General features: G+C 40.5%; 3 protein-coding genes across 20 annotated transcripts; 2 read left to right on the forward strand and 1 right to left on the reverse strand.

Annotated features, from left to right (window-relative positions):
- Nucleotides 1-16,874: 16,874 nt before the first annotated feature.
- Nucleotides 16,875-56,907, forward strand: LOC126087228 (zinc finger protein 789-like). 4 transcript variants are annotated; one of them, XM_049904488.1, is made up of 5 exons: nt 16,875-17,052; nt 29,548-29,625; nt 43,555-43,701; nt 45,938-46,133; nt 47,340-56,907. In XM_049904488.1, exons 2-5 carry the CDS (start codon nt 29,593-29,595, stop codon nt 48,341-48,343), a joined length of 1,380 nt encoding a protein of 459 aa, XP_049760445.1. In that variant the 5' UTR covers nt 16,875-17,052; nt 29,548-29,592; the 3' UTR covers nt 48,344-56,907. The 4 variants fall into 4 exon arrangements, with proteins under 4 accessions (XP_049760445.1, XP_049760447.1, XP_049760444.1 ...); XM_049904490.1 differs by having other exon boundaries at nt 16,875-17,000; nt 43,555-44,716; nt 46,020-46,133; XM_049904487.1 differs by having other exon boundaries at nt 16,875-17,000.
- A 4,324-nt stretch (nt 56,908-61,231) lies between these two features.
- Nucleotides 61,232-83,463, reverse strand: ZNF394 (zinc finger protein 394). Of its 3 annotated transcripts, XM_049904460.1 has the most exons (6): nt 83,262-83,463; nt 75,332-75,566; nt 73,678-73,782; nt 72,371-72,878; nt 68,769-68,895; nt 61,232-63,913 (listed from the first exon to the last, which is right to left on the reverse strand). In XM_049904460.1, the coding sequence occupies exons 2-6, from the start codon at nt 75,340-75,342 to the stop codon at nt 62,829-62,831; spliced, it is 1,836 nt and encodes a 611-aa protein (XP_049760417.1). In that variant the 5' UTR covers nt 75,343-75,566; nt 83,262-83,463; the 3' UTR covers nt 61,232-62,828. The 3 variants fall into 3 exon arrangements, with proteins under 3 accessions (XP_049760417.1, XP_049760418.1, XP_049760419.1); XM_049904461.1 differs by lacking the exons at nt 75,332-75,566; nt 83,262-83,463 and adding an exon at nt 73,076-73,221 and having other exon boundaries at nt 73,678-73,864; XM_049904462.1 differs by lacking the exons at nt 75,332-75,566; nt 83,262-83,463 and adding an exon at nt 73,076-73,244 and having other exon boundaries at nt 73,678-73,730.
- A 12,495-nt stretch (nt 83,464-95,958) lies between these two features.
- Nucleotides 95,959-119,737, forward strand: LOC126087214 (zinc finger protein with KRAB and SCAN domains 5). Of its 13 annotated transcripts, none has more exons than XM_049904439.1 (6): nt 95,959-96,063; nt 96,411-96,461; nt 97,258-97,747; nt 101,507-101,645; nt 111,955-112,563; nt 115,022-119,686. In XM_049904439.1, the coding sequence occupies exons 3-6, from the start codon at nt 97,334-97,336 to the stop codon at nt 116,137-116,139; spliced, it is 2,280 nt and encodes a 759-aa protein (XP_049760396.1). In that variant the 5' UTR covers nt 95,959-96,063; nt 96,411-96,461; nt 97,258-97,333; the 3' UTR covers nt 116,140-119,686. The 13 variants fall into 13 exon arrangements, with proteins under 13 accessions (XP_049760396.1, XP_049760399.1, XP_049760394.1 ...); XM_049904442.1 differs by having other exon boundaries at nt 97,261-97,747; XM_049904450.1 differs by lacking the exons at nt 95,959-96,063; nt 96,411-96,461 and adding exons at nt 105,961-106,052; nt 106,343-106,478 and having other exon boundaries at nt 97,009-97,747; nt 115,022-119,736.
- Nucleotides 119,738-144,179: the final 24,442 nt, after the last annotated feature.

Consider the following 144,179-nt stretch of genomic DNA (forward strand, 5'->3'; position numbering starts at 1 on the left):
TTGTTTTTAAGCCATTTAGTTGAGAGACAGACTCTCTACTGTGTTTGTTTAAATAGTGTGTTTAGAAGTCTTTCATAATTTTAACATACTGTTTAACTTTTTTTTAATGCTTCTCACACATTATTTACAGGCCAGTGTTGCAAATTTTGGTTTAAGTTACTCTATTTCCTAAGAAGAATCCCTGTAGTGTCTTTTCAGTCAAATCATAAGTTTAGCATTTTTTTCTTTCAAAACACTACCTACTTTAAAGCATTGAAAAAATGTGTTTCATTCATCTAGTTGCAAGAAATATATTTTCTATAATATTTATTTGGTGAAATAATGTCTTTAGAACTTTTTTGTGCTTTCAAAACACTACCTACTTGAAAATTTTTGAAAAACTGTGTTCCACTTACCTACATGTGAGGCCGATTTCTTATACTGATTTCTGGGTGAAATAAAATGTTTAGCACACTTTCATTCTTGTTGTACCATATGGAAAAAGTTACAATATTGTGTTTAAGTTAGCTAGTTACTAGAGGGACTGGTTTTTTACTTAGATAATGTATATAGCACTTTTACATTCTTTTAGCATAATACCTACTGGAAAAATTGGAAAACTGTGCTTAACTAACCTAGTTGTGAGGCAGACTTCCTATTGCAGTGTGATGGATCACTTTTATATGGCTTTTCTAGCCATGAGATTTTAACTCCCACTAAAAGATAGGGTGGAACTATGCAAATAGGGTGCTGTGAGATTGGAAAGCTTCCTAAATAAGGGGCATGGCACCGTTGTGGGGGTGAGACCATGGAAATAAGGTGTGTAGAACCCTAATGAGGGGATTGGTCAGTTTTGCCATTCTGCTAAGCTTAAAATAAACCATCCCAGAGACAGAAAGGGAGCAAAAAGACAGCAAAAAGAAGAGCCAAAGTGGATCTCATCCTTTGGAGCCGAGGTCCCTGGGCTGAGAACTTCCTAGACCCAGGAGACAGAAAGCATAACACTGGAGACAGCAAGAGGCAGTGAGAAGCAGCGGCAGAGAAATAGCAGCACCAGAGGCTGTGGAACAAGGCAACAGGCAGGAGAAGGTGTGGTGGGCCTCCCAGCCCACAGAGCAAGACAGCTGAGTGCCTTCAAGCAGGAGGCTTGCTGGCAGAGTGGGGTGCCTCCAGAACTAGGCTTGCCAACCCACAGAGAGAGCTGAATGCCTTCATTCCAAGAATTACTGGTACTGCGGGGTGCTTCTGGGCACTTATCGGTACAGCTAAAGAGGTTTGTAAGACTTGCAGAACAAGGTGAGGCCAGGCCAGCACAAGAGCCCTGAGGGGCCCGAGGCACTGTGGCCAAGAGGCTGAAGGACAGAGAAAGGTCTGTGTGTGGGCATGGCTGAGATGTCCTGACCAAAGGACTATATCCTGAGTTGGGTCTTATCCTGAACTGTAACCTGCTATTTCCCTAATGAACCCCATAATCCTGAGTATTGTCTGTGAGTTCTGTATGGCCATTGCAGTGAATTATTGAACCCAGCAGAGAGGTAGAGAGTGCCATGGGAGGGATGGCTGTGTCAGAATTGGTAAAAAGGTGGGAGAGAGGAGGCATGTCTGACCTCCATTTCATAGAAATCGGCCTTGGGCTGATGCTGATGGTGATTCTCTCTTCCTCTTGTGAAGATAAAAGAGATCAGATGCCTCTACACCTCCATTTTACGGTTGGCATCAGAAGTGGGATTCATGCAATGGCTCCAGACTCATGGAAGCATGGACTCTGTAAGAGAAAGAACGAAGGGGTGTGGGAAGCAAAACTTATGATTCTTGGGTGTTACTTTGTTGTTATCTCTAATGGTTGAAGGAAAAGCAAGAAATGTTATGCTGCAGCTGAGGGGAGAAAAGCCACATCTGGAATGGTTTGGGGCAAAAGCCAGGCCAGTTAAACATGATGATTGATAGGGGAGCATGGTCTTCTGGGTCTACCCAGCCAGAGGCCCGAGGCCATATGCATATGAATGGGAAGATTGTCAAGGTATGGAGAGGATGAAACTGGAATGTTAATGTAAGGTTTATGTGTTTATTTGAATGTACTGTGAAGAATGTTTCTCCTACCTAGAGTTGTCAAACAGACCTAAATACATGGCAGAAATTAACATTGGGTGTTATAGATAACAGAGAGCGTGTAACTCCACCGTCAGCCAATATTTGATTGTTTATGCTAAAAGGGGAGCTAGGATTTTCCTGAAAGAAATACAGGCTGTTGGTTTGAATGCAGTAGCCCTGTGTATAGAGCATTGGGGGCTTAGGTAGAAAACCTGAGCTTCATTCAAATTTGCATTTGAAAAGACCTACTCAGAACTGCTGTGAGAGCAGAAAATTTGCATTTAACTGTTTTACTTCTGAATTTTGAGCAAGCAGTTTACTGTTGGGTGCACCCAGACAAGAAAAGTCAGTGCCCATCAGAAGAACCCCCTTCCAGGACTGGAAGTTCAAGGAAGCCTGTGAGTAGACAGCCTGGTATTTTTGCCAGTAGTGACAACTTGGGTTCACTTGATAAATGGAAGTGGGAATGAAGCAATGAAGAGACAGGCTGAGTTTGGATATGTTCCATTGGTGCTCATTGACCAAGCCCACAGAGGCTAGGGATGAGAGAGAGAGAGAGAATAAGGGCTGCCTTCTCTGAAGTGCAGGAAGGTATGTAGACTCCTATCCTTCAGCATGAGCTGACCAGAACCTGACCAAATGAAGAGAAAGATGTTTGACACTGTGATCTGGCATAGGGTGTTACAATTTGATGTCTTACTCTGGTCTAGACTTTACTTATGGATGCAGATGCTCAAAGTCCCAACCAGAAAAGAACATTCTTCAGGTTGTGTATGCAAACCTTAACACTGAGGTGTTGGCATAACTGAAATGGGTAACTTCTGGCCTAAATTAAAACTCCATTTTGAATCAAACTGCATTTTTGCCTAGAGTGTCTGTTCCTGCTCCTCTGACAAGACAATTTCGCTTCCTGTAAAAGTTTAGCCACTTGTAACACAAAGAGAGTGAGGATCAGGGCTTTAGTTTATGTGAAGGGTAGTTTGTTAAAACAATGTTTGTTAAGAATGTTTACACAGCTTACCTCAGAGAAGATACTTTGGTCAACAGGGGCTTAGAAAACAGGGTTGATAATTTTAAATGAAGATGGAGATAGGGCCTACAACTGTCTCTTAAGTATATAATGAAGATGAGGTAAACATCAATTAACCAAGTTGTAATCAGATTTCGTTTTCTCTCACTGAGATCTTCTGTTCCATTTCCACTGAGGATTTGTAGATTTATAACTAAGGGGGAGACATAAGACTTCTACCTTAAGATAGGAGAGGCAGACTACAGCTGTTGACAGAGAATTGACTCAATTTATTCTTTCTAGAATGCTTTGTCAAACAAATTTCAGAATGTAGCAAATAGACTTAATGAGGTTAAGAAGAATGCTTTGGTCAAACATCTTCCAGGAGATGAGAGATTAATGCTAGGTTAGAGATTAATGTTAAGTAAGTTTGTAGCTTGACAACCCCTTGTAATTTTTTTTACTTTTCCTTCCCTTAAACTCCCCTTGGTGCCTGTGAACCCATGTCTTTTGTTTGTTCCACTTGATAAAAACATCACTGCTACCCCTGCAACTTGGAACAGACTGCAGCATTCCTGCCTGGCTGCTTACTTGAGTGTATCCCATTTCTCAAAACGATTTTATCCTTCAATAAAACTCTGTTTTTATTTCTAGCAAAGTGTAAGTCTGGCGCTTCACTGTGACAAGGCTAAGGAACACGCTTGTTTCATCAGAATACTGGTTTGATAGGGATGTGCAATTTAAACATTAGTTACCTAAAATGGGGGAGATAAAGGCATGAAGTAGACGACTTACATACTTTCATGTGTATGCTTACTCTCAAAATAAGAGGGACAAGGGAGGATCCCGCTGAATAGATTACTCTTTTCCTAATGGGTCTGGGAAAGAAAGGGATGGGGAAGATGCTGATAGGATTATATGATTCTTTTGTGAGTGTTGGTTGTTAACAAGGTAACTGTGATTGTCAAACCTGTAATTGTAGAAGCAGTAACTGTAAAAGAGTGGACTAAGGGGGAGGCACTGAGGGATAGAGTACAGTAGCTGAACCTAAAGTCCCTTAAAGGTATTGCCATGCTGAAAGCTCATGAGGCTCAGAGCAAGGGAATAATCTTCTTTCAGCTGAATTTTATCAGAGGCCAGACAGGGTGAAGCCAAGATGACTTTTGGAGAATCTGACCAGATCAGAAGGACACCTGAAGCAGACCTGAATGGTTGGTACCTGAGTAACCTCACCCTGAGGGTTCTTTGCCAACTGAAGGACTAATTGTTAATGACTACTTTGGACTGGTAGTATGATTGGGATGGGGAAGTTATCCTCCAAGCATGAAAGACCATGGCTAGAAAAACCAGGGGGTGAGCAGCAGTGCGATGGATCACTTTTATAAGGCCTTTCTAGCCATGGTCCTGTAACTCCCACTAAAAGATTGGTTGGGACTGGGCAAATGAGGTGCTTGTGGCCCACCAAGGGGATTGGACAGCTTGCTAATAATACAAATAAGGTGCATGGCACTCTTGTGGTGGTGGAACCATGCAAATAAGGTGTACAGAACCGTAATGAGTGGATTGGTCAGTTTTGCCATCCTGCTAGTCTTAAAATGAGCCATACCAGAGGAGGAAAGGGGGAACCTCACTACCAGCAAAAAGAAGAGCCAGGAGTAGAGTGCATCCTTTGAACCCAGGGTCCCTGCACCGAGAACATCCTCCATCCAGAAGACAGAGAGCTGTAACACCAGAGATGGCAAGAGAGGATGAGAAGCAGCAGCAGAGCAGCAGCAGCAGAGGCAGCAGAACCAGGAGATTGGCAGGAGATGGTGTGGTGGACTGTGGAGCAAGAAAGCTGAGTGCCTTCAGGCAGAAGGCTTGCTGGCAGGGTGAAGTGTCTCTGGGCACTTGTGAGAGCTAGGCTTGCTGACTCATGCAGCAAGAGAGGTGAGGAGAATGAGGTGCCTCTGGGCCTTTATTGGTGGAGCTAAAGAGCTTTGTATGCTCCTTAGAAGCAAGGATGGCGACACTGCGTGTTACATACTTTGGACATGTTTTCAGGAGGGATCAGTCCTTGGAGAAGGACAGCATGCTTGGTAAAGTATAGGGTCAGTGGAAAAGAGGACCCTCAACGAGATGGATTGACACAGTGGCTGCAACAGTGGGGTCAAGCATAACAACTATTGTAAGAATGGTGCAGGACCAGGCAATGTTTTGTTCTGTGGTACATATGGTCACTATGAGTCGGAACTCACTCAACACCATCTAACAATGACAAAGAGCCTTGTAACATTTGCCCAAACAAGGCAGAGGCCAGGCAGCTCAAGAAGTCTGAGGGATCTGAAGGACTGTGGGCTGAGAGGCTGAGCACTAGGGAGAGGTCTGACTGTGGTCACAGCCAAGAAGCTGTCCTGATTGAAGAACTGTATCCTGGGTAAGTCCTGATCCTGAGTTGTAACCTGTGACTTCCCTAGTAAGCTATATAATTGTCACTATTGTCTATGAATTTCTGTGTGGCCATTGCAACAAATTATCGAACCCAGCAGAGAAGTAGAGAGTGCCATGGGAGTGATGACTGGTGTCAGAAATGGTTAAAAAAGGTTTGAGGGCTGGAGATATGTTTGAACTCCACCTCATAGGAATCAACCTTGGGCTGTCGATCTTGGGTTCTCTTTCTTCCTCTTGAAGTTACAGGAGGTCAGATGCTCCTGCCATGCCATTTTTACATTGATATACTGTTTTGTTTGTTTGTTACGTCAAATAATATGTTCATCTCACATTATTTAATGACAAAATCTAAAAATTATGTTTAAGTCACCAAGCTGTGAGGGACTATAGTGTCCCTTTGGTAAATAATGTGTTTAGCACTTTTTGTGCTTTTAAATCGCTATCTCCTGGAAAAATTGAAAAATTGTGTTTATCTCACCTACTTTCAAAGGAGGCACTTTATAGAGTTTTTTTTTTCCTATCAAATGTGTTCAGCATTTTTTAATACATTTAACAAGCAATCTACTACTAGCAAAAGTTGAAAAACTCTATTTAAGACACTTAGTTACTTCGGAGACTCCCTATAGTATTTTTTTCCCCCTTCAACTAATATGTTTAGCATCCTTCAATGCCTGTCACACACTAGTTACTGGCAAAACTTGGTAAATTGTTTTTAAATCACCTAGTTGCAAAAGAGATTCCCTATAGTGTTTTTTTTTTTTTTTTTAAATCAGGTCAAATAATTTGTTTAGCAATTTCCGTGCTTGACACTGGCAAAATTTGAAAGAGTTTATTGCTCACTTAATTAAAAGGTAGACTCACTATAGTGTTTTTTCAGAGAAATAATATTTTTAACTTTTTTTGTGCATTTCTCACACAATCTATTGAAAAGTGACGACCAAGTTTCCATTAAAGAATTATCACAGACAGATAATCTTCCTGGTTATAATTCTATATAGGTAAAATTTTTTCCAACATTCATTATTATAATCATGAGGACAAGTTAACTAATTATGGGTTGCAATTTCAGCTAGCTTGTTATTGCAATCTTCATACCAACCACCTAAATCTCTAGGAAGGTGTTGCTATAATTCTGTAAAACATATCATTATTATAAGGAAAATGAGGATATCTTTGAGATATCTGGGTGTCACAGAAGTAATCGTGTAACCTGATCTGAGTGATGGTAGAGCACGGTATTGAAGGTGTCTGGGTTACAGACAGAGGGGTCCATAACTTATTTCTAATTGCACAGGGCAAAACCTTGCTGGAGTTTGGAGTGGGAGGTGGAAATCAGTGATAATTGAACACAGGGGTTGCCAAAGAGTCAGAGTTGCTTTAACAGAACAAGGTTTTGATGCCAAATCCAACACTGTGTCAAATAACCAGCACTCGCTACAGATTCTGATAATCGGACAAAGGCAGTTTCATTCCAAGTATCTATTCCTCTAACAAATAAAAGAGCAACTAAATAAATGATCAACATCATTTTAATTCAAAGTTAGTTAATACAGATTAGCAAAGTAATAAAGAATATAACAAATAAAAGTATTTAAATTGTGCTTTTGAGTCACTCATCCAAGGGAGGAGGTAGTTAGTGGTTGTTTTGGGAAAGCATCTGAATTTCAACTTCAGTCCTCCTGCCAGTTCGATTGCCCAATCAGGAACCTTGGTCTTCTTTAATTGGGAAAGATATACCCAGGATTTTACAACCTGTAATTTTGCAGCAAATTCATTTGTTAGTAAAACAATGGGGACCTTTCCATTTTGTTTCTAAAGTGTCCTTTATCTGGTGCTGCTTCCAATATACACAGTCACCAGGTTCTGGGGCACAAAAACCTACATAATTAGGAGAAGTTTGAACATAAGCATGTTTAATCACTTCATCTTTGGCTTAACATCCTGTGTTAAGCTTTGACAATACTTTAACAAACTATTAAAGACCAAATTTTAATCAGGAATTATAGCATTATATAAGGAAGAGGCATGATACGTCCAGTGACTATTTCAAATGGGGTTAACTTGTAAGATCAAAAGGAGTAGATTGCAGATTTATCAAAACAATTAGAAGCACTTGAGGCTGTGTTAGTTTTAAAGAAGCAGCAAAGTTAGCTAACTGAACTTCTATTATTCTGTGTTCTTTCAACTAATCCCAAAGCTTGCAGATGATATAGACAATGTAATTGATGCAAGACAGGAAAAATGTTACAAACTGCAGCTAAAATTTTACTGGTAAAGTGAAAACCTCTACCACTACACAGGTATGAGGAGTACCCCACATAGGAAGAATATTTTCTAACAACTTTTTAGCAACAAAGTTGCAGTAGCATTCCAACAGGGAAATATTTCTACCCAATGAGAATATCTGCTGTCTCGGTTATCTAGTGCTGCTCTAACAGAAATAACACAAGTGGGTAACTTTAACAAAGAGAAATGTATTCTCTCACAGTCTAGTAGGCTAGAGGTCCAAATTCAGGGTGTCAGCTCCAGGGGAAGGCTTTCTCTCTCTATTGGCTCTGGAGGAAGTTGCTTGTCATCAATCTTCCCCTAGACTAGGAGCTTCTCTGCACAGGAACTCCAGGTCCAAAGGACATGCTCTACTCCTGGCGCTGTTTTCTTGGTGGTTGAGGTCCCCCACTCCCTCCTCTTTTTCCTTTCATCTCTTGTAAGGTAAAAGGTAATGCAGGCCACACCCTAGGGAAACTCCTTTTACATTGAATCAGGGATGTGACCTGAGTAAGGATGTGATAGCCCACCCTAATCCCCTTTAACATAATCTAATCTTGCTTCATTAACCACAGGCAGAGATTAGGATTTACAACACATAGAAAAATTATATCAGTCACAAAATGGAAGACAACCACACAACACTGGGAATCGTGGCCTAACCAAGTTGACACATATTTTAGGGGGATATAATTCAATCCACAACACCTACATATCATGACTAAAACATACTTATAATTTTGAACTGGGGCAAGTTGTATAAAATCCATTTGCCATTCAGTCATGGGGCCTGTAGAGAGGGGATATCGACCCTGAGGAGTCAAATAAGTTTCACCTGGGTTAAATTTTTGGCAAATACTGCCGTTTTTCACTACTTCATTCACAGATTTCCAGGAATGACCCCAATAATATTTTTTAATTCTTTTTAGGGTCTTATCTCTTCCTAAATGATCTTTTTGGTAGAAACCATAAACTACAGGAAGATGTAAGTCTTTTGGCAGGACCAGAGTTTTATCAGGTTCAATCCAAAGATCTGTGTCAGAATTTACAGTACATCCCTACAATGTTATGGATTGAATTGTGACCCTAAAAAAGGTGGGTGTGTCAATTTGGCTATGCCATGATTCCCAGTATTGTGTGGTTGTCCTCCATTTCATAATCTGATATAATTTTTGGAAACCCTGGTGGTGTAGTGGTTAAGTGCTATGGCTGCTAACCAAAGGGTCAGCCGTTCAAATCCACCAGGCACTCCTTGGAAACTCTACGGGGCAGTTCTACTCTGTCCTATAGGGTCACTATGAGTTGGAATCGACTCAATGGCACTGGGCTTGGTTTTGGTTTTATGTGTTGTAAATCCTAACCTCTGTGATGTTAATGAGGCAGGATTAGAGGCACTTATTTTTTATGTTAATGAGGCAGCACACAATCTACAGGATTAGGTTGTATCGTGAGTCAATCTCTTTTGAGATATAAGAGAGAAGCGAGCAGAGAGGAAAGGGACATCCACCCACCAAGAAAGAAGAGCCAGGAGTGGATCACATACTTTGGACCCAAGGTCCTGGTCTGAGAAACTCCTAGACCCAGGGAAAGATTGCTGACATGGACCTTCCCCCAAGAGCTGATAGAGAGAGGAGGCCTTCCCCTGAATCTGGCACCCTGAATTCAGACTTCTAGCCTCCAAAACCATGAGAGAATAATTTTCTGTTTGTTAAACCCATTCACTTGTGATTTTTTTTTTTTTTTATAGCAGCCCTAGATAACTAAGACACTTCCTTTTCCCGTATTTGTTGTTCTGAAGGAGGTGTAGCTTTTTTGGTGTAATGGTAAATTGTGTTGCATACTGTCTGTTATTTCCTCTGGACCCTCTATTAATGGTGGAGATAAACCTGATTTCCATCCCCAACATATTTTATGTTTTTCTCTATTTCCAAAATGGGTGTATCCAGGATAGTAATTGTCTAATCCTGCTCTTTCATAGGAAAACCTGGTGGAGTAGTGGTTAAGAGCTATGGCTGCTATCTAAAAGGTCGGCAGTTCAAATCCACCAGGTGGTCCTTGGAAGCCTATGGGGCAGTTCTACTCTGTCCTTTAGTGTCACTGGGAGTTACTTCATACATTAGTAGAAGTCTGTTGTACCATGTCTGTCATACAAATAATAAGCTGCATCTACAAAGTTTCCTCAAAAATGTTTATCTAAGAATGCAATGAAATGTTCATTCCATTGTTCTTTAAATTCTAATAAGCAGGCTGATAACAAAGGTGTCTATATTCTCTTAGGAATAACAATCTCGTTTCCAGGAGCTAGCCACATTCAGTTTCTTTATTAAGATGTGTTTACCTGCTCTTCATTCTGTTATGTCAGCCTCAGGGACTAATTTTTGGTACCTTTTTAATATCTCTAAATCTGGATTCTGAATTGAAAACAGGGATTTTTTAGGATTTTGTACATCTAGTTTTTGACTTTGTAGGAGCTTAGGAAGGGTCGTAGTCTCGACGGATTATATTTTAACTACCGTTAAAGGATTTTCAGATAAAGTTGCGCTAGGCTTTTGGGTCTCTCTACCAACTGCTCTGTTAGCTGCATCAACAGCTAACTCATTCCCAATTACCTCCTCTGACTGGCGCACTTGTATCTTAACCACAGCTCTTTCTTAGGGTAACAAAAAAGCATCTAAAAGTTCGGCTACATGTTTTCTGTTCTTAAAGGGAGATCCTCCTGATGTCAAAAACACCTACTGTTTCCACAATATCCCCAAATCATGAACTCACCTACAGTAATACCTCGAATGCATGAATATGGTCACAGATTGATTTTTTGCCAATCTACAAGCTTGAGTAAGGGCCACTAACTCAGCTTGTTGCGCCGATTACGTGACGCAAAGGTCCACTCTCCAGCACCTCTGAGCTTCCTGATATTTCCTTGAAGTCATATTTGGTTTAAAATAAGAACCATCTACAAATAACACTAAAGAAGGGTTAGCCAAAGGAGTTTCCTGGAGATCTCCTCTTGGGGTCAGAAGCTGATCTGTCAAATCAAAGCAGTCATGCGGTACTCCTTCCTCAGGGGAAAGAGTAGCAGGATTTAAAGCTTTAACAACATGTATTTGAATGTTTTGGCTGTCAATAATAAGGCTTCATGAGAGGTTAACCTGTTGGCAGATAGATGTTGTGTTAAAGTAGATCTGAGAATAGCTGCTACTGCATGTGAAACAAATAAATCTAAGTCATTACCCAAAACTATATTGTTACTTTTCTGCTAATTGAGCTGTTGCTGCTACTGCCCTTACGCATGGAGGACAAGCACAAGCAACTGCACCTAACTGAAGACTATAGTATCCTATAGGCCTCTGATGATCTCCGTGTTCCTGAGTTAAAACACCACAAGCATTCCCATTTTGTTTATTTACATACATACACAGAAAATTTCAAAGCATAATTTGGAAAACCCAAAGCAGGAGTGGTTAAAACAGCTCGTTGAACTTCATTTACCACTTTTGCACCTTGTTCAGAAAGGGAAAAAGGATAAATCACTTCTTTTTTCAGGTAGTGATATAGGGCTGAGCTAACAATGAGAAATTTGGAATCCAATTACGTCAAAGGCCTAAAAACTCTTTAACTGTTGCTTCGTAGTAGGCAAAGGAAAAAATATAGTTTCCTTTCTCTTCAAAGTCTATAGATATACCTTCAACTGAAATAAGATGTCCTAAGTATTTAACAGTGGGTTGGGCAAACTGTAGTTTTTTTTGGGATGCCTTATGCTTTCTGTTGTTGTTAGGTGCCATTGAGCCAGTTTGGACTCCTAGCAACCCTATTTACTACAGAACGAAACACTGCCCAGTCCTGCACCATCCTCACAATCGTTGTTATGCTTAAGCCCATGGTTGCAGCCACTATGTCAATCCATCTCATTGAGGGTCTTCCTGTTTTTGCTGACCCTCTACTTTACTAAGCATCATATCCTTCTCCAAGGACCGATCCCTCCTGACAACATGCCCAAAGTATGTGAGACACAGTCTCACCATTCTTCCTTCTAAGGAGAATTCTGGTTGTACTTCTTCCAAGATAGATTTGTTTGTTTTTTTGGCAGTCCATGGTATGTTCAATATTCTTCTCCAACACCACAATTGAAAGGCGTCAGTTCTTCGGTTTTCTGTATTTGTTGTCCAGCTTTCACATACATATGATGCGACTGAAAATACCATGGCTTCGGTCAGGTGCATCTCAGTCTTCAAGATGACATCTTTGCTTTTCAACACTTTAAAGAGGTCTTTTGCAGCAGATTTGCCCAATTCAATGCATCTTTTTGATTTCTTGACTGCTGCTTCCATGAGCGTTCATTGTGGGTCCAAGTAAAATGAAATCCTTGACAACTTCAATCTTTTCTCCATTTATCATGATGTTGCTTATTGGTCCAGTTGTGAAGATCTTTGTTGTCTTTATGCTGAAGTGTAATCCCTACTGAAGGCTATGGTCTTTGATCTTCATTACTGCTTCAAGTCCTCTTCACTTTCAGCAAGCAAGGTTGTATCATCTGTATAATCCAGGTTGCTAATGAGTCTTCCTCCAATCCTGATGCCCTGTTCTTCTTCGTATAGTCCAGCTTCTCAGATTATTTGCTCAGCATACAGATTGAATGGGTATGGTGAAAGGATACAAGCCTGATGCACGCCTTTCCTGACTTTAAACCACACAGTATCCCCTTGTTCTGTTCAAATGACTGCCTCTTCATCTATATACAGGTTCCTCATGAGCACAATTAAGTGTTCTGGAATTCCCATCCTCCCCAATGTTATCCATCATTTGTTACGATCCACCACAGTCAAATGTCTTTGCATAGCCAATAAAACATGGGTAAACATGTTTTTGGTACTCTCTGCTTTCAGCCAGGATCCATCTGACATCAGCAATGATATTTCTGGTTCCACATTCTCTTCTGAATCCAGCTTGAATTTCTGGCAGTTCCCTGTCTATATACTGCTGCAGCCACTTTTGAATGATCCTCAGCAAAATTTTACTTGTGTTTGATATTAATGGTATTATTCGATAATTTCCCCATTCCACGGGATCACCTTTCTTGGAAATAGGCATAAATATAGATCTCTTCCAGTCCATTGGCCAGGTAGCTGTCTTCCAAATTTCTTGACATAGAAGAGTGAGCACATCCAGCACTGCATCCATTTGTTGAAACATCTCAATTGCTGTCGCGTCAATTCCTGGAGCCTTGTTTTTCGCCAATGCCTTCAGTGCAGGTTGGACTTCTTCCTTCAGTACCATTGGTTCCTGGTAATATGCTACCTCCTGAAATGGTTGAACATCAACCAATTCTTTTTGGTATAGTGACTCTGTGTATTCCTTCCATCTTCTTTTGATGCTTCCTGAGTTTTTTTATATTTTTCCCCATAGAATCCTTCAGTATTGCAACTCAAGGCTTGAATTTTTTCTTCAGTTCTTTCAGCTTGAGAAATGCAGCATGTGTTCCTCACCTTGGTTTTCCATCTCTGGGTCTTTCCATATGTTGTCATAATACTTTACTCTTTCTTCTTGAGATATGTTACCTCTAAGAATGAGATTGTAAATGGTGGAGAACAATGTTATTACTCTTTGTATTCTCCCATAGCACCCACCACAGTGCCCTGCTTGTTATTTGGGTGATGGAACCCAGAGAGAGTTGTAGAGTCATTTAAATCTGTTTTGTCTTAGTATATCTTTGTTTAGAAAAATAATCCCATTCTATACTTCTGGAGGCTGCACGTGCTTTTGGGATCCACGAGATAGATATGGGAAGGGCATAAATGCCCTTTATAATGGTTCTGAACCTGGCCATCAGGGTGACTAACCAACAAGTTTTGCCTGGGAGTCCCTGGGTTAAGCACTCAGCTGCTAGCCAAAAGTTGATGGTTCTAGTACACACATAGGTGCCTGCGGTGTAATGGGTTTCCCTTATATGACCATTCCATCCTAGGGTTTATGATTCTGCCAAAAGTTATTGGCTGGGCCACAATCTTGCAAGGGATTGGTCAGTATACTACGCAAATGTTGTTACTGTTGGGTGTCTCGAAATTGATAATGAGTAGGCTTACATAAGGGTCAATGCTGCAGAGGTGGGGAAACTCACTGCCATCAAGAAGAGCCTGGAGTGTACCTTGTCATTTGGACCTGCGGTCCCTCGGCTGAGAACTTACTAGACCCAGGAGGAGAGAGATGTAACACTGAAGATGGCACAGGATAGTGAGAAACGGTTGCAACCACAGCAGAGCTCAGCAGAAGAGAAATGACAGCAGCAGTACTAGCAGTGGAAACAGAAGACTGGGGAGAGGAAACTGCAGTGGGCTTGCCAGCCTACTGCACAAGAGAGAGCTGAGACCCTTTGGGCAGTAGGCTTGCTGGTGGAGTAGGGTGCCTCCAGGCACTTGTCAGCAGAGCTGAAGTGCTGTAACCCTTGCCCAAATAGCAGAGGCCCAGGGATGGTCCTGTCACCTGGCCACGGCAGAGGTAAGGGCTGTCTGCCTGCGAATATGGCTGAGAGAATGGCCCGCCTGCAGGCACAGCTAAAGAGGTGAGAGATGTCTTGGTTGGAAACTGTCCTGATTGAAGAACCGTATTCTGTCTCCTGCGTTGTATCCTGTTACTTCAGTGTTGATCCTGATCCCAAGTTGTAGCCTGCTACTTCCCTAATAAACCATATAATCATTGAGTATGGTCTGTGAGTTCGGTGTGGACATTGCAATGAATTATTGAGCCCAGCAGAGAAGTAAAGAGTGCCGTGGTGGTGGGGGGAGGCTGGATGGCTGATGTCAGAAAAGGTGAAAAAGTTGGGGAGTGGAGGTGTGTCTGAGCTCCACCTCATAGAAATCAGCTTTGTGCTGATCTTGATTTTCATCCCCCTTTCTAAAGTAAACAGGCTCAGATGCTAAATTACAGTGCCTCAGAAGAAAGGCCTGGGGATTTACTTCCAAAAAAACAGTCATTGAAAACCCTACGGAGCGCAGTTCTACTCTGACACACATGCGGTCACCATGAGTCAGAAAAGACTCAACAGCAATTCTTGGGTCCAGGACTGAAAATCCCTATCCCTAGAAGCCTCTCCCTGGATTGAGAGCAGTCCCAATAATCAGCAAAGAAATGGAAGGCTGGGAGGGTGGGGGAAGGGAGTACAAAACCCACAGGACAGCCCAACAAATAAAGAAAAAAAAAAACAAAAAAACAAATAGGGGCTGAAAACAACACAGTTTTTTCTGTCAAGTGGATTCGGCAGAGGTTATCCACCTTCTGCAGTCACTATTGCCTTGACCGCTGATGTTGACAGCCATGATCTGTGGTTCAAAATATTGGATCATTCATTGTCGTGTCAACCCATGTGATGTGACTCAAGTATGCAACTTAAGTGCATTGTAATCATGAGTTTGAACCGGTGACCTACACAATAAATTTTATAGACCTTAAGGATCCGATTGACAGCTGGTCTACTAAAACAACCCTGAAAATACAAAGTGGATGGAAAATTTGGGAGAACTTGAAATTAATTCCTAAAAATCTAAAAACCTGCTGTTGCTAGTAAGCAAAGTCCTAAACTGTCTCCTATCCAAACATTTTTGTTGAGAGGATATTTAGCTTGGTACTATCACATTGAACAGACTCAGCAAATCAGTGTAACGAGGGCTTGATAAGGGCAGAGATGCAAGTCAATGTGGATGTTACTCTTGCCTGTATTCAGTTTTACGAAAAAAAAAAAAAAAAAATCAGTGGCTGTCGAGTCCCACCCATGGCGATTCCATGTGTGTCGGAATAGAGCTCCTCTCCATAGGGTTCTCAATAGCTGATTTTTCAGAAGTAGTTCGGCAGGCCTTTCTTCCTAGGGGCCTTTACATGGACTTGAACCTCCAACCTTTCTTGGTTAAAATCCAAGCTGGTTAAACATTTGAAGTACCCAGGACTCCTCTGTTCCATTAGTCCTATTGTGTTTATGTTCTTAAAAAAAAGTTTTACATTTATGTACCTTCAAAACACAGAATAACACAGCCAACAAAATTTGGATATCCAATAAAGAGATTAAAAGAGTTAAAATCAGTTGCTGCATGAGTGGAACAAAATATTATAAAACTATTATATCTTCTCACACATATTAGTTGTTTATTAGTCCTACTCTTAATTACAAGTAGTTGCCACCGTTAACAAATCCTATTGTTTTGTTTAAATAATAGCATTTTATGTAACAGAAAAATAATACAGTATAATATATAATTTCAAATAAACCCATACTTTTTGTATTTTTGTTAAATACCCTGTATATACTAATTCACTATATATAATATATAATAGGTTGCTATGAGTTGGAATCGACTGGCCTACAACGACTTCGGGTTTTTTTTTTTAATGTTGTTAGGTGACATCAAGTTGATTTTCTGATTTCACAGCGACCCCCATGTGACAGAGTAGACTGCCATATAAGGTTTTCTAGGCTGTAATCTTTGTGAATGGATTGCCAAGTCTTTCTCTCACAGAGTTGCTGGGTAGGTTAGAACCCATCTTTTCAGCTAGCAGTCAAACCTTAATTGTTGGGCCATCACATGTATAACGATATATAAAAGATGGTATATACTCCATGATTTATAACGGCATATTATATACTGATTATATGTTATATATAATGTGAGGGCACTGGGTATTTTTGGGGGTATATATAAGTATACATACACACACGCATTTTTTTTTCCTTTTTTTTTTTTTTATGGCCCTGTCCAGGTTTGGTTTTCTAATAGGTTGGTTAACCTACATTAGAATCACAAGAGGAGCTTTTGAAAATACCCAGTGCACATTTTAATACGTTGGGTCCGGAAGGGAGCGGTGGATGTCCATCAGCACTTTTAAGAATTTTGAATGTGATTCTCCTGGGTTTATAAACCACACGTTACCAAGACTTCCCAAGGGCCAGAATAGGCTGGAATGGCAGAGGCGGGGCCTGGAGGTCAAGCGGCTTCAAGCCCACGGCCAAGGCTCTCAACTCACCAACGCGCCCAAGTGGCCGACCAGAGAGTTGTGAAGCCTCCGCGAATCCTAGAGGGGACCGGAGGTGGGGTCGCTCGGCTGGGTGTACGGAAGTAGGGCGAGCGAGAGGCGCTGTAGGCCAATCGACGTTGGCCACTGGGTGAGAAGAGGTCGGTCGACCTGACCTCCAGTCCGGCCCGGGCGCCCGGAGAAGGGCGTCCGGTACTGGTGGCCACCGCAGGTACACACAAAAGACCACTCAGGACTTTCCGGAGGTGGCAGTGCAGCAGAAGGTGGGAAGTGCAGAGCAGGTTTGGGGAGAAAGGAACTAGTTGGATGGGAGGGGTCTGTGCCGTGGGGAAGCCACGGTGGTTTCCGCAACGCGAGGTGCTCGAGAGACCACCGGGTTTAGGGAAACATTACGGGGCATTCACGGAGGGTCTTCGAGACCTGTGGCACTATCTTTTTAATATTTTCGGCAGTGTCAGGTCTTCAGCATGGAAGAGGAACAAAGTCGGTTGAATAAATGACTGGTTAGTGCTGTTATTTGGTTCGGTATTTTTTTTAGGGGGAAAAACAAGACGTGATTATAAATCTGAGATGTTCACAATATTCAGAAGTAGGCTTTTAGATTATGCTATGATGCTGGAAACCCTGATAGCGTAGTGGTTAAGTGCTGCGGCTGCTAACCAAAAGGTCAGCAGTTCAAACCCACTAGGCGCTGCTTGGAAACTCTATGGGGAAGTTCTGCTCTGTTCTATAGGGGCGGTATGAGTCGGAACCGACTCGACGGCAACGGATACGATGCTGATTTGCAAATAAATGCACCGTGTTTGGTTCACAATAAAAACCCGTTGCCGTAGATAGTGCCCCTATAGGACAGAGTAGGACTGCCTCCATAGGGTTTCCAAAGGTGTGAATCTTTATGGAAGTACAGCTGACTGTTACATTTTTTTCCCCACGTGAGTAGCTGGCAGGTGGATTTTAACCGATGACCTTTGGGTTAACAGCCGAGAGCTTAACTACTGCACCACCAGGGCTCCTTGTGGTTCACAGTAGATATTCAATAAATATAGCTTAGGTAATGACAGGGATACAGCCCCTGCTCTAACCTTGTAGTTGTTGATGAAGACATATTTTGTAGTGCCTCCTTGCTTAAGAAGCAGAGTGGCTTCCATACAATATTTTTAGGGAATTTGTGCTGTATGTGAGGGACTTTCTTTAAAATGTATTTACATAAGGAGAGCCCCTTTCTTTAGTCTGCCTACTTCATCATGTAATTTATGATCCAGTGCTGGGTTTAGCCTAAGCAGAGAGAAGACCCCCTGTTCGCAAACAGTTGTTCATCAGTAAACCCTGTCAGCTCAAAATCTAATTTGAGTTAAATTTCTTTTTGATATGTGCAGCCTAGGGTTTTTTTTTTTTTTTTAATTATCCCGCGTGCCTCAGCTAAACCCTGCATGCTTGTGCAACTCGAAGAATGTAATCAATGTCGCTGAAGTGTACATGTAGAAATTGTTGAATTGGTGCGTGTTCTGTGTATATTCTCAATAACAAAAAATAAAAAATAGAAACAAACAAAAAATTGTTTGTAAGACACCCTGCTTCTTCCGGGGTGGTGAAAACAGTTTGCTCTGGGCTACTAACCAAAAGATTGGTGGTTTGAACCTGCCCAGTGGTGCCATGGGAGAAAGGCCTGGCAATCTGCTTCTATAAAGATTGCAGCCAAGAAAATCCTACAGGGTAGCTCTGCTCTGTTACACAGGGGTTGCCAGGAATTGGAATCAGCTCAGTGGCAATGGGTTTGAGTTTTTTTTTTTTTGGATTTATATACACAGTACAAACAGGATTTTTAAAGGAGAGGTTACAGTGACTAGTTGACATTTGCTTAGTTGGCAGAAGATGGGCTATCTAAAAGTGTGGCTTCAGTTCAGATTGGTTCCTTAAGCCTGCCGGTCTGTAATCTATAGGTTAGTTTAGTTAACCATTTGTGGTTGGGTATTTTCTAGCATGGTTATTTTTTAAAAGTTCTTAGTTGATTTCCACATGCAGGAAAATAATACAAGACCCATATCTCACAGCATACATGAAAACTAATTCAAAGTGGATCAAGGACCTAAATGTTAAATCTAAAACCATAAAGTTCTTGGAAGAAAATATAGGATCGAAGCTTTGGGACCTAGTTTTTTTCAGAAATAGACTATCAGATACAACAAAAAATGTACGAGCAACAGAAATCAAAATACATAACTGGGACTTCATAAAAGTAAATACTATGTTCATCAAAAGACTTTATTAAGAGTAAAGAGACAACCTACAGACTGGGAAAAAATCTTTGGGAATGATGTAACTGATAAAGGCCTCGTATCTACAATACATAGCAAACTTCTACAACTTAACAACAAAAAGACAACCCAGTCAAAAACTAGGCAAAGGACGTGACCAGACACTTAACCGAAGAGGATATTAAAATGCGGAGGATATTAAAATGCCAACAGATACATGAGAAGATGCTCAGCATTGGCAGCCATCCGAGAAATGCAAATCAAAACCACAATGAGTTACCATCTCATTCTCACTAGAGGCTAAGATAAAAAAAAAAAGGAAAATAACAAGTGTTTGAGGGGATGTAGAGAAATTGAAGCCCTTATGCACTGCTGGTGGGAATGCAAAATGGTACAGCCATTGTGGAAAACCATTAGACAGTTCCTCAACTAGAGGTAGAGCTAGCATATGATCCGGGAATTCCACTCTTAGATATATACCTTAGGAATCTAGTAGAAGTGACACGAACATACACATGCACACCTGTGTTCATCGCAACACTATTCACAATAGCAAAAAGTTGGAAACAATGTAAGTGCATAGCAACGGATGAATGGATAAGTAAAATGTGCTACCTACATATAAGGAGTACTACTCAGCGATAAAGAAAAATAAGTTCCCAAAACATCTTGGAACATGGATGAACCTGGAGGACATTATGTTGAGCAAAATAAGTCAATTACAAGAAAACACATATTGCATGTTTTTACTTTTATGAAATGACATGAACAGGTAAATATACAGAAACTAATGTTCATTGCTGGTTACCAGGGATGGGGGGGATTTACTCCCTAGATAGTTGTTGTCTGATGCCGTGGAATCAGTTCCGACTTATAATGACCCTGTGTACAACAGAACGAAACACCGCCTAGTCCTGTGCCGTCCTCACAAATCATTGCTGTGTTAGAACACATTGTTGCAGGCACTGTGTCAGTCTATCTCGTTGAGGGTCTTTCTCTTTATTGCTGACCCTCAACTTTACGAAGCATGATGTCCTTCTCCAGGGGCTTGTCCCTCCTGATAACATGTCCAAAATACATGAGACGAAGTCTCATCATCCTGCTTCTGAGGAGCATTCTGGCTGTACTTCTTCGAATACAGACTTGTTCGTTATTTTGGCAGTCCATGGTATATTTGGTATTTTTCACCAACGCTGTAATTCAGAAGCTCTGGCTGTTCTTTGGTCTTATTCATTGTCCAGCTTTCCCATGCATCCTGGGCGATTAGAAGTATCATGGCTTCGGTCAGGCACACCTTAGTCTTCAAAGTGATATCTTTGCTTTTCAACACGTTAAAGAAATATTTGCAGCAGATTTGCCCAATAGAATATGTCCTTTGATTTCTTCACTGCTGCCACCATCGGTGTTGATTATGGATTCAAGTAAAATGAAATCCTTGATGGCTTCAATATTTCTCTGTATATCATGATGTTGCTTATTGGTCCAGTTGTGAGGATTTTTGTTTTCTTTAAAAAAAAAATTTTTTTTTTTTATGTTGAGGCTGTAGTCTGATCTTAGCAGTAAGTGCTTCAGTCCTCTTCACTTTCAGCAAGCAAGGTTGTGTCATCTGCATATTGCCAGTTGTTAATGAGTCTTCCACCAATTCTGTTGCTGCGTTTTTCTTCATAGAGTACAGCTTCTCGGATTATTTGCTCAGCATACAGATTGGATAAGTATAGTGAAAGGATACAACCCTGATGCACACCCGTCCTGATTTTAAACCGTGCAATATCTTCTTTTTTTAATAACCTGTTGTTCTGTTTGAATGACTGCCTCATGGTCTACGTACAGGCTCCTCATGAGCACAATTAAGTGTTCTGGAATTCCCATTCTTTGCAGTGTTATCCATAATTTGTTATGATCCACACAGTCACATGCCTTTGCATAGTCAATAAAACACAGGTGAACATCTTTCTAGTATTTTCTGCCTTCAGCCAAGATCCATATGACATCAGCAGTGGTATCGTTCCACATCCTCTTTTGAATCTGTATTGAATTTCTGGCAGTTCTCTGTCGATGCTCTGCTGCAACCTTTTTTGAATTATCTTCAGCCAAATTTTACTTCTGTGTGATATTAATGATATTGTTAGATAATTTCTGCATTCTGTTGGATCACCTTTCTTTGGAATGGGCACAAACATGGATCTCTTCCAGTCGGATAGCCAGATAGTTATCTTCCATATATTTTTTAAATTTTTATTGTGCTTTAAATGAAAGTTTACAAATCGTCAGTCTCTCATACAAAAATTTATATACACCTTGCTGTATACTCCTAGTTGCTCTCCTCCTAATGAGACAGCACACTCCTCCTTTCCACTCTGTATTTTCATGTCCATTTGTCCAGCTTCTGACCCCCTCTTCCCTCTCATCTCCCATCCAGACAGGAGCTGTCCACATAGTCTCATGTGTCTACTTTACCCAAGAAGCTCACTCCTCACCAGTATCATTTTCTATCCATAGTCCAGTCCAGTCCCTGTCTGAAGAGTTGGCTTTGGGAATGGTTCCTGTTTTGAGCTAACAGAAAGTCTGGGGACCATGACCTCAGGGGTCCTTCTAGCCTCAGACCATTAAGTCTAGTCTTTTGACAGGAATTTGAGGTCTGCATCCCACTGCTCTCCTGCTTCCTCAGGGCTTCTCTGTTGTGTTCCCTGTCAGGGCAGTCATCGGTTGTAGCCAGGCACCATCTAGTTCTTACTGGTCTCAGGCTGATGTAGTCGCTGGTTTATGTGACCCTTTCTGTCTCTTTTCTGTCTCTTGGGCTCATAATTACCTTTGTCTTTGGTGTTCTTCATTCTCCTTTGCTCCAGGTAGGTTGAGACCAATTGATGCATCTTAGATGGCCTCTTGCTAGTGTTTATGACCCCAGAATGCAGAATGTTTTCTTAATAGATTTTATTATGCCAGTTGACCTAGATGTCCCCTGAAACCATGGTCCTCAAACCCCCGCCCCTGCTACGCTGGCCTTCAAAGTGTTAGGAAACTGCTTTGCTTTTGGTTTAGTCCAGTTGTGCTGACCTTGCCTGTATTGTGTGTTGTCTTTCCCTTCATCTAAAATAGTTCTTGTCTACTATCTAGTGAAAACCCCTCTTCCTCCCTCTCTCCGCACTCTCGTAACCATCAGAGAATATTTTCTTCTCCGTTTAAATTATTTTTCAAGCTCTTATAATAGTGGTTTCATACAATATTTGTCCTTTTGCAACTAATTTCACTCAGCATAAAGCCTTCGAGGTTCCTCCATGTTATGAAATGTTTTGTGGATTCATCATTTTTCTTTGTCGATGCACAGTATTCCATCGTGTGAATATACTGTAATTTATTCATCCATTCATCTGTTGTTGGGCACCTTGGTTGGTTCCATCTTTCTGCTATTGTAAACAGTGCTGCAGTGAACGTGGGTGGGCATATATCTGTTTGTGTAAAGGCTCTTATTTCTCTAGGATATATTCCAAGGAGTGGGATTGCTGGATCGTATGGTAGTTCTATTTCTGACTTAAGGAAGCACCAAATCAATTTCTAAAGTAGTTGTACCGTTTTACATTCCCACCAGCAGTGTGTAAGTGTTCCAGTCTCTCCACAACCTCTCCAACATTTATCATTTTGTGTTTTTTGGATTAATGCTAGCCTTGTTGGAGTGAGATGGAATCTCATTGTAGTTTTGATTTGCATTTCTCTAATGGCTAATGATCATGAGCATTTCCTCATGTATATGTTAGCTACCTGAATGTCTTCTTTAGTGAAGTGCCTGTTCATATCCTTGGCCCTTTTTTTTATTGGGTTATTTGTCTTCTTATAGTTTTTGCAGTATCATGTGATTTTAGAGATCAGCTACTGATCGGAAATGTCATAGCTAAAAAGTTTTTGCCAGTCTGTAGGTAATCTTTTTACTCTTTTGGTGAAGTCTTTGGATGAGCGTAGGTGTTTGATTTTTAAGAGCTCCCAGTTACCTAGTTTCTCTTCTGTGTTGTCAGTAATGTTTTGTATACTGTTTATGCCATGTATTAGGGCTCCTAGCATTGTCCCTATCTTTCTTCTATAATCTTTATCATTTTAGATTTTACATTTAGGTCTTTGATCCATTTTGAGTTCGTTTTTGTGCATGGTGTGAGGTATGGGTCTTGTTTCATTTTTTTGCAGATGGATATCCAGTTATGCCAGCACCATGTGTTAAAGAGACTGTCTTTTCCCCATTTAACTGACTTTGGGCCTTTGTCAAATATCAGTTGCTCATATGTGGATGGATTTATGTCTGGGGTTCTCAATTCTGTTCCATTGGTCTATGTATCTGTTGTTGTACCAGTACCAGGCTGTTTTGACTACCATGGCGGTATAATCGGTTCTAAAATCAGGTAGAGCAAGGCTTCCCACTTTGCTTTTCTTTTTCAGTAATGCTTTACTTACCCTGGGCCTCTTTCCCTTCCTTTTGAAGTAGGTGATTTGTTTCTCCATCTCATTAAAAAATACAGCTGGAATTTGGCTTGGAATTGCATTGTATCTAGAGATGGCTTTTGGCAGAATAGACATTTTTACAATGTTACGTTTTCTATCCATGAGTAAGGTATGTTTTTCCACTTATGTAGGTCTTTTTTGGTTTCTTGGAGTAGTGTCTTGTAGTTTTCTTTCTATAGGTCTTTTATGTCTTTGGTAAGATTTATTTGTAAGTATTTTATCTTCTTGGGGGCTACTGTAAATGGTATTGATTTGGTGATTTCCTCTTCGATGTTCTTTTTGTTGGTGTAGAGGCATCCAACTAATTTTTGTGTGTTTATCTTGTACCCTGATATTCTGGTGACCTCTACTATTAGTTTCAGTAGTTTTCTTAAGGATTCTTTAGGGTTTTCTGTATATAAGATCATGTCATCTCCAAATAGAGATACTTTTACTTCTTCCTTACCAACCCGGATGCCCTTTATTTCTTTATCTAGCCTAATTTCCATATTTTTTGAATAAAGGAGTGAGCACCTCCAGCGCTACGTTTGTTGAGACATCTCAGTTGGTTTTCTGTCAAATCCTGGAGCCTTGTTGTTTGCTAGTGCCTTCAGTGCAGCTTGGACTTCTTCCTTCAACAACATTGGTTCTTGATCACATGCTACCTCCTAAATGGTTGCAGATTGGCCAGTTCTTTTTGGTGCAGTGACTCTGTTTTCCATCATCCCCTTTTGATGCTTCCTCAATATTTTGCCAATACTCCTCAATATTTTGCCAATAGAATCCTTCAAAACTACAAGTCTAGGCTTATATGTTTTTTCAGTTCTTTCAGCTTGAGAAATGCTGAGCATGTTCTTCCCTTTTGGTTTTTGTAACTCCAGGTCTTTGCATGTTTCGTTATAATACTTTACTGTCTTCTCGAGTCACCCTTTGAAATCTTCTGTTCACCTCTTTTACTTCCTCATTTCTTCCATGTACTTCAGCTACTCTTGTGTTCAAGAGCAAGTTTCAGAGTCTGTTCTGACATCCATTTTGGTCTTTTCTTTCTTGCCTGTCTTTTTTTTTTTTAATAATTTTTATTGTGGTTTAAGTGAAAGTTTACAAATCAAGTCAGTCTCTCACACAAAAACCCATGTACACCTTGCTACACACTCCCAGTTACTCTCCCCCTAATGAGACAGCCCACTCTCTCCCTCCATTCTCTCCTTTCATGTCTGTTTCGACAGCTTCTAACCCCCTCCACCCACTCATCTCCCCTCCGGGCAGGAGATGCCAGCATAGTCTCAAGTGTCCACCCGATCTAAGAAGCTCACTGCTCACCAGCATCCCTCTCCAACCCACTGTCCAGTCCAATCCATGTCTGAAGAGTTGGCTTCGTGAATGGTTCCTATCCTGGGCCAACAGAAGGTCTGGGGGCCATGACCACCGGGGTCCCTCTAGTCTCAGTCAGACCATTAAGTCTGGTCTTATGAGAATTTGGGGTCTGCATCCCACTGCTCTCCTGTTCCCTCAGAGGTTCTCTGTGGTGTTCCCTGTCAGGGCAGTCATTGGTTGTAGCCAGGTACCGTCTAGTTCTTCTGGTCTCAGGATGATGTAGTCTCTGGTTCATGTGGCCCTTTCTGTCTCTTGGGCTCGTAATCACCTTGTGTCCTTGGTGTTCTTCATTCTCCTTTGATCCAGGTGGGTTGATGGACCAATTGATGCATCGTAGATGGCTGCTTGCTAGCGTTTTAAGACCCCAGATGCCACTCTTCAAAGTGGGATGCAGAATGTTTTCTTAATAGATTTTATTATGCCAGTTGACTTAGATGTCCCCTGAAGTCGTGGTCCCCAGCCCCCCTGCCCCTGCTACGCTGGCCTTCGAAGCATTTAGTTTATTCAGGAAACCTCTTTGCTTTTGTTTTAGTCCAATTGTGCTGACCTCCCCTGTATTGTGTGCTGTCTTCCCTTCACCTAAAGTAGTTCTTATCTACTATCTAATTAGTGAATGCCCCTCTCCCACCCTCCCTTCCTCCCACCTCTCGTGACCACAAAAGAATGTTTTCTTTTCAGTTTAAACTATTTCTCGAGTTCTTATGATAGTGGTCTTATACAATATTTGTCCTTTTGCAACTGACTGATTTCACTCAGCATAATGCCTTCCAGGTTCCTCTACATTATGAAATGTTTCACAGATTCCTCACTGTTCTTTATCGATGCGTAGTATTCCATTGTGTAAATATACCATAATTTATTATCCATTCATCTGTTAATGGGCACCTTGGTTGCTTCCATCTTTTTGCTATTGTAAACAGTTCTTGCTTGTCTTTTTAATGACCTTTTGCTTTCTTCATGGATGATGTCCTTGGTGTCATCCCACAGCTCATCTGTTCTTCGGCCATTAGTGTTCAATGTGTCAAATATTTTCTTGAGATGGTCTCTAAATTCAGGCGGGATATACTCAAGGTCATACTTTGGCTCTGTGGACTTGTTTTAATTTTCTTCAGCTTCAGCTTAAATTCGTATATGAGCACTGATGGTCTGTTCTGTAGTCATCCTCTGGCCTTGTTCTGACTGATGATATCGAGCTTTTCTATTGTCTCTTTCCTCAAATGTAGTCAGTCTGTTTCCTGTATTTTCCATCCGATGAGAGGCACATGTATAGTCGCTCTTTATGTTGTTGGAAAAAGATATTTGCGGTGAATAAGTCATTAGTCTTGCAAAATTCTATCATGCAATCTCCGGTATTGTTTCTGTTGTAGATAGATGTCTCTTGACAGTAGACCCTTGCTATTTTTGGTGATGGGAAAGGTAACACCGAATGAGTGTAAACTGTTAATGGCTTGACGAAGGTAAACAATGTCACTAATGCGTATGCAAGAAAAAAAGACTGTTTGGTAATTGCTGTGATATATATATAATTTTACAGCAACAACAACAGCCAAAAACCATGTGTTCAGGTGTGTCTGTGTGGAGCCCTCCTGGTGCTTTTATTAAGAGCTTTTTGGCTGCTGACCAAAAAAAAAAAAAATGGTTAGCAGTTGGAATCTACCAGCCACTTCTTGGAAACCCTACGAGGCAGTTCTACTCTGACCTGTAGCGTTGTTGTGAGTCAGAATCAACTCCACAGCAATGAGTTTGGTTTTGATTTTGTAGGTATATATGTATATTGGTATAGATGTATGTATATATATGTGGAAACCCTGATGGGGTAGTGGTTAAGAGCTACGGCTGCTAACCAAAAGGTTGGCAGTTCAAATCCACCAGGCGCTCCTTGGAAACTCTATGGGGCAGTTCTACTCTGTCCTATAGGGTCCCTATGAGTCAGAATCGACTCGAAGGCAGTGGCTTTTTTTTATGTTGGTATATATATGTATATACATGTATGGATACGTATATACATATATATGCATGTATGTATGTATTCGTATATATTCATATATGTATAGTAAAGCACATAAGGTGCATAGTTACATATACTTCTTAGACATAACCGAACACTTTTCAGGATTGGTTTTCTGGGTTTGAAGGCTTAGGACCATAGTCTCGTGGGACATCCGGTCAATTGGCATAATATCGTTCGTAAGGTTTATGTTCTACATCCTCCTTCGGTAAGTGTCTGGGCCCTTAAAAGCTTGCAGGTGGCCATCCAAGTTACAGCTGTTGAACTCTACTCATCCAGAGCAAAAGAGAAAGTAGTACATGAAAGACTCAATAAGAAACTAGTCTACAGGACCAATACTCTACAAAAACAATGGGTTTCATCTACGCTGAGACCAGGAAGACTATGTGGTGCTGGGCCACCACTACCGACCATTCTGATCAGGCCACAAGAGAAGGATCATGATAGAATGGGAGGAAAATGTGAAACAGGACCTCAAATCTTTAGAAACAATAAACAAAAACAAAACAGACTTACTAGACCAGTTGAGACTGGAGGATTCCCCAACACTATCACCCTAAGATGCTCTTTAAACCTTCCACCGAAACTATCCCCTGAGGTGACCTTGTAGCCAAATAATAGATTGGCTCACAAAATAATATCAGCTGTGAGTACTGTGCTCCTTTAAAAAATTATCTGTATGAGACCAAATGGTCAACAATTAGTTTAAAACAAAGGTGAGAATGTAAGGGGGCGGGGAAACTAGATTAATGGAAAAATCGTAACAGATACAATGAGAATATTCAAGCATTGTGAAGAATGTAACCAGTGTCGCTGAACAAGTTGTTTAGAAATTGTTGAATGGAAACCTAAACTGCTATGTAAACCTTCACCAAAAACATAATAAAATATTCCTTTTAAAAAAAAAAGCATTTAGCTGATTTTTCTCATAATTGCCCATACTAGAGATGCCCAGTTTCTCAGAAGGGTTCAAGTTAAGTTCAAATAGGGGGACCATTTTTTCTTTAACACATGTCATTTTTACTGGAAAACAAATGACTTTTTAAAATTTTTCTTAAACTAAAGTGCAATAACCCCAGAGATCTGAATACAGTTAAAAATCTCCCAAAAGGAAAGAGTTAATTAAGGCGTCGGACTTAGTTTACTCAAAGTAACTTCTTGTGGAGTCATGGTGCAGACCCTGGGACAAGCCCTGAGAAGTAAACCCTTGGAATGTTCATAAAATTAATGATTAATGGTGCTGTCCTGTACACCCCAGGAGATGACATACCAGTGACAGAGGAAATCAGTGGCCAGCAGGGTTGATGAGTGATGTGAGGCTTACTGAGCAAGAGCTGATTGCAGTTAGGTAGCGTCAGAACCGAAAGTGGAGAGGAGCTCCTTGAGGCTGCCCAAGTATACAGTTTTTAAAGGCAGCTAGAGGATTTCCGTTTGGGATGTTACAATGTCCGAGTCTTAAGTATTTCCTTAATTAAAGGGAGAGTCTTGTAAGGTTGGTTTTATAGGTGTACTCGTTTGTCGGGATTGTTTGTGATCTGTAGGGTAACTCAGAAGCATCCTTCAATGTCAGGTGGTTTTTCTGGAAAAGTCCTTCTGTTTAGAACATTTTTAAAAACTCCCTATTCTTGGGAAGTTTGTACCTGGCATAAATGGCCATTAATTTTAATTCAACACCAGCTTGTCAGAATAGATGAATGTAAATTTCAAGATTTATGATACACACCTGGCATTTATGTTGGCGTTCTAAGTACCAGGATGAGCCTATGGGATCTACTTCTACAATAGCTCCAAACCCCAAGACTGAGAGGGCTTTGCAGAAGTGTGCCTGCAGTACACAGGTGAAAAGGAAGCATAGGAAGCAGGTCTGCTATTGTGAGACCTTCTACAGGGTAGTTGTAGGCCCCCAGAACACCTCCCTAGTCAGCTTGTTAGTGGGTGGGGCTGTTAGTAGGAGAAGGGTTGGGAATAGGTGAGCATTTAAAGTCTTAGAAAAACAAAGATGAAGCTCTGTGATACTACTTGAAATGACCTCACTTTCTGGAGAGCTGTAAGGCTAGATTTAGGGGAAGGGAGCCAAGTTTGGAGATTAATGTCTCCAGGCCAAGCTAAACTGATGGGTAATTTTATTTTCAAATGACAGAAGGAAGAAAGATAAAACCTACTTCCTGTGTATGTGGATTTGTTCAATGAGAGTAAAATAAGTTCATTGTAGAATTTGGAAAATAGAAGCACAGGAAGAAACTGGAAATCACCTGTATCCCATCACTTGCATAGAGGCCCTGAGGGTAACAGTATTGAATTTATTGTAATAATCTCCTGGTATATGATATGCAGCCTAAAACTTCCCATAACTGTCCTAAAATCATTTTGGCACTCTCTCAGCTGAGTCTATAAGAGGTGCTGCAGAACATCTTGGATAAAGCTTTGTAAATTGATCTAACTTCAGAAATACCTGGGTGGACTACTTTAGCAGCTTATTTCATTTCATCACACAGTCCAACATCAAACACAGTGACTTCATTTTAGCTGAGGTATTTGGGAGGGCATCATCCTTGGCCCTATTAGAATTCCTTGTCTCAGTTCTGCCTCGTGAGAAAGATTCAAATTACTGCAGGCCTTACTCACTATCTTTTTTTTACCCTAATCTTACCCTTCAGCTTAGCCTGAACACCGGGATCCTGTCGATTCTGAAAGACCAGGCTATGGAAGCTATGCTCCTGACAGCCAGGTGGAAGGTGAGCTGTGCTTTCTCCTCTGTGTCCTTGGTTATAGTCACTGCTTCCAGGGTATAGCTTTAACTCCTTTGTTGACCTTCTTTACCAGTTTGGGGCTTTTTCCCTCTTGGAAAGTACGATGTAAAGAGATTGAACTCTGTAGTCAGACCGGTTCAGATCTAGGCTCTGGTACTTTTTAGATGTGTTACCTTCTGCCAGTTACATAAGCTCTCTGGGCCACCATTTCCTTATCTATGAAATGAAATGAAAATGATAGTATCTATCACAAGTAGTTGTGGGGATTAGATGAAATAAGTCATGTTAAATACTTTGCATAGTATGTAGTTACATTTTAGATGCTCTGCAAATTTAAGCTAATATTGCCATCCTTGCTCATTGTTTCTCTCGGTGAGCATCGTTGTGTACCTACGGTGCACCTTGCCTGTCCTTTGTGCTGGGAAATAGGTACTGTCCTTTTAGGTGGGAGGTAAACTCTTACCTGAAGGAGTTTATGGAAATGGAAATGAGTTCTGAACTGTTAGTATTAAAGGCTGCAAGGAAAGCTCATTATTGAATTTGTAACATTATGGGAGGTGATTAGAAGACTTTGAGTTCAAACATAAAAAATGTCGTTGAATTATAAACATGGAAGTAAGACAAGTTAGGAAGCCACTGCAAGGATTTTGAAGGAACAGTCTTAGACAGGATAGAGTATGACTTGTAACAATTTGACCATGTTGTTCCAGTCCCTGTTTTCCAAGGCATCATGAAGTTCTGTCTGCCTTTCCTGCTTCATCTCCAGCTTTTCCCTGACAGCCAAAGAATTTGCACACAGGAAAACAAATGTCCTTCTATTTAAGTCTTCTTTCATTTCTTTTAGTAATATTTTATAGTTTTCTGTGTTAAATTTATTACTGGGTACTTTATTCTTTCGGGAGCCATTGTGGCACAGTGGTTAAGAGCTTGGCTGTGAGCCAAGAGACTGACAGTTCAAATCTACCAGCCAGCCTTTGGAAACCCTTTGGCAAAGTTCTACTGTGTCCTTTAGGGCCGCTGTGAGTCAGACTTGACTTGTCAGCAGTGGGTTTGGTTTTTGGTTTATTCTTTTAGATGCTATTGTAAATGGTAATGTTACTTAATTTCCTTTTCCACTTGCTTATTTTTGATACGTAGAAACCTTACTGATTTTTGTGTTACTGATTTTTTCACCTTGCTCAATTCATTTATCCTAATAGCTTTCTTATGAATTCTTTGGGGGGGGGAGGGTTTCTCTATGTAGGATCATGACACCTGGGAAGAGGGATAGTTGTACTTCCTCCTTCCCAATTTGGATACCTTTTTTTTTCCTTTTCCTTTTTTTCCCAGCCTAAGTGCTCTGGCTAGAACTTACAGAAACTTGTTGAATAGCAGTGATGAGAGTGGGCATTCCTGTCTTGCCTGTAACCTTAATGAGAAAGCTCTCAGTCTTTCTCCATTGAGTATGATGTTAGCTGTGGGTCTTTCATGAATGCCCTGTATTATATTGAGCATTTTCCTTCTATTCCTGTCTTTTTGAGTGTTTTAATCACGAAAGGGTGTTGAATTTTGTCACTCACTTTTTCTGCATCTATTGAGATAATCATTTTCTTTTGTTCTGTTAATGTGATGTATAACATTGATTGAATTTCTGATGTTAAACCACGCTTGCATTCCTGGGATTAATCCCACTTGAGAATACATACTCATATTTTAAGAGTCAAAAAACATCTTCTTGGAAATCTTTTCTGACGTCCTCAGGTAGCATTAACTAAATCACTCTTGCCTGTGTTCCCAAGTATGAAGTCACTGTGGTGGCTTAGAAGAACAGTTTCAGAGAAATGATGAAGGTTTAAGCCAGATGATGGGTCATGGAATGATTAGGAGGTGAGCATGTAGAGTGCTTTTTACAGAGGCATGTCCAGTGAGGGAAGGAGAAAGTGGTAACAAGTTGGGATAGAAGGAGCAAGGAACATCTTTTTAAAGATAGAAAAGATTTTAGCATTTTTACAGGCTAAGGGCAAAGAACCAATGAAGGGGGGAAAGAGAATAAAAATATAGAAGAGGAAGAATCGTTTTTCTGGAGGAGACATGAGAGAATGGACTCAAAGTCAGGGGAGGAGGGGTTACTAGGAGTAGCGCAGTATCTTTCTCTGAGACAAAAGGGAGGGATGGATAAAAATTCAGGTGATATCTAGCGGAGTGTGGAGAGGGAAATTAAAGAGCATAGGGCACGTGATGCCCCATGGATTATTTCCTGGGAAGGGATTGGCAGTGCCTTCTGAGAGGAAGGAGGTGGGGTAAACAATTTTTGTACTTCTCCATGTCCTCACAGGCCCCTCTGATTACCTCCTTGTGTAATTGTTCACTGAATTGTTCCCATGTTTAGGTCTCAGTCTTCCCCCTTTGGACAGTTCACTTTCAAAAGCAGGGACTAGGGCCTCTCTAGGATTGTACAGGTTGTGTGCTTAGCAACTCCAGGGGACGCTACTCACACAGCGGTGACGTGAATGGTGTTCTCTAGAGTTGTGGCATAGACAACCTGAGAAGCTATATCCCGTGGCCACAGCAGGAGCTGTAACATTAATTAATTAATTAATTAATTAATTAATTATTCCTGGCATACAACACAACGGCTGACACATATTTGTGTTCAATAGATGCTTGTTGAAGGAACAAGAGTGATAAAGGTATAGCATACCATTTGTGAGGAATACGAGAGCAAGAATTTTTGAGCAACATTTAGGGCCCAAATATAAAACTATAAATTTGTAGAGATACCTAGATGGGTGATTAAGTGATTTTATTCTTCAGCACTTGTGTGGGGTTTACATTAGCTTTACGGAAAGAATTTGGTCTTTGTCCTTGGTTCCTGAGAGAAAACCTCTAAAAAAAAAGCCTTGGGGTTTCCCCAGTAATCATAAATGTCTTTGATGAGGGCTCTAGACCACACCTAACCTAGGAGGTTATGCTAATGAGGTGACTTTTGGGTAGGGGCTGGCCAGAACAGAAACACTTAAGGTGTAATATTAACCTTGTAATCATCTCGTGATCGCCTTGTGATATCAGCTGACCTCAGTGAAAAAGTCTGGAGTTGGCATTATTTAATGAGCCCCCCAATAAAACCTGTGGACACAGATGCCTCCCTAGTTGGTGAAAGACATCACACATGGGAGGGTAGTGCATCTTTTTTTGTGACATGGAAGCTCTGTGCTGGGAACCCTCCTATCTTATTTATCTAGTCCTTTTACTATAACAGAAATACCACAAATGAGTGGCTTTAATGTATTTTCTCACTGTTTAGGCTAGGAGTCTGTGTTCAGAGACCCAGCTCTGTGGGAAGACTTTCTCTGTGGGCTCTGAGGGGAGGTCTCTTTTCAGCTTCTATTTCTTGGCAAACATGGTGATTTTCATGTAACATGACCTCTATCTTCCCCCATCTCTGCTTGCTTGCTGCTTGATTAATTTGCTCTCTTTGAGTCTCATAAGAGATTGACTTAAGGCACACCCTACATTTATACTGCTTCATTAACATAACAGAGAAAACCAATTCTCAAAGGTGATTCTAAGCTTAGGTATAAAACCACAAAACAAACCCCTTGTGTAGATTCTGACTCATAACCACAGGTATAGGGGTTAGGATTTACCACACACATTTTTGGGAGACACAGTTCAGTCCATACCATTCCACCGTTTGGCCCCAAAAATACGTGTCCTTGCCACATGTAAAACACATTCGCCCTATCATATCATAGTGAAAGTCTTAAATCAACTGTCACTACAAAATCCAAAAATTTCTCATCTGTGAAATCTAGAATACAGATTATCTGCTTCCAGCGTACAGTGGTGGAACAGCCACAAGGTAGACATTTCCATTACAAATGGGAGTAATTGGAGGGAAAAAAAGGCATAAAAGGCACCAAGCAAGTCAGCAGGACAAATTACATTAGCTCTCAAGACTTGAAAATAATCCTCTGTTCTATGAGACCATTTAGGCAGTGGCCCTGCCCTCCAGACTATGGGTGTTGGCAACAGTGTCCGGATTCTGGGTGGAGGCCACTCAGCCCTGGGCTTCAGCTCCACCTTCCAGGCCCACTGGAATGGCAACTCTGCTCCGTTGGATTTGGGCAGCCCCGTTCTTCTAGTCCATCTGAGTGGCTACCCTGCTCCCTCGGCCCTAGAAGGCTCCATTTTCTGCCCCTTGGGCGTAGTGGCCCTGCCCCCTCAGATTTGGACAACAGATCTGGCCCCATCCTGCCGGCACTCATGAAAGTCAGCCCTGCACTCCAGAACTGAGTTGATGAAGATATGGCTCTTTGAAACCTAGGAGACCATGGCCCCACCCTTTGAAACCCCAGAGGCCATGGCTCCACCCTTTGAGACCCCAGAGGTCGTGGCCCTGCCCTTTGAGACTGAGGCAGCACTGCTTCCTGTGTTCTTCAGCTTCTGGTTCCTTGGCCTCTTGGCCCCTCAGGCTCTTGGGCCAGCCCAGAGTCTGCCCTGCTTGGGCAAGTGTTTCATAGCTCTTTAGCTCCACTGATAAGTGTCTAGAGGCATCCCACTCCACCAGTAACCTTGGCCAAAAGGCACTCAGCTCTCTTACTCCCTGGGTCAGCAAGTCTAGCTCCACTGATAAATGCCTAGATGCTCACCCCACTCTACCAGGAAGCATCCTGGCTGAAGGCATTCAGCCCTTCTCCATGGTTCGGCTCCAGCGCTGTCCCACACAGGTCTCCTGGTTCTGCTGCTGCCATTTCTCTGCTGCTGCTTCTCACTGTCTGCTCTGTCTCCGATGTTACAGCTCTCCGCACTTCCTCCTGAGTCTTCACTAGAATTGCCTTTGACATCCATAATTCCTCCAATGGTCTCTTCAAGGCAATCTAGGCTTTTACTATTAAACCAAAACCAAACCTGTTGCCTTCGAGTCAATTCTGACTCACAGCAACTCTGTTGGACAGAGTAGAACTGCACATAGTGTTTCCAAGGAGTGGGTCGTGGATTCGAACTGCTGACCTTTTGGTTAGCAGCCATAGCTCTTAACCACTGCGCCACCTGGGCTCCAAGCTTAGGCATCTTAAAACTCTTCCAACTTCTAAGCAATCACATTTTCAAAACCGCTTCCACATTTTAGGCATCTGTTAGAACAGCACCCCACTCTCCCAGTACCAAATTTTATCTTATCCAACAAAAATACCTCAAGTGGATGACTTTAACAAAAAGAAATTTATTCTCTCATAGTTTAAGAGGCTAGAAGTCTGAATTCAGGGTACCAGCTCCAGGGGAAGGCTTTCTCTCTCTGTTGGTTATGAGGGAAGGTCCTTGTCATCAATCATCCCCTGGTCTAGGAGCTTCTCAGTGCAGGGACCATGGGTCCAAAGGACGTGCTCCCCTCCTGGCTCTTCATTCTTGGTGGCACGAGGTCCCCCTGTCTCATTGCTCACTTCTTTTATATCTCAAAAGAGATTGACTCAAGATACAACCTAATCTTGTAGACTGAGTCCTGCCTCAATTAACGTAACTGCCTCTAATTCTGCCTCATTAACATCACACCATAAAAAACCAAACTTGTTGCTGTCGAGTCGATTCCAATTCATAGTGCCCGTATAGAGCAGAGTAGATCTGCCCTGTAGAGTTTCCAAGGAGCAGCTGGTGGATTGAAACTGCCAGCCTTAACCACCATACCACCAAAGCCCCAAAGAGGTAGGATTTACAACACACAGGAAAATCATACCAGATGACAAAATGGTGAACAATCATACAATACTGGGAATCATGGCCTAGCCAAGTTGATACACATTTTGGGGTGACACAATTCAATCTATAACACCAAGTGTGGCCTTTTCCAGTGAGGCTCAAGGGAGTTTTTCAATTGATGTCTTTTCTAATAAACAATCTCCAGGTTTAACAGGAGGCAGATATGGCAAGTCTGGTTTCAGTTATCAAAAGCAGTTTTTACCTGGGCAGAGTACTCCTTGGAGTACTCTATTAAAGGCTGACAGTATTTCATTATACTAGTTTGAATTAAATTGGAGTCAATCCAGGCTGACCAATAAGAGAGGGCCCTAGGCCATCCAGTAATGATTTCATAGGGAGTCAACTTGTGTCATCCAAAGGGAGTAGATCTTAAAGTGAGGAGGACAGAGGGAAGGACTTGGGTCCAGGCCAGGTGTAGAGATGCAGAGAGTTTCGCCAATTGAGTTTTTATGATGCCATTAGTTTTTCCACCACGTCCGATGATTGAGGGTGGTAAGGGCAATGGAGCCTCTGAAGAATTGGGAAAATTTTACATATCTCCTTATAACTAGGCCAGTAAAATGAGTACCCTGATTACTGCAAAGAGTTTTTGGGGCTCCACAGGTAGAGATAATATTTTCAAGGAGTTGCTTAGCTACAAAGTTTGCAGTAGCTCAGTGGCTCAAAAAGCCTTTCATCCAGTGAGAAAATCTGCACATCATTAGCAACATAAATTTGTATCCATTGGCTGGTGAAAGTTGGATAAAATCAATCTGACATTCGAGCATGGGCCTTGAAGGCAAGGGGTATGTCGTAGGCGGGACTTAATATGGTTTGCCTGAATTAAATTGTGAACATATAGAGCAGTGAGAGGTAATATAATCAGTGGCCTCAAGAAAGTGTCCCCACCAATATTTCTTTGACATAACCATCATTTTATTCCTTCCCAAATGGGAGTTCATTTGTAAGCCTTCATTATGGGGATTTGGAGAGATTTAGGAAGAGCAGGCAACTGGTTAGGTCCCATCCATACCCTGGAAGTAGATTCCTTGGAACAGTCATGTTTTTTCCACATCTCAGTTTCGTCCTTTGAAGCTAACCTTTGATTTACAAAAAGGTGTTCAAATGAAATTGTATCAGAAGTACAGTCATCTTCTATAAGTAGCTCAGAAGGATAAGAAGGATCTTTGTTAACACGATCACGGCTAAGGATATCTCTAATTACAGGAGTTAAAATACTATGTTGAGAACAAGTAGGACAATGAGAAACATATTCTGCAGCTCCAGAAAAATCTCGCCCCCAATGTTTTTGTAATATAGCAATCATCTCATCTTGTCTTGAATGTGCTTGTTCACATAAGCTTGGAATCATGGGAACATGCAAAAATTTCAGTGGGACAGTGGTATTAGTAGGGCCTCCTCATAACTTAAAAAACAAAATCCATTGCTGTCGAGTTGATTCTGACTGATAGCAACCCTATTGCATGGAGTAGAACTGCCCCATAAGGTTTCCAGGGAGTGCCTGGTGGCCTCCAACTGCTGACCTTTTGAGTTAGCAGCTGTAGCTTTTAACCTCTGTGCCACTGGGGAGACTCATAACTTAGTGGCTATTAATAGCAATCAGCTTTTTCCCGAGTCTCCATTTCATCCTTTGGGACTTCTTGCTGGTGTCTGAAAACAGCTGTAAAACCACATAAATGTCATGATTATATCCATTCGTTTGTTGTGAATTATATTCCTCCTTTTTACCATGATTGAGATTAGAACTGTCTCAATTATAGATGAAGACATTGTGGGGTACCTTTAAAACAAGATGTTGTGAAGCAGCCTGTTTTTCTGTGCTATCAGCTGTTTCCCTTAATTTCCTGTTGGGGTATTTAGGTTGATGGGCTTGGATATCACAGAAACACAAAAGGCTTCTAAGAGGTCACCCACTAAGGGGCCATTCTTAATTTGGGACCCTGAAGAGGTTAGGAGCCCCCTTTGTTTCTATAACATGGCAAAATCATGGGTAAGCCTAAAACCATACCGTGAGTCTGTGTAAATATATACTGATCATCCAGATGCTGATTTGCAAGCCCTCGTACCTGTTGTCATTGCCGTCGAGTCGATTCCGACTCATAGCGACCCTAAAGAACAGAGTAGAACTGCCTCATAGGGTTTCCGGGGAGTGCCTGGTGGATTCAAACTGCTGACCTTTTGGTTAACAGCTGTAGCTCTTAACCACTATGCCACCAGAGTTTCCATAGAGGAAAGATCATCTAAAGAAATAGAAGAAGTGGAAGGACTGTTCTCTTCTGAAGACATGCTAAGTGCCTGTAAATAGCATAAAGCTTCTGATGAAGTCCCTTCAGCCTTGTGGTGGCCATCAGGTAGCGTCTCTCCTTGTTGATTGAATTGTATATAACAATTCCATTTAGATAACGACTCTTTTCCTGTTAAATTAACTTAAAAAAAAGCCAAACCTGTTCTGTTGAGTCTGCTCCAACTCATAGTGAACCTATAGGACAGAGTAGAGCTGCCCCATAGAGTTTCCGAGGAGTACCTGGTGGATTTGAACTGCCGACCTTTTGGTTAGCAGCCATAGTGCTTAACCACTACACCACCAGGGTTTCCAAACCCTAAATTAACTAGGATATCATTATTGAGTAAAAAGGTATGTAAACACTTTATAGAACCAAGGGATATGGGGACAGGTTTAGAGTGGATTAAACTCTGTTCTTTATTAGTAATCCCCTGTCATGGAGTGAATTGTCTCCCCCCAAAATATGTGTTAACTTGGTTAGGCTATGATTTCGGGTATTGTGTGATTGTCCACCATTTTGTCATTTGATGAGATTTTCGTGTGTTGTAAATCCTATCACTGATGTTGTTAAGATGGATTAGCAGCAGTTACATTGATGAGATCTACAAGATTAGATAGTGTCTTAAACCAGTCTCTTTTGAGATATAAAAGAGAGAAGCAAGCAGAGAGACATGGGGACCTCATACCACCAAGAAAGCAGTGCCGGGAGCAGAGTGCATCCTTTGGACCTGAGGTTCCTGTGCAGAGAAGCTCCTAGACTGCAAGAAGATTGTTGATACAGACCTTCCTCCAGAGCCAACAGAGAAAGCCTTCCCCTGGAGCTGATGCCCTGAATTTGGACTTGTAGCTTACTAGACTGTGAAAGAATAAATTTCTCTTTGTTAGAGCCATCGATTTGTGGTATTTCTGTTATAGCAGCACTAGATGAGTTAAGACAACCCCATAACCTTAGAAGTTTTAGTATTCTGAGGGAGAGGTTTTTGTAAATATGTAGGGTTAATGGCATAGAGGGTGGTACTAGTGTCAATTTAAAATTTACAAGATTCCCCATTAACTTTAATAATTGTTTAAATTGGGAATTTAAAGCCACGTGTTGTATCCCTGGAACCCCTTCATTCTGACTTAGGTTGAGTTCTGTTCACCAGCAAATTGCCAATTTTATTTTTCAATTTAATGCAGTCCTTCTTAAAGTGCCCAGGTTTTTTATAGTAATGGAAAATTCCAGGTTTAGTGCCTCCAAAGGACTTGAATCCCTTTTGATTAGGAGACTGTAATTGTTGTAATTGCAAGGCTGTTAATTTATTTTACTTTACATCTTGCTTAGTTTCTATAGCTTGAGCAAGCTCATTAGCTAAACCACTCAGCTTGGCGATCAGAGCAGCTTTCCAATCCAGCCGATGCCTTTTTGCTAAAGCTGAAAGTTCATGGTGAAGACCAGATACATTAAAAGCTCTGGATACCCAGGGTGAAAGGGTCAAGCCCTGAATGTTCAGCAAATCTCTGAAATGATCAGGCTGGTAATCGTAAACATTTTCATCTTTATTTTGTGTACAAGAGTGGATTTTTGTCCACTCTTTTATAGGAGGAAAGGCTTTGCTCAGGGCATCAAGTAATTCTTCCCCTTCTTCCAGGCTTCATGGAGCAAATCATCAGCTGTTTTGGTAGTATCCAAAGTCAGACTTTCTCAGGGGTATTTCTATTCAGCATACTCTAGCCATAATTGAGCATTCCTGGGGCTTGTTAACATGTGAACTAATTGAAATAAATCAGGCAACCCAGGCTGAGAAGTTTCAATGAGAACTTTGAATTCTTTAGCAAATTTATAAGGGCCCTTTCACACATCTGGAAAATCTTTTAACAATACTGTGTAATTCACCGTGAGTCCAAGGGACAAAGGAGACACTAGGCTCTTTAGGAATTCTCTAATCTTCAACCCAGATCATGGGGATCGGATTTTAAACGGTGTTTCAGGAACAGGTTTTTTGTCTTTGGTATGTATATTCATTAGGAAAGAAAGGGAGTTCTGAAAGGGTGTTAGTAGAGGGGTAAGAAGGCAGGGATGGATACAGAGATGATACAGTCTGCAAAGGAGCAAAGGGAATGGGAGCAGGCACCTGACATTCTAACTTCTTTTGTCTTTTGGTCAATTTAGAAATTGTGTCTTGTGTGGAAGTTAGTCTACTTTCCTAATGACTTTTGAAACTTCCATATACCAGTTAAAATAAGTGTCTCATTTGTAGTTGCCACATCTCATTTACTGTGCAGAAAAACTAGTTTGTCTAGGTCAAAAGAACTCCAAATGGGCAATTGATGTGCTAAACTGTCCTTAGTATAGTCATGCTGTTGTTAGGTGCCACCGAGCTGGTTCCAACTCATAACAACTCTGTGTACAACAGAACCAAACACTGCCCCGTCCTGCACCGTCTTCACAATCATTGTTATGCTTGACCCCATCGTTGCACCCACCGTGTTAATCCATCTTGTTGAGGGTCTTCCTCTCTTTTGCTGACCCTCTACTTTACCAAGCATGATGTCCTCGGGGACTGGTCCCTCCTGATAACATGTCCAAAGTACATGAGACGAAGTCTTACCATCCTTGCTTCTAAGGAGCATTCTGGCTGTACTTCTTTCTAGACAGATTTGTTTGTTCTTCCGGCATTCCATGGTGTATTCAATATTCTTCACCAACACCATAATTCAAGGACATGAATTCTTCTTTAGTTTTCCTTATTGTCCATGCGTATGAGGCAGTTGAAAATACAGTCGCTTGGGTCAGGCACAGCTTAATTCTCAAAGTGACATCTTGCTTTTTAAGACTTTAAAGAGGTCTTTTTCAGGACATTTGCCCAGTGTAATACATCATTTGATTTCTTGACCACTGCTTCCATGGGCATTGATTGAAGATCCAAGTAAAATGAAATCCTTGACAATTTCAGTATTTTCTCCGTTTATCATGATGTTGCTTATTGGTCCAGTTATGAGATTTTTGTCAAGCAAGTGCTCAGAAACTGGCAGGTATGGGGGTCGAAACATTTGTCCACATGAGTAGCCAGAGTGCCTGAAAATGGTCCTGCCAAATCCTTAAAACTAGCATTCTTCCTCTTACCAAAATAGTGAATTGCATGTACTAGAAAACTTGAATGTGCACTAAAGCCTAAATGGGCACCGAGACCTGAATGTGCACTGTACACTGAAGGAAAAATCAGTTCAGATTTAATGGGCTGAAACCTGGTTTTCTCAAGGTCAGACTAGGATCTTATCAGGGATTTGCCACTAGGTGTCAGCCTCACCAAAACTGATTTGACAGCAAACTCATCAGAATGTTCAGCGTGAACTGAAAACGGAAGTACAAAAGAAAAGGGAATCCAACAATAAACTTCCAAGAACTCTATGCAAAGAGGGCAGAGTTCAGTTTGAGAGGGCTTACCTGGGACGACTCCCAGGAATCCGGGGAGACTGAAGGGCTCAAAGGGCCCAAGCCAGTACTGAAAGCTCTCAGTCCTTGTCCTGGGGGCCACAAGAGGTGAGGTGCCTTTGAATCCCACATTAAATTGTCAAAGCATAAAAATGCGTACTCTGTTAAAATAAAAGATTTATTGAAGGTTTAATACAGTTCGAACCAGGGAAAGCATTCAACGCACAAAGCGAAACTAGAATGCTCCAAGCTGGTGAGATTACAAAGCTGTATCTGCATGCTTGAAATTCTGATTGGTGCTCAGTGATGTAAAGAGGCAGAAGGCAGGATAACTCAAAGCGGGGAATTAATAGGGGTTGGTTCAAACTGTACATGTAGGTTTCTTAGATTGGTTATTTCATATAGTTATAGAAGTTCATGACTAAAGTGGGGAGGGATTCCTTTTTGAGAACATTTTGCCAGGAGAGGGTCTTTTAGCAAACAATCCCTAAGAGTTGCTTGTGTAGGAGATTGCTGACAAGGGGTTTGGTCTACACCCTCCTTTTAGGAACATTGTTTCCACGGGGAAAACAGAGAAACACATTTCCTTAGTTGCAGGATTAAGTCTGTAGAAAGGTTAGCAGTTGCTGAGGATAAGGGAGGGCTAAAATGGAGTTGGGCTCAGACACAGGCCATTCACTTTGACAGATAAGTGCCTCCGTTTTGGAGTTCTCACACAGATCTGACCTAGCTTCAGGTTGTTAGGGTCAGAAGCACGCATGTGGCAGACAAGTGAAAAGTAGATTGGATTGTATCCTCTCAATTTGTTAATCTTCGTGTAGGTCAGAGAATGCAGATGGTTGGAGAGGTTAGATTAAGGAGATTGCAGGGAAATTCTGATAAAAAAAAAAAGAGACAGTCAGGATAGTGGGGAGAGAAGGTTTGAAACAGGTTTGATACGAGGGAAAGAAAGGTCGTAAAGTTTGAGAGAGTTTGGTTTCTGTCTCCAGAGGGGAGCTAGTTGAAGCTTCTCAGGATAGGGATGGGTATTTATTACCGATCAGTTAAATGAGAGAATTTTTGGCCTTTCCCATACAAATAACCTTTGAACCCAAATAATGTATTGTAAGAGAGGTGAGTGTGGTAGACAGACACCAGGGCTCTGCTGCAAGGGTTGCAACACAGGAGGGAGGCACCTTCTCTCTCAGCATACATGAAGTGAACACACAATGCAAATGTGAACTTCTGCCTTGCACATTGTAGTGAATTGGCTCTGTTTGTCCCCTCTGGCTTTACCCTCCACTCTTCCCTACTTTGACCCGAACCTCAGGGTGCTGACTTTTTTATTCACCATAATGGGCTCCCTTACCCTCTGGCTTCTGGTTGGCCTCTGGCAACTGGATGGAATGGGGACAGAGAAACAGAGGGCTGGAGGAAACCGAGAGATTGTGTGTTTATTCACATAGCTCCCTCCCTGCTGGGCTTCAGGGTGTGGTGGTTATATTCCTTTAGCTTAGGGCCTTGCTCCAATCTTGCACCCTCACCAATAACTTTCTGGATTCCCATAACCCCTCCTACCTTACCCCATCAGACCTAGTGTGTCAACTTCCCCATGATAGCTAGCTCCTGAATACTTCACCATACCTCGTTGTAAACACCATTAAACCAGTCCAATCTTTTGTAAGTACTCTGCACGTTAACCTATCCTCAGTTACCTCATTTGGAAACACCATCTCTTTCTTAAGGGTAACCGGATTAATACATGCAATATAAGCCCCTCCAATTACAGATTGTATCACTCTCAATCCATTTCCCATCACCCCTGTATCTAATGTAGTTGTCACAATTGACCAGTAGGAATGAACTAGGGGCTGGAGAAGTATGTTGTTCTTGTTAGTTGCCATCGAGGTGATTCCAACTCATGGAGAACCCATGTGTTACAGAATAGATATGTTCCATAGGATTTTTTTGGAAATAATCTTTACAGAAGAAGCTCACCAGGCCTTTTCTTCCATAATACCTACCGCTGGATGGGTTCGAACCACCAGTCTTTAGGTTGGTAGTCGAGTGCAAACTGTTTACGCCACCTAGAGAGCTTATTATTTGTAAAAACTGGCATTGTATAGAGCAGGGATAGGCAAACAGGCCTGGATCTGTTAGTAAAGTTTTATCAGAACACAGCCATGCCCGTTCACTTACCTATTGTCTATGGCTGTTTTTGTGCTATACCAGCAGAGTTGAATAGTTACAGCAGAGATCAAATCTCCTGTAAAGCCTCAAATATTTATCATCTGGCCCCTGTGTTGACCCATGGTATAGAAGAATGAACCTGCCTGGCCTGAGTCTCAGAAGACCTGAGTTGAACCCTAAATCCACTATTTAATGAGGGCCCTTGGCCAAGTAGCTTTACCTCATCAAATCTGTTTCCTCACCTGTAGAATAATAATAACAACCTACACAGTTACTGTAAGAATGAAGTTTTAATTATTAGCTGTTTTTTCAGGAGTTGCTGTCATTTGAGGACGTGGCTATGTCCTTCACCAGAGAGGAATGGGAAAACCTAGACTCAGCCCAGAAGTACCTCTACAGAGACGTTATGCTGGAGAATTACAGAAACCTGATCTTCTTGGGTAATGACTTGGGCTTTAAGGTTTGGCTTTGTTTGTGTATTTTCAGTGTTTGCCCAGGTCTTCAGTCCCTTATCTGAATTCCAGAATCAGAAAAAGCTGAAAGCCAGAAGTTTTCAAGATTTGGCTACAGAAATCTGACCTGAAATGTTCAGGTGGCAAAGCTTGATTTTACTACATGAAGCTATTTATAGTCTCTATTTTTCCCACTTGGTGTGCATATCTGTGTAGTTAGCCTAAGAAATATCAATGTGTTTGATTTGGGATGCAGCACCAAGCCTTTTGGGAGCATTACATAATATAAGTATATATGCCAACTCACCTTTCTTAAATCTGGAAAAATTCTGAAATACATCTGTGGTATCCAATAAGGGATTGCGGACCTGGCTGATGAATAGTTGCTTTTTGTTTAGAGCTCAAGCGCACTTAATCCACTCTGCATCCCCACCCACACCCACTGTTCACATCCACGTGTATTAGACCTCTAGGAGTGGAAAAAAATTACGGCCCATTTGGATTCCAAAGCTCAGCTGTGGAGTTTATCTCTTGAAAAGTTTAGCTTTGGAATTTATCTCTTGCAAAGTTTATTTCTTTCCTCTCTCTGGAATGGGCAACTTCCTTGTTTGCAACACCAGTGGGTGCCCTGGAAATCATTTCTAACTAACTTTGTATCTGAACCCTCACTACTTCCATCTTCCCAAGAGCCTATGCTTGCCTTATTCTCATGTAGTCTCCTATGGTGGAGTTTTCTGTGCCCTCTCTGAGGTGTTGGGGCCGGTAATAGTTTTCTTCCTGGGGCCGCGTATTTGACCCCCCACATTGATACTCTTGGCACAGTTGTGACCACCTCTAGTGGGATTGTCCACCAACCTCTGGTTTTTTGTAATATTTATTTTCATTTTAAAATCATTACAGGGGCATAACTGAATATGTGGAAGGTACAGAAGAGTATCAAGGGAAGGGAAAAATGTTCAGGGGTAGCACTATTAATGTTTTGGAATGTTCCTTTCCAGTCTTTTTTCCTATGCTTTAAAAAAGGTATGTGAGCATATTCTGTATATAATGGCATAATTCTTTTTAAACTTAATATTGTAACATCAGCATTTTCCCTATGTTATTAAAATCCCCCATAAATATAATAAATGACCATAACATAATGCCACTGTATGATACATAATAATAATTAATTATTTTCTCATTTGGGGATGTTCACTTTGACTTTGTTGGTTTGCTTGTGTGTGTCATTTTCTTTGTTACAATGTCCCAGAGGATGCCTCTGACTATAAAACTTCATATGCATTTCTGATGATTCCCCAAGACTTAGAATTTTGGAGTTAAAGGATACGGGCACTTTAAGTTTCTTAAAATACATTGATGAATGAGTTTTCAAGAAAATTTCTACTCTTGTTTGTTCAACAGCAGTATTTTAGAGTGCTTCTTTACTGTATCACAGCACTTCTTTAGAGATTTACTAGTTATAAAAATAATACATGTTCCTAATAGAAATTTTGGAAAGAACATCAACAAATAAAGTAGAAGATAAAAGGCATCTGCAGGCCCATTGCCCACAAATAATCAGTGTATAACATTTTGGTTTACTTTTTATTTTTCCTATATAAAGTTTTTAAAAACGACACAAATGCTATATATGAGTTTCGTATTCTCCCTTAATAAATATAGGGAGCGTTTTTGTATTCTCACGGATACTCTTTGAACACATGGATTTTTAATATCTGCCTATAAACTGTGTCTTCATAGGCTTTGTGTTATCATTCCCCCGTTGACATTCATCCTATTTCCAGTTTTGCACTGTTTTACCAGAACTTCAAACAGACTTGGCCCCTGCTGAGAATTTGCATTTCTAACAAGTTCTCGGGCAGGTTAGGGATCAGTTCTGAGAACCACTAGTAGAGCAGTGGTTCTCAAAATTTATTATACATAAGAATCACCTGAGGATCTTGTTAAAATGTAGATTCGCATTCAGTTTATCGGATGGAAATGCAAATTCTCAGAAGGGGTTTGAACTGGAACAAACTCGTTTGAAGCCCTGGTTATAACACTGTTGAACATCTCTGGTACGTTAATTTTTGTCCTAGTTTTTCCTTAGGCTGGATTTTTAAGGGTTAAATTACCAGGTTGAAGGGTATGAATATTGTTTAGGCCTTCAAAAAAGATTGCCAAATTTTCACAAATATTGTGCCAATTTCGGTTCTCATCAGCCCTTTTAACCATTGTCCTGATCTCTGCTTACCACTGTAGACCAAAGGGATTGAGACTGAGCTCCGGGACATCTCTCTACAGCTCACTAACCACCACATCCCATTTACTTCCCCACGAGTAGGATTTCAGTTCCCCAAACCTGAGGTGATCTCTCAGCTGGAGGACTGGGAAGAGCCATGGACCCTGGATCTACTGAGAGCTGGGAACAGGAAGGTTTCCAGTAGTGCCTGCCCAGGTGGGTGAGGAAGAGACCCAGTCAAATGGAAATGGTGAAGAGGAAGGGAAGTCACATTAGTGAAGCCCCTTCTGTGAACCAGACCCTGAGCCAGGTGCCTGACATGTATCCCACTTACTGGGCCCCACTGCTGCATGAAGGTAGTAGGTATGATTATCATTCCATTTTCTAGATGAAGAAACTGAAAATTAGAATATCTGTCACAGGTTTATAGAATTGGGATTGGTTGGAAGTCTGTGTGAAGCTTATCCTCTTTCCACTGCCGTGTACTGTTTCTTTGAAGTAGCTGGTCTGCTGTTTTCAAAATGACAACCACCCTAGACCCCAGATACTCCTTTATTCTACTCTTATTGCTTATACTTTTGCCATAGTATCTCTTGTTCTCTTACTTTCATTTTCTTTTTCATATTCCCTCAGTATTCTTTGGTATACTTACTTTTTCCTGATTTCCCTTCTAACCTTTTTCACATCCCTCTACTTCAGGTTTCTCAACCTCAGCACTGCTGACATTTTGGGCTGGAAAATGCTTAGTTTGGGGGTAGAGGGATGCCCTAGGCATCATAGGGTGTTTAACAGTATCCTTGCCTTTACCCACTGGGTGCCAGTAGCACTACCCCACTTGTGACAGAAATGTCTCCTGACATTGCTAAATGTCCCCTGTGGAGTAAAATCAACCGTGGTTGGGATCCGCTGCTGTGTTCTATTAGATTTTGTACCTGTTTCCCCCGGTTCCTTTCCTGCTCTCTCCTATGTTTTCTCCATTTTTAATTTTTTTCACCCAGAATTATTACAAACATACATATCTAGAAAGTATAGAACGTTACTTCTTCTGTATTTACGTGACGCTACTGGTTCTTATCAGTGATGGATGACCAGAGGAAGTTGTTTTTCCAATAATGGTGATAGACTTGTTCTGTTCTCACATTCTCTGGCACACACTCTTGTACATTTTTTTTTTTTTTTGGTCAGTTGATATAAAGAGCTCTTTCTGTTACAAAGGCTAAGACAATTATTAAATTCATAATATTTATTATGAATATTATGAATTTAATAATTTAATAATAATGAAATAATTAACTGATGTAGCCAAGTAAGCACTTGATAATTTCATTTGATTGTCTTATATCCCAAACAATCAGCTGCTTTTCCTTTTTTTTCCTTCTGCAGTGCAAACATCATTTATGTATTTTCTTTTTGTTTGGCTAGGTTCTGAAGCCAGATACAAGACGAAAAAGCTAACTTCAATGCAGACAGTTTCTGAAGAATTAGTATCAGATAAGGTATCAGTAGTACAGCAAGAGAAGGCCAAGAAAACCTCTGAAAGATTACATAAATGTGATGAATTTGTGGACAATTTCAGACTTGCACTCCCTACTTGTGGTGACGAATGTGAGGAGGGCTTCCTTGAAAACCTTAGTTTTATTGAAGATCAGAATGCTCGAACAAAGGAGCAGGGCAGATACGAATATGGGAAACCCTTCAATCAGAGGCCATTGCTTTTTAGGCATAAGCAAATTCTTACAAGACCAAAACATTACGAATGCAGTGAATGTGGAGTGGTCATCAGGCATGAGACAGATTTTGTTCGACATCAAAGAATTCACACTTCAGAGAATCCTTTTGAGTGTAACATTTGTGGACAAGCCTTCAAACAGAAGTCATCTCTTATTGTCCATAAATGTCACCCACCAGATAAACCATACAAATGTCATGACTGTGGAAAGTTTTTCCGTCAGGTCTCATATCTTGTTGAACATAAGAGGATTCATACCAAAGAAAAACCCTATAAATGTAGTGAATGTGAGAGAACATTTAGTCAGAATTCAACACGTATTAGACATCAGTTAACCCATAGTGGAGAAAAACCCCATAAGTGCCTTGAATGTGGAAAAGCCTTCAGTAGGCAGTCAACCCTTATGAGCCATCAACAAATTCATACTAGAGAGAACACGCATAGATGTAGTGAATGTGGGCAGTCCTTTGGTCGGAATGTAGATCTCATTCAGCATCAAAGAACCCACACCAAGGAGGAGTTTTTTCAATGTACAGATTGTGGGAAAACGTTTAGTTTCAAATCAAATCTTCATCGACATAAGGTCATTCATACTGGAGAGAGACCCTATAGGTGTGACAAATGTGGAAAATCTTTCAATCGGCGCGCAAGCCTTATTAAGCATCAGGGTACTCACAGAGGACAGATATCTACATGATGTTAACAGGAAAAGCTACCATTTAGAGATCAGAACTTAATCACTACTGCAAGCATATATAATTTGATTATTTCCTGAAATGTAATAAAAAGGAACTGAAATGGTATTCTGTGGGGACCCTCTTTTTGTGGTTTACCTCCTGATGTAGTCAAGAATTAACTTTATAGAAAATATAATAAGCTCTTGTTTCCAGTCTCTCTTGAATTCACCATACCTTCATTCCCTCCGGTCTAGTTAAGGAAGAAGGGAGGCATGGTAGCTTGGTTCTGTGGTTCCGCTTAAAAAAAGGGGACTATTTGATGGAGTATGAACAATTTAAGAGCGTCTTTCTGTGGTTTATATAGAAAAATATCGCATAAACTTTTGAAACAAACTAAGGGCTACTCATTAGTAATTAATGAGATATTAAGAAATACTAAAATTTTTTCGTAAACTAAAATTAGTATGCCACTAGACTAGACCCTAGTGTTAGGTTGAAGTCAATACTTGTAGCAGATGCTATTGGTGCCCTGCCTTACCCCTTCGTTTTCTCATCTGACTTGCAGTGTCTGTATCTTTACCTGCAGGCTTTTTCTAAAATCATGAATGGCCACTGCTCCTGCTGGGTAATCACACATCCTGGGAGCAGCCCTCAACACAATGATAGATGGGAATTTGAGTTTAAATACTGGATCTCCCTCTCCCCTTGGGTTGAAGATCTCTGAAGTGTATGTTTTACACTGTTTACCCGTTTTCCTCATGGGTTTACTCACATTCACCCACAATGGAAGCTGCTTTATTAGCTGTCTTCCCTTCTCTATGTCTCTTCTCCACTTCCCTGTCAGTGTTTCCTCAACACACCCACCCCCAAATAAACTACTTGTATTCAAGAGATATCAATTACAGTCCTTGAGGAACCATATCCCTTTTGTATGCGGAGCACATTATATTCAGGTTAAATAAATTAAGCTGATTGCAGTACTCTCCCTACAGCTTACCAAAACAAGAAATCTGTTTGAAATTATTTGCATGTCCTTAACCTCATCCTAGGTCTGCATTTATGAATTGCTGCTATTTGTTGTTGTTGTTCTTATTAGTTGCCATCGAGTCGGTTCCAGCTTGTGGCAACCTTGTGTATAACAGATTGAAACAGTGCCTGGTCCTGCACTGTTTTCAGGATCGAAGGTGTGTTGAGTTCCATGCTGCAGCCATTGTGTCAATCCATCTCATGAAGGAGTTCCCTTGTTTTGATTGACCTTCCGCCAAACATGATGTTTTTTTTCTAGCAGTTGGGCTTTCCTGATGATGTGTCCAAAGTGAGCAAGTTAAAGTCTCACGATCTTTGTCTAAGGAACACCCTGGTTGTGTTTCTTTTAAGACTGGCTTATTCATTCTCTTGGCAGTCCACAGAATAATCAGTATTCTTCATCAGCACCACATTTTGAGCACATCAATTCTTCTTTCCTCCTTTTTCTTTATCCAGCTTTCACATGCATATGAGGTGATCAAAAAGACTATGGCTGGGGTTAGACACACCTTCGTCATCGAAATGTCATCTTTGCTTCTGAAAACTTGAAGTGGTTTTTTGTAGCAGATTTGCCCAATTCAATACATCGTTTGATTTCTTGACTCCTGCTTCCACGGACATTGATTGTTGATCCAAGTAGAAGAAATTGTTGACAATGTCAAATTCTCTTTTTATCATGATGTAGTTTATCAGTCCAGTTGTGAGGTTTTTTGTTTTTTTCATGTTCAGATGTAATCCATACTGAAGGCTGTAGTCTTAGACTTCACCAGTAAGCGCTTCAGGTCATCTCCATTTTCAGCGAGCAAGGTTGTGTCTTCTTAATATTGCACATTGTTAATGTGTCTTCCTTAAATCCTGATGCCGTGTTCGTCTTCATGTATTTAGCTTCTTGGGTTGTTTGTTCAGCATACAGATTGAATAAGGTGAAAGGACACAACCCTGCTGCACGCCTTTTCTAATTTTGAACTATACGGAATCCCCTTGTTCTGTTCAAACTACTGCTTCTTGATTTATGTACAAGTTCCACATGAGCACAATTAAGTGTTCTAAAATTCCCATTCTTCACAATATTACCCATAATTTGTTATGATTGACTTACTCTGTTGCTGCTGTTTAGATCCTCTCAAATCCCGCTAGTTTCCTCTTGATTTCATTATTTTCTTGCCCTTACCAATTTCGTACGTTCTTAATCAGCATGTATATTTTTAATTAAAAAACGTATTTTTTAATTTAATTCAAAAATATATGACATTTTTTTTTTAATTAAAGTCCTATTGAAAAGAAAGCAAGTGGCAGTATATGTACTTGAGGGGTCTTAACCCTGGCAGGAAAATAAGGGTTTGACTATAAATTGGGTTCAAAATACATAATCAGTATTTTTGTAGTGGTTAGCATGAACTGGCTAGAAAAAAAAGACCGTCAAATTCTTTTTCCCTAAGCAAAACTAAGAAGTTGATACTTTTGGCTTAGGAGGATATAAGCCAGTGAGGGAGTGTGAGTATGAGAAATAAGCCCACTTAAGCCTTGGGACATGGGAACCTGTGAAAAACAGGTCCAGGCCTGAGTGCACAGAAGTCAGTCTGAAGCCATTAAATCTATTTAGATAATTCCCAACCACCAGCTCTCTAGAAAGACAGAGGGGCATAACTAAGTTAAAAATCCAAACTATTGCTGTCACGTCAATTCTGACTCATAGCGACCCTATAGGACAGAGTAGAACTGCCCCATAGGGTTTCCCAGGCTGTAACTCTTTACCAAAACAAACTGCCATATCTTTCTCCCACGGAGTGGCTGGCAGGTTCAAACTGCTGACCTTTTGGTCCACGGCTGAGTGCATAACTACTGCAACACTACTACGTTAGGAACCAGAAGTAACATGATACCAACCATCAGTCACAGCTGCCATGAGAATACATAGAGTTCAGTTGTTCAATATGGTTATCTCTAGCCACAAGAGGCTATTTAAATTAATTAAAATTTAAAATTAATTTCCTCAGTCAAAAGCCACATTCAAAATCAGCACAGATAGAGTTTCCCATCATCACAGAAAGGTCCTTTGGACAGCACTGGTAGATAGACCCTAAGAACTTTCTATTGAGAAATGGGTAGAAAAATTTATTTGGTGCCACGTGTTCCTCTGTTTACAACTAAATTAAGTAGACCTCTTTTCATTTTATAAAAGATCCCCTAGAAAATGTCTGACTCATCGAAAATATTTCAGTAGCATTCCTAGGACCCAAAAGGAAGAGGAATGGGGGATGCTGGCATGCAAGGAAACAAGTTGATTTGGAAGCTTTGCTGAAATGATTTGAGAGAAAGGGTGTCAACAGCACCAATGCTAGTAAGGAGCCCCCACCTCAAAAGAGTACCCGAAGAGTGCCAGGTTAGTCTTACTGCCTTCCCCAAGAGGTTAGACAGATGCCAGGTCAAGAGCTCAAATTAGCAATGCCAGCTTCAATATCAAAAATATGTTCATGTTTATTAACATTTAGAATGGCAAGAGTTCCAAACACCTTCAAAAGAAGGCAGTGAGGAAGAGATGCTCACGTTTTGGCTTTCCTGAAGGGGTATAATGGCAGGTGATGATCGGTCTCCAGTAGTTCTCACTTGGCTAACGGACTAGATCTATTGTCCTTCATGCCTGGAGAGAGAGTAGTCATCAGCTCACCCAGCGAAGGTGTCTATCCCTCTTTGGAGGAGACTGGCATCTGCAGTGTAGAATTCCACTGACCCCAAAAGGTTGCCTTGACAAGACTAGCAATTTTTTTTTTCACCATATTTAAATCAGAGTGAAAAATTAATAAAATGTTATTTCCCTACTTTAGCTGATAATGTTAAAACTATAAAAGCTGGCTCGGTTAAAAATTAAAATGACATAAAATAAGATACAAAAATTGATCGATGCTTTCATTTTCACATTTTTATACACTTGGTTTATATTAGACTGACTGTAAAATAAAATGCCACCTTCCACCATATTCTACCCACCGTGGGAGCTTTGACAACACCTAAACACCTTGTACCTTCTTCAAGTTCATTCTCAACTGTACCTTTCATCTCAAACACAAATACAGCCACTCCATTTGTCACCATTTCCCAGCTAGTAGAAATGAAGAAGAGGAAATAGGATGCAAGAGATTATAAAGCAAAAATATTACATGAAACTGCAAATTAAGTTTTAAACAGAGTAGAAATAGCTGATTTGTTGGCAAAAATATATTTTTCAAGTCAAGTCCTTTGATATTTTTGTTTATTGCTAATTATTTGTGCCACAATTATGAATGGGTATTTTCCGCGTGTTGAAGAGCAAAGATGTCATCTTGAAGACTAAGGTGCGCCTGACCCAAGCCGTGGTATTTTCAGTCGCATCATATGCATGTGAAAGCTGGACAATGAATGAATAAGGAAGACCGAAGAATTGACACCTTTGAATTGTGGCGTTGGCAAAGAATATTGAATATACCATGAACTGCCAAAAGAACAAACAAATCTGTCTTGGAAGAAGTACAACCAGAATGCTCCTTAGCAGTAAAGATGGCGAGACTGTGTCTTACGTACTTTGGACATGTTGTCAGGAGGAATCAGTCCCTGGAGAAGGATATCATGCTTGGCAGAGTACAGGGTCAGCAGAAAAGAGGAAGACCCTCAATGAGGTGGATTGACACAGTGGCTGTAGCAGTGAGCTCAAGCATAACAATGATTGTAAGGATGGCTCAGGACTGGGCAGTGTTTCGTTCTGTTGTGCATAGGGTCGCTATGACTCGATGGCACCTAACAACAACAACAACAAGGCTAATATCCCAAGTCCCTGGGAGGCGCAAATGCTTTGCACTCATCTACTAACCTAAAAGCAGTTTGAGCTCACCCTGCAGTGCCATGGAAGAAAGGCCTGTCAATCTTCTATAAAGAATACAGCCAAGAAAACCATATGAAGCAGTTCTGATCTAATATATGTGGTCGCCATGAGTAGGAATCAACAGCAATGGCTTTTATTGCTTTTTCCTTCAGAGCCTGCCTTCCCTTGTGGAGCGGGCAAAGCCCTGGCCAAAGACCTCTTGAATTTGGGAGACATTCCAATCCCAACAGCTCCAGAGGCTCTGTCATGCAGAGGTACAATTTTCAGATTTTTGCTGAGTTTTGTTTTCCTACAGGACATCATCATCATGAGCCATGACTAATACTTTTATGAATATGCACATAGGTGAAAGTAGTTGCTAAGGTACTCACTCAAATTTCTAAAAAATGCTTTGGCTAAAAGAATACTGAATGACCAAAATGAGTAGTGAACATTCAGCTAAACTTATTTACCAAGAAAGCCTGAGAAGATCTCGACTCCAGGAATATCTCTTTGTGTGTGTCAGAAAAACATGGTCAGCATAAAGCACAGCCTAAAACATTTAAAAAATATCAATTAAAAAAAACAACCAACTCCTTGACCATTAGAAGTAGCCTAGCTGTTAAAGAGTTTGTATTTATGATTCTCCACAGTGATCAGTTAAAGCATCCAGGCATTAATCAGTCAGATTAATCCTGTTGTTCAGAGAAGATACAAACACAGGAGAACTGTTCCTAATCCTTTGAGCCACAGGGACATACCACGTCCAATGAGGCTTTTCCACAAAAATTGAGCAGCCATGTCCATGTCCCAACCATGGGATTTCAAACCTTTAGAGGAAGCTATGGGACTTTTCCAGGCCAGGCACCCTTCAGTTTCTGGAGCACAGGGGCAAACATCACCTCCACCCCAGTTTAGCCACAGAGTATTTCTCAGGTGTGACACCGCATTATCACACCTTCTTGATATGTCTTCCAGGCAGAGGCTTCCTCTGCCTACCTGTAATTTCTGCCCCAGCTCACCTGCAACCAAGAGGAAAGTAGACTATTGACCAAGATGGAGGGTGCTCCTATAGAAGTTGAGCACAGATGCCCAGCTTCCCTTCATTTCCTGTGGAACCAAGAGAGAAGAATCCTACTTTCTCTGTTAACCTAACTGGCTGTTTCTAAACTTAATGAAGTTTGGTTAACTCTGCCATTCTCTCACTTTGGGTAGGATGGTGGGGAGAAGTTCACCAGCCTCAATATAAGATTTTGCTTTAACAAGAAGTTTCTTTATGCCTAGAAAACAATGTGCTGTAATTGAAGTTTCCCATACTCATCAAATTTATCCTATTTCTTCACTATACAAGCATGCTGATCTTGAATAAGTTTAAAATTTTGAAGGAACTTGCTACTTTTATGACCATTACAGAGCATCACTGTTGTTGAATGAAGTCTAGTGAGAGGAGCAAGTCTGAAGTCCAAGAATTCAATACCATTATGATGATCATGTGTACTAATTTCGCAGGGCAGTAGGGATGAATAAGTGAAATACATGCCAACCTGCCTCTGTGTCTGGCACACAGAAGGGGCATCATTAAAGTGACTTCCCTTCCTCTTCACTATTTGCACTTGACTAGGTCTCTTCCTCACCCTCCTGGGCAAGCACTACTGGAAGCCTTCCTATTCCCAGCACTCGGTAGATCCAGGATCCATGGCTCTTCCCAGTCCTCCAGCTGAGATATCACCTCAGGTTTGGGGAACTGAAATCCTACTCATGGGGAAGTGAATGGATGTGGCAGTTAGTTACAGAGAGATTGCTGATCAGCCACCCTTGAGATTGGGAGATCGTTTTGGATTATCTGAGTGGGCCTGAAGTAATCACCCAAAATCCACTGCTGTCGGTTCCAACTCGTAGCGACCCCATAAGGTTTTCAAGGCTCAAAATCTCTACTGAAGGAGATAGCCACATCTTTCTCCCACAGAGCCACCGATGGTCTCCAACTTCTAACCTTTCAGTTAGCAGTCAATTGCTGTAGCCACTTTGCCACCAGGTCTCCTTAGTAATCACAGGGGTCCTTAAATGTGAAAAAGGGAGGCAGAAGAGTCAGTGTTAGTTAAAATGGTACAATGAGAGAAAGCCATTGCTGTCTTTGCAGGTGGTAGGGGGCCACGAGCCCAGGAATGCAGGCAGCCTCTAGAAACTTGTAAAGGCCAAGAAATGGATTCTCCCCTAGAGTCTCCAGAAGGAACATAAGACCTGCATTTTCCCTTGATTTTCACCCAGTGAGGCCCATTTCAGATTTCTGACCTCCAGAACAGTAATATAAATTTGTGTAGTTATAAGCCACAAAGTATGTGGTAATTTGCTACAACAGCAATAGACACTGATACAGTGACAAATTGGAAATAAACTAATTGCCAAGAGAGGGATGAGTAAATAAAATTGTAGTATATCCAAATAATGAAGACATAAGAGATCACACACACTAAGTTTTCAAATATAAAACTTATTCCTATATGAATTATATAAGTAGATCCAAATTTTATTTTTGAAAAACATACCAAATATATGAATTTTATTTTCTGTTTTATTTCTGCATTTTAAAGTTTTCTACAATAAACATTTATTTTATAATAAAAGTAAAATAAACTTAAAATCTACCATCTAAATGGTACTCAATTTCATTAGCCTTGTGGAGAGGCAAAACAATGAGATACCACTACACACCTACCAATAGGGGTGAAATTAAAAAGACTGATAAAACCAAGTTTTGGCAAGGATGTGGAACAACTAGAAGTCTCTTTCGTTGCTGGTGGAAATACAAATTGTTAAAAGTACTTTGGGAAGCTATTTGGATGTATCTACTAGAGGTGAAGGTACGTGGGTGATGCAAACAGGTTGCACTAGACCATTAACCTACATACAGGTTGGTGGTTCAGTCCCACTCAGCAGTACCACAGGGAAAAGACCTGGTGATCTGAGTCTCTAAATATTACAGCCAAAATAGTCCCATGGAGCAGATCTGACTTGAGGGCAATGGGTTTGATTTTTTGTTTTGTTTTTAACTAGAGGTGAACATATGCATACCTTATGATCTAGCAACCCACTTCTGGGTATATACCCAACAGAATGCACGTACATGTTCAGCACAATATATGGATTAGAATGATCACAGCAATGCTGTTCATAATATCCCCGAAGTAGAGCCTACCCAATGCTTATCAACAGAAGAATGTTATGTGCCAGTCAGTTGTGACTCACAGTGACCCTATGTGCAACAAAATGAAACTCTGTCTTGTCCTTTGCCATCCTCACAGTTGTTGGTATGCTTGAGCCCGTTGTTGCAGCCACTGTGTCAGTCCATCTCATTAAGGGTCTTCCTCTTTCTTGCCGACCCCTCTATTCTACCAAACATGATGTCCTTCTCCAGGAACTGGTTCCGCCTCATAACATGTCCAAAGTATATGAGATGATGTCTCCCCACTCTCACTTCTAAGGAGCATTCTGGCTGTACTTTTTTCCAAGACAGATGTCATGGATCAAGTTGTGTTCCCCCAAAATATCTGTCAACTTGGGTAGGTCATGAATCCCAGTATTGTCTGATCGTCCACCATGTTGTCATCTGATGTGATTTCCCTATGTGTTTTAATCCTATCTCTATGATGTTGATGAGATGGGATTAGTGGCAGCTAGGTTGATAAAATCTGCAAGATTAGATAGTCTTAAACCAATCTCTTTTGAGGTATAGAAGAGAGAAGCAAGCAGAGAGACAAGGAGACCTCATACCACCAAGAAAGTAGCACCAGGAGCAGAGTGCGTCCTTTGGACCTGAGGTTCCTGTGCTGAGAAGCTTCTAGACCAGAGGAAGATGGATGACCAGGACCTTCTCCAAAGCTGGCAGAGAGAGAAAGCCTTCCCCTGGAGCTGAAGCCCTAAATTCAGACTTCTACTAGACTGTAAGGGAATAGATTTCTCTTTGTTAAAGCGATCCACTTTTGGTATTTCTGTTACAGCAGCACTAGATAGCCAAGACAACAGATTTTGTTCATTCTTTTGGCAGTCCATAGTGTATTCAGTATTCTTCGCCAACACCATAATTAAAGGCTTCAATTCTTTGGTCTTTCTTATTCATTGTCCAGCTTTCACATGCATATAAGGTGACTGAAAACACATGGCTTGGGTCAGGCGAACCTTAGTCCTTAAAGTAACATCTTTACTTTTTAACACTTTAAATAAGTCTTTTGCAGCAGATTTACCCAATACAATATGTCATTTGATTTGTTGGCTACTGCTTCCATGTGCATTGATTGTGGATCCAAGTAAAATGAAATCCTTGACAACTTCAGTCTTTTCTCCATTTATCATGGTATTGCTTATTGGTCCAGTTGTGAGGATTTTTGTTTTCTTTATGTTGAGGTGTAATCCATACTGAAGGCTGTGGTCTTTGATCTTCATCAGTAAGTGCTTCAAATCCTCTTCACTTTCAGCAAGCAAGGCTGTGTCATCTGCACATTACAGATATTTAATGAGTTTTCCTCCAACCTGATGCCACGTTTTTCTTTGTATAGTCCAGCTTCTCGGATTATTTGCTCAGCATACAGGTTGAGTAAGTGTAGTGAAAGAATACAGCCCTGATGCACACCATTTCTGACTTTAAACCATGCAGCCCCTTGTTCTTTTCTAATGACTGCCTCTTGATCTATGTACAGGTTCCTCATGTGCACAGTTATGTGTTCTGGAATTCCCATTCTTTGTAATGTTATCCATAATTTGTTACGATCTACACAATCGAATGCCTTTGCATAGTCAATAAAACACAGGTAAACACCTTTCTGATATTCTCTGCTTTCAGCCAGGATCCATCTGACATCACCAATGCTATCCCTTGTTCTACGTTGTCTCAGTTATCTAGTGCTGCTGTAACAGAAATACCGCAAGTGGATGGCTTTAACAAAGAGAAGTTTATTCTCTCGCGGTCTAGTAGGTTACGAGTCCAAATTTAGAGTGTCAGCTCCAGGGGATGGCTTTCTGTCATCTGTCTTCCCTGGTCGAGGAGCTTCTCAGGCGCAGGGACCCCACGTCCAAAGGACACACTCAGCTCCTGGTGCTGCTTTGTTGGTGGTATGAGATCCCCCTATCTCTCTGCTTGCTTCTCTCTTTTGTATCTCAAGAGATTGTCTCAAGACACAATCCATTCCTGTAGGTTGAGTCCTGCCTCACTAACACAACTGCTGCCCATCCTCCCTCATTAACATCATAGAGGCAGGACTAACAACATGTAAGAAAATCACACAATACTGGGAATCATGGCCCAGCCCAATTGATACACACATTTTTAGGGGGACATAATTCAATCCATGACACACATCCTCTTCTGAATCTGGCTTGAATTTCTGGCAGTTCCCTGTCAATGTACTGCTGCAACAGTTTTTTAATTCTTTCAGCAAAACTTTACTGAAATGTGTGTGATACTAATGATATTGTTTGATAATTTCTGCATTCTGTTGAATCACCTTTCTTTGGAATGGGCACAAATATGACAGTTACTGTATATAGCAGTTTATGGTAAGGGCCAAACAAAACCTACAGATAGTGTTATAGTTCAGTAAATATTTTGGATTAGGATAATTGAGAAATGACTCTTTTAAATTGTTTCACAGAATTGGGGCTTTTGTTAATTTGATGGCTTAGGGGTGAGGGAACGAGAGCTGGGATTCCAAATAGAGAAAGCATCACAACCAAAGAAAGGCATGTATGTGGAAATAGGTCAGAGATTCAAGTAGCATTTAGACAGCAGTAAATGCCTATAAAAGAAAGTAGAAGAGGAAGAGTGGAGGAAAAACTGAAAATGCAGAGAAGACTGCAGAGTTTGTGTACTACAATGAATTATTACACTAGTATCAGAATCCTGTAACTGGTCTCTTATCACTTATCTGTATGACCTTGGGCAAGTAACCTTGATGAGCCTTAGGAAAACATTAATATACTTTACATTGTTACCTCCTTTGATTTTTACACGGAAATGCTATAAGATAGAAGTAGAGCAAAGAAATTGATACACAGAAGCAAAATCTTATAACTGTATCTTGGGTCCCTATATGCAATAGAAGGAGCCCTGGTGGTGCACTGGTGAAGCACTCAGCCTCTAAACAAAAGGTTAGGGGCTCAAACCCACCAGCCGCTCAGTGGGAGAAAGATGTGGCAGTCTGCTTCCATTAAAAATTTCCAGCCTTGGAAACCCTATGGAACAGTTCTACTCTGTCCTAATAGGATTGCTATGAGTTGGAATCTACTTGAGAACAGTGGGTTTGATTTGGTTATAAACAATAGGCAAAAGGTTAAGCACTCAGCTACTAACCAAAAGGTTGGCCGTTCGAATCCACCCAGAGGCTCCTTGGAAGAATTACCTGGCAATCTTACTTCCAGAAGATCCCAGCCATTGAAAATCCTGTGAGCACAGGGAATGTACCCCACAGCAACTGGTCAGTTACACTCTTTCCCAAAGTAATACAGATCACGGCCGTGTTTAAACTGATACTTTATTCACAGTTCCTCACTCTAGCCAAATGCTCTCGATACAAAATCGCCTAAAAAGTTAAATTTTCAGAATGACACCCTAAAGCCTTAATGTACCCAAGCCAGCCTTCTCACAATTCTCTCCTGTTGGTTATAAGGAGGGTCAAAAGATGGAACGTGTACTTTACTACTGTGTCCAAGGCTGAGGTGAGTTCTGAAAGGTAATGTTTGTTTTTTTTATCCATTTAGGAAAACAATAATAGGTCCTAGGATATAATGAAATTCTAATATTGTGTAATTTGGCTTTCACATTGGGGGAGAGCAACTGGAAAAGTGTATTAAGAGCCATGAAATAGTTCACATACTTTAAGAATGGCATACCAGAGGTATCTGACCTACTCTAACTTCACATAGGGGAAGGAGAATCAAGATCAACAGACAAGACTGATTCTCCCTGCCATCTTTACTAATTCTGCCACCAGTTATCCCTCCCACTGCAGTAGTTCTCTGCTGGGTTCTATAATTCATTGCAATGGCCATGGAGAACTCGCAGATAGTACTAACAATTATGGGGTAATTAGGGAAGTAACAGGTTACAATTCAGGTTGAGGAACGTTCAGGATACAGTTCTTCCGTGAGGACAGCCTCTTCTCAGCCACGCCCACAGGCACACCTCTCTCTGGCCCCTCAACCTCTGCCTTCCTTGCTCAGGCAAGTGTCACAAAGCTGCTTTAGCTCTGTCTATACCTCAGCCTGAAGATGCTCAGCTCTAGTTCCGTGAATTGACAAACCTAGCTCCACCAAGGGCCCGGAGGCCCTACTCCTCCAGGAAACCTCCTGCCCAAAGGCACTCATCTTGCTCCGTGGGCCGGGAAGCCCACTGTGCCATCTCCTGCCACCATTTCTTTGCCACTGCTTCTTGCCATCTTCAGTGTTACAGTTCTCTCTCGGTCTCCTGGTTCCAGGAGCTCAGCACAGGGGATCCAGGTCCAAAGGACACACTCCACTCTTGACTCTTTCTTGGTGGTGGTGAGATGTTCTCCCTACTCTGAAATTGGCTCTTTTAAGCCTAGTGGGATGGCAAAAGTGACCAGTCTCCTTACCCTGTATACCCGTTGCTGTTGATTTCGACTCATAGCAACGATTACCCTATCTGCAGGGTCCCACACAGTCACTTGGAAGTTACAAGACCCTGGTGAGAAAGGTCACACAAAAGTGATCCATTGCACCACACACACTAATCCAGAACTTTTTTTCTGGGAATCTAGCCTTAGATTCTATGGAACAATCCAAATTATATTAAAATCACACTCACAATTATATTCGTTACAGCACTGTAACCGTGAAAAATTAGAAATGCTTGAAATGTCCATTTAAAGGAAAATGATTCAATTGTTATATCCAGTTGCTGGAAAATGATGAAGTCATTATGCATAATGGTTATGAAGATCGCATAAAACCCTTAAGACGCAATGATAAAAGTACAATATATGCATTATTATCTTTATTATGTAAAAAAATACACACAGAAAAAAAATAAGAAAATACACCAAAAGACCAGTAACAGTTGAGTCAGGGTAGTAGGATTATGGATAATTTTTCCTTTTAATGGGTTTTTAAAAAATTATTTTCCCAAATTTCCAATAAGCTTATATCCCCATAAAAAAGTCCTAAAAGAATCTGGATTTGAGCCATGCTATTATCATGTAGAACTGGAAAGGTAATAGGATATTTAGGTTCTAATTTGAGTAAACTTCACTCAGTAGTCATTAGCATACAGTTTAACCCAACAGTGACAATAAAGCCAATCCCGTATCTTCCCTTCATCTGGCTACAGGGATGGAAAAAGACAGCTCTGGAAAGTTAACGAACCATCAAGATTTAAATCCCATTCAGAGCTTGTATTTCTTGTCATGATGTGTGTGGATGCACCAACTACTCTGCCATCACTGCTACTGGGTCCATAATTCACCGTTGCAAAGATGCTCCAGATGAAGCAGGAGGAGAGAGATAAGGGGCAAAAGGCAGTAAGTGAATCACGTGGTGGGCGCTGTTCACTAATACAAAGGGGAAAAATAGTGTGCTTGTCTTCACTCACTAAGCAATCAGATCACCTGAGAAATGAAGTGTCAAATGTGAGCCTCAGTTTCTTCCTTTGTAAACTGAGATGACATAGTTTCCTACTTACCTCATAGGGTTGCTTGGAAATCAAAAGGAAAAATGTATATGAATGCATCTTATGAAGGGAATATCGTATAACGTCAGTCATGGCTGCTGTTAACAGAAAAAGCAAGAACAGAAATTCTGTCCTCAGTGTCCTCCTCTTTTGAAATACCCCAAAGGAAATACTGCTGGAGCACTTTCTCATGTCCAAAATATTAAGAAGCCTCAACACAAAAATAAAAAACATGTTTTAGGCTATTTGATATAAGGACCCACACACACAAAGGTTTTGGTGGAAAATTTAGTGATGACTTTTTTCAGAAACCAAAAGTTATCGAATAAAGTACCATAAATTGATAAGCTGTGAAAAAAATACAATAATAGGAATTGTGTGTTTAGATGAGATTTTCTTTTGCCTTTCTTGTTTTAAAAGAACTTTTTGTTTTAATGTTACAAAACCAACTCCTAGACTGCTAGGATGGGAAAGGACTCTACAAAATTAAGTAAAAAAAAAAATAGAGTGCTTCTTGTATACACTGAACTTACAAGGTGCTGTAAGGATTATGAAGTAGTTGAAATCTACTCTACCACCTAGGTAGAAAGATACTTCTAAAAAAAATACTTCTAAGTGACTAAAAAAAATTCTTAGGAAAGTAATTGGAGTGGGCAAGACTTGGTCCAAAAGCAAAGGTAAGAAGAATGAAGGGATGACAAGGACAGAATTCTGTCTCATGTCACCCCTTCCTCTTATAATCAGAAGTCTCTTACACAAAACCACCTCAACTTACGGAGAAGCCCCTTGCTTGTTTCTCCTTCACTGGCAATAGTTTATTAAAGTATGTGTCAAGAGACTTAGGTCAGACTGAATCTATCTTCTGTGAAATACCCAAGGAAATATGATCCATGACTGACTGAAATACACTAAATGCTAGAGGATGTAGTTTCTGGACAACAGAAAACAAACATCATGCAAAAACATGTCAGAATGATGGGGCTTTATGTCTATGGATTCTTTGGTGTCGGATAAGGTGTGAACTTTGTCTAAAGTTCTCCCCACATTCAAGACATTTATAAGGTTTCTCCCCAGTGTGAGTTCTCTGGTGTTTAATGAGGGTTGCACTCTGACTGAAGCTTTTCCCACAGACAGTACATCCGTAAGGTTTCTCTCCAGTGTGAATCCTCTTATGTTTAAAAAGGTCAGAGCGCTGTTTGAAGCTCTTCTCACATTCTTCACATTTATAGGGTCTCTCACCTTTATGTATTTTCTGATGTCTAAAAAGGTTGGAAATATTGCAGGTTTTCCCACACTCGTTACATTTATAGCATATATCTCCTGTGTGGATTCTTTGATGCCGATTTAGATGTGAGCTCTGTCTGAAGCTTTCCCCACATTTGGGACATGTGTACGGCTTTTCACCTGTATGAGTCCTCTGGTGTTTAACTAGGGCAGCGCTCTGACTGAAGCTTTTCCCACATTCTTGGCATTCATATGGTTTCTCACCAGTGTGTATTCTCTGGTGTTTAAAGAGGTCAGAACGCTGTTTGAAACTCTTCCCACAGTCATCACATTTATAAGGTTTTTCTTGACGGAACTGCCTCTGGGTTGCCAAAAGGCCAGAGCTATGGAAATTTTTCTCACTGTCAATAGATGTGTGAGGTATCACCACTTGATACTGCACTGTATCTAAACTCTGTTTGCGATTATTCCCATGTTCATCACTGTTAACAGGCCTGTTTGCTGCCTGAATATGCTGAGGAAAAATAAAGTTTGACCTTTTGGTACTATTCTCAAATTCACTATTTTTAGAGTCTTCCTCTTCTGTGGAACAATTCTTGCTGAAAACTGAGAGGCTAGTGAATCCTTGCTCTCCAGGAGAATTTTCAAGTTTCAACACTGAGGGGTATCTTGACGGCTCTTCTACCCTGTCCTTGTGAGTATCACCACACTGGGAAAACAAGGGAGCCTTTCCCTGAGACCCTTCTTCTAACTGCCCCTGTGGCTCTGCTTCTTCTAAAATTTCTTGCTTTGGAATCAACTCTTTGTTCTCAGTTCTGGATTCCAAACCTGAAACAGTAAAATAAAAATTACAGACATTTTATCCTTTTGCAGAAGTGAAATAAGCAATTGATAGCAGAAAAACAACAAAAAAACTTAACATTTTCCATTCAACAACTCCTGAAGTTAAAATATTTTAATTAACTTGCACAGAACAGGAGAGAATATTTGCAAATCCAATACAAGATTTGCAAATATTTTCTCCCATTCTGTGAGTTGGTTGTCTTTTAAATTTCTTTATGGTGTCCTTTGGAGCATAGTGGTTAAGAGCTCAGCTGCTAACCAAAAAGTCAGTCACTATGAGTCAGAATTGACTCAATGGCAATGGGTTTTTTTTTTTCTTGTTTGTATCTAATAAGGGACTTGTGCCCTGAATATATAAAGAACTCCTAAAACTCAATAATAAAATGACAAATAACCCAATTTGGGGAAGTATAAAGGATGTGAATAGACATTTCTCCAAAGAAGACATACAAAAGGCCAGTAAGTGTGGTCCGGAGTAAGATAAGATTATGAGCAGCTCCACAATCTTATCCACCCACAAAAACACTATAAAGCCGGGGCGCAGGGGGTCTAACCTGCCAGAACCAACTTTGTCAGAACTCTGGAAACCAGTCAAAGGGTTTCAGCAACTAAATGACTGCTGAATCAAGAAAAGGGTAATATCTAAATTGTAGAAAAATTTGGTTTCCTACTTGCCTACACCTCAACTCTTCTCTGGCTTAGCATGGTCAGCTTAAAGCTGTGGCAGCCCACATGCTCACAGAGGGAGCCTGGTCTATGGCTCTAGAGGGAGCAAAGCAGATTCTATTTGAAAATTATTGTGTGTGTGTTCTAACATGTCTGAGAACTGTCTGAAGGACTGAAGCAAAGTATTGATCTCATATTAGCCTCTCTCAGAGCTCACACAGGGCTGAGAGGCAGTAGGGAATGCCCAAAGCCTGTAACCGCCTGTAGCTGCCTAGGACTAACAAGTGCAATTTAAGGCATATCTAAAGACTGGAAGGAGAAGCCAGGAAGAGAGTTTCTTTAGGAAATCAAGGCTTTCAAAAACAACATGTATACAGGGAAACTGAAAAAGCCACACACATTTCGGGGGCAAGATGCATGCTCATAAATTACCTGGAAAGATCCTATGCTTTCACCTCAGGCTGATACCTAGGCTCAGTGCAAGCCTCACTAAGTGTTGAAAGATGGGCCCAGAACAGAGTCAATTTGCAAAGACTAGGAGAGGTCTATTTTTTGTTTTGTTCTCCTCTGCATTCAGAGAAATCTCTGTTCAAATACTACATAAACACAAGCTAAGAAACAGTGATTTCAGTGTTCACACACATCCAGGAAAGCAGGCTTTACAGAAATAGTTAGGTGAAGTCATTAAACAAAAGGACTACTACAGCCTTTAACAATTGAAAATAAAAACAAAAAAAGCAAAGCCTAGGGAAGGGGAAGAATCCGGTTTCCAGAGTTACCACATAACAATATTCAAATGTTCCAGTTTCAACAATAACAAAAAAAAATCACAATACACATAAAGAAACCAGAAAGGGAGGCCCACTCAAAGGAACAAAATAACGTGACCGAAACAACTGGACTTAACTAGAAAAAAACTTTAAAACAGTATTAAATTTACACAAGGCACTAAAGAAAACCACAAAGAACAAAATCTAAGAATATTAATACACAGAAATTATAAAAAGGAACCAAACATACAGGAACTGAAAAGTACAATAACTGAAATGAAAAATTCAGAGTTCAACAGCAGATCTGAGTTGGCAGAATGAATCAGTGAAGATAAAGACAGGATGACTAAAATTGTGTCTTAGGAACAAAATCAGGTTTAAAATCAGAAAGGGTGTGTGTAAGGGTCATATCTTTTCACCACACTTAATCTGTATGATGAGCAAATAATTTGAGAAGCTGGAGTATATGAAGAAAAATTCACCATCAGGATTAGAGGAAGACTCATTAACCTACAATACGCAGATGTCACAACCTTGCCTGCTGAAAGTGAAGAAGAGTTGAAGCACTTAGAGATGAAGATCAAAGACTGCAGCCTTGAGTATGGATTACACCTTCACATAAAGAAAACAAAAACCCTTACAGCTAAACTAATAAACAGCATCATGATAAACAGAGAAAATATTGAAGGTTGTCAAGGATTTCATTTTACTTGGATCCTCAATCAACACCCATGGAAGCCGCAGTCAAGAACTCAAATGATGTATTGCATTGGACAAATTTACAAAACACCGCTTTAAAGTGTTGAAATGCAAAGATGTCGTTTTGAGGGCTGAGGTGCACCTGACCCAAGCCATAGTATTTTCAATTACCTCATATGCATGTGAAAGCTGGACAACATATAAAGAAGACCAAAGAAGAACTGATGCTTTAAAATTATGGTATTGGCAAAGAATACTGAATATACCATGGGCTACAAGAAGAATGAATAAATCTGTCTTGGAAGAAGTATAGCCAAAATGCTCCTTAGAAGTGAGGATGACAAGATTTCGTCTCACATACTTTGGACACGTTATCAGGAGGGACCAGTCCCTGGAAAAGGACATCATGCTTGATAAAGTAGAGGGTCGGTGAAAAAGAGGAAGACCCTCAATGAGACAGCAATGCTTGTGTGCACCGTGCAGGACCAAGGCAGTGTTTTCGTTCTGTTGTACAAAGGGTCACTATGAGTCAGAACCATCTCGACAGCACCTCACAACAACATAACAACAACATCAGGAACAAAATGAATGAGGAAAAGTGAACAGAGCCTAAGGAACTCGTGGGACACCATCAAGCCACCAATATATGTGTTACGGGAGTCCCAGATAGAGAGGAGAGAAAGAAAAAGAGACAGGATATATGAAAAAATAATGGGCAAAAACTTCCAAAATTTGACAAAAGACATGAACCTACACATCCTAAAAGGCCAAGAAATTCCTAGCAAGATAAACCTAAAGAGATCAACACTGAGAACATTATAATCAAGCTCTCAAAAACCAAAGATAAAGAATCCTGAAAGCAGCAAGAGAGCAGTGAGTCACCACATACAAGGGATTGTCAATTAGATGAAATGCTCTTTTCTTCTCAGAAACCATGGATGCCAGAAGGCAGTGGGAAGACATATTTAAAGTGTGAAAAGAACTGTCAACCAAGAATTATATAACCAGCAAAACTGTCCTTCAAAACTGACAGTGAAATTAACAGATTGTCACATAAACAAAAGCTGAGGGAGTTCATTACCACAAGATCTGCTGTTATGGATTGAATTGTGTTCCCCAAAAATATGTGTTGGAATCCTGACCCCTATAACTGTGGATGTAATCTTATTTGGAAATAAGGTCTTGTTTGTTACATTCATGAAACCATATCAGTGTACAGTGTGTCCTGAACCTAATTACTTCTGAGTTATAAAAAGAGCAGCATAGACACAGGTGCATGAACACACTGTGCAAGATAGACGCCCATGTGAGGATTGCCAAGGAATCAAGGAACACCTAGAGCTACTAACAAGGAAGGAATTGGCACTGCTCAGACTCTGATTTGGACTTTTAGCCTCCAGAATAATGGAAAAAATAAATTTCTGTTCTTTAAAGCCACCTACTTGTGGTATTTGTAACAACAACTTTAGATGACTGAGACATCTGACCTATAAAAAATGCTAAAGGGAGTCTTTCATATTGAAAGGAAAGGACACTATACAGCTTGAAATTGTATGAAGAAAAAAGATTTCTGGTAAAGGTAATTTTTGGGGCACATACAAAGGCGAGCTTTATAGTATTTTTCATTTGTAACTCTACATGTTATGTCATACATGATTTAAAAGACAAATGTATTAAAGCTATCAATTTATGGTATTAGGCATACAATGTAAAAAGATATAATTTATGATAAAAACAACATAAAGGGGGCAGGAGCGATATAGGAACAGAATTTTTGTATATTACTGAACTTATGTTGGTATCAATTTAAACTAAATTGTTATAAACTTGGGATGTCAAATGTAATCCCCATGAAAACCACAAAGAAAACATCTGAAAAATATACAATAAAGGAAAGCTACTGTAATCAAACAACCTGGTACTGGTATAATGATAGGCATGTAAACAAATAGAATAGAATTGAGAGTCCAGAAATAAACTTGTACATCTCTGGTCAACTGATCTTTGAGAAGGGTGCTAAATCCATCCAATGGGAAAAGAATAGTCTCTTTAATAAATAGGGCTGGGACAACTGGATTTCCACAAACAAAAGAATAACCTTGGACCCATAACTCACACCATGTAGGAAAACTAACTCAAATTGCATCAAAGACCTAAATGTAAGATATAAAACATCTGTGTAGTTTATTAGTGGTTACCAGGTGTAGGAGCAAGGGAGGGGGAATGAGTGACTCATTACTTAGGGGACACTGAGCTTCTACTTAGAGGATGGAAAATTTTGAAAACAGAGAGTGGTATAATCATAGCCATCTTAGTGGACGTGAAGTGATAGCTCGTGGTTTCCATTTGCATTTCCCTAATGACCAACAAGGTTGAGCATCTTTCATGTGCTTGTTGGTCATTTGTATAATGCTGGGAAAAAATCAATATGATTAATGTCACTGAATTATACACGTAAAAAATGTTGATATGAAAAATGTTTTGTTACATATTTACCACACACACACAAAAGAACCAAAATAAAAAATGGAATATATCACCTAGCAATACAGAACAGAAAGTCCTCGTTGACTCACAAGAGACTCTAAAGCTCTCAGCCTTTGTCTGCAAACCTCAGACTGCTTCTAGGATCAAACCCCAAAATACTGAACCAAGCCGTTCGCCAACTAAGCACAGTTATAATCAAGCAAAGTAACAGTACTTACTCAGCAAGACTGTGTTCCCATAATCCTTCTGTGTACTGTCCCTGGAGAAAGTCCTCTGAGCTGGGTCCAGATGCACCCATTCCTCCCAGGTTACAGACATAGCCACATCCTTGAATGTCACCAACCCCTGAAACAACATAAGATCCCCATTCAGTACCTGCAGTCCCAGGATAACACTACTAGTCTTAGGATGAGGCCAGACTCCAGAGGGTAAAAGAGAGAGAGCTGACCATCCAGTAACAATCTTGGCTGTTTAATCTTTACCAGTGAGTCTTGTATTGACCAGGGAGTTTTGAGGTGATCAAAGACAGAGGCTGACATTCCCTTGCAATCCTAAAAAGTCTTTCTGTGGACTATCTACACTAATTTGGGGTAGGAACAAAATATTTTCTGAGTTATATTGCTGTGATTTATCAAAGTGGAAATCTAATATAGATTAAAAATATAACCAGAAAGTCCTGAGTTCTAATCCTGGCTCCTGAGACACTGTTTCCTTATGGTTGAACCAGACACAAATATCTAAAGATGATGAACGTACTCACACAAGCATCTGTTCAGTAATTATTATTTCTTTTCCCTTCCCCTAACCACTTCACAATAATTATCTAACATGATGATCTTCTGAAATGGCTTATTTAAATGTAGGTTGACCTTTCGCTAAAGTTAAAGCCACAGTTATTAGAAAAGGAAGGTTCTAAAACTGGTGAAGCAGACAGCTGTCCAGGCCCAAGCTGACTCTCTCACCCACCAACAGGAAAGGAGTCTGTATTGGTGCCCTAGGGCTGCTGTAACAAAATATCACAAAGTTGGCTTACAAGAACAGAAATTTATTGTCTCATAGTTCTGGAGACTATAATTTATTGTCTAACAGTTCTGGAGGCCAAATTACGGTATTGGCCATCTTGACTCTTTCTGAGAGCTCTACAAGAGAAATTGTTTCATGGTTCTCTCCTAGCTTCTGGTACTTCCGGGCACTCCTTGGCTTGCAGCTGCAGCATCACGTTGCCCTGCCTCTGCCTTCTGCACCTCACTGGAGGGCTGTCCTGTGCATAATAAGATGTTTGGCAGCATCCCTTGCCTCCACCTACTAGATGCCGGGACACACCCCCGAACTGTGATAACCAAAGATGTCTCTAATATTGCCCAGTGTACCCTAGGGGGAAAATCACTCCCGGTTGAGAACCACTGATCTAAGGCATAGAATTTTTGGAGGTTTTGATCCTTCTTTGTACTTGTCTTTGTACTGGAGCAGGCACAGTCTTACCCCTCATTAAAGGCACTGGGTCGGCCACCTTCCTTCCATGTGGAGGTAGCAGGCCTTCTGGTTAAGCTTTTCAAGTAGGATGTCTACACTTACTTTGCAACTGTGTCTCTCCTTTCCAGGGACTTCCTTTATCTATACAAACTAACGCCTGGCCAGTTTATTAAAAGCCCTGTTGGGAGAAACAGAAGTATTTGTAGAGAATCTCCTGAAGGATATACAGTCCATCTATTCCTCTGAAGTCCTGACATTTCTAAAGTAAAAGGAGGTGGGTTTAGGAAGGAAAGGGTAAAGTATCAGAATAAATTAGACTTTTTCAGCTTGTCTAAGGTTCTACGGTTAGTTAGTTAGTAAGTAGAGAATAAGGATTCAAATCCTGGTGACTGGCTTCAGAATTCATGCACTTAATCACTATACCATGCTGTCTAGCTGGGAAAAGTCTAAGAGAAGAAACACTTGAGATTCAGGTATGCTTGACTCTTGGTTTCCAACCTCATTCTTATTGTTATAGTCTAACTTGTAGCATCTAACATTCTGTAACTTAAGCTAGAATTTAGGAAGCAGTGGCATGAAGCCAAATTCTAAGGAAGGGTATACAGAGCTGAAGCCACTAGAAATGCAAGGAGGAGGCTGGCCTTCTCAACTTCTCATTCCTGCTCTTATGTAAGGGGGGATCCAGCGGGGCTTTTTACTCCCGTAAGCACTCTCCACAATTCCTGGTATCATATCTCACAAATTAGAGTGGGTTTTGAGTGTTTTCTGTGCATTTTAATGTGATGTAAGCAAGGGATGGTGGGCGATGGGCCCTGCTGTTTGAGGGCTAGAAGGAATCACTGAAAGACTGAAGTTACCTTAAAGGCCCTATTATGGATTGAATTGTGTTCCCCAAAAAGATAACGTTGAAGTCCTAACACCTGTACCTGTGAACGTGACCCTGTGTGGAAGCAGGATCTTTGAAGATGTTACCAGTTAGGTTAACAGAGTGGGTACTAATGCTATGACTGGCAACTATATAAAAAGGAGAAAAAATACATAGATAACACGGAGACAGAGGAAGGACACCACGTGATGCCACCACTGCAAGCTACGGAATGCCTGGAGGTGCCAGAAGCTAGCAGAGAGACATGGAACAGTTTCTTTTCCAGAGCCCTCTTTAAAATGACAGAGGGTGACATCACTAAGGCATTTTTTAGCTACCAAATTTTATTGGTCTAAAATTGTTGCCACAGATACGGCAAATATTAGCAACCTTTGGAGTATACACACCACTGTTAGCTTCATTCTTGTTGTTACTGCCTTCGAGTCATTTCCGACTCATGGCGACCGCATCTGTGCGGAGTAGAACTGCTCCAGGCCCTTTTCATGGCTATGACCTTTCAGAAGCAGATTGTCAGGCCTGTCTTCCAAGATGACTCTGCATGGGTTTGCGGCACCAACTTTCAGTTTGTAGTACAGCACTTAGCCTTTGCGCTGCCCAGGAACTTGTATAATTAAAAATAAAACCTAACAACATGCTGCAGTGACACAAATGAACACGTATTTTCAACTTGGTCAGTGTTCAAAAATGACATAAGAGAGACAGAGGGAATCTTCAGAGAAATGCTTTTCAAAGTACTGGGAGTCCTCAGGTGTCAGGATGGAAACCCTACAGCTAATAAAGTCGATCCACCACTTCACCCAATTGACAGTCCTCTCCCCACTTTTAAAACCAAAATTGGAGAATTCTGACCAGCTGTTCAGTGGTGTTGATTCCCATACAACAAAATGTCCATTTATTTATTTATTGGTTTTAGCGGAGGAGTGATATGGAGTCAGGTGGAGAAATATGAAATCATCAATGAAAAGTCCAGGAAACTGACATACAGCGAGGAAGGAAGATCATGCATTTCTACTGATGTCTTAATACTACATCAATTAACTCCACGGCAATGGATTTTAAATACAGGGAGGGGGTCGCCAAACTGTTAAAAAGGTAAAAGAGATCCTCATTCAAAGTGGTGAGGAATTGCTGTTTAGCGTAATAAGTAATTCAAGGACATGAGTCCACTTTCCTTAGTACAAATACCCTGACATCCTCCTGTCCCATATACTCTAGTAACTCAATAGGTTGTCTTACAATGAGTAAACAGTAATCCAGAGTTGGTTTTGTCCTGAAAGCTCTATAACTCAAGGCGCATTTCCTGGATGGATTTACTTGTCACTGTTTTCTACGGAAAGGAAATTTCCAAGCACATCCTCATTCAAAAAAAAATGTAATAAGGAAAGAACATCTGAAACTCACGGCATCCCATACACCTCTAGTCTCCACATTCTCACCACCCAGAACATGTCTTCTTCTCACCTGCGGTGAGGTCCCATCAAGCGCTCTCTGAAAAGCCTGCACTGCAGCCGCAGCCTCTTGCCAATTCTCCGGAGAGTGCTCCCGCACCCGGGCCTGGGTCTCCTCGGGCAGGATGTTCAGGAACTGCTCCAGCACCAGCAGCTCCAAGATCTGCTCCTTGGTGCGCATCTCCGGCCTCAGCCACTGACGACAAAGTTCCCTGAGCCGTCTCAGCGCCTCTATGGGTCCAGCCACCTCCTGGTAACGAAACTGTCTAAACTGCTGTCGAAAACTTTCTGAGTCCTGACAGTCCCCGGGCGGGTCGGATTCCTGACCTCCAGGTGGGTCTTCCTCCACTTTCACTATCAAAAGCCCATCACGCAGGGGCGCGGCGGCGAGCTGAGGCGCGGCGACCCTGGACCTCGCAGGCACGCTCCAGTCTCCTGCCCCAGGGTCATTCCCGCGTCTCTGGGCGGTCAAGATCGAACTCATCCTTCTTTGGCATGTGCTGGCTTCCCAAGAGTTCTGCCTTTAAGGGAGAAAACAGCAAATCCTGCAAAAAGCCAAGCAACTCATCGGCCCTCCCCAGTGCACAAAGGCAAGGTTGTCCTGTCCCAAACACAGGATCCCACCCTGCCTAGCTCTTCTCCCGAACTCCTTTCAACCTCTATTCCGCCTAAAAACCGCTTAGTCCCGTGACCAAAAAAAAAAAAAAAAGTAACCCACGCCGGAAGTGCGTCATCAATTCCCTGTGGCGTCCATTCCCCCGGGCAGTTACGGGGCCTCTCTAGGCCTTCGGGAGGTGTGAGATGCATATCTGTGGTTTGCCATACTTGCCGCGCCGGTTGCCGCCTGCCCTGAGGGGCTGGTTCCTACAGCCAAGGAAAGTAACCGGCTTATTTTAGGGTTGGAAGGGGGAAAAAAAAAATGTGTTTAACTAAGCGCTTCCACGTGTGTCAGAGACTATCACTTTTGATCCTAACAAAGGTGATTAAATTGAGGCTCAAAACACTTGTGTCTTCCCCAATGTCAAGTCTCTGGTTAGGTGCTAAATGAGACCAACATGATCATTTTCAAACTCCAACACTCAGGGCTTTCTACTGACTGCTACGATGTTCTTTTATTGTAATATTTTTCAGCTAAAGCTGCCTGGTTCGTTCATTCATTCATTCATTCAGGAAACACATCTGACCACTTCCTGTGCTTCTACTCCCAGAAAAGCCTTAAGTCAAATTTTATGTATTCTTGGTATGTGCCACAGCACCTCCCTAGCACAGTGCAGGGCACACAGTGGGTCTCCAGTCACCAGTTGCCCAATAAGTACTCACTGAGCATCCATCGCTGTTGAGGTTCTAGTAGAGAGATAGGACCGCGTCCCTGCTCTTACGGTACTTGCGTGAACTTGGGGAGTAGGAGGGTGGAGCACTGGTTCTCTGAGAGAGAGAAAATCAGATCAGGAAGGGTTTGAGGGAGAAAGCTCCACGACCTCACCTTTTCCTCTAGACCCTGTTCTGCTGACAGTCCAAATTCTTAGGGACACCTAATCAGTTTGGATATGACACATAAAAATGTGGATCATTCAAGGTACGCTTGTAATTCTGACCTCATGGGATTTATTCTGAAATATGGGAGGTTGGATTTTTATCTTCCAGAAAAATATTACAGCTAAATTAGATAAAGTATATAGAAGAGTTAAGGGTTCTTGGTTTGTACAAATGGTTTGTGCTCCACTGTTAACCAAAAGGTTGGTGGTTCAAACCCCCCACCACCCAGCACCTGTAACACATAGGGTCACCATGAGTCTGAATTGACTTGCCAGCAACAGGTTTGTTTTTGTTTTGTTTTGTTGTTTTTTAACAGAAGAGTTAAAACTCCCAAACATAAGTACACAGTGAAATTCAGTCTCAAAAGGACTAACCAACAATGAGGAACAATTGGAATTCATCAGGTTTACTTAAAGTGTGGTCTGCTGACCTGTACTGTTCCTAGAACCATTTGCTACTAGTAAAGTTAAGTAGTGAAATGGAGTGTAACCTTTTAGAAATGCATATAACAATTTCACAGAGTAATTTATGCTTGTTGAATCTCATAATTGAAAATTAGGGGAACTATCCAATATATCCAATATATGGAAACTCTGGTGGCGTAATGGTTAAGAGCTACAGCTACTAACGAAAAGGTCTGCAGTTCAAACCCACCAGGCACTCCTTGGAAATCCTATGGGGCAGTTCTACTCTGTCCTATAGGGTTGCTATGAGTCAGAATCGACTCAACGGCAGCAGGTTTTTTTTTTTTTTTTTTTTTTTTTTTGGTATCCGATGTATTTTCTAGTTCATTTTTTAAATATATATATATTATACAGTTTAGGAAATGAAAAACTGGTCCTTTACCACAGATAATCTGAGAAGCACTAAAATGTGTAACTGAAAGAGCCTTTGAAATCTTACCTCCATACATATTTCAGAATACCCAGCCCCACCTAGATGACGGAAAACAAATAAGAATTCAAGAAGACATACCTTGATTTATGGAATTTTTCGTCAGAACAATGAGTAGGACTTTTAACTAACAGTTTCCCACGGAGAATAAATAATCAATGGTTGTCTCTTTACGAAAGATATGTGTGAATTTCTTTTTACAAAATTGTGAATAAAATTTGGTCAATTTTGTTTTTAGTTAACTGGGACTAAACCTCATGGGGTTTCTTCTGCAATAAGGGGAGTTAGATTTTCATCTCCCAGGGAAGTATTAGAGCCAAATTAGGTAAAGTATATAGACGAAACGGAGGAAGATTGTTACATGAACATTGAAGCAAAATCTTATTTTAAAGTAAAGATTATTTCATAACAAAAATTAGCCAGTTCCTGCTCTAATAACCTCAAAATCTCAATGGATTACTACAAAGCACTTTTAATTCATGGGTCAGCAGACTGGCTAAGGTGGCTGCACCTCAGCCTGTGGGTCAGATTCAGGGGTACTCACGTGTCTTTCATTCTAGGACCCAGACTGAAGCAGTGGCAGCTGTCTAGGGCATGCCCTTCTCATGGTGTAAGACAGGAGCAGCAAACCAGAGCATGCAAGCACGTGATCGGTCTCTGGTCAGTCATGACATATGTGCATTCACGTTCCATTGGCCAAACCAAATCATAGGGCTGAGCCCGAAGTCAGTGGAACTTTATCACAGTAAACCATGGCAAGGGCCAGAAGGGAAAGAAACCTGAGAAGAAATAATAGAAGTTATCAGAGTAATGTAAGTAACTAATATCTCCCTTGTGAATTCTGTAAGTCTTAGATCTTAATACTGGATTTACTGGCAGTACAGTATACCTGTTGCTTTTCTGAAAGACAGAAGCTTTGCTGTGGACTCTGGATGCACCTTCCAGCCCAAATCTCTTTGAGGTTACATTTTGGAGAAAAAAAAATAGTTTTTTTTTTAATAATTTTTATTGAGCTTTAAGTGAACGTTTACAAATCAAGTCAGTCTGTCACATATAAGCTTATATACACCTTACTCCATACTCCCACTTACTCTCCCCCTAATGAGTCAGCCCTTCCAGTCTATCCTTTCGTGACAATTTTGCCAGTTTCTAACCCTCTCTACCCTCCTATCTCCCCTCCAGACAGGAGATGCCAACACAGTCTCAAGTGTCCACCTGATACAAGTAGCTCACTCTTCATCAGCATCTCTCTCCAACCCATTGTCCAGTCCCTTCCATGTCTGATGAGTTGTCTTCGGGAATGGTTCCTGTCCTGAACCAACAGAAGGTTTGGGGACCGTGACTCCCAGGATTCCTCTAGTCTCAGTCAGACCATTGAGTCTGGTCTTTTTATGAAAATTTGGGGTCTGCATCCCACTGATCTCCTGTTCCCTCAGGGGTTCTCTGTTGTGCTCCCTGTCAGGGCAGTCATCGGTTGTGGCCGGGCACCATCTAGTTCTTCTGGTCTCAGGATGATGTAAGACTCTGGTTCATGTGGCCCTTTCTGTCTCTTGGGCTCATAGTTGTTGTGTGACCTTGGTGTTCTTGTTCTTCATTCTCCTTTGATCCAGGTGGGTTGAGACCCATTGATCCATCTAGATGGCCACTTGTTAGCATTTAAGACCCCAGATGCCACATTTCAAAGTGGGATGCAGAATGTTTTCATAATAGTATTATTTTGCCAATTGACTTAGAAGTACCCTTAAGCCATAGTCCCCAAACCCCCGCTGTTGCTCTGCTGACCTTTGAAGCATGCAGTTTATCCAGGAAACTTCTTTGCTTTTGGTCCAGTCCATTTGAGCTGACCTTCCATGCATTGAGTATTGTCCTTCCCTTCACCTAAAGCAGTTCGTATCTACTAACTAATCAGTAAATAACCCTCTCCCACCCTCCCTCCCTCCCCCCCTCGTAACCACAAAAGTATGTGTTCTTCTCAGTTTATACTGTTTCTCAAGATCTTATAATAGTGGTCTTATACAATATTTGTCCTTTTGCCTCTGCCTAATTTCGCTCAGCATAATGCCTTCCAGGTTCCTCCATGTTATGAAATGTTTCACAGATTCATCACTGTTCTTTATCGATGTGTGGTATTCCATTGTGTGAATATACCACAATTTATTTAACCATTCATCCGTTGATGGACACCTTGGTTGCTTCCAGCTTTTTGCTATTGTAAACAGAGCTGCAATAAACATGGGTGTGCATATACCTGTTTGTGTGAAGGCTCTTATTTCTCTAGGGTATATTCCAAGGAGTGGGATTTCTGGGTTGTATGGTAGTTCTATTTCTAACTTTTTAAGAAAACGCCAGATAGATTTCCAAAGTGGTTGTACCATTTGACATTCCCACCAGCAGTGTATAAGAGTTCCAATCTCTCCACAGCCTCTCCAACATTTATTATTTTGTGTTCTTTGGATTAATGCCAGCCTTGTTGGAGTGAGATGGAATCTCATCGTAGTTTTCATTTGCATTTCTCTAATGGCTAATGATTGAGAGCACTTTCTCATGTATCTGTTAGCTGCCTGAATATCTTCTTTAGTGAAGTGTGTGTTCATATCCTTTGCCCACTTCTTGATTGGGTTGTTTGTCTTTTTGTGGTTGAGTTTTAACAGAATCATATAGATTTTAGAGATCAGGTGCTGGTCGGAGGTGTCATAGCTGAAAATTCTTTCCCAGTCTGTAGGTGGTCTTTTTACTCTTTTGGTGAAGTCTTTAGATGAGCATAGGTGTTTGATTTTTAGGAGCTCCCAGTTATCTGGTTTCTCTTCGTCATTTTTGGTAATATTTTGTATTCTGTTTATGCCTTTTTTAGGGCTCCTAACGTTGTCCCTATTTTTTCTTCCATGATCTTTATCGTTTTAGTCTTTATGTTTAGGTCTTTGATCCACTTGGAGTTAGTTTTTGTGCATGGTGTGAGGTATGGGTCCTGTTTCATTTGTTTGCAAATGGATATCCAGTTATGCCAGCACCATTTGTTAAAAAGACTATCTTTTCCCCAATTAACTGACACTGGGCCTTTGTCAAATATCAGCTGTTCATATGTGGATGGATTTATATCTGGGTTCTCAATTCTGTTCCATTGGTTTATGTGCCTGTTGTTGTACCAGTACCAGGCTGTTTTGACTACTGTGGCTGTGTAATAGGTTCTAAAATCAGGTAGAGTGAGGCCTCCCACTTTCTTCTTCTTTTTCAGTAATGCTTTACTTATCCGAGGCTTCTTTCCCTTCCATATGAAGTTGGTGATTTGTTTCTCCGTCACATTAAAAAATGTCATTGGAATTTGGATCGGAAGTGCATTGTGTGTATAGATGGCTTTTGGCAGAATAGACATTTTTACTATGTTAAGTCTTCCTATCCATGAGCAAGGCATGTTTTTCCACTTAAGTGGGTCCTTTTTAGTTTCTTGCAGTAGTACTTTGTAGTTTTCTTTGTATAGGTCTTTTACATCTTTGGTAAGATTTGTTCCTAAGTATTTTATCTTCTTGGGGGCTACTGTGAATGGTATGGATTTGGTGATTTCCTCTTCGATGTTCTTTTTGTTGATGTAGAGGAATCCAAGTGATTTTTGTATGTTTATCTTATAACCTGAGACTCTGCCAAACTCCTGCATTAGTTTCAGTAGTTTTCTGGAGGATTCCTTAGGGTTTTCTGTGTATAAGATCATGTCATCTGCAAATAGAGATAATTTTACTTCCTCCTTGCCAATCCGGATGCCCTTTATTTCTTTGTCTAGCCTAATTGCTCTGGCTAGGACCTCTAGCACAATGTTGAATAAGAGCGGTGATAAAGGGCATTCTTGTCTGGTTCCTGTTCTCAAGGGAAATGCTTTCAGGCTCTCTCCATTTAGAATGATGTTGGCTGTTGGCTTTGTATAAAAAAAAAAAAATTATGTTGGCTTTGTATAGATGCCCTTTATTATGTTGAGGAATTTTCCTTCAATTCCTATTTTGCTGAGAGTTTTTATCATGAATGGGTGTTGGACTTTGTCAAATGCCTTTTCTGCATCAATTGATAAGATCATGTGGTTTTTGTCTTTTGTTTTATTTATATGGTGGATTACATTAGTGGTCTCTAATATTAAACCAGCCTTGCATACCTGGTATAAATCCCACTTGGTCGTGGTGGATTATTTTTTTTGATATGTTGTTGAATTCTATTGGCTGGAATTTTGCTGAGGATTTTTGCATCTATGTTCATGAGGGATATAGGTCTGTAATTTTCCTTTTTTGTGATGTCTTTTTTTATCTAGTTTTGGTATCAGGGATATGGTGGCTTCATAGAATGAGTTAGGTACTATTCCGTCATTTTCTGTGCTTTGAAATACCTTTAGTAGTAGTGGTGTTAACTTTTCTCCTAAAGTTTGGTAGAACTCTGCAGTAAAGCCGTCTGGGCCAGGGCTTTTTTTTGTTGGGAGTTTTTTGATTACCATTTCAATCTCTTTTTTTGTTATGGGTCTATTTAGTTGTTCTGCTTCTGATTGTGTTAGTTTAGGAATTAATCTAGGAATTAATTTCTAGGAATTCATCCATTTCTTCAAGGTTTGCAAATTTTTTAGAGTACAATTTTTCATAATAATCTGATATGATTCTTTTAATTTCAGTTGGGTCTGTTGTGATGTGGCCCATCTTGTTTCTTATTCGAGTTATTTGTTTCCTTTCCTGTATTTCTTTAGTCAGTCTGGCCAATGGTTTATCAATTTAGTTAATTTTTTCAAAGAACCATCTTTTGGCTTTGTTAATTCTTTCAATCGTTTTCCTGTTCTCTAATTCATTTAGTTCAGCTCTAATTTTTATTATTTGTTTTCTTCTGGTGCCTGATGGATTCTTTTGTTGCTCACTTTCTATCTGTTCAAGTTGTAGGGACAGTTCTCTGATTTTGGCTCTTTCTTCTTTTTGTATATGTGCATTTATCAATATAAATTGACCTCTGAGCACTGCTTTTGCTGTGTCCCAGAGGTTTTGATAGGAGGTGTTTTCATTCTCGTTGCATTCTATGAATTTCTTTATTCCCTCCTTGATGTCTTCTATAACCCAGTCTTTTTTCAGGAGGGTATTGTTCAGTTTCCAAGTATTTGATTTCTTTTCCCTAATTTTTCTGTTATTGATTTCCACTTTTATGGCCTTGTAGTCTGAGAAGATGCTTTGTAATATTTCGATGTTTTGGATTCTGCAAAGGTTTGTTTTATGACCTAATATGTGGTCTATTCTGGAGAATGTTCCATGTGCGCTAGAAAAAAAAGTATACTTTGCAGCAGTTGGGTGGAGTGTGCTGTGTAAGTCAATGAGGTCAAGTTGGTTGATTGTAGCAATTAGGTCTTCCGTGTCTCTATTGAGCTTCTTACTGGATGTCCTGTCCTTCTCCAAAACTGGTGTGTTGAAGTCTCCTACTATAATTGTGGAGGTGTCTATCTCACTTTTCAGTTCTGTTAAAGTTTGTTTTGTGTATCTTACAGCCCTGTCATTGGGTGCATAAATATTTAATATGGTTATATCTTTCTGGTCAATTGTCCCTTTAATCATTATGTAGTGTCCTTCTTTATCCTTTGTGGTGGATTTAACTTTAAAGTCTATTTTATCAGAAATTAATATTGCTACTCCTGCTGTTTTTTGCTTATTGTTTGCTTGAAATATTTTTTTCCATCCTTTGAGTTTTAGTTTGTTTGTGTCTCTAAGTCTAAGGTGTGTCTCTTGTAGGCAGTATATAGACGGATCGTGTTTCTTTATCCAGTCTGAGACTCTCTCTCTCTTTATTGGTGCGTTTAGTCCATTTACATTCAGCGTAATTATAGATAAGTATGTGTTTAGTGCTGTCATTTTGATGCCTTTTTATGTGTGTTGTTGACAATTTCATTTTTCCACTTACTTTTTTGTGCTGAGACGTTTTTCTTTGTAAATTGTGTGTTCCTCTTTTTCATAGTATTTGACTTTATGTTTGCTGAGTCGTTATGTTTTTCTTGGTTTTTAGTTTGAGTTATGTAGTTGTTATACCTCTTTGTGGTTACCTTAATATTTACCCCTGTTTTTCTAAGTAAAAACCTTACTTGTATTGTCCTATATCGCCTTGTATCTCTCCATATGGCAGTTCTATGCCACCTGTATTTAGTCCCTCTTTTTTATTATTGTGATCTTTTACATATTGACTTCAATGATTCCCTGTTTTGAGCATTTTTTTCTTTTTAAAATTAATCTTAATTAGTTTTTGTGATTTCCCTATTTGAGTTGGTATCAGGATGTTCTGTTCTCTGACCTTGTGTTGTGCTGGTATCTGATGTTATTGGTTTTCTGACCAATTTCCTTTAGAATTTCTTGTAGCTTTGGCTTGGTTTTTGCAAATTCTCTAAGCTTGTGTTTATCTGTAAATGTTTTAATTTCACCTTCATATTTTAGAGAGAGTTTTGCTGGATATATGATCCTTCCCTGGCAGTTTTTCTCCCTTAGTGCTCTATATATGTCATCCCATTGCCTTCTTGACTGCATGGTTTCTGCTGAGTAGTCTGAACTTATTCTTATTGATTCTCCTTTGTAGGAGACCTTTCTTTTATCCCTGGCTGCTTTTAAAATTTTCTCTTTATCTTTGGTTTTGGCAAGTTTGATGATAATATGTCTTGGTGATTTTCTTTTTGGATCAATCTTAAATGGGGTTCGATGAGCACCTTGGATAGATATCCTTTCGTCTTTCATGATGTCAGGGAAGTTTTCTGTGAACAGATCTTCAACTCTTCTCTCTGTGTTTTCTGTTATTCCTCCCTGTTCTGGGACTCCAATCACATGCAAGTTTTTTTTCTTGATAGAGTCCCACATGATTCTTAGTGTTTCTTCATTTTTTTTAATTCTTTTATCTGATTTTTTTTCAGCTATTATATTGGTGTTGATTCCCTGGTCCTCCAGATTTCCCACTCTGCATTCCAGTTGCTTGAGTCTGCTCCTCTGACTTCCTATTGCGTTGTCTAATTCTGTAATTTTATTGTTAATCTTTTGGATTTCTGAATGCTGTCTATGGATTCTTGCAACTTATTAATTTTTCCACTATGTTCTTGAATAATCTTTTTGAGTTCTTCAGCTGCTTTATTTTATCAGTGTGTTCCTTGGCTTTTTCTGTAGATTGCCTTATTTCATTTCTGAGGTCATCCCTGATATCTTGAAGCATTCTGTAAATTAGTTTTTTATATTCCGTATCTGGCAATTCCAGGATTGTATCTTCATTTGGGAAAGATTTTGATTCTTTAGTTGGGGAGCTGTAGAAGCAATCATGGTCTGCTTCTTTATGTGGTTTGATATGGACTGCTGTCTCTGAGCCATCACTAAGATATTGTAGTGATTTATTCTATATTTGCTCACTGAGTCTTATCTTGTTTTGTTTTCTTTCAATATACGTAGATCGGCTACTAGATTGCGCTGTCTTGATTGTTGTAGCCCACTTATGTCCTATTACCAGCTGGTTTGGGCTGTTACCAGATATATAAGCCTAAGAGTCCATTCACTATTCTTGAGTAGAATCTGATTTTGGGTCACCAAGTGTGTGGTGCAGACTGTCACCTATCCACCTAGAGAAGCAGTGGTGATAGTTGTGTGCACCAGATTCTAGTAGCAGCAGGGGTTCACACTCTGGGGGGGGGGGCAGGATGCTGACAGGCTTCCCCCAAGTGCCAGTGAGGTAGGTGTGTCTCTATTCCTAAAGCACTTTGGTGGGTGGGCTCTGCAGCTGTACCTTAGGCCCCCAATGCAAGTACCTCTACATATTGGTAGGTGTCACCCTCCTTAGACCCCTAAGGCAGGAGGCTAGGTGTCTGGGGGGAGCTTCAGCCCTCAGTTCCCTGTTGTGGGTCAGTGAGGGCTCTGTTGAATATGCAGAGGTATCAGACGTGGGAAACTTGTCTTTCCAGTAATCAGCTAAAACAATTACAGTCAGATCCCTATCAGAAATGCCTTTTCATTATAATAGCCACCTTGTTCCCTGTAGGGATGCAAGCCCAAGACTGTGGATCGATCACATATGCTTGGCTGGAGCTGGTTCTGTATTTTTAGTCCAATTAGGGAAGGATTTTTGGTCCCTGGGTTTTTTGTAGCTGCTTCTCTCAGGCCAGGAGAATGGGTTAGGAAAAGAAAAAAAAAAAAAAAACGAAAGAAAGAAAAACCGCAGAGCAGTTCACTCTCTGGCTCAGGAAATTCCAATGTTAATGAAGCCACCTGGGAAGGGGAAGGGAGGGTTCCGATAAATAGGAGAGAGTAGCACCCCGGATTATAGACAAAATTACTTATCTTGCTTGGGATGACTGTTTTATCTGAGATTCCCGAGGGGCGCGTCGTCGACTGTGTGCGCTGGCAGGGTAGAGATTGCCCCCGAGGGTCAGGCCCGCGTCCAGTGCTTGCGCTGTCTCAGAAGCCGCGGTTAGTTCCTCCACCCCCAGTCCAAAGCCCAGCGCCAAGGCTCCCCACCTGGGACGCCGCACTCCCGGCTCCAAAACCAGTCGCTGCTTCCTGGTGACTTCTCCTGTCAGCCGCATCGCTGTGTTGCCTGCATGCACTGGCTGGGCTTCCCCCGAGGTCAGTTCAGGGGGCTAGGGCTGCGCCCCATGTTTGCGCCGTCTCAGGATGCCATGCTCAGCTTCCCTGCGCCCAGTCCAAAGCCGGCGCCAAGGTTTCCTGACTGGGACGCTGGCTCCAGGCTCCGAAAACAGTCGCTGCTTCCCCGTGGTTGTTCGTTCTCAGTCTCTGTCACTCAGGTCAACTCTTTAGATCTGTGTTTGATGGTCAGGGTTCGTAGATTGTCATGTATGTGATCGATTCACTTGTTTTTCCGAGTCTTTGTTGCAAGAGGGATCCGAGGTAGCTTCTACCTAGTCAGCCATCTTGGCCCGCAGATATCTTTTGAAATGATAAAATTGTAAGCTTTTAAAAAAGGTACATAAGATTGATCAGAATTATTTTACTAGAAATAAAATCATTTAACAAGTTTTTTTTTTTCCCCCAAAGTACCTGATGTGTGGACAGTTTAGTTGTCCCTGTCACACTAATCAGGTCTTCAGGATAAAAAAAAAAAAAAGTGAAAAGTAAATAATGGACTTAAGTAGGACAAAGATACACTTTTCTCTCAAACTGCCAAGCAAATGGTTAAGTGGGGGCATTAATTATTTCGAATAGGTAAAACTTGCATATCATTCAAATGTTAAAGATCCAAAAGTGAAGAGCATGCAGTAAAGAGTAAATCCTCTCCTGCTTCTGATGCTATTCCCAGACCTGACTGTGACCAGATCTGTGCATTTCCTTCCAGAGGTACCCTATACACGTACCTTGTGGAGCTTATAGCCCTTATGGCTACAGAACTAAAGGATGCCCTTTTTCTAAAGCTTGAATGCTAGTTTTAGGACAAGTTAAAAATCCTGCATTATAATGAATGGGACACAGTTATTCTTTCATGGGTGTACTTTTTTATGCAAGAAATGTTTTTAGAAAATCTTCTGCATGCCAAGGCATCGTGCTCAACACTCTAGATACAAAATTGGGTAAGACGTAGCTTCTGTCCTCAAGGAGCTCCCAGTCTTTCAGCCTCCTAAGAGAGACAAACTGAAAAAGCTGAAGAAAAAATTCAAGCCTCAAGTTGCAGTTTTGAAGGATTCTGTAAACAAAATACTGACTGATGCAGAAAGCATCATAAGATGGAAGGTGTACCAGCAAGTCACTGTACCAAACAGAACTGACTGACGTTCAGCGATTTCAGGAGGTAGCATATGATCAAGAACTGATGGTATTGGAGGAAGTCCAAGCTGCACTGAAGGCATTGGCAAAAAAACAAGGCTCCAGGAATTGAAATATTGTGTACCTCTACAGTAACTGTAGCATATTTTTAATTCCTCTGTTGTTTGTACTGCAGTTCCCTTGTACCATTATATGTTTTGGGAGAGATGAGATGCAAAGGTGCATCCTAAAGGAAGTCCTGGAAGGAATGAGGCACCTCAGGCAGGTGACATGCCTCCAAGCTTTTGAAATAGGCTTAATTCAGTTTGCAACAGAAGTAAGTGATAAATTGTAATTTTGCTTCACATTTTCACCTTATTTTTAAATATTCTATGGTGATTTGATTTTCACCCTATTGTATGTTACTGTAACCCTTAATCACAAGATATTTGAAAATACACAATACCTAAGATGTATTTAAGTAACAGGGAGATAGCCGAACCTTTTGATTCCATGTGTTCAGTGAAGTCAGAAACAGCTGATAATCTAGCTACTTAATGGTGGAAGATATTTTTCTTTGCTTCAAAAAACCTAACAGATCTGTCTTGGAAGAAATACAGCCAGAATGCTCCTTAGAAGTAAGGATGGCAAAGCTTCATCTCATGCACTTTGGACATGTTGTCAGGAGGGACCAGTTCCTGGAGGACATCATCCTCGGTAAAGCAGAGGGTCAGCAAAAAAGAAAAACCCTCAATGAGTCAGACTGACATAGTGGTGGCAGCAGTGGGCTCAAACATAGCAACAATTGTGAGGATGGCACAGGACTGGACAGTGTTTCATTCTGTTGTACACAGGGTCACTATGAGTTGGAACCAACTTGACAGGACCTAACAACAACAACGATATATGTTCTAGATAAAATCACTATCTACTTAAATGAGTACAATTAATGTCCTGATTTATGAATGCAAAGTCCCAGGTAGGTCAGAATTCCATATGACAACTCTGTGAGCTAAAGTTTAAATTATATGCTTACAATTTAACCAAAAGTGCAAAAGCCAAGTTATTCAACCCCTATTTCAAACTTTACTAACTAAGAGGACATAATAGTCTATGACTGTGGTCTGTTTTAATTAAGCACTAACAATGCATGGAAAACCCTGGTGGCGTAGTGATTAAGAGCTATGGCTGCTAACCAAAAGGTCAGCAGTTTGAATCCACCAGGTGCTCCTTGGAAACTCTAGGCTGCAGTTCTACTTTGTCCAATAGGGTCACTATGAGTTGGAATCAACTCAAAGGCAGCAGGTAACAGGGCATGAAATAGGCAAAGACAGATTTTTTTCAGAATTAAATTTTATGAGATATCCACTTCTAGAGAAACAAATTCGATATTCTTTTTGTTTTGTTTTTTAAGTATAATTTCCATTTCATTTTCTTTCAGTTTAGTTTTTCTTCAGCCTTTAAGGACTCAAATCCTTACATGGGCTTTGGTAGAGGTTGTGGGGTAGCACCTATAGGTCTAGCTCGGGATGGTGGTGTTCTGTCCTTCTCGGATTGATGAGAACGGTTCCTGACCACCTTGCTGTGTGGCAAAACTCACACAATAATGTAATTTCACGTACAGCTTGGGAAGTATGTATACAACAAAGACACTTGCTTCAGAAATGTCCCTGATGACTGTGGCCTCTATTATGTTTCGCGTTATCAACTTTTTTTTTATTGTACTTTAGATGAAGGTTTACAGAACAAACTAGTTTCTCATCAAAGAGTTAGTACACACATTGTTCTATGACATTAGTTAACAACCCCACGCATGTCAACACTCTGACTTCTCAACTCTGGGATCCCTATTGCCAGTTTTCCTGTTCCCTCCTGCCTTCCAGTACCTGCCCCAGGGCTGGCGTACCCCTTTAGTCTTGTTTTGTTCCATGGGCCTGTTCAATCTTTGGCTGAAGGGTGAACCTCAGGAGTGACCTCATTACTGAGCTGAAAGGGTGTCTAGGGGCCATACTCTCAGGGTTTCTCCAGTCTCTGTCAGGCCAGCAAGTCTGGTCTTTCTCTTTGAGTTAGAATTTTGTTCTACGTTTTTCTCCAGCTCTGTCCGGGGCCCTCCATTGTGATCCCTGTCAGAGCAGTCAGTGGTGGTAGCCAGGCACCATCTAGTTGTATGGATTCAGTCTGGTGGAGGCTGTGGTAGATGTGGTCCATTAATCCTTTGGTCTAATCTTTCCCGTGTATCTTTAGTTTTCTTCATTATTCCTTGCTCCTGAAGGGGTGAGACCAGTGTAATATCCTAGATGGCTGCTCACAGGCTTTTAAGACCCCAGACGCTACTCACCAACGTAGGAGGTAGAACATATTCTTTATAAACTATGTTATGCCAATTGAGCTAGATATTCCCCAAGATTATGGTCCCCACAGCCCTCAGCCCAGCAAGAATTATCAACTTCTTAACGGCCTTGTCTTTGGGCACACAGCGGGCACAGTTGTACACAGAATAGGCTGCACATGGCTGCAGCCCTTTTTGGCATGACTCGTTGTTCCTATTTTTCTTAGTCATCTTGGAAGCGAGGACCTGAGAGGCAAATTTACTATTCTTAAGGCTTAGGTTTGTCATTCTAGAAATTTGGAGCAATATATAATAATTTAATGCCATAGCTTGTCACATGTTTATGTCTTATCTCCCCAAGTGATCTGAAAAGTAGTCCTTTCAGGGCGGGAACTTTGTAGATGTCTATTTATTACCTGTGTGGGAATGCTGTCATAATCTGGCAGGAAGAGAAAAGTTCCTTTCCCAATATTGCAGAACAAGGCTTCTACTAGGGTCAGGTGGACAAGGATGGGCAAAGGAGTTAGGGGCAGAATGTATATCTGAGTAAGAAAACCCTTTATAGAATAGGCAAAACTAGCTCCACAAAATACTCACCTATATAACTAATTATGGAATCTAGATGAGAATATCAAGTACTATGAGGGCAGTACAAGCATTTTTCATGTCATCCCAGCAAGAGATGCTCAGGTTCTGCCTGCTCACCAGCTGATTACCAGTCTGGCTCCACCACAGGGATGTGATCTTAGTAAGGGTGTTACAATCCCACCCTAATCCTCTTTAACATAAAATTATAATCTCAAAATGGAGGACAACCACACAACGCTGGGAATCATGGCCCAGCCAAATTGATACTTTTTTGGGGGGACATAATTCAATCCATGACAATGGGTAGGAAGAGAACTTAGGGGTACAGGGTAGAAGTGATAAGGACTCAGACATGAGAGTGGCAAAAAGGCCAAGACCCCTAAGATGAAATGTCATCTATTTCATAATTAACATGCATGTGTTGTCTAATGCCAATCCCAAACATGTTTACTTAAATAAATGTTGTTGTTGTTAGGTGTCAACAAGTTAGTTCCAACTCATAGCAACCCTGTAGTTCAGAGTAGAACTGCCCCATAGGGTTTCCAAGGAGCAGCTGGTGGGTTTGAACTGCTTACCCTTTGGTTAGCAGCTGAGCTCTTAACCACTGTGCCACCAGGGCTCCACTTAAATAACTAGACACACAAATATCTCTGTGGGATTCGTTTTCATAAGGCTACTTATCTTAAGCTGGGCTCTCTAGAGAAGCAAAACTAGTGAAGCGTATATGTATGTGTGTGTGTGTGTATTGTGTGTGTGTATGGAGAGAGAAATTTAAGTCAAGGAAATGGCTCACATGGTTGTGGAGGCTGGCAAGTCCCAAAGTCCACGGGACAGGTGTCATCTGGAGGCTTCTCCTGACTCATGTAGTTGCAGGGGCTGATGAACCCAGAATTGGCAGGTCAGACAGCAGATTGCTGGCTCACAGGTTAGTGGAAGATGGCGAATCCCAAAGTCAGCAGGTCAGATGACAGGCTACTGGCTCAAATGGCTGTGGAGCTGGTGAATCCCAAAATCAGGAGGCCAGATAACAAACTGCTGGCTCAAAACCCAAGAACCAGAGGTCAGATGATGATGAGCCAGAAACAGGATCCAGAGTAAGCAAGCAAACTTTGCAAGAACGTCAATGTATATATTGGGTTCAGGCCACACCCCTTAGGAAACTCCCCTTACAACTGATTGGCTGATCACATCAAATCATATCATGGAAGTGATTACCTTATTTTACTTATGGATATCACAAAGTGGAGGATAATTACACAATACTGAGAATCATGACCTGGCCAAGTTGACAAAGAGCATTAACCATCACACTACTCCAGTTATTAATGGCTTATAAATTGTACCATCAGATAGGAGTGTCTGGTAAGATTGTTGTTGGTGGTAGTAGTGGCTGTTGAGTTGATTCTGACTCACGGTGACCTCATGTGTGCAGAGTAAAACTCCTGCATAGCATTTTCAAGGCTGTGACCATTTGGAAGCCAATCACCAGGACTGTCTTCCGAGGTGCCTTTTGGTGGGTTTGAACCCCCAACCTTTCAGCTACTAGTGGAACACTTAACTGTTTGCACCACCCAATGACTCCTCTAGTAAGAACAGTTGTGGAAAAATAAATAAAAAAACAAAAAGAGTTCAGAAAATATGTACAGTAAAGGTCTAACCTTGCCGAAAGAGAGATTTGGCCTTTGCCCTTATGTCCTAGAAGGTGATCTCTAGGTTCTTAGAATATCCTAAACAAAACAAAACAAAAAAACCCAGTGCCGTCAAGTCGATTCCAACTCATAGCGACCCTATAGGACAAAGTAGAACTGCCCCATAGAGTTTCCCAGGAGCGCCTGGCAGATTCGAACTGCTGACCCTTTGGTTAGCAGCCATAGCACTTAACCACTAGGCCACCAGGGTCTTTGTTTACTCCTGTACCTTGGGTCATACCAGATAGTCTTACTAACAGTAATGACTCAGAGCAGGGATTTTGGGCCACTGTAAAAGGGTAGTGTAGTAGTAATAGCATCAGAACATGTTCAAATTCAGAGGGGATAATGAGAATCAAGTTCAGCCCAGAGCTGATTCCCATGAGGTGGATGTCAGACAGACCTCCACTCTCCAACCCTTTACCAATTCTGAAGCCAGCCGTCCCTCCCATGGCACTCTCGACTTCTCTTCTGGGTTCGATAATCCGTTGCAATGGCCGCACAGAACTCACAGACCATTACTTACAGTTAAGTGATTTATTAAGGAAGTAATGGTACAACTCAGGATCAGGATCAACAGGCTACAACTCAGGATCACGATCAAGAAGCATGCAGGCAATCTCCCTCCTTCAAAGCAGGACAGCTGTCAACTTGCCTCGACAATGCAGGCCTCCTCTCAGCCCCCTGAGGACAGGCCTCCTCTCAGCCCCCTGAGGACAGGACTCCTCTTAGCTCCCTCAGGACAGGTTCCCTGTCCTAATTATCTAGTGCTGCTATAACAGAAATATCACAAGTGGATGGCTTTAACAAAGAGAAATTTATTCTCTCACAGTCTAGTAGGCTACAAGTACAAATTCAGGATGTCCGCCACAGGGGAAGTCTTTCTCTTTCTGTTGGCTCTGGGAGGTCTTTGTCATCAATCTTCCGCTTGTCCAGGAGCTTCTCCATGCAGGAACCCCAGGTCCAAAGGATGCACTCTGCTCCCAGTGCTGCTTTCTTGGTGGTATGAGGTCCCCATGTCTCTGCTCGCTTCTCTCTTTCATATCTCGAGAGATTGGCTCAAGACACAACCCAATCTTGTAGATTGAGTCCTGCCTCATTAACATAACTGCCGCTAATCCCATCTCATCAACATCGTAGAGACAGGATTTACGACACATAGGGAAATCACAGCAGATGACAAAATAGTGGGCAATCACACAATACTGGGAATCATGGCCAGCCAAGTTGACAGATATTTTGGGGGGACACACTCCAATCCATGACACTCCCCTCGGTCCTACTGTCTGTCTCCACTGACTCTGCCATAGGCCCCCTTCCAGGCCTGTCACCACCAGCTCTGCCACTGGGCCCCTTCTTGCCGTCTTCGATGTTACAGCACTTGACTTGTGTTACAGGTCTTTTAGGAGGTTCCTTGCCTCTTCTCTCTCTCTGCTTCTTCTCTCTTTTTCCTTCTTTCTGTTTTTCCCTGCAGCTTCTTGATCCTGTCTGTCTGAAAAACCTCTATGGGGTTGGCCGCATATATACACAAACTCTGCATCAATTTCAAGTCATGACCCTCCCACTATGGCCATGAAAGGGCCAAACCCCTACTAGGCCACAGACACTTTATTTGCATAGTCTATTGGCCAGTCTCCACAAGATGCATATGTAGCCCAGGACCAGACAAAAATACCAAAACCAAATTGTTTACCGCTTATGCAGGAAATGTCAATCAACCTGGACAAAAGTAACAAATCCTCTGGGGTAGAAAACTAGGGCAAATGTAACTCCACAGAGTTTAGGGGAGAAATCTCTCAATCTGTTTTTTCTAAAGAACCAAAGCAAAAGGCCACATAAAGGAACTCATTTCACCACAGTCACATAGTATCAGCTCAGCCTCTGGAGGGTCTGGAGACTAAGGCCAGCAATGTGTGCAGTCAATCATGTTTACATGACTGCGACCCACTGAAAACTTTGGACACCAAGGTGTAGGTGACCTGTGGTTGGCAATACTCCATGTATACTGTCACTCATCATTGCTGGGAAAGTAAGTGCTGTCCCCACAGTTCCACTGGGAAAGGACAACTGGAAGCTGTATGCTTGGAACCCTCCTGGATCCTACCCTATATATTGCTTTCTTTGGCTAATTTTAATCTGCATCCATTCATTTTAATAAACTGTAACCATGAGTATAACAGTTTTCAGTGAGTTCTGGGAATCCTTCTAGTGAATTATCAAAAATTAAGGTAGTCTTGGAGACCCATGAACTTGCAATAGGTGTCAGAAGTGAGAATGGTCTTGGGGATCCCTGAACTTGCTTTGGATATCAGAAGTGAGGGTGGTCTTGGGGACTCCCAAACATTTCAACATGTGTCTCCTTCCTTTGAGTCAGGTTGGCAGAGCACTTCCTAACAGGATAGTCTTAATTATTTGAATTCCTAAAAAATGTGAAAGACAGAGGAAACATTGAAGAAGGTCAAGAGGGCTACCTAGTGACATCTTCCAGATATGAACCTCAGAGAATAAAAATAGATTGTTATCCTGGGTGCAAATGTTATCACCTGGGGTGTGAGACATGAAAACCTGCCTCAGCTAGAGTTGTTGGAAAGGAATCTTGCATCACTGGAGAAACACGGGCAGAAATGAGAAAAATAGACTATCAATACATATTTGTGTATAATTACTTAAAATAGCCTCTAGATGTCCTTGTGTATTATGGATTGAACTGTGTCCCCCCAAAGTATGTATCATAAATCCTAACCTCTGCCTGTGGTTATAATCCCATTTGTGAATGGGTTGTGTTTGTTACATTAATGAGGCAGGATTAGGGTGTATCTTGAGTCAGTCTCTTTTGAGATATAAAGAGATTAAGCAAGCAAGAGAGAGACAGCAGAGATGAGAGAAGAGAGATGCCAAGGCATGTGAAGACTGCCCAGTAGCAGAAGATAAGAGACAAGGACCTTCCTCCAGAGCTGACAGAGAAAGAAAGCCTTTCCCTAGAGCCAACACCCTGAATTTGGACTTGTAGCCTCCTAAAGTATGAGAAAATAAATTTCTATTTGTTAAAGCAAACCATTTGTGGTATTTCTGTTATAGCAGCACTAGATAACTAAGACATTATGTTATCTAGGACATTTATCTAGTGAGATCAAAGAATACATATATATACACACACATATACACATATGTAAACGTACATATATAAAAACCAAACCCATTGCCATCAAGTCAATTCTGACTCATAGCAACCCTATAGGACAGTAGAACTGCCTCATAGGGTTTCCAAGGAGCAGCTGGTGGATTCGAACTGCCAATCTTTTGGTTTACAGCCACATGCTTAACTACTGTGCCACCAGGGCCCCATAAGTGTAGGATAAATTCTTAGAAGTTGCTGAGTCAAAGGGTAAGATATATACATATCTACATAAAACACAAATATATAATAAAAAGATATCTTTAGATATTTTTTAAAATATATATCTAATATCTACATATATTTATACCTATAGATATATATCTTAGCCTTTGAATCATGCAACGTATTATCTAAACACGATAAAAATACATATATATGTATATATGCTTGTAGCTTACCCTTTGACTCAGCAACTTCACTTCTAAGAATTTATCCAAACCTCACACTAGCACATGTCTAAAATGACATATACAAGATTATTTACATACTGCAGCATTGCTTGTTATACAGCACTGTAAAAACGGCAAGGAGTTGGTGTCTGACCTCTGACTTCACAAGGGGGAAGGAGAATCAAGAACAGCCAAGGCTGATTCCTATGAGGCAGAGGTCAGACATGCCTTCTCTCTCCACCATCTTTACCAATGCCTCCCACGGCACTCTCTGCTTCTCTGCTGGGTTCTATAACTCACTGAAATGGCCACACATAACTCACAGATAATAATCACGATTATGGGGTTTATTAGGGAAGTAACAGCTTACAACTGAGGTTCAGGAACACTCAGACTACAGTTCATCCATCAGGACAGCCTCTTTTCAGCTGTGCTCACAGGCATACCTCTCTCTGGCCCTAGGCCTCTCCCCTGCCCAGGCAAGTGTTACAAATCTCTTTTAGCCCCTGCCAATAAGTGCCCAGAGGCACCCCACTCCACCAGTAAGCCTTGTCTCAAAAGCACTTAGCTTTCTCGCTCCGTGGGTTAGGAAGCCTGCTGAGCCAGTTCCTGCTGGTCTCTCCTCCCACCATTTGTGTGCCACCGCTCCTCACCATCTTCAGATTTACAGTTCACTCCGTCTCCTGGATCCAGGAGCTTCTCATGACAGGAATCCCGCGTCCAAAAGACGCACTCTGCACTCCTGGCTGTTCTATCTTGGTACTGGTGGGATCCTCTCTCTCTGCTCTGGAATTGGCTCTCTTTTAAGGCAAAACTGACCAATCCACTTGGTGGTCCACAATTATGTAATTTGCACAGTCCCACCCAATCACTTGGGTGGGAGTTACAAGACCATGACGAGAAAGGCCACACAAAAGTGATCCATAGCACCACATGCACACACACACAAAAATAATAACTTCAGTGCTCAACAGAGCAAAACCAAATCCCTTGCCGTCGAGTCTGTTCTGATTCATGATGACTCCCTGTGTGTCACAGGAGAACTGTACTCCATAGTTTTCAATCTCATGGAAGTAGATTGCCAGGACTTTCTTCCATGGCACCAGTGGGTGGATTCAAATAGGTTAGTGAATGATCTTGTACAGTTTGCACCACCCAGGGACCTCAGTGCTCACCAAAAACAAAACCTAACCCATTGCCATGAAGATGATTCCGACTCATAGCAACCCTACAGGACGGAGTAGAACTTCCCCATATGGTTTCCAAGGCTGTAATCTTTACTGAAGCAGACTGCCACATCTTTCCCCCGTGGAGTGGCTGGTGTGTTCAAACCACCAACCTTCCAATTAGCAGCCGAGCACTTAACCACTGCACCACCAGTGCTCTTAGCCAATGCCCACCAGTAAGGATTAAATATAGTATACTCAGATAATGGTATACCATGAGGACAGGAAGAACAAGAAAACTAATGACAGGGAACAATCTCCAAGATACATTAAGTGCAAACAATAAGGTGGAGAAAGGATATAAATTGTGCTACTATTTACACAGAAAATATAACATTTGCTTGAATATCCATGGAATATACCTGGTTAGGTATATAAGAAACTAATCATCTTGGCTATCTCTAGGGAGAAAAATGGGGTGGCTGGAAAACAAGGATGGAAGAGGCTATTCTGTGTACATGTAATGTATTATCTACTTAAGAAATAAACGAAAACTTTTTAATGAAAAGAGCATTAATAAGTCACTTAAATGGAGGTATATTAAAAAAACGGGTACACACTTAGACAAATTTTATGTATATTAAACAACTAGGTTAATGCCATAAGAACATCAAAATTAAGCCCAGTGTCAGAATTCTATCACCAACCCCCCATAGATGATTCTTTTTTTTTAATGCTATAATGCCAACTCATTAACACACAAAATACAAGAATGAACAAACCAGCCTTAGAAGAAGTAAAACCAGAATGCTCCGTATAAGCCAAGATGGCAAGACTTCGGCTTGCTCACTTTGGACACATCGCCAGGGGAAAAACCAGTCGATAGAAAAGGACATCATGGTTGGTAAAGTGGAGGTTCAGCAAAAAAGGAGGAACCTTCAATGAGATGGAACGACGCAACAGAAAAAACAATAGACTCAAACATACCAATGATCATGAAGATGGTGTTGGTCTGGGCAACAGTTTCATTCTGTTATATATGAGGTGGCTACGCATAGGGAGGAAACCCTGGTGGCACAGTGGCTAAGAGTTAGGGCTGCTTACCAAAAGGTCTGCAGTTTGAATGCACCAGGTGCTCCTTGGAAACTCTATGGGGCAGTTTTACTCTGCTCTGTAGCGTCACTGTGAGTCCGAATCGACTCCTGAAGGCAGTGGGTTTGTTTTTTTGGGGGGGAGTGGGTTTGTTTTTTTTTTTGGTTTATGCGTAGGGAGCAGGCTTCCTCCAGGGCAACTAACAGCAAGAAGACATTTACCACGGGTTTGGTTCTAGATAGGCAGGTACCTAAAATGCATGATTTTAGTCACCCAGAAAAGAGACTTGTGTTGGCGAAGAATGCTGAATAATACCATGGACTGCCAGAAAAAACAATCTGTCTTGGAAGAAGTACAGCCAGAATGCTCTTTAGAAAGAAGTAAGGATGGCAAGATTTCATCTCAGATACTTTGAACATGTCATCAGGAGGGACTAGTCCCTGGAGAAGACATCAAGCCTGGTAAAGTGGAGGATTAGCAAAAAAGAGTAAGACTCTCAACTAGGTGGACTGACACAGTGGCTGCAACAATGGGCTCAAACATAACCATTAGGCGCAGGACCCGGCTGGTTTCGTTTCTGTCATACACTGGGTCTCTATGACTCAGAACCGACTCTACGGCATCTAACATCTGTCTGCAGATGCTGAAATTCCATAGCATTCGTTTCTCTCAGCCTCATTTTCCTGATGGGTAATAGTGGCGATAGTAACTTTTGTCCTGCTTGTCGAACAGCTTTGTAAATAGGCAAGGACTTGGAAAAACGTAAAGCACCATATGAAGATGAGAAATTATAAAGGATGGGAAACCTCTTGGCTAAAGGAGCCTGGCAAAAATGATTCCACTGTCTCCGCATGAGTGCGGGGCTTATGCCCGGACTCTCCCCAGCCAGAGGGTAACCTGCTCCACACCACGCCGACCTTTCAGGCCCAAGTGCCGAGGCCACGCCTCCTTGCCTTACCGAATTCTGATAGGCCCGCGGGACCGACGCGGATAAAAAACACGCGGCTGGATTGGCCAGCAGTCTCGGACCGCGGGAGGCTTTCTGGGAGGTGTAGTCCTCGGAGTCTCTGACTCCTGCGACTGGCGGTTCTGATACAGTTTCGGCCTGTGAACAGACTGCGGCAAGTGGTCAGGTAAGTGGTAAAGAGGTGGGAGTTTCTGGAGAGGGAGCACCGTGATTGGCGAGGGATGGGCTGAAAAACCAAAGAGTCCAAAATTAAAGACAGTAAGCATTGCCGGCTCGCAGAAAGGTGTGGCCCCACTTCGAATAGCGTATTACTAAATTTGGGCGCAGAGCCTTGCGTAGCCGGGGGGGTAAAAGACGCAAATTCCGGGGCCAATCAGACACTAGCAACTGTTGCCTCAGCAACCCATTCCATACACTTGAGGCCACGCCCCCGCCTCCACTCCAAGGCAAGGGGAGGAACTCAGGCTGTTTAAATGTCGTTGTTTTCTTTCCCAATTCGACTTTCCGCTTTAGTGACGCAGAACCTGTGGCTTCAGTGGACCGGAGAACGCACCGTTACGGGAGGTAAGCCGGGGATCCTGGCCTCTCGCCACACGGCCCGCCTGATGAGAGCTCACCCCCTCCGGGGCGGAGCCGGGCGGGTGCCTCCCTCCCGCTGCGAGACCGAGACCTCCGGGATTCCTAGAGAGGACTCGGAAGTGTTCTCGGGGGTGGGATTTGTGGCTCAACCAGTTGGCCTGGGAAGGATTGGGCTTGCTTACTTCCGGCGAGGAAGTGTTGGGAAGTGTCAGCTTAGGTTTACTGTTTGTAAAGATCCATCTTCTCAGCCTCGGCTACGTGGAGCTGATCTTCCAGGAGAGTTCCCCAGGACCGGGCTGAGGGGAAGGGGGTTTGTGTCTGGACGCGGGTTCCGAGGAATCCAGGTCCAAATCGGTACCTATATCCCTGCTTCTCTTGGGGACCAATGAAGACTCCCCTTGGTCTGTCAGGCTCTTGTGGCTTGAAGGACAGGGCCAATTTTGAGCTTTGTAATGTTTCTGATCCCTGTTCTGACTTAAGTTTGCCTTACAATAGAGAGAAGGAGCAGCTGCGTCTGGACTAGTTAGTAAACCTTACATTATTTATTTGAAATTTAACCTTTCTTCACCTCTTAAAAATGTGCTTTAGGTTGGCTCCAATGTCAGATTTTTATAGCTCTGCTTCAAAATTTTGTAAATGTTGGAAATAGGCTCTATTAGTAATCATTTTGTGGGTGGATTGATGGCTGCCTTGTAGTCCATATTTTAAAATTACTCCGTTCGGTGCAGATGACCACTTTGTCATCTCGCATTGCTAATAATGATTTTCAATGTGTCATCAGTAGGTTGCACACTACTGAAGGTGCCCTTTAGAAGATCTTAAACAGCTCAAAAAGAATTTGATTGTTCTGAGTGGGAATGATAATGACAGAATCCCGGGAAGTTATAGACTTAGACCCTCCAGCTCAGACTTCACAGGAGCAGGAAGACCTTCTAATAGTGAAGGTGGAAGAAGAAGACTGCACCTGGATGCAGGAGTACAATCCACCAACATTTGAGACTTTTTACCAGCGCTTCAAACACTTCCAATACCATGAGGCATCAGGGCCCCGGGAGGCACTCAGCCAACTCCGGGTGCTCTGCTGTGAGTGGCTGAGACCAGAGCTGCACACCAAAGAGCAGATCCTGGAGCTGCTGGTGCTGGAACAATTCCTGACCATCTTGCCTGAAGAGTTCCAGACCTGGGTGAGAGACCAGCACCCCGAAAGCGGGGAAGAGGCTGTGGCTGTGGTAGAAAATATACAGAGAGAACTTGAGGAACGCAGGCAGCAGGTGAGTGGAAGAGGATGTAAGTGAGCAGTGAGGCAAGAGGACAGAGTTAACAAGCAGATGAGCAGGGATGAGGTCTTTAGCCCTCTGGTGCTTCATTCATATTCCTTTGTTCTCCTGGGATTAGGTACACTGTGGAGAGTTCCTGCCATTCCAGCAAAGAGAAGCGATATCCAGTGTGTTAACCTGGAGAAGACAATCTGCAATTTTATTTATTTGTGTTTAAAATTACTGCATTCAGTTTTGAATGCATGGTACAAAATTCAAAAAGTTCATAAGGGTGTAATGAAAAGTAAGTTTCCCTCCCACCTCCAATGCCCCAGCTGCCTAGTTCACCTCACCAGAGGCAACCACTAGTACACGGATACTTGTATCTTGTATATCCTTACAGAGATATACTATATTCTGTATATGTATGTATGTGACATGCTTTAAAAAAAAAAAAAAACATGTTTTTAAGCTGCTGTACTCTTCTGCCTCTTGCTTTATTCTTATATCTTGGTTTGTTCCATGTCAGTACAAATACAGCTGCCTCACTTTTTGAAAGGGTGTTATATTCCATCGTAGAGGTGTGTCATAATTAAATGCCTGTTGAACACCTACTTAGGTTTTCCTTTAGATTGTTTCTAAATTTTTACTGTAAGAAACTTTGCTATAGTGAATGTTCTTTACATATGTAATTAATTGTAGAATGAATTTTTAGAAGTTCAGTTGTTAGCTCAGAAGCCGTATTTGTAATTTTGATAACCATCAACAGATTGCCCTTCAGAGAGGTTATACCCATTTATATTCCTACCAGCACTGTTGGAGAGGAATTTTTTGACCCAGCCTGATAACATGTTATCAAACTTTTTGATTATTGCAAATGTGAAAGATGAAATATTCCATTTCTGTACAACTTTAATTTGCGTTTCTCTTATGAGTGAGTTTGATCGCAGTATACTTTTTAAGAGCTATTTGTATACCCTCTTTGTAAATTATCTGTTTATGTTTTTTACTTACTAGAAAAGATAAGCCCTATGTCTGTCATATATGTTGCAAATGTTATTTTTCTAGTTTTAGGTATGACCACGTACATATTTTATTTTTCTAGTTGGTTGCTTGTTTTTTCTTATGGAGATTATTATTTTTTGAGTTTTTTTTAAAAAGAAAAAGAGTAGTCAGTTTAAACCATAAACTTATGGCTTCTGGGTTGTGGCATACTTAGAAAGGTGTCTCTATTACAATGTTATGAAAAAACTTTCTAATCATTTCTTTTTTTTTTTACACTTTTAAATGACTGATCCATTTGGAATTTATTTTGGTGTGTGGTGTTTGGGATGATTATAACTTAATTTTTTTTCAGATGTCTATGTAGTTGCCCACAAAGCTTTTATCGTATGTTCTTTTTTTCCTGATTAAGATGTCACCTACCAAATTTCTGCATGTAGTTGGAACTATTTCTGAACTTTCTATTCTATTTTATTTATTTTACTGTCTGTTCATGTATTTATGTTTTAATTATTTGAACTCTGTAAAATGTTTGGGTATCTAGTAGACTAGTCTTCTCCCCTCTGATTTCTTTTTTTCAGTATTTTATCTTTATGAACTTTAGAATTATTTAGTTTCCCCCACCCCAAAAACCCTGTTGGTATTTTTGTTGGGATTGCATTAAATCATATAGTAATTTAGGGAGGACTGGTACTCTGTCCCGTAGGGTCGCTATGAGTCGAAATCGACTCGACAGCACTGGGCTGGGTGGGTATCTGTATGGAAACCCTAGTGGTGTAGTGGTAAAGTGCTACGGCTGCTAACCAAGAGGTTGGCAGTTCAAATCCGCCAGGCGCTCCTTGGAAACTCTATGGAGCAGTTCTACTCTGTCCTATAGGGTCGCTGTGAGTCGGAATCGACTTGACAGCAGTGGGTTTGGTTTTGGTATCTTTATATTGTTGTGTCTTCTTGTCTGTTTTTATTATGGGCTTTCCATTTGTTCAAATCTTTTGTTATGTGTCTCTCTGAAGCATTTTAAAGTTTTATTGATATAGATCTCACTTATTTTCTTACATTTATTTCTGAGCACTTTCAGTTATTGTTGCTGTTATAAATAGGATCTTTCCTTCCATTGTACTGTTTTGTTTTTAATATTTGGGGACTGTTTTCTCTATCTGAATTTTTTACTCAGCCATGCTAGTGAATTATCTGAAGGTTTGAGGTAGTTAGGCCATAGCTGGTGCAGCTCCTCAGAGAGGCCTTGAGGGCACCAGGCACCTCTGGTGCCCTGTTTCACTTTCATTAGCACTCGACTTTGGTCTTCAAGGTGAAAAGATGACTGGTATACTTCGAGGCAGCTAGTTAGTAATAAGTAAATCAGCCCATAGTATTGACCACATACATATACAACACCTGATCTACCAAAACCAGAAGGAAAGAAACCCAGTCCACATTGAGTGTCTGGCCAGTGGAAAGATCTCTGGGTTTTGCTCTTGAGTCCCTTTTTTTTCCTTTTTCATACACTTCCTACAGGTTTATACCAAATCCCATGACAGGACTTTTAGAAACCTTGGGATAGCCTTATCCTGTTTCATCTTTTAAAATTCAAAATGGGTTTGGTTTAATCCAGACGGTTTACCCAGCTGTAATTTAGTCAGTGGCTTGAAGATCCCTGAGTTTTTTTATGCACAAGATCTTTCTTTTCCTTGACTCCATTTCCATTTAGGTACTTCATCAGTTTACTAAGAAAAATTTCTATCATAACCTAAATAAGTAGATTCTAACTGTAAACATAATCAACTTTGTGGTTCTATAGAGACAAGCAAAAGTGGGGTTAATGGAGGGACTAAAACTAGTTGAATTACTCTACAAACGTTTCATGTTTATATGCACCGTTTTAAATTTTTTTTAATAAAATTGATCCTGAAGTTTAAAATCTTAAAAGAAACTTAAAAAGGAGAAAAACTGCTGAAAGTCTTTTTTAAGGTTATCTCTTATGTTCATTATAACCTGACCCCCTACCTTCCTCTTTCTGCGGGGCTCACGCTCTCCTAAACTCTAATTTTTTTTTTTTTTAATACAAAAGGAACAAAAATCATGGGATTGTGGGACTACAAGAGTTCAAAGCTAGCTAGAGAATTTCCCTTATTCTTTGGAACCATTGCATTGCGGTGTAAGGTACTAGTCTCATTATTCTTACCCTCTGGGTAAGGGATACTTTAATATTCTAGAAGAACCGCAGGCTTTTAAGCTGACATAGAGTCACTATGAGTTGGAGTCGACTCAACAGCAGTGGGTTCATTTTTTTTTCAATCATGTAATCTATAATGGAGCCCTGGTGGCCTAGTGGTTAAGAGCTGGGCTGCTAACCAAAAGGTCAGCAGTTCAAATCCACCAGCTGCACCTTGGAAACCCTGTGGGTCAGTTCTGCTCTGTCTTAAAGGGTTGCTATGAATCAGAATCGACACGGCAGCAATGGGTTTGATTTTTTTTTTTTTTAATCTATAGTAGGCTTATTTGCTGTTCAGTCCCATGGCACGATGTTCTTCTTTCTAACACGTAACACAGTTTATAATTATATGTTTACTTACGTGTTGATGTATCAAATGAAAGTCTTCTCCAACTAGACCTAAGCCGTGTTTATAAACCACTGTATAATCAGTGCCAGGCTCAGCATAGACACACATTAAGTATTTGACAAAGGAATGAATGAAAGAATAGCATGAAGTCGGCTAGATTCCTTCATAGCCTTCCCTGTAACCTGTGGTGATTTGTTGTGGTTGTGGTTGTTAGATTGTTGCATGCCCTGAAGTGCTTCCTCAGAAGATGGAGCCACCTGGAGCTGTGCAGGAACCCTCCAGTGAGCAGCTCCTGTCCACGGACGCCCAGCCCAGACAAGAACCACAGCAGCCCCATGTTCTGGAGGAAAATGGTGAGCATCAGTTACGCGGTAGAACAGATACAGGTAGAGAGTAGGAGTCCTGCCCTTGTGGGTAGGAGGTGTCTGTAGAAGAGAGACTGTAGGCTGGGGCAGCCTCTCTGCAACTAGCAGGGTGTGGAGGTTGAGAAGGGCTAGGGATCTGGAGTTGAATTACTGGTTTATACGACAGCTAGGAACTGTACCACAGCTTTGTTAAAAGACCTACAAAAGTCTTTACAAAGTACAACAATTGTTTTGCAACATTCATTAAACTGTACCTTACAAATTTTGTTTTCTTAATATTTATGTAAAAAAAAAAAAAAGCCTTCCAGTTCCTAATTGCTTTCACTTCTGGCTGGCCAGTTGTTCACTGTGAAATCTTATTTGAAATAGTGCTTCACAATGAGATTTACAGCATTTATTTTGTTTCTTCTTCTCTATTTTAAAATGTTACTAACCTGTACTAGATCACATCAACAAAGAAGGGCAAGTATCATATTTATTATGATATATATCCACAGGTCCAAAATCCCTAAGCAGAAACCTTTGGTGTTCAATAGATTTAGAACTCAGAATTTTTTAGATGTAATAAGGTAGTGTGATTAGAGTTACCCCCCCCATAATCAAACATAACATTCCTGTAGTGAAATATATGTACATTTACAGTAAATGGATTAACTGAAGAGTTTAAATAGCTTCACGTCCATTCAGGTCAGGTTTTGCTGTCAAATTAGTTCAGTGCCAAACGTAGTGAAAACAAAAAACAACCAAGAACCACACAGAAACCATTCGGTATTTAAAGCATTTGGGTTTCCCAGTAGAAGATTTTGAACCTGTGTTTCCTCTGTTTGGCCCCAGACTTTCTTCTAGACTCTGGTCAGTGGTCATGTCTTTCTCTTGGCGTGCCCTCTGCCCTAACCTTTGCCAGCTTTGCTTTCACTGTAGTAATAACAGCAACAACAGCCGCAGCAGCAGTGACTGCTACTTATATAGCACTCTCTGTGGGTCAGCAACTGTTCTAGTGCTTTTCCTATATAAACTCATTAAATCCTCAGTGTACTTGGAAAAATAGCCCTCACCATTTACCATCCGGGTCCAGTGGATGCTCTTTATTTTCTTAAATTTTTAATTTTTTTTTTTTATAATTTACAGAAGGATCAAAGGATAGTGAGAAACAACTTTTTAAAATATTTTAAAAGGAATTAAACCTTTTTGTATCAAGTACATTTTGGTGCATAAACATCATGAAACTTGAAAGAATAATGTCACGTACCCTTGTAGCAAAATGGGATGGTCCAGGATCTTGACACAAAATGTCGCATGATGAAGTCTTTCCTGTTGAATAACTCCCTGGATGAGAATGCCATATTGCCTTCTGGAAATTAGAAACATATCAGCCATCACTGATTCTTGAGTTTGAGAACACTCACCTGGGGTATTACCATATGAAGACCCATATTCTAAGACTTATTTATACTTTCAGGTTCGTCATTATCATTAGGGTGCTCTTCTCTGTCTCTCTGCATTCATCATCAGATTCATCTAATAATAGTGAAATGTCTTCTCTGCAAATTTCCTTCTCCTCTCCTTGCCAGTATGGCACTATGGCAGAAAATGAAAACCTCAGAACTGTCAACTGTATTTAATGGAAGCTAAAAGCAGATGTCAGCTGTCTTACACCTTCTTGAAGGATAATGCAATGCTTTGAAAAACACCTGCAGTGCTTTGGGCAAGCAGTAAGAATAGTGAATGATGATGATTTATTTCACTATTACATGATCCCTAATATTTCCATTATTCTTCTGTTGTCTTTTTATTTTGGTTGTTTTGGCATAGTTGGGAGGGATTAATTAATATGAAATAATTCCTAGGATGATAAAATAGAAAAGCATTTTTCAAAATATAGGAAAAATAAGATCACTCAGATTCCAAAATATACCTTAGATTTATAAAAGGGTCCGGTGGACCCCATATAGAAACGAAAAGAATAAGTTTTACTCTATTTTTTAAAAACAATAAAATTAATTTTCTTTTTGTTGTTCAGAAGACCTCTAAAAGAGTAAGTCACATAATATCACTTCTTAAAAGGAGTAAAAACTGCTAAAAAAAAGAAGCTTAAAAACTAAAATTGTATTCATTAGAATTTGTTGATATACCAAGGTAAATTCTTACAATAACCCAATGAAATAGGTATTTTTATTATCTTCATGTTAGAAATGAAGAAGCTTGGCCTGGAGAGGTTAAGTACTTTGTCCATAGTCACTAAGTATTAAGTAGCAGAGCTGGGATTTTAACCCAACGAGTTTAAGCTCATTCTAAGTTACCATGCGTTTGCTTTACCACCAGTCTCTTCAAGCACAGGATCCCATACTCACATCACTTGCATCTTCCCTCTGCTTTTAGAGTCTCATCAGATCAGGCTTTCTTTTCTTCTGTTTGTTAAGTGCTTTGTATCTGCTCTGCTCTGTTAGCTAGACCCTAGCCAGTTTCTTTACCCAACATAACTACTGTTCGCTCAGATATAGACTGTATTCATTTCTTTCTTTAGCTTCTATTTTGAATCTTTAGCCATCCTGGTTTCAGATCCCTTCTCTATTTTTGGCTTTCATTTCTTTAACCAGTATGTCCTTTCTGTGTTGTTGCTCATTATTTCTTTAGTCATCAGAAAGAAGCAAGCTACATACGCACATGTATCTTCAAGACTGAGGAAGTTCTAAAATCATGGGGTTAAAGGTTAAGATCAGGTAGGTCTCTCCAATTCAAGGTACACATTAGGCAATGATATCTGAATGAACCATGAATCTTAAACAAAGGACAAGCAGAGGTGACGTCAGAGGGTCAGGTGGTCATCAGCATCCAGATATCAGAACCTCCAGGGACATGCTGTTCTCTCTGTCTGGATAGCACCCTCATCTTCCTTCCCTCTCATCTCTACTTCCTGGAGCCACTGTCTCTAGAAAGACTTTCCTGAACACCCTCTTCCCCCCCACCCCTCTCTACTTTGTAGGTGTTCCTGTCGAAACTTGAGTGATCTTCAATTATAGTACTCTTTACAATATGTCGTAAGTAAGGTGTACCGTCTTGCCCTCCTCGTTAGACAGAATTGCCTCTTCTTGTAATACACCAAACCAAAAACCTGTTGTCGTCGAGTCAATCCCAACTCATAGCGACCCTGTAGGACAGAGTAGAACTGCCCCATAGAGTTTCCAAGGAGCGCCTGGTGGATTCAAACTGCCGACCTTTTGGTTAACAGCCGTACTACAGGGTTTCCCCTGTAACACAGAGTAGACAAATATTTCTTGATTGACTGTAAACCAACCATCGTAATTCTTGAAGGGAGAGAATGTGGACTAAGGCTTTGCTAATCAAAGTGTAGAGAGCAGTGGTGGTTCACTGGTGGAATTCTCGCCTTCCATGCAGGAGACCTGGGTTTGATTCCCGGTCAGTACACCTCAAGCAAAGCCACTCCTTGTCTGTCCGTGGAAGCTTGTATGTTACTATGAGGCTGAACAGGTTTCAGCGGAGCTTCCAGACTAAGACAAACTAGCAGGAAAGGTCTGGTGATCTGCTTCTGAAAATCAGCCAGTGAAAACCCTATGGATCACAACTGTCTGTTGGGCGTGGCTTCTCCATGAGTCCCGTCCCCGCCCCGTTGCTGTCCAGTCGATTCTGACTCATAGCGACCCTGTAGGACAGAGTAGAACTTAGAACTGCCCCATAGGGTTTCCATAAGTAGGAATCCTAATCAGAGGCAGCCGACAACAGCAACAATCAAAGTATGGCTCAAGGAACAGCAGGGTGGGTATCACCTGGGAGCGTATTAAAAAAAAAAAAAACACTGCCATCTGACTCAGAAATGCAAAATATCAGGCCCCAGCCCGGACCCCCAAATCCAACTTTGTCGTGTAACAAGATCCCTGGTGATTTGCTTGCACATTCAACCTGGAGACGCTGGGCTGTCGGGAATGCTTCGGCTTCGTAGAAAAGGTGACACTCGGTTGTTCTTTGAAAAGAATAGATTTTATCTTGGCAGAACAGAGTGGATCCTGTGTAGGGGAATAGCACAATCTAAGGCTTTTTTTTTTAAGGCTTAGCAGGAGGGTTTAGCCTGACCAAATCAGGGAGTCTTTCTTGCGGGGGAGAGGGGCAGCAATAATAGGCAGATATGGGAGGGCCCAGAATGTAGACAGCATTCAGAGTCAAGCCGAAGAATTTCGCCTTGATCCATTAGCAGACCACTATAGATTCTTAAGCAAATGAGGAGCATGCTGGCAATAAGAATTGGGCTGAGATGTTCTTACTTAAACGTCTTTTTCTCCTCCTTCAGCCCTTCCTATTCTCCAAGTTTCTTCCCTTTCCTTGAAGGACAGCCTTAGAGACCAGGAGCTGACAGCTTCACTTCTCTCAGCTGGGTCCCAGGTGAGCTGGTGTCCCTTTGCCTTCATTGAGGACCCATAACTCTCCTCTAACAATAACCAGCCTTAATCGTGAATCTTTATCAGGAGTTCTCAGTTTCTTTAACTAGAGACCGGACCCATCTTGCATTGGTACTTAATTCCTTTTTTATCTTTTGCCTTTCTACCCAATACTTCCATACCCTCTTCGAGGCATAGTTTCTCCCCGTTTTTTTCCTTAAAGCTCCCAGTTCTTCCTCTCACCGCACATTGGAACATAGGGAATGGGAATTTAGTGGAGATCTCATGTTTCAGAAGTTGGTGAAAATTGAAGATGTGATTGATATGGCTTTTTCCTTCATCCTGGAGGAATGGGGACATTTGGATCAGTCCCAGAAGAACCTTTATAGGGGTGACAGGAAGGAAAACTGTGGGAGTATTACTTCCATTGGTAAGAATTATTTTGTCTGCATGGGGTAGGACATCTTAATTTTGTTATCCTGTAAAGACTGTTTTTAGCACATGATATGAAAGTGTGTATGTATTCATTGCTGTGACATATTTTTTCCTATGGAAGAATAAATCAGACTTTTTTTTTAGTTATTCAGCTTATTCTGATTATTTCCATCTTAATAAAGATGTATATGGTTAAAGACTGATAGTACCTGAGGGGTACTATTTGCAATTCAGCAAATGCTATCTTTTTACTACTTAAGAGAGCTGAAAACTAATAGGTTTCATTTTTTTGGTTTGGTTTTTAACAGAGTTTTAGTGGTTATCGTACTCTTGATAAATTGGGTAATGTTTGCTGAGTAATTCTGATTTATGAAAACAGCCAAGACTTTACAGAATAACTGTTTATTATAATAGTTGTTACAGTGTCACAATGGCATCACGTGGGAGTTTATTAGAAAACATCACTGTCTATCACAGCGCTCAGGTCACCGGTACCTATGTTCTGATGTTCACCTTGGCATCTACATTTCACATGTCACATTGCTTCTTGAATTCTGCCTCCCAGCTGAAGTTTTGAGCCTGTTTCCAACCAAGTTATGATCCCGGAAGCTAACCTTCGATTGTGCTGCCTGCAACAATTATAAAAATCTCGGCACTGTTGCAAACATTTTGGAGCTTATGGCTTTTAGTTTCTGTTGAATTAATTCTTTTAGAAGAATCACTATATATCAAGCACACCAGTAGACAGTAGATGAAATACACACATAATGCCAAATATTCTTTGAAAAGCATTATGGCAGTTTACATCATCTAAGTGTATTAGTTCACTCACAGGCCTTTATTTAAAAGATGTAAAGGTAACTCTTGCTCTTTAAAATTTTTCATTTCATTAATTATTATTAATATTTATTTGTATTTCCTTTTCTTTGATTTATCTGCGCATGCCTTTTGCTCACTTACCCATTGGGATCTTAATGGTGATCTTTTATCTCAAGGAATTATTTATATAGTGTAAATATTGTCATTTAATGCAGATATTTCTTCTTTTTAAATTAATTTCAGATAGCTATCTTGTCTAATTTGAGTCTGTCAGTACAGTTGTCCCTTGGTATCTGCAGAGGATTGATTCCAGAACCCCTGCAGATACCCAAAATCCCCAGATGCTCAAGTCCCCTATATAAAATGGCATAGTATTTGCATATAACCTACGCACATTTTCCAGTGTACTTTATATCATCTCTAGATTACTTACAATACCTAATACTATAAATAGTTGTTATACTGTATTGTTTAGGAAATGATGACAAGAAAAGAAAGTCTGTACATGTTCAGTACAGATGCAACCATCGTAGACGTAACTACATAGTACATGCCAGACGTGAGGCGAACAATGCTCAGTGAGTGCTGGAGAGACACTAAGGATATGTGAAATGGCGGGAGGCTACAGCAGGGTATGCCTACACATCACTTTTTTTTCCCCCAAATATTTTTGATCCACAATTGGTTGAGTCCATGGATGCAGAACCTGTGGATACAGAGGGCCGTTTATATTGCTTTATCATTTTCAATCATGGGTTTCAGAGTTGTAGGCTCTTGGCACAGTTCTTTTCTATACCATTCTTCAAAGAGTTTTAAATTCTTGCTTTCCATGTCATTACAGAATCTTTACCACTTCAGTGTACTCTTCTACATTAAGAACATGGTCAGTGGCTGCTGCCTCCCTAATTTCTCTGGGAAGGCCATATTAGATTATTTTCATGCCCTAGATTCCTAACAGCATCATAGAAGTCAGGATTAAAAAGTAACCATCGGACTTAGAAATGAGATTTGAAAAAGTTGAATGGTTTCTAGCAATAGCAGTTTCCATGGAGTAATTCGGGCATTGGGGAACAGTTTCTTTGAAAACTGCATAGAAGAGGAATTTGAGAAAGCCATTATAAACTTACAAATGCTATGATAAACTGTGAAGAAGACAGGAGGGCTGATCACTAAAAGAGTACATGGGTTAGATGGCTGATTATTTTCATATGTCCTTTTGTTTTAATGGAAAAACCTTAAGTATATTTAAATACTAATGGAAAATAATACAGTGAGTTTGAAATACCAGGTTAGGGAAGAGTGGATAATTGATGTACAGAGGTCCCTGGAAAACAGGTAGGGCATGATGGAATCCAAGGAACATGAGGGAGGATTGACCTTAGATAGAAGGAGAGACATCTCTTCCATTGAGAGACAAGAGAAAGGAATAAGGCTGGTGTTACGTTTATAGGCGGTTATGGGACGTTCTAGGAGTTTTTGACTGGATGGCTTTGACTTTCCCTCAAATAGGAGACAAAATCACCTGCTGAAAGTAAGTTGGTGATGGAGTAGGTGGTGAAGTAGAGGTTTAGTGCATTGGAGAACTTTAGTTTTTTAAAAGTTTATACATGCACATGGTAAAAAAAAAATATTCAAATAGTACAAATATGTATAAAGTGAAAAGTAAAGTCACCTACCCCTGATCTTCAGTCCCCTAGTTTTCCTTCACAAAAGCAATGATTGTTAGCAGTTTCTTGATTGTATTTCTAGGTATATTCTGTGTATATACACATGCTTGCAGACATTATAGCATACCATATATATTATTCTATGCCTTTTTAATGCAGTGATATACCTTGGAGATCATGACGGGGAGATTTTGATATAGTTGCTGAGAAAAATGAATGGGGAAAAGAACCAACATTAGAAACGTTGAATTGCCAGACAGGGCACCAGTGAAGCTGAAGATCACGAATTTGTAAAGCACCAAATCTGCCTGATTGGATGTTTTTGTATCCACCACTGCATTACTCTGCAGCCCAGGCATAGCAGTGGGTAAGGAGGACAGACAGGGAAACGAGCATAAAACTTGTCGCATGCACCGTGAAGAAGCAGGAAAGAAGAAAGAAGCAAATCTGTAAAGGCAGTATAACTGTAATTGCCTTCTCTGGAATGGCAATTATTAACCCCAAAGAAGTGCATTGGATTAATCTAATTTGTTTCAAACTCACACCTAGAAAAAGAGCCATCTGCTTGTCTAATGGGAGAGAATTCCAATAAGAATAATACATGTGAGCATAAGTAGGTGTGAATAAAAGAAAAATATGTGATAAATGTGATTACCTGCCTAGTTAGATAGACGAGAAAAAGCATGTAAAAAGCCTGGTTTTATGATAGAGTTATTTTGTTTATATGTTTGTTTCTGCTAAAAATTATTTTTAGGAAGAGAAGAATTCAGTAAAAATAGTTACAAGGTTAATTAAAATTTAAGTTGTCTTTATGATATAAGAATTATAACTTCTGACTGTGTCAAAAAGGGATAGTATCTAAGGTACAACAATTGTTCTCTATTCGCCTGGAGCAGAAGAGGAAGAAAGAGTCAGTGATAAGGGGAGGAAATGGAATGTGTGGCTAGTTGCCTCCATGAACAACTGCCTTCTTTGCCATGAGACCAGAAGAACTGGATGGTGCCTGGCTACCCTTACTGAACATCTTGATCGAAGATTCTATAGAAGAATCCTGACTGAAAAGGGGAAAGTGAACAGAATTTCAGATTCTGATGGAATCTAGAATTTCTGGAGCCACTGAGGCTAGACGAACCCATGAAACTGCTGCCCTGAGATAATCTTTAAAGCTTAAACCAAATAGATGAAGTCTTCTTTAAATCGAACAATGGTTTAGCTTAATTAGTAAAGAATGTCTGCTTTGAGCATTGTGCTGTTTTAGAGAACTATCTATAGGGGATCAAACTGACAACAGCAACTCAAAAGATTAGATAGGAAGCTTAGGGAGCAGTGAGTTTTTGTTAATGGGGGAGGAATAATTTGGAAAAGGAGGGTGAGAATGATTGCACAACTTGAAGAATGTAATCAATGTCATTGAATTGTTGAATTGGTGTATGTTTTGCTGTGTAGGAAACCCTGGTGGTGTAGCGGTTAAGAGCTACGTCTGCTAACCAAAAGTTCAGCGGTTCAAATTCATAGGTACTCCTTGGAAACCCTATGGGGCAGTTCTTTGTCCTATAGGGTTGCTATGAGTTGGAATCGACTTGATGGCATCGGGCTTGGGGTTTTTTTGTTTGTTTTGCTGTGTGTACTTTCAACAACAATTTTAGAAAAAGGTGGTGATACCATATTTTTGCTCAAGTAACATGCCCCTTCTACGCTTGTTTGCCAACTGGATCCTCCCTGATGAGCCATTTTCGTAATCTCGCTATGTTAATTTTTTTTCCAGCAACATGTTAAAAAAAAAACTGGCATAGCAGCAGTTACGAAAATACTTTTTGGGAGGAGGGCACAGTTGGCAAACAAACATAGAAGCTGCACATGTTATTTGCATAAAAATATGGTAGTACCTACCTCAAAAGGTCATTATAAGGATTAAGTGTCAAAATTGTAAAGCACTTAGCATTGTGCCTGGCCCCATAGTAAGCATGTGTGTGTTGTTGAGTTGATTCTGACTCATAGTATTCCTGCAGGTCAGAGTAGAACTGCTGCATAGGGTTTTCTAGGTTGCAGTCTTTATAGGAGCAGAACGCTAGGTCTTTTTTCCCACAGAGAGGACAGTGGGTTCAAACTGCCGGTGGGTTCAAACAGAGCCCTAACCATTGTATCACCATTGTATCACCAGGGCTCCTTAGGGTAAGAACTTAGCAAGTGTTAACTCTTATTCCTATTATTGTGTAATATTTGAAAATTCTTTCATTATTAGGAAATTTTCAATAGGCTGTGAACTCTATCTAGCATTTTAAAAATAATACTCCCTGTTTTTTGTTAACTACTGAAAATTTGTCTCTGCGAACCATATTAAACTGCAGGGTTATGGGTAAAATGTATATTGCTGATAGAATTGCCCAGGGAACTGATTGCAGTCACTTAACCACCTATATTCATCAATGACTATTAAGTGTTAATCCAGCTCTTGACAGAAATAGGTTCTTCTCTGGGTATAGGAAGAATGTCTTTTTCCCTTTAGACTAATTCATACCACATTGAGATCCTTTGGGGATTGAAAAAGCTGGAAAGATCATCTTTCTTCTCCAGGCTATGAATAAACAGGAAGAGGAAGGTGAAGACTGGGTTAGCTGCATAACCCAATATCACATTTTATTAAGAATATTTAACACTGCACAGGTATTCACAAACAGGTACCGTATGTAAGGACCACACCAAGAGGATATCACCCTCATTAAAGAGAGTGACTGCTCTCCAGCCTTATCCCTTTGAACCATTTTTTGCCAGGTCTTCCTTCCCTAAGCTGTCTCAGTTTCCTGCTTGAACATTCTTTGCCATATCCCTGTGGTGTAAAGTCCTTTCGTAAATGACTTTACAAAGTCATGCGTTCCCAGCACGTGGTCGGTTTCACTTAATTGAATTACCGTGTATCCTTCAATCATTTTCCTTCTTCCAATTCAGGGGCTTGCTAATGTTTCCATTTTCCTTCTCTTATTTCAGATTATGAGTCCCGTAATGACAACATGGAACTCATAGTAGAGCAGATTTCTGATGAAGCCGAATCGCACTGGATGACATCAGGAAGCACTGAAAGGAATGTCCCCCAGAGCCCAGAGTTTGCAGAAGTTAGTGACCTTAAGGGCATGGTAGAAAGGTGGCAGGTGAACCCCACTGTGGGGAAATCAAGGCAGAACCCTTCTCAGAAAAGAGATCTTGGTGATATCCCAGGCATTAACCGTAAGCAAAACACAAATGGTGAGAGAGGTCACAAATGTAATGATTGTGGTAAATTTTTCCTTCAAGCCTCAAACTTTATTCAACATCGGCGAATCCACACGGGAGAAAAACCGTTTAAATGTGGTGAATGTGGGAAGAGCTATAATCAGCGTGTACACCTCACTCAGCACCAGAGAGTCCACACTGGTGAGAAACCCTATAAATGTCAGGTGTGTGGAAAAGCTTTCCGGGTGAGCTCACATCTTGTTCAGCATCATAGCGTGCACAGTGGAGAAAGACCCTATGGATGTCATGAATGTGGAAAAAACTTCGGTCGGCATTCCCACCTGATTGAACATCTGAAACGCCACTTCAGAGAGAAATCCCAAAGATGTATGCGTGAGGCGTTTGTATTTGGGGATAAAGAGAAGCAAAAATTATCTTATTAGTTCAGTACATTAGGACAGATGGGTTGCAATACTGGGAGCAGTAAAAAGGGGCAAAGAAAGCAGTTTATTTTATTCATAATTTAATCGGTTGTCAATTTAATAGGTAAAGTTCCATGTCCCATCTCCCCTCATCCCTACAACTTTCCTTTCCCCAGAGGTACCTGCTTTCAGCTCTTAAACCTGTTTCTTCTCTTTAGTCTGTATTTTTCAGTACTACTGCTGTGTCTTTTACATTGTCAGCTTTAAACATTACCTGTTGACTTTCTATTATAGTAAATGACTTTTTTTTTTAACTCTCTTACATGCTTCTTTCCCTCTTTCGTCTTTTCCTAATTTAGGTATTTTATTTATTTTATTCTAAAATAATAAAATAACAATAGCTTAGGAAATTTGGGGAAAGAAAGAAGGAGAAAATCATAAATCCACCACCCTATCTAATATAGCTATTATTTAGTGTATTTCCTTCTATCTTTTTTTCACATGCCTATTTTTATATAGTTACACTCATTGTTGTGTCCTGTCAAGTTGATTCTGACTCGTAGGGACCCTATAGGACAGTAGAACGGCCCCATAGGGTTTCCTAGGCTGAAATCTTTGTAGGAGCAGATCACCAGGTCTCTTCCCCTGCAGAGCGGCTGGTGGGTTCAGTGGGTTCAGTTAGCAGCCGAGCACTTAAACCATTGCACCATCAGGGTTCCTTTGTTCTGCTGATAGGGTACAATTAAATATTAGACACGCAAATTTTCCAGTGTTATTCAGCCCTCCTCTTTGTTATTTTTGACTGTATAACCTGTCATTGTGTGGATGCATCGTAGTTTACTCACCTGTTCCCCAGTTGTTGAACTTTTCATATTTGCTGTTTTGTTTTGATAACTGTGCTGTGCCTATGGGTTTTTCTATACTTAGTTTCATTTCCTTATAGTAGATTCCTGGAAGTGGGATTAAGGGAGGAAGGGATAAAAATATCTTTATGATTCTGTACATATTACCAAATTGCTTTTTAAAAGAACTGCACCACATAGGAGACTATCATTTTTACCAAATTCTTGCCAGCATTATTAAAATTTTTTTAACAAATGAAGTAAGCAGAAGATTACTCTTTGTTGTATTTATATTCACTAATTTGTTTATGAATAAGGTTGAGTAATTTTCCTGTTTTGTTTGCTTATATATTTTCCTTACCTGTTCCAGTGGCATTAAACATATACGTGTAGGATCACTGTAAACTTTACTGCGAACTTAAAGACTCTTATTAGTATTCTTCAGACAACTGTGATTGGCCAAAGTTTTGTTTTGGGTTTCTTTTTTAATTATGCTTTTGATGTCCCCAAGGTCAGCTACATATCATTTAACTTAACAACCACTACTACCTCTTCGATCATGGAACAGGAATTTATGAAGCTCATAGTGTCTTAAAGTTCTGGGTTGGGCTGAGCTATCTCTTCAGCCACTTCTGTCCCATTCCCCTTGGTGACTGCCTTATTGGGGAAAGCCTTCCAATAACGCTGTAGTCTTGAAAAGCAGTCGCTTTCAAATAGTATCTATTTCATATCCTCTCCCCAGTTGTTCTTATGACTAGTTTCCCAGTTAATACATACCTGCCTCTTCTCCTCATTTTTTTGGATCAAAGGAGGGATACTTTATTTGCTCATCCAGCCATATTTATTGAGAGCCTCTAGTGCTAGATGCTTGGGGTATGGCAGTGAACAAAACAGATAGAGGTCATGCGCTTGTGGAGCTGATGGTCTTGGGGAAAAGGAGGAAAAGCAGATAATAAAGGTGATGAGCGTTCCCAAAGGAGAAGTATATGGTGCTCTGGGAAGGAAACCGAAGCTAGAGAGTTGGCTAAGAGTGAAGAGGACAGGGATTGATATTCACCTACCCTTTGACAGTAATTTTTGCTGGCATATTTCCCTCTTTTCCTTGCTCCTAATCAGGTATTTTTCCCAATTCTTTATGCCCTTCATGATCCTTTGCTTTCCATTCTTCCAGCTTTTTGTCAGTTCTCACTGTCTATGTTTATTCTTGTTTTACCTTATTCTCTCTGCCTAACTTGTTGAGATAATGGCCCTCTCCACATTTCCTGTCCCCTCTCTCATTTTAGAATTTCTTTCCCTCTTTTCTTTGTAATGAAAGTTTTTACTTATCCCTATTGTCATCTGACCCCAATCACTTTCACCACCCTTCTAAGTTAGCCACTTCTTTGTCTTGTTGTTTTTGCTGGGCAAGTCCCAAATATGTTTGTTTTTTTTCCATTCCTGTTGGCATCAAATATATACATAAATCCACTTTTGATGCTCCTATTACATAATAGTCTCATCTGATCATTCTGTTTTCCCTGACAGTTTCCTTTCTTCTGTAAAAAAACAGATAACATTTGTATTTCCTCTTTATTTTTTCAGGCAGTGACAAAAGAAGGAAGAATACAAAATTGAACATTAGGAAGAAAATTTCAGAATTTTCAGAAGCAGACATGGAACAGTCAGGAAAAATCCAAAGAACTGTTTCTCAAGTTCAAGAATTTGGAGAAGACAGTGAACACCAAGGCAAGTTGGACAGAAATCAGGGAATTCCCCTGAAAGTCATACTAGGACAACCAGCTTCAAAGAGGATAAATTTCAATGACGTCACATATGCCCATAAAAAGTCCTCTACAGGAGAGAGACCATATAAATGTAATGAATGTGGAAAAAGCTTTATTCAGAGTGCACATCTTATACAACATCAGCGAATACACACTGGGGAGAAACCATTTAAGTGTGATGAATGTGGGAAAAGCTACAATCAACGTGTGCACCTAACTCAGCATCAGCGAGTACACACTGGTGAAAAACCCTATACCTGTCATTTATGTGGGAAAGCTTTTAGAGTGAGATCCCATCTTGTTCAGCATCAGAGTGTCCACAGTGGGGAGAGACCCTTTAAGTGTAACGAATGTGGGAAAGGCTTTGGCAGGCGGTCACACCTTGCCGGACATCTGAGACTCCATGCTAGAGAGAAATCCCATCAGTGCCATGAATGTGGAGAAATCTTTTTTCAGTATGTTAGCTTAATTGAGCATCAAGTGCTCCACGTGGGTCAGAAAAATGAAAAAAATGGCATTTGTGAAGAAGCGTATAGTTGGAACTTAACAGTGTTTGAAGATAAGAAGATTGAGTTACAAGAGCAACCTTACAAGTGTGATATATGTGGAAAAGCCTTTAGTTATGGTTCAGACCTTATTCAGCATTATAGAACTCATACTGAAGAGAAAACCTATGAATGTGATATATGTAGAGAAAATATTGGCCAGTGTTCCCACCTAAAACAACGTCAAAAAATCTATTCCAGCACAAAATCCTATCAATGTAATGAATGTGGAAGAGACTTCACTCTAAAATCACATCTTAGTCAACACCAGAGAATCCATACTGGAGAAAAACCCTTTCAGTGTAAAGAATGTGGAATGAGTTTCAGTTGGAGTTGTAGCCTCTTTAAACATCTGAGAAGCCATGAGAGAACAGATCCCATAAGTGTATAGGTATTTCTATTACAGAGTAGCTCGTCAATTTAAAAGAAGCCCTCCTGAACAGAAATCTTACTTGTATATTGAATGAAAAAACCAGCTTCAAGCATTTTCTCCAACTTAACCATCAAACCTACAGACATGTTGAAATCCTTCAGCTAGAACTCAGCCTTTTGGAACACTAGAGAATCCACAATAAGTTGATACATGTTTGCTTTCATCATTGAGAAATGTTTTGGTTAGCATTTTCATACTTGAAAATCTACACGAGAGAACCTATGAATATGGCGGATGAAGGAGAGCCTTCAGATGGCACTCATTCTTCATTTGAAACTCAGAAAACTGATACTGGGAAAAGGCTCATGAATGCAATAGAGATAAGCTTCATTTGTAATTTCTGCCTTGCTTGACAGCAGCATATCTATTCAGGAAAGAGCACGGTGAAAGAACGAAAGGACTCTTCAGTGTGATATCTGTTTTGGTACCTCAGCAATGAACCTTTTCTAGAAATGATTATTCCAGCCACTAGAATCCTCCCGTCATTCCCATATTGAGTATTAAACCCTTTTAGAAGAAGAAATTGACCGAAGGTATTTCTATTTTGGCAAAATTTGGGGTTCAGAGGCTTAATTGTTATGCGTTCTTGCTGCTTCATTCAATCTATGACTCCTCTGTGAAACACACTCTACCTTGTTTTTGTTTTGATTCCACTAGCAACATGGTTCGCTAGTAGAGAGATTCAGAAAATGTAAATTCAGGAACTGTGCTGGTCAGTCAAATCTTAAGGAGAAAGGAAAAAGGGTACCTTAGGGAAAAACAGAAGATAGGCAAAACCGTGGGCTGGTTCCTATTCCCCAGAGTGGTATTATCATATTACAAGAGGGAGGGTAGCTAAGTCCATAGAGGAATTGGACTTTGTTAAATTAAGCATCTTAGTCCAATTGGTATGTATACTGATTCCCAACTGCCCTGGTGATAGACCACCACCATAGGATAATGGCATATACAATGCTGTAAGTTTGAGTTGCAGCTAGAATTTAAATAATTAGGAGTAGGCGGATACATCGTCCAGTTATCCCTACCTTGTGGAACAGTCTGGTAAGGAGTTCGATGGGGAAAGAAGATGATATGTATAACGGGGTTATCTTAAGTCTGTTTGCTAGAGAGAAGAGAGTACTTTTGGGCACTGCTGAAGCCATGCTTTTGCTGACTTTGCCTGGCTTACGATAAATGCCCAATAAATATTTGTTGAATGTATGCGTTGTACACTGTGGTGCCCTGTCCAGATCCCCTTTACCAAGCTGGCATACCCAGCTGCTCTGAATTTTGGCTGCTGAGAATTTACAGCTCTCCCCCTTCTCTGGAGATTCTGGAGAATTGCCCTCAAATGATGGGAGCTGCCTCACCCAGGAGTCACCCATCTCCAGTCCACAGCCAATGTCTGATTAATATGGGGCACAAAAGACTGGCTCATTTGCTTCAAGAGGGGGTGGGGCTGTGATGCAGTTTATGCTCTAGAACCATCCCTTTGTGGATCAGGCCATGGCTAGACTTTACCTGAGACTACATCCATGCTCGGCTCTTTCCTTCTGTGTCCTCTGTCTTTCCTTCGAAGGCTTTCCTGAAGAGCACTCCTTTGATAAGTCATGTGGCTCTGAATCCCTGTATCAGGCTCTGCTCCTAGGGAACCTGACCTAAGACATTTGATGCCATGAGCAGTTCTAGGAAGCACACTTTTTAAGAATGGGGTTGTGGAGTTTGTCATTCCTCATGAGGCAATGAGGACAACATCACTGATGGTAGGTAGCATATTGATAGTTCCTGGCCAGTGGTAGCTGTTCAATTGCTAAAACATTTGTGGTAAACTTGTGTGGGATACTGCTAGTAAGGAATGTACCAACTTGTGTAATGTTTAGGTCAAATTGTTGTTGTTAGTGCCACTGAGTTGGTTCCGACTCATACCAACCCTATGTGCAACAGAACAGAACAATGCCCAGTCCTGCACCATTCTCAGAGTCACTGCTATCTTTAAGCCCATCGTTGCAGCCACTGTGTCAATCTATCTTGTTGAGGGTCTTCCCCTTTTTCACTGGCCCTCTACTTTACCAAGCATGACGTCCTTCTCCAGGGACTGATCCCTCCTCAGAACATGTTCAAAGTACATGAGATGAAATCTCACCATCCTCACTCCTAAGAAGCATTCTGGCTGTACTTCCAAGACAGATTTGTTTGTTATTCTGGTGGTCCATGGTATATTCTCTATTCTTCACCAGCACCATAACTCAAATGCATCACTTCTTTGGTCTTCCCTATTCATATCGCCAAGATAGTTTTAAAGCAATTACGCATCCTCTTTGCTAATTATTAGTTGACATTTAAAATCTCTTTGCATGCATATGAGGCTACTGAAAAAACCATGGCTTGGGTCAGGTGTGCTTTAGTCCTCAATGTGACATCTTTGCTTTTTAATACTTTAATAAAGAGGTCTTTTGCAGCAGGTTTGCCCAAGGCAATACATCGTTTGATTTCTTGACTGCCATTTCCATGGGCATTGATTGTGGATCCAAGTAAACTGAAATCCTTGACAGTTTCAATATTTTCTCTGTTTATCGTGATGTTGCTTGTTGGTTCATTTGTGAGGATTTTTGTTTTCTGTAGGTTGAGGTGTAATCCATACTGAAGGCTGTCATATTTGGTCTTCATCAGTAAGTGCTTCAAGTTCTCTTCATTTTCAGCAAGCAAGATTGTGTCATCTACATGTCATGTGTTGTTAATGAGCCTTCTTCCAATCGTGATGCCGAGTTCATCGTCATATAGTCCAGCTTCTTGGATCATTTGCTCAGCATACAGATTGAATAAGTAAGGTGAAAGGATACAACCCTGATGCACACCTTTCCTGATTTTAAACTATGCAGTATTCTCTTGTTCTGTTCAGACGACTACTTCTTGGTCTATGTAGGTTCTGTATAAGCACAATTAGGCGTTCTGGAATCCCCATTCTTCTCAGTGTTACCCATAATTTGTTATGATTCACACAGTGGAATGCCTTTTCATAGTTAGTAAAACACAGGTAAATATCTTTCTGGTATTCTCTACTTTCAGCCAAGATCCATCTGACATCAGCAATGATACCCCTCATTCCACGTTCTCCTTTGAATCTGGCCTGAATCTCTGGCAGTTCCCTTTCGATGTACTGCTGCAACTGCTTCTGAATTACCTTCATCAAAATTTTACTTGCATGTGACGTTAATGATATGGTTAGATAATTTCTGCATTCTGTTGGATCCCCTTTCTTTGGAATGGGCACAAATACAGATCTCTTCCAGTTGATTGGACAGGTAGTTGTCTTCCAAAATTCTTAGCATAGGCAAGTGAGCACTTCCAGCATTGCATCTCAATTGGTATTCTGTGGATTCCCGGAGCCTTGTTTTCACCAGTGCCTTCAGTGCAGCTTGGACTTCTTTCTTCAATACCATTGGTATGCCGCCTCCTGAAATGGTCGAACATTGACCAGTTCTTTTTGGTATAATGACTCTGTGTATTCCTTCCATCTTCTTTTGATGCTTCCTGCATTGTTCAATATTTTGCCCATTGAATCCTTCAGTATTGTAATTCAAGGCTTGAATTTTTTCTTCAGTTCTTTCAGCTTGAAAAATGTCATGTGTGTTCTTCTCCTTTGATTTTCTAATTCCAGGTCTTTGAACATTTCATTACAATACTTTGTCTTCTTGAGCCACCCTTTGAAATCTGTTCAGCTCTTTTACTTCAACACTTCTTCCATTCACTTTAGCTACTCTGCGTTCAAGGGCAACTTTCAGAGTCTCTTCTGACATCCATTTTGGTCCTTCTTTCCTGTCTTTTTAATGACCTTTTGCTTCCTTCATGCATGATGTCCTCCCGCAACTCACCTGGTCTTGAGTCATTATTGTTCAGTACATCAAATCTAGAGATTACCTCTAAATTCAGGTGGGATATACTCAAGATCGTACGTTGGGTCTTGTGGACTTGTTTTCATTTTCTTCAGCTTCAGCTTGCACTTGAGTATGAGCAATTGATGGTCTCTTTTGCAGTCGGCCCCTGGCCCTGTTCTAACTGATGATATTGAGCTTCTCCACTGTCTCTTTCCACAGATATAGTCAATTTTATTTCTGTCTAGTCCATCTGGCAAGGTCCATGTGTATAGTTGCCATTTATGTTATTGAAAAAAGATATTTCTGATGGGTAGGTCGTTGGTCTTGCAAAATTTTATCATTCAATCTCTGACATCATTTCTATCACCAAAGCCATGTTTTCCAGCTACTGATCCTTTGTTTCCAACTTTTGCATTCCAATTGCCAGTAATTATCAATTATCTTGATTGTACATCTGATAAATTTCCGACTGCAGAAGTTGATAAAGAAAAATCTTCAATTTCTTCATCTTTGGCATTAGTGATTGGTGTGTCAATTTGAATAATAGTCGTATTAAGTGGTCTTCCATGTAGGCGTCTGGATATTATCCTATCACTGACAGCATTGTACTTTAGGATAGATCTTGAAATTTTCTTTTTGACAATGAATGTGATGCCCTTCTTCAGTTTGTCATTCCTGGCATAGTAGACCATATGATTGATTCAAAATGGCCAAAACCAGTCCATTTCAGCTTACTCTTACCTAGGATATTGATCCTTATGCATTCCATTTCAGTTTTTATGATTTCCAGTTTTTCTAGATTCATACTTTGTACATTTTGTGTTCCAATAATCAGTGGATGTTTGCAGCTTTTCAGCTTATTTTTGAGTTGTGCCATATCAACAAGTGAAGGTCCCGAAATCTTTACTCCATCCATGCCATTAAGGTTGATTGTACTTTGAGGAGGCAGCTCATCACCAGTTGTATTTTGAATGCCTTCCAACCTGAGGGTCTCATCTTCTGGCACTAATGAGACAGTGTTCCACTGCTATTCATAAGGTTGTCACTGGCTGATTTTTTTAAGAAGCAGATCACTAGGTTCTTCTTCCTAGTCTGTGTTAGTCTAGAAGCTCTGCTGAAACCTATCTACCATGTATGACCTTGCTGGTATTTGAAATTCAGGTGGCATATCTTCCAGCATCACAGCAACACACAAGCCACCACAGTATGACAGACTGACAGATGAGTGGTGGTTGGGACAAATAAAAGAAATAATATAAGGATATGGAATTGGGTGGCTCTTGTTGGATGCCATTGATTTCTCAAAAAGAAAACAGCAGGCTCGGGGCTTAAGGCAAAATGTGGAAGTCATAGGGCCTCCTTGGTAGGATTTAATGGAGAATGAGAAACGTTGGGAAAGCCTGACTTTTCAAGAAAGGCAAATCTAGCCAAGGTCAGGATCTTGATAGGAAAAAAGTGGAAGAGGATGAGACTGCATGGGTAGATGTACTTGACCACTTTAAATCCATAGATTCCCCTGAACTCTGGCACTGCAGAAGTAACCCACCTTATTGGAAAACGAGACCTTTCTCCTTGCTTGAAAATAATGCAGAATCCTCAAATAAGCAGGCAACGTACAAGTCAATGCTGGCACCCCTCAGATTCTGCTCCCAGCTCCTACCTGTCCAGAGATCAGTCAGGAGGATCCATTCTCACCATGACCTGACTGCAAGTGCTGGGTCTGTTAAGGGAGGAGAAGGATGATCGAAAAAAGGAGCTGAAGGGTCTGGTTAATGTACTGGCAGGAACTGGGAGACTAGTCTGAGAGTGGATCCTGTGGGTGCTGATCAAGTAGCATGGAATATAAATTTGGAGAGTTTGAAAACACGAGGGCACTCTCATGTGACAGAATTTAATGCTGGCAAGGCAGAGTCTAATACACTGCCGAGATGATCCTTGAAAGCTTAGAGAAGGCAATGGCCCACATTAAATGAAGTAGAGGTACCAGGAGTGCTGTCACAGGCTGTGAAAGAAGAGATCAAAAGACTCAGAAATAGGTCTGAGTGGAATTATTATGTAAGCTATGTTCCTTAAGGTGGTCTGGAGAGCATTCTGTTTACCAAGGTTATAAGAAATACACTGGTTGGGGGCCATCAGCATCACTGAGGAGCCTAGTAGTGGCTATCTTCATTGGCTGAGGCTGGTGGCAGAGATGCTGTTACATAATTGGGCTTCCTAGTAGCAAAAGGGATGATAAAATTCATTGTCATCAGGTCAATTCCAACTCAGCGACCCTACAGGACAGAGTAGAACTGACCCATAGGATTTTCAAGGCTGTAATCTTTATGGAAGCAGATTGCCACATCTCCCACGGAGTGGCTGGTGGGTTTGAACTGCTGACCTTTCAGTTAGTAGCCAAGAGCTTAACCACTGCACCACCTGGGCTCTTGGAATAGCAGAGGTCAAGTGTCAACACAACTCACAGAAGCACTCACAGAAGCAAGGTAGGTATAATTACCAAAATGGGTAGCAAGGTTTGAAAGGGGAGAGGGGATTGGAAGGCTGACTTGCAGGGATATATGGTGATAGCTAATAGAACAAGGGTATTACTTAATATATTTAATCAGAAAAGATAAGGGTGAATGAGCATGGTTGAATTGATGTATGTTTTCCTGTGTATATTCTCAACAACAGAAACAAGAAAAACTAAAAAACAGGAATGGGCATGTGACAAGGAAATTAAGGAGAAACAGTATAAATGGAATAGTAAATCTCTAGAACTCAAAAAAAAAAAAAAAGTCTGGGGACAGCAGCCCCAAAGAAAAGTCACAATGCCTTTCCCAGTTCCATATATAAGCTAATTTTCATACCTAAAACCCATTGACTGAAGGTGAGTCCAGTTTCCTCAAGGAAGGATCCTACAACATCATGGCAAATATGAAATCATTCCTCCCCAAAGGGGACTGTGGTCCTTTCCTGAGGTAACCATACAGTGGAAGAAGTGGAATACCCAAAGCTACATCATTCTCCCCTCTCTCCTTTAGAGTAAGGCATATGGGAATCATAATAAATGGTGTCCTAAGCCAGGTCTGCATTACACTGGGTCCATGGATCCACTTCATGGTCGTTTCCTTGATCCTTAAGTGTGTAATTAGAATGGATGGACATACCCAGCAATTGGTAGAACCCTCCCTCACCTTGGTTCCTTGGCCTGTAGATTAAAAGCTATTGTAGTAGGAGAGAAATGATTTTGTTAGCATCTTCATGCTTGAAAATGACATGAGAGAATCTATAAATATAGCGGAAGCCCTGGAGACTACTCATCTTCAGTCAAGACAGTTAAGCAAAAAATATATTTCATCTTGAGGAGGAATGGCAGAAATTAGTACCACCATTATAAAATGGATGTAGGGGTGGTAGCCCTTTTCATATCCCCATCCAATTCACCAGCCTTGCCCCTATAAAAACTAGATGAATCACAGAAAATGACAATGAACTACAGTAAACTTAGCCAAGTATTAACCCCAATTACAGCTGCTGTGCCACATATAATAACCTCACTAGGATGAATTAACAGCTTCAGATATGTATCAAGTGGCTACTGTTGTGAATACATTCTTTTAAATACTTTTATCAGGGAAAAGATAGGAAATAGTTGTCATTATCATGAGATAATAGTTTACATTCACCTCCTTGCCCCAAGGCTATGTTAATTCTCTCTGTCATAGTCCAAAGAAACTTGAACTGCCTGAACATCCTGCAGAACATAACATTGGCCATTATAATGATGCCATTCTGTTAGTGGAACATAATAAACAAGAAGTGGCAAGATCTCTGCTTTGGTAAAGTACATACACTCCAGGAGGCAGGCGATAAATCCTTCAAAAATTCAGGAACTTGCCACATTTGTGAAGTTTTTAGGGGTCTAGTGATCTGGAGCATCCCTTCCATAGTACAATCATTGCACCTCCCACATTTTACCACTAAGAAGAAGCACAACAACATGCAACAATTGCGTGTATTTGTGTGTAGCAGTGAAGGAAGGAAAGTCATAAATAGGAGAAGGAAATGGACATGAATAATGACCTCATTTGCCATGAGACCAGAATAACTGGATGGTGCCTAACTACTATTACTGACTGTTTAAAGATTCTATAGAAGAATTTTGATCAAAAGGGAGGCAATGCAGAATAGAATTTCAAATTCTCATGAAATCCAGGCTTTCTAGAGCCATTAAGCCTGGATGAACCCCTGAAACTATTGCCCTGAGATAATCTTTAAACCTTAAGCCAAAAATATTCCCTGAAGTCTTTAAACAATAATTTAGTAAAGAATGTCTGCCTTGAGCATTGTGCTTTGAGAACTATCTATATAGAATCGACAACAGCAATTTGAAAGATCAGATAGGAAACTTAGTGGGCAGTGAGTTTATGTTAATAGGGGAGAAACAATTCTGAAAAGGAGAATGAGGATGATTATACAACTTGAAGAATGTAATCGATGTCACTGAATTGTACATGGGTTTTGAAGACAGTATACTCCATACTTAGTAATATTGTTCTACCCTTTTTATTTGGTGATGCAGAAGGCTATCAGTTTTGAGTGGAACCCAAAGTAAGAAAGGCCTCTGCAGCAGGCCCTGTGTGTAGTACAGGCAGTCCTGCTACCTGGGCCATATGATCCAGTGTACCCCAAGCTTCTAGAGGTATCTGTGGTAAGAAAAACTGTTGTATGGAGTCTCTGGCAAGCCCTAATAAAAGACTTCAGTGCAGACCCTTAGGATTCTGAGGCAAGGCCATGCCATCTGCACTATACATAGTTCAAAACAAGTTCTGGCATGTTATTGGGCCCTACTTGAAATGGAATACCGTACCTGACTTTGCCACAGAAAGTGGCCACGTGGCCAGAATTGCCCATCAGGAGTTGTTTACTGTCAAATTCATCAAGTCATAAGGTCAGATGGGCCCAGCAGCCGTCCATCATAAGTACAATAATTGGTGCATCCAGGATTGGGCTGAAGTAGGCCTAAAAAAAAAAAAAAAAGCCTAGTGGGTAATAAAAAGCTGAATGAACAGGTATCCCAGACCCCTAAGTCACCTACCACTGTTGAACTCGTGCTTCTCCCTCAGCTCAAATCTTGAGAGGGATTCCTTATGACCAGCTGACAGAGAACAAAAGTCCTGGCTTAGTTTAATATGTTGACTGAAGCCAAAAATGTCCTACTGCTGCACTACGTCTTCCTCACAGTGATGGCCTTAAAAGACAGTGGTGAGGGAAAATCTTCCCAGAGATCAGATTTTTGAGTGGTGCACCTGTCATCCCTTTTTTGGAGAGGGAAGTGGTCCAAGGAAAAGTTGTACAAGTAGTTCCCGACTTACGATGGGGGTTCCATTCTGAATTCTGTCGTTAAGTCGGTTCTGACATAAGTTGAATACCTCCTTTTTCTTTCATTATTATTGCCTTTTATTTTCAGTATAAACCAATCTTTATTTGTCTCTGGGGTTTGGAAACATTACATATAAACTTACAAATATATTTTAATACATGCATACATTAAAGAATACACAAATCATAAAAATTTACTCTGACAAGAATTGAAAAGTTGGACGATGTTGGCATTTTGTCAGTTGTGGTAATAACTGCACTTGTGGAAGGTTCTGAATCATCTGAATTATCCCTGAGAATGGGGATGGTGTTTCTAGTCAGAAAATTAGTGAGAGTTATCTGTATGGTCCTTTCATTTCTTCAAATATTTCACAGTAACATCTCACTGCTTCCCAAACCTGCCTATCGACTTTAGCAAAGCGATCAGCATTTGGGTCCATGTTTTCAAGCAACTGAAGCCCCTAGTTTAGTTTAGAAAACAATCTATACAGCAGTGTTTTGAACATCAAATCATAAAACAACATTGGCAAGTGAACATCTGCAAACATCAGTAAACTACACTCTGAACATTGTATAGAGTAAATATTTACTAATGTTAAGATGTACAAAACAAAAAAAGGATGGTTGTAAGTGCAGTTTGTTGTAACTCGAATATGTCTTAAGTCTGGGACTGCCTGTACATGAACTCATGGGCAAATGGCTTATCTGGTTAGATGGAACAGGAAGGAGCAAAACTGGATAATCAGGCACAAGGAAACCTGGGGAAGAGACATACGGTTGGACTTACGGGTATAGGCATAAAGGGTGAAAATATTTACAATGCATGTTTTATATACACCAGAGAGGATCCATTGTGGAAAGGACATTAGGCAGCTAAATGGTCAGGACAACTCAGTGAGATGATGTCAGTTAGCCTCTGTCCTTGTCCACCTCAGTGTTTGCACAATGGACTTTGGAATAGAGTAGTCATGGTGGCAGTGATGGAAGTATGCTTTGGCACAATAACATGGACTTCTCTCATCAAGGCAATTTATCCAATATCACTGCTGAGTGTCTCATCTGTCAAGACAGAGGCCAACATAGAGCCCCTAAAATAGTACCATTCATTCCTTGAAGAAACTAACCTGCCAGTTGGTGGCAAGTTGATTACATCAGGTACCCCTTCCATCCTCAAAGAGGAAATAACTCATCCTGATTGGGACTGACATATTTTGTAGGGGTTTTCTTTTTCTGTCCATAAGGTTTTGGTCAACATCTCTGAGATGTCTGCGGGCTCACAGACTGTCTGATTCACTGGCATGGGATATAACATCAACTCAGACCATCCACATTACAGCAAGAGGTGCAACAGTGGGTACATGAACATACGGTCCACTGGCCCTATGATATTCCACATATTCAGCAGCTTCTAGCCTGATAAAGTGGTGAAATGACCTCTAAAGATACAGCTGAGGCACTGACTTGAAGATGACATGTGGTGGTGGGGTACCATCCTTCAGTATGCAGTATATGTTTTAAACCAACAGCTCTTATATGGTGCTGTGTCTTGAACTTGGATCTTGGTGCTACAGTCTTGGAACCAAGGGATGAAAGTAACAGTGACCTTCTCACTACCACTCCCAGTGACCCAACTGGGAAATTTGTACTTTTCATCCCCACAACTTTAGGATCCATGAGTCTAGAGCGCTTGGTACACAGAGGAACTCAGTAAGAGTGCCACTGAACTTAAAGGTAATACTGCTATGTTATCACTTTTTACTATGTTGTCACTAGAACACAAAACACACAAAAAAAGATACCATACTGCTACTGCTGCTACATAATGGAGACAGAGAGGAACATGCTGGCCTTCAGCTTGATCTACTGGGGTGCCTTTTGTATTCCCATGCCCAGTTTTAACTCTAAATGAGCAAGTACAGTGACGATAAGCCTAATATGAGAATGGTAATAGGGGCTGAAACTTTCATAGATGAGTGTCTAGGTTGCCCCCATCAAACAAGCCACCAAGACCAGCAAAGTGCTAGCTGAGAGTGAGGAGAATGGGTGGTAGAGGAGGGAATGAGTATCAATTACAGCCATGGGACCAAGGGCAAGAGTGAGGGCTATAAACACCCCTCCCCAACCCTACTCTTGTAAGTTTACCTGGGATTGTGACACAGATTCTTGTAGAAGTGTTGCCTAGTTGGAGTGAACTTAAAATGTGAGAAGTGGATCTGATCAGTTCAAGAAATGGATTATAACAAATGCTGTGGTCCCCTCAATCCTCTCTACCTGGTTGCACCTATCTCTCAGCTGCTCAGAGTGCTGGCTACTAATGACTTATTGTTCTCCTTCCCTCAGCTGACAGGAGCTACTTCACCCAGGAGTTATAACCCTTTCTCCTCAGGATGGCCCACAGCCAATGAGTAACTGTATCTGAGATATCAAAGACTGTCCCCTTGGCCTTAATGGGGTAATGATCTGTGTTCCTATTAGGTGCCGTCAAGTCTGTTCAAACCATAGTGACCGCATGTGCAGCAGAACGAAACACTGCCCAGTCCTGCACCATTCTCATATTGTTATGCTTGAGCCCATTGTTGCAGCCATTGTGTTAATCAATCTTATTGAGGGTCTTCCTCTTTTTTGCTGACCCTCTACATTACCAAGCAAGATGTCCTTCTGTCATCTGTGGTGCCCCCAAATCCCTGCCTGGGATTGTTTCTAAGGAAGTTGAAAGGACCTGACCTAAGAGCACAAAAAGCTGCTTGGAAGGAAACACCAGAAATCAAGGGCTTTTTCCATGTTCAGAAATATGGCAGGCTTGGTTGTTTGGATCAGTCTTCATACTGAAAACCACTAAAAATGCTGCACAAAATTAAAAAATAATAATTTTAAACACATTAAAAAAGCTGACCAAATGGTAAATAGCAACCAGGGCAAAATCTAAAGGAAAGCAAAACCGAAGAGGTGAGTAGGCCCCTGAACTTGCTTTACCTTGAGGACATTTGCACACAAGGCAAACCTGAACATTAGATTTGACCAAACGAAACCAAACCCTTTGCCATCAAGTCCATTTCAACTCATAGTAACCCTATAGGACAGAGCGGACTGTCCCACAGGGTTTCCAAGGAGCAGCTGGCGGATTTGAACTGCTGACCTTTTGGTTAGCAGCCATAGTTCTTAACCACTGCACCACCATGGCCCCTTAGATATGACAGCATTGTAGAAGAAGGGAAAAAGACATCAAAGTCCAGGGCTTGTCCAAAGTGGGAAATTAATAGAAAAGTCTTCATTAAGCTGGGCCCCCACGGGTGACCTAAGAGTAAGCTAGACGTAAACGCCACACCCACACTCCCAGGGAACTCCCTTGAGGGTAGGAAGAATTGTCTCAGTAAAGTAGAAGGGGGGGAAGAAAGTAAGAGTCTTCAACTACTTGTTTCAGGAGAATTAACATAGATATATTACTTATGGAGCAAGATTTGAATTTACCTTTACTTCAACCCTAAAGTGTTGACTACTTGCTGAAAGTGAAGAGAACTTGAGACACCTACTGATGAAAATCGAAGACTACAGCCTTCAGTATGGATTACAACTTAACATAAGGAAAACAAAAATCCTCACACTGGACCAATAAACATCATGATAAATGGAGAAAAGATTGAAGTTGTCAAGGATTTCATTTTACTTGGATCCACAATCAATACCCATAAAACCAACAGTCAAGAAATCAAATGACGTACTGCATTAGTTAAATCTGCTGCAGAAGACCTCTTTGAAGTGTTGAAAAGCAAAGATGTTACTGAAGACTAAGGTGTGCCCAGCTTAAGTCATGGTATTTCCAGTCACTTCATATGCATCCAAAAGCTTGATGATGAATAAGGAAGAGTGAAGAAGAATTGATGCATTTGAGTTATGGTGTTTGGAAAGAATATTGAGAATACCGTGAACTGCCAGAAAAATGAACATATCTGTCCTGGAAGAAGTACAGCCAGAACGCTCCTTAGAAGCAAGCGTGGTGAAACTTTATCTCACATACTTTGGAGATGTTATCAGGAGGGACCAATCCCTGGAGGACATCATGCTTGGTAAGGCAGAGGGTCAGAGAAAAAGAGGAAGACTCTCCAACAAGATAAACTGACACAGTGGCTGCAAGGATGGGCTCAAACAGCAATGATTTTGAGAATGGCACAGGACTGGACAGCGTTTCGTCCTCCAAGGCACCTAACAACGAGTGTTGACTTATAAGGAAAATGAAAGTAGGAAAAAACAATTAAACCAAATATATTTTCTACCAACCCAGGTATTCAGTCTTGTAATTTGAATATTCAGCAGTGGAAACTCTTGAAAATTATCCACCTCAAATAAGAAATTTTAGCTTCCAAAAGATAGAAAGGAAACTTGTTATACACAAATTCTTCCAACTGGAGAGCAACAAACAAACAAAACAGATCCTGATTAATTTATTCTACCTCAAAGATCTGGGATTCTCTATGTTTTAAACTTTTTGAGGCTAGAAAAATCCCCCAAAATGAGCTCAGGTTGGCAGCATTTATCATATAATGCTAGTAATTGTGGAGAAAGAAAAATACATGTGCACAACAATATAAAATCCTCAAAATTCAAATCCAATTCAGAAAAATGTATTAATGTTACAGAATGAACTATGAAATGAGAAAAAAAAATCAGCATGCTGTCGTGGAATTCACAATACACATGATTTAATTTTTGGCAAGGCAATGTCTGTCATAGTTCAGGAGATCAACCAGGAAACTTCACAGGTTTGATGATTATGGCAGAACATTTATGTTAACATAAATGTTGACATCAAATAATGCTACACATTACTTAGAGATGAAATGTAAAATCCCACTATTACACTTACAATAGTTATAATAAATGAAATAATTTTGAGTGAGGTAAGAAATTCTAAATAATCCTTAATCACTTTGGCTGCAGAGCCTAAGGTGAGTTATATAAAACAAATAACAATTATTTTCAGATGTGTGAATTTCTATAATGTAACTATTTCTATATGTGTATGTTACTTGTCCAGTAGATGACACACTTGGAGAAGGACCATAGACATATTTAGCAGACTACTCAAAAGAAGAGCCTAGGTTATGACAATGCCACAAATGTACATGGAAATGGAAAATATAATGGATTACAACGGAAGATCTTTGAAAAATATTCTAGAACATTTAATGTAATGTATTCTGTGCATTCTTTAAACTGAATAATGAATGGTGGAGCAAAAACTTTCTTTGGAAATCCTTGTTTTTTTTTTCTTTTTTATATATAAGTCCCTGGGTGCTGTAAATGGTTAATGCACTCTGCTGCTAACCCAAAGGTTGGACGATTTGAGTTCACCCAGAGGCACCTTGGAAGATATGGAGCTCTACTTCTGAAAACTCAGCGATGGAAAACCCAATGGAGCACAGTTTCTATTCTGACACAGGAGGGTCGCCATGACTCGAAATCGACTCTACAGCAACTTTTTTTTTTAAGCATTATAACAAATTCTCAGCTTTGAAAAAAATGTTGAAGTATATTAAAATACATTTGAAACTATACTTAATATGTAACATGGAGCTAAATAAATGTACACTTCTAAAAATAAAAAACCAAAAACCAAACCCGCTGCCGTCGAGTCGATTCTGACTCATGTACACCTTCAAATTCATGTAGTTTTTAAGTAAAATCAACAGTTTCCATAACAAAAAGTTTTTAAAAGTTATATAGCAAATTTGAAAAAGAACTAAATAGAACTTTTAGAAATGAAAAGTATAATAACCAAAATTAAAAATTCAATGGACAGGTTTAATACCAGATTGGATCACCTGAAAAGAGAAAGAACTAGAAATAAAAAAAACTTAGAGTACCAAGAATACATAGATTAGACCTGGCAAACAAGAGGGAAGCAGAGGACTCTGTAGTCATTATTTTAATGAACAGGAAGATAAGTTGAAAGGAACCCAGTATATTAGTACAAAGACATGGACATAAAGATGAAAAAAGTTAAGTGACTATGCTGGTTTGATTCTCAGGGAGGCAGATATTGAGATGGGGTAGGAATACAAAGTGTTTATTGGGGGGGTAACATGTAAAATAAAGCAGGAGAAAAGAGGATTGGGCAGTCAAAGCTATACACTGTCATATGGGCCTGACAAAATCCAGTGGGGATATCCAGAACCAAAGACTGGTCTTTAGAAGAACCCTGTGTTGGGCAGAAATAGCTAAGCTCTTGCACCACTGAGGGCTAACCTGAGAAAAGCTTGACTTAAGTTTCAGGCAGCAAGCATGCCTTATTCAACACAAGACCCCACACTGGAGAGAAACATTTTAAATGTGACACATGGAGCAAAAGTTACAATCAGTCTGTACATATTACTCAGCATCAGAGAGTCCATATTGGTGAAAAGCCTTACATGTGTAGGAAAGCTTTCAGTAGGCATTCACTCCTCATTCAGTATTGGAGTGTTCACAGTGGAGAGAGACCATATCAGTGTAATGAGCTTGGGAAATGCTTTGGTCTTCACTCTCACCTTCATGAGCACTTGAAATGCCATAACAGAGAAACTTCTCCAATTTAAAGAATGTGGGGGAAACGTTTCATCAACATTCCAGATTAATTGAACCTCAGATGATCCTCATGGGAGGGAGGGAGAAACCTTAAGACCGTGACTGAAAAGCCTTGACAGGAAATCTAACTCTGAATGAATATCAGAGGATGATCATGGAAGAGAAGCCCTATATGTATGACATATGAAAGAGCTTTCGGTAATAGCTCAGGCCTGTTCAGCATCACAGAACTCACACTAGAGAGAATCCATTTGAGTGTGATATATGGGGGAAAAGCTTTGGACAACATTCCCACTTAACTCAGCATCAGAAAATTTATTCTGGTAAGAAACTTGCCATCAGTGCAATGACTGTGAGTGAGCCTTCACTCTGAGTCACATCTTACTCAGTGTCAAAGGATTCACACAGGAGAAAAGTCTTGAATGTACAAGGGAAATTTTTTAATTCAGGTGGTAACTTTATTATGTACCAGAGAAGTGAGGAAAGAGTAGACCCTATAAATACGATGAATGTGGAAGCATTTTTGGTTAGAGAATAGCTTCCATTCAACTTAAGAAATCTACCTTTACCTCATTTTGTGAAACCTTATTGGCTTGATGAACTTGCTAGTATTTTATGAGTTTTAACCCTCTTAAATATCTGCTAGGAGGGAGAGCTTATGGCTGAGACAGCTTGAGGAAATTCTTGGAGATGTTTGCACCTTTTAGAAAAGCACATTGCACATTGGAGGAAATACAAGAAGTGGAGTGGATAAGGAAACAACATCTTCCCATAGGGCTTGTTTCTTATTGATCCTTAGAAAATTCACACTAGGTATAAACTCCTGAATGCAATAAATGTGAATAAAACCTCAGTATTGATCTTGATTATTTAGTTAATTTATGGTGAACAGTTATTTTCATTTCATTCAGTATAAAATGGATTAAGAACGCAATCAGTCCTTTGGCATGTGGAAGGTTTCAGGCATGAATTTCAGATTGAATCTTCACACAAAGTTGGATACTTGGCATATGGTCTGCTCCTAGCACATCATTCAGAGCTTTCTCTGTGAGATCTCCCTTTACTGAGCTAACGTCCTCATTGAGATGAGGTGATAGAAAAATGCTTTTAGCTGAAACGCTTTTATACAAAACCGTGAACTCAGGGACCAAATTATTGAAGATTACCTTTTATCAGAAAGATGCAGCCAAATACAATAAAACCGATGAAAGCTGGAACCTGTGTAAGGAGGAAACCTGTCAGAGAAGGAAAACTAAAATATTTTCCATGGAAAAAAGTGATAGAAAAGTGATGAGACTTCACCCTGTAAAAGGCAGAAAACTTATGAGACCCTGAAAAACAAGGCAGTCCTGTAGAGTTCCAGCTCTCACAGATTTCACTGTATGTTTTCTGGTTTTGCCCTTAGACTACCTACTCTCCATAGGCTCCTGACGCTGTCCCAAGCCAACATCCATTAATCACCAGTCTCTTTCCAGAATCTACTGTGAAGTGTTACAATCCTCCTCTCAGTAACTTCAGAAACATGACTCCAAAATTCAAAAGATGTTTTTCATTTCCAATCTCCATATTACTTCTTTGGCTAAAACATGCATTCTGTTATGGAGACTACTTGTGCCTTCCTAGTCTCACTTTGTTTGACAGGAAATCAGTTAATTCCAGTTGCAGAAAATACTAGCCAAGCACTTGAGATGAAAAATAAAATTTAGAAACCCTCACTATTTCCTTGGTCCATAGAAATGATGAATTGTTGACCTATTTTAGTGAATAATTATGCCCTTCACTAAACAAAAGTATCCGGTTGTGATTTTTTTCTATAGATGTGGGCCATTTAACTTTCATTTGTGTTTTATTTAACCTAAATGATGGGGTCTATTAGGGAAGGCATGGGAGACAAAAACATAGGACAGTAGCATTTTTCAGCCATTGTACAAAGTCATGGTGTGACTCCACCAGAAAGGCTGAACTAAGGAGAAAGAACAAAACCTAGAAAAGTTTCAGAGAAAGGAAACCAGAAAAATTCATGTGAACATAGATTTGGAACTGCCAAATACCAAGACAGTAGAATAAGAGATGCTCCTTAAAATCAGATTGGTGTAAGGATAAAAATAGCAGAAGTACATTTGCTCCTTGGGTAGTAAACTCAATACCTAAAGATACAGGAATGATAGCAGGTTTAAAAATTAGGAATATTAAAGGATGAGCACCAAAACGGAAGAACTTGTATGTGTTGGAATTTTTGTCAGTGGCAATTTTATCTCTTCACAATGCATCTGTCCCTGGGTCCCTCTGACGGAGGCAGAAGGATGAGCCTGATGACTCATTAACCCCAGGCAATATGGTAACTGCTTTGTTTTATCCTTGGCTGGAAATACTACAAGAATATGACTGGATTGGTACAAATCCATCACTAGGTGTAGATAAATAAGCTTAGCAAACAATTGGGATAATTGTATAATCTTATTTTTAGGAGAAACAAAAGTTATATTAGTTGTGCACCTCATAATGTGCTTGTTGCTGTGCCAAGCACCTTACACACCTTATCGTGTATTTACGATAACTAATTTTACAGTTGGTCAATCTGAGCCAGAATGATTAATGAATTGCCTGTGGTCAGATAAATAGTAAGGGTTTGAGTCAGGATTAAAACTGATGTGCCCAGCTCTGAAGCTTGAATTCACTCACAACATGCTACCTTAGATGCATCTTCTTTATTGTGTATTTCTATGAGTATCTATGCTCTATGTTTATATAGTGCTTTAAGCTTTCAAAGCATTGTCATATGATCTTCAAAATCTCTGCTGGGAAAGCAAGCAATATAATCTCCATTTTACAGAAGAAGAAACTGAGGCACAGAGATATTATGACTTGACTGTAATTAGTTATCTCTGAAATGTTACTGGAAACTCTGGTCTCCTAAATCCTAACCTACATAGTGCTCTACACTACAATGAGAGAAAGAAGATCTGTATCTAATCTTTCCACAACGTTATAATTATCTCATTCTAGCAGAAAATTACTCCAGCCCCCTCCTCATTCCAACATCTTTCCAAATGAGGAAGAGTGAATGAGATGTGCAGCCTTGAGACCATTTTCTTGCATGTTCCCAGCTTCCCTAGGAGGCTTTCAGTCGGTCAGAGATGGGCCCAAACTAGCAAGAAATACTTGGGCTCTTTGTCTCAGCCAGGCTAATGAAACAATGTAAAATTGAGCTCTAAATTATTTCAAGTGTTTACCATTGAAAACATTTAGAGAACAATTCGATATTTGACAAAGTTGCAGTAGAGGGAAGGGGTAACAAGTCTGCTTGCAAAGACCTTGATCAAAATCTCCTTCAATTTGTACTCTAGCCTACCTAGATTTACCAAACCGTAACTGTGTCTTGCCCTTTCATTTGCTCCCATGCCCCAGGGAAGAGAGAATTATGTCTTTATGGCCAAAAAAATCACTCCATTCTCACTAGTAACTTGATCAGGGAAGTTGTCTTCAGCCCTAGACCCATCTCGTCAGGAGTTAACAGAAATCTCCATTTACAGAGCTACAGACTCCGTCCCTAACTAGTCTTCCTGTATGAGATTATCCATTTTTACAGGTCTCAGGTTCCCAATTCAGTTCCCAAATGGGACTGGCTCCTCAATAAGTAGAGTACAGAGCCCTCTCATTCCTGTGAACTGTGGGTTCTCCTGGCTGGACCTTGTTTCTCATATCTCACGGTCATGTCCCTATTTATATCTCACACATTGTCTCCTACTAGCCTTGCAGCTCTAACTTTCCCCAAACCCTCATCTGATCATTAGAGTCTGTGATGGCCCAGTTGGGGGTTGACTTCTTTAAAACACCTTGGATTAGTCATTCTAAATGCTACTCCTTCCCTAAATAAGAATTAGCCTTTTCTGCTCTTCTAGTCTGCCTCTGCCCCTGTGCCTTGGATTCTTGGTCTCTCTTGCCTCCTTACTAGAGGTTCCCATCATGCTGTGCTGCTAAGTTTGTGCCAATGAGGACGCACTAGTTAGCATTCTGTGTAGCAGAAGCCCTACTCAAGGGGCTTGCTCTGGGGCAGCTAACTTAAATGTTGTAACAGCTGTTTTGGTATATTATAAAATAACCCTTAGAAAATAAACCAGATTAGGTAAAATTACAGCAAGATAAGAACTCTATTGGCCACTTAGTAGTTTTATGGTTTAAATGTCACTAGCTATACCTGTGTTTCTTGTCTGAATCAATTTTACTATAATAGGTGCAAAATAGTGATTTTTCCAACTCCATTACCTTCATCACATTTATCAGTTTACATCTGCTATAAGAAGAATCTTTGTTTCTACTCCATTTATCTACCTAAATAGCTATTATTAGTATAGATGCATAGATTACTATTTTTCAGTGGTTTATAACTGATTACTGTCCTTAATTATTTTGATTCTCAAATTATCTCAAATAATGTGTTCCTGTGTTCTTTCAAAATATTCCATAACAAGAAACATTTAACAAGATAATGGCTGAAAAAAAAATTAAATAATGAAATAACATCAAAACAGATCCAAGAAGCACAGAGAACTTTGACCAGGATAAATTTTTTAAAACACCAGATACATCCTGTTTAAACTTCTTAAAGTCCAAAGATAATGAGAAAATCTTGAAGGTAGCCAGGGGAAAACTATGACACCTTAAATAGAGGAATAAAGATAAGAATTACAGCAGACCTCTTGTCAAAAGTATGCATGGCAGAAGACAATGGAATGACATTGTTAAATTGCTGAAATGGGGGAAAAACAAAACAAAAAACCCAGAATTCTGTACATAGAAAAATATCTTTCAAAATTGAAGGTGAAATTAAGATGTTTCTCAATTAAACAAAAGCTAAGTTCATTACCAGCAGATTTGTTTCACAAGAAATGTTAAAGGAAGTTAAACTTTATTTTTTTTAATTGTGATTTAGGTGAAAGTTTACAGAGGAAATTAGTTTCTCATTCAAAAACTTATACACAAATTGTTTCATGGAATTGGCTGCAATCCCACATTGTGTCGGCACTCTCCCCTTTTCCCTTTCAACCTCTGGTTCACCGTGTCCATTTGTTCAGTTTTCCTGTCCCCTCACACCTTCTTGTCTTTGTTCCTGGGCAGGTGTTGACCATTTGATCTCATATACTTGATCGATCTAAGAAGCATATTCCTTACTTGTGCTATTGTTTATCTTATAGTCCTGTCTAATCTTTGACTGAAAGGTGAACTTTAGGAGTGGCTTCAATTCTAAGTTAGAAGAGTGTCTGGGAACCATAGTCTCGAGGGTTTCTCCAATCTCTGTCAGACCAGTAAATCTGGTCTTTTTTGTGAATTTGATCATTTGTTCTACATTTTTCTCCTTCTCTTTCCAGGACATCCCAGTCAGAGCAATTGGTAGCGGTAGCCAGGCACCATCTAGTTCTGGTCTCAAGGTTGTGCAGGCTGTGGTTCACTAGTCCTTTGGACTAATTGCTCCCTTGAATCTTTAGTTTTTTTCTTTCCCCCCTCTCCTTTGTTCCAGACTAGAAGAGACTGATAGTTGTATCTTATATGGCCGCTTGAAAGCTTTTAAGACACTACTCACCAAAGTAGGAAGTAGAACATTGTCTTTAAGAACTCTGTTGTGCCAATTGATGTAGATCTTCCCCGAGTCTATGGTCCTTTGCCTTTGAGCCTGGGAACTTCATCCTGTGAGGTGTTTAGTTATGTCTAAGGGGTCTCCCTGACTGTACCATTTGTGTGCTCTATTGTCTATATTAATATATGAGGAGCACTTAGAGCCATATATTTAGAAATGTCTACCACTGAACCTGTACCTTCTGGTGGGTGTGTTCCCTTACCTCCTCCCTCACCTCTTGGCAAATCTATCTATGTATCTATTCATAGATTATTGTTTGTTGATTCTATTGTTGAAGAATTGTCTATGCTATAGTTGTTGTTGTTTTTAGGTGTTGTCATAGATTGAATTGTGCCCCCAAAAAATATGTGTATCAATTTGGCTAGGCCCTGATTCCCAGTATTGTGTGATTGTCTATCATTTTGTCAACTGATGTGATTTCTCTATGTGTTGTAAATCCTATCACTATGACATAATGAGATGGATTAGTGGCAGTTATATTAAGATCTACAAGATTAGATAGTGTCTTAAGCCAATCTCTTTTAAGATATAAAAGAGAGAAGCAAGCAGAGAGACATGGGGACCTCATACCACCAAAAGAGCAGCGCCAGGATCAGAGTGCCTCCTTTGGACCTGAGGTTCCTGCACTGAGATGCTCCCAGACCAAGGGAAGACTAATGACAAGCACCTTCCTCCAGAGCCGACAGAGACAGAAAGCCTTCTCCTGGAGTAAGCACTCTGAATTCGGACTTCTACTGTGAGAGAATAAACTTCTCTTTGTTAAAGCCATCCACTTGTATTTATTTCTGTTACAGCAGCACTAGATGACTAAGACAGGTGCCATTGAGTTGATTCTAACTCATAGCGACCCTATGTACAACAGAACAAAACACTGCCCAGTCCTGCACCATCCTCACAATCTTTGTTATGCTTGAGCTCGTTGTTGCAGCCATTGTGTCAACTCATCTGGTTGAGGGTCTTCCTCTTTTTTACTGTCTACTTTACCAAGCATGCTGTCCTTCTCTAGGGACTGATCCCTCCTGATAACATGCCCAAAGAATTTGAGAAGTCTTGCCATCCTTGCTTCTAAGGAGCATTCTGGCTGTACTTTTTCCAAGACAGATTTGTTCATTCTTTTGGCAGTCCATGGTATATTCAATATTCTTTGCCAACACCATAATTCAAAGGCATCAATTCTTCTTTGGTCTTCCTTATTCACTTCCCAGCTTTCACATGCATATGAGGCAATTGAAAACATTATGCTATAGTAGTTACTATAAAAAACCAAAACAAAACCCATTGCTATCTAGTCCTTTATTCCTGTGTTCCTCTCAATGCTCTCTTTTGCCTTGGTCATGTTGCACTGACTTCTCCCACATTGTGTATTGCCTTCCCTTTCACTAATATTAACTCGTGTCTACCCTCTCTTTAGTAATTTTCTCTCCCTCCCCCTTCCATCCCTGCTAACCATCAAAGAGTCTTTTTTCCCCTGCGTGTAAACCTTCTGTTATTACTTTATAAAAGTGGTCTCATACACTATCTCTTTGTGATTGACTTATTTCACTTACCATAATGCCCTCCAGATTCATTCATGTTGTGAGATGTTTCGTGGATTTGTCATTATTCTATATCATTGTGTAGTATTCCATTGTGTGTATGTACCACAGATGTTAATCCATTCATCTGTTGCTGGGCACTTAGGTTGCTTGCACCTTTTTGCTATTGTTGATAAAGCTGCAATGAACACGGGTGTACATATCTCTATTCCTGTGACAGCTCTTATTTCTTTAGGGTATATATTTAGGAGTGGGATCATATTGTATTTCTACTGCTAGTTTTCTGAGGAAGCACCATACCATTCTCCATAGTGGTCATACCATTTATATTCCTGCCAGCATTGTAGAAAACTTCCAATCTCCCCACATCCTTGCCAATGTTCATTATTTTCTGTTTTTTGATTCATGCCAGTAATGTCAGAGAGATGGTATCTCATTGTAGTTTTGATTTGCATCTCTTTAATTGCTAATCATTACAAGCATTTCTTCATATGTTTCTTAGCAGCCTGTATGTCTTCTTTGGTGAAGTGTCTGTTCATCTTCTTTGCCCATTTTTAACTGGATTATTTGTCTTTTTTTTGTCATTGTTGTTGAGGTGTTGAAGTTTTCTATAAATTTTAGAGATTAGGCTCTTGTTGGAAATATTGTAGTCAATTTTTGGGGTTTTTTTTCCAGCCTTGTAGGTTCTGCTTTTACTCTTTTGGAGAAGTCTTTTGTTGAGTGTGTTTAATTTTTAGGAGGTCCCATTTATCTAGTTAATCTTCTGTGTGCGCATTTTCAGTTATGTTTGATAATCTATTTATGCCATATATTAGGGTCCCTAGCATTGTTCCTAATTTTTCCTCCATGATCTTTATAGTTCTAGGTTTTATATTTAGGTCTGTCATCCATTTTGAGTTAGTTTTTGTACATGGTGTAAGGTATGGATCCTGTTTCATTTTTCTACAGATAAATACCCAATTTTGCCAGCACCATTTGTTGAAGAGACTGTCTCTTCCCCATACAATAACCTTTGGTTCTTTGTCTGTTCCATTGGTCTATGTGTCTTTTGTTGTACCAGTACCAGGATGTTTTGACTACTGTGGCTGTATAGTAAGTTCTGAAATCAGGTAGTGTGAGGCTTCCTACTTTGTTCTTTTTTTAATAAAGCTTTACTTATCTGGGGCCTTTCTCTCTTCCATATAAAGTTAGTGATTAGTTTTTCCATGTTGGTGAAGAATGCTGTTGAGATTTGAATCGAGGTTGCATTATATCTGTATATTACTTTGGGTAATATTGACGTTTTCACAAAGTTAATTTTAAGTCTTCCTATCCAAGAGCATGGTTATGTTTTTCCATTTATGTGGTCTCTTTTGGATTCCTGCAGTAGTGTTTTGTAGTTTTCTTTGTATAAATCTTTTACTGCCCTGGTTAGACTTATTCCTAAGTATTTTATCTTTTGGGATGCTATTGTAAATGGCATTGTTTTCCCGATTTCTTCTTCATAGTTCTCTTTGTTGATGTAGAGGAATCTGATTTTTGTATGTTAATCTTGTATCCTGCCACTTTGCTGAATCCTATTAGTTCCAATAGCTTCCTTGTGGAGTCTTTAGGATTTTCTATGTATATCATCTATGAATAAGGGTAGTTTTACTTCTTCCTTACCAATGTGGATGCCCTTTATTTTCTTTTCTTGCCATATTGCTCTCGATAGGATTTCCAATGCAATGTTGAATATGAGTAGTGATATAGGGCTCCTTTGTTTGGTTCCTGTTCTCAAAGGGAATGCTTTCAGATTCTCTCCACTGAGGATAATGTTGGCTGTTGGTTTTGTATAAATTCCCTTTACAGTGTTGAGGAATTTCCCTCCTGTTAACTATTTTCCTGAAAGTTTTTATCAGGAATGGGTGTTGGACTTTATCAAATGCCTTTTCTGTACCAACTGATATGATCATGTGATTCTTTTCCTTCGTATTTATGTGGTGGACTACCAGATATTTTAGATATTTGATTGATTTTCTAATGCTGAACTGACTTTGCATGGCTGGTATGAATCCCACCAGTCATGATATATATATATATGTATGTATACACGCTGTTGTATTCTATTGGCTAGAATTTTGTTCAGAATTTTTGCTTATATATTTGTGAGGGAATTTGGTCTGTAATACTCTTTTTTGGTAGTGTCCTTGCCTGGCTTTGGTATTATGGTTATGCTGGCTTCATAGAATGAATTTGGGAGTATTCCTTCCTTTACTATGTTCTGGAATAGTTTGAGTAGAATTGTCAACTCTTCTCTGAATGTTCAGTAGAATTCTCCAGAGAGGCTGTTTGGAGCAGGGCTTTTTTGTTGCTGTTCTTGGGAGTTTTTTCATGACCCCTTCAACTTCTTTTGTTATGGGTCTGTTCAAAATTCCACCTCAGTTTGTGTTACCGTAGGTAGGTGGTATGTTTTTAGATATTTGTCCATTTCCTCTAGGTTTTCAATTTTTTTGAAGTACAATTTTTCATGGCATTATGTTATGATATTTTCCGGTTGATTCTGTTGTAATGTCAGTCATCTCATTTCTAACTCTGGTCATTTCCATCTTCTCCTGTTTTTCCTTTGTCAATTTGGCCAGTGGTTTGTCAACTTTATTAATCCTTTCAAAAAACCGGCTTTTAATTTTGTTGATGCTTTCTATTGTTTTTCTGTTCTGTTCTAATTTTTATTATTTCATTTCTTCTGGCAACTGTGAGCTTCTTTTGCTGCTCTCTTTCCAATTGTTCAAATTGTAGGGTTAATGTGTTTATTTTTGTCTTTTCTTCTTTTTTGATGTGTGGTTATTTCTATAACTTGACCTCTGAACACTGCTTTTGCTGTGTTCCAAAGTCTTTGGTATGTTGTGTTTTCATTCTCATCTGATTCTAGGAATTTTTAAATTTCATCCTTGTTTTCTCCTATTACCCAGTAGTTTTTAATCAGGGTGTTATTTAGTTTCCATTTGTTCAATTTTTTCCCTTGCTCTTCCTGTTTTTGATTTCTACTTTTATAGCATTGTGATCAGAGAAGATGCTTTGTATTATTTTGATGTTTTTGAATTTGTTGAAGTTTGCTTTGTGGTCTAGAATGTAGTCTATTCTGGAGAATGATCCATGAGCACTGGAGAAGAATGTGCACTTTGCCACTGTTGGGTGATGTGCTTTGTATATGTCTATGAGGGCAAGTTGGTTGACTGTGGTATTTACATCTTCTGTGTCTTTGTTGAGTTTCTTTCCAGTTGTTCTATCCTTCATTGAGACTGTTGTGTTAAAATCTCCTAGCATTATTGTAGACATGTCTTTTTTTTTTTTTTTCAGTGCTGTTAGAGTTTGTCTTATTTTGGAGCTCTGTTGTTGGGTGCATATATATTTATTGTGGTTATATCCTCTTGGTGAATTGACCCACTAATCATTATATAATGTCCTTCCTTGTCTTTTATAGTGGATTTTTATTTAAAGTCTATTTTAGCAGAGATTAATATTGCCACTCCTACCCTGTTTTGGCTATTGTTGATTTGATATGTCTTTTTCTATCCTGTAAGTTTTAGTTTATATCCTTGTGTTTTAAGGTGTGTCTCTTGCAGACAGCATATTGACAGGCTGTTTTTTTTTTTTTTTTTTTTAATCCATTCTGCCACTCTATTTACTGGTGCATTTAGGCTGTTTACATTCAGTGTTGTCATTGATAGACATAAGTTTACTGCTGTCATTTTCATATGATTTTTTTTTTTTTTTTATGGTGCTGACAGTTTCTCCATTTAATTTTGTGTGCTTTTTAATTCTGGCTTGTCTTTTCATTTTCTTCATCACTTTTTATGCTCTGTATGCTGGATTTTTATGATTTTCTTTATATATATATATATACACACACATATATATTGTGCTTTAGGTGAAAATTTACACATATTGTTTTGTGACATTGGTTGCCAACCCTGCAACATGTCAACACTCTCCCCTTCTCAACCTTGGGCTCCCCATTTCCATTCCTCCAGCTTTCCTGTCCCTTCCTGCCTTCTTGTCCTTGCCCCCGGGCTGGTGTTCCCATTTAGTCTCATATACATGGTTGAACTACATGCTTTATTGTTTTTTTATAGGCCTGTCTAATCTTTGGCTGAAGGATGAACCTCAGAAGTGATTTCAATACTAAAAGGATATCCAGGAGCCATACCCTTGGGGTTTCTCCATACTCTGTCAGAACAGTAAGTCTGGTCTTTTTTGTTAATTTGAATTTTGTTCTACATTTTTCTCCTGCTCTGCCCGGGACCCTCTATTGTGATCCCTGTCAGAAAAGTTGTTGGTGGTAGCCAGGCACCACCTAGTTGTGCTGGACTTAGTCTGGTGGAGACTGTGGTACTCGTGGTCCATTAGTCCTTTGGACTAATCTTTCCCTTGTGTCTTTGGTTTTCTTCATTTTCCCTTGCTCCAGGTGGGGTGGGACAAGTAGATGTATCTTAGATGGCTGCTCACAAGCATTTAAGTCCCCAGATGCTACTCACCAAAGTAGGATGTAGAACATTTTCTTTATAAACTATGTTATTCCAACTGAGCTAGGTGTCCCCTGAGGCCATGGTCCCCAGCCCTCAGCCCAGTAACTTGGTCCCTCAGGGAGACTGGATGTGTCTATGAAGCTTCTATGACTTTGCCTTACTCAAGTTGTGATTTTCCCAGTATTGTGTACTGTCTTCCCCTTAAACAAAGTTACCATTTATCTATTGTCTAGTTAGTATTTTTCCCTCCCTGTAACTCCCATTCCTCATAACTATCAAAGATGGTTTCTGTGTGTAAACTTTTTCATGAGTTTTTAAAAATAGTGGTCTCATACAGTATTTGTCCTTTTGTGATTGCCTTATTTCACTCAGGAAAATACCCTCCAAATTCATCCATGTTGTGAGATGTCCTGCAGATTCATCACTCTTCTTTATCATTGTGTGGTATTCCATTGTGTGTACATACTATAATGTATTTATCCATTCATCTCTTGATGGACACTTAGGTTGTTTCTATCTTTTCCCTATTTGAATAATGCTGAAATGAACATGGGTGTGCATA

The sequence above is a fragment of the Elephas maximus genome, chromosome 12, assembly GCF_024166365.1.
Source record: "Elephas maximus indicus isolate mEleMax1 chromosome 12, mEleMax1 primary haplotype, whole genome shotgun sequence".
Lineage (NCBI taxonomy): Eukaryota > Metazoa > Chordata > Mammalia > Proboscidea > Elephantidae > Elephas > Elephas maximus.

Excerpts from the sequence above, each read along its gene's own strand:
- ZNF394 (XM_049904460.1), bottom strand. Across the intron at positions 72,879-73,677 it reads TCAACAGCGATGGATGCTCA|GCAGAACTCTTGGGAAGCCA; the intron begins GTGAGTACTTAT and ends TCTCCCTTAAAG. Across the intron at positions 68,896-72,370 it reads TTGATGGGACCTCACCGCAG|GGGTTGGTGACATTCAAGGA; the intron begins GTGAGAAGAAGA and ends ATGTTGTTTCAG.
- LOC126087228 (XM_049904488.1), top strand. The coding sequence starts at position 29,593 with ATGGAAGCTATGCTCCTGACAGCCAGGTGGAAG. Across the intron at positions 29,626-43,554 it reads TCCTGACAGCCAGGTGGAAG|GAGTTGCTGTCATTTGAGGA; the intron begins GTGAGCTGTGCT and ends CTGTTTTTTCAG. Across the intron at positions 43,702-45,937 it reads GTAATGACTTGGGCTTTAAG|ACCAAAGGGATTGAGACTGA; the intron begins GTTTGGCTTTGT and ends TTACCACTGTAG.
- LOC126087214 (XM_049904450.1), top strand. The coding sequence starts at position 97,334 with ATGATAATGACAGAATCCCGGGAAGTTATAGACTTAGACCCTCCAGCT. Across the intron at positions 101,646-105,960 it reads CCATGTTCTGGAGGAAAATG|CCCTTCCTATTCTCCAAGTT; the intron begins GTGAGCATCAGT and ends CTCCTCCTTCAG. Across the intron at positions 106,053-106,342 it reads TTCTCTCAGCTGGGTCCCAG|AAGTTGGTGAAAATTGAAGA; the intron begins GTGAGCTGGTGT and ends CTCATGTTTCAG.